The 141,903-nt window shown below is 41.1% G+C and overlaps 7 protein-coding genes across 9 annotated transcripts; 6 read left to right on the top strand and 1 right to left on the bottom strand.

Moving 5' to 3' along the window:
- Positions 1 to 524: 524 nt before the first annotated feature.
- Positions 525 to 3,301, bottom strand: evx2 (even-skipped homeobox 2; the record flags this gene model as incomplete). The annotated part of the gene is made up of 3 exons (XM_083776553.1): positions 525 to 1,142; positions 2,344 to 2,567; positions 2,908 to 3,301. The coding sequence occupies 3 exons, from the start codon at positions 3,299 to 3,301 to the stop codon at positions 525 to 527; spliced, it is 1,236 nt and encodes a 411-aa protein (XP_083632679.1).
- A 26,031-nt stretch (positions 3,302 to 29,332) lies between these two features.
- hoxd12a (homeobox D12a) lies at positions 29,333 to 30,962 on the top strand (the record flags this gene model as incomplete). Its single annotated transcript, XM_083776474.1, has 2 exons — positions 29,333 to 29,897; positions 30,081 to 30,962. The coding sequence occupies 2 exons, from the start codon at positions 29,333 to 29,335 to the stop codon at positions 30,317 to 30,319; spliced, it is 804 nt and encodes a 267-aa protein (XP_083632600.1). The 3' UTR covers positions 30,320 to 30,962.
- A 4,380-nt stretch (positions 30,963 to 35,342) lies between these two features.
- hoxd11a (homeobox D11a) lies at positions 35,343 to 38,032 on the top strand. The gene is made up of 2 exons (XM_083777041.1): positions 35,343 to 35,949; positions 36,756 to 38,032. Exons 1-2 carry the CDS (start codon positions 35,355 to 35,357, stop codon positions 36,986 to 36,988), a joined length of 828 nt encoding a protein of 275 aa, XP_083633167.1. The 5' UTR covers positions 35,343 to 35,354; the 3' UTR covers positions 36,989 to 38,032.
- Positions 38,033 to 41,539: 3,507 nt separating this feature from the next.
- Positions 41,540 to 43,778, top strand: hoxd10a (homeobox D10a). Its single transcript, XM_083775951.1, has 2 exons — positions 41,540 to 42,311; positions 43,070 to 43,778. Exons 1-2 carry the CDS (start codon positions 41,567 to 41,569, stop codon positions 43,342 to 43,344), a joined length of 1,020 nt encoding a protein of 339 aa, XP_083632077.1. The 5' UTR covers positions 41,540 to 41,566; the 3' UTR covers positions 43,345 to 43,778.
- A 1,962-nt stretch (positions 43,779 to 45,740) lies between these two features.
- On the top strand, positions 45,741 to 47,351 carry hoxd9a (homeobox D9a). The gene is made up of 2 exons (XM_083776540.1): positions 45,741 to 46,301; positions 46,520 to 47,351. The coding sequence occupies exons 1-2, from the start codon at positions 45,749 to 45,751 to the stop codon at positions 46,762 to 46,764; spliced, it is 798 nt and encodes a 265-aa protein (XP_083632666.1). The 5' UTR covers positions 45,741 to 45,748; the 3' UTR covers positions 46,765 to 47,351.
- Positions 47,352 to 54,615: 7,264 nt separating this feature from the next.
- Positions 54,616 to 74,749, top strand: hoxd3a (homeobox D3a). 3 transcript variants are annotated; one of them, XM_083776393.1, is made up of 4 exons: positions 54,616 to 54,744; positions 70,107 to 70,166; positions 72,272 to 72,815; positions 73,149 to 74,749. In XM_083776393.1, exons 3-4 carry the CDS (start codon positions 72,374 to 72,376, stop codon positions 73,895 to 73,897), a joined length of 1,191 nt encoding a protein of 396 aa, XP_083632519.1. In that variant the 5' UTR covers positions 54,616 to 54,744; positions 70,107 to 70,166; positions 72,272 to 72,373; the 3' UTR covers positions 73,898 to 74,749. The 3 variants fall into 3 exon arrangements, with proteins under 3 accessions (XP_083632519.1, XP_083632517.1, XP_083632518.1); XM_083776391.1 differs by lacking the exon at positions 54,616 to 54,744 and adding an exon at positions 57,678 to 57,791; XM_083776392.1 differs by lacking the exon at positions 54,616 to 54,744 and adding an exon at positions 68,070 to 68,219.
- Positions 61,371 to 63,451, top strand: hoxd4a (homeobox D4a; the record flags this gene model as incomplete). Its single annotated transcript, XM_083777287.1, has 2 exons — positions 61,371 to 61,827; positions 62,267 to 63,451. 2 exons carry the CDS (start codon positions 61,371 to 61,373, stop codon positions 62,563 to 62,565), a joined length of 756 nt encoding a protein of 251 aa, XP_083633413.1. The 3' UTR covers positions 62,566 to 63,451.
- Positions 74,750 to 141,903: the final 67,154 nt, after the last annotated feature.

Below are 141,903 nucleotides of genomic sequence, written 5' to 3'. Positions count from 1 at the left end.
AAGCGTGGCTTTTTGACACCAAGATAGAGGTTTGATTTAGATTTTCAAAAGACGAAACTAATTTTGATCAATTTCAGTTGTCCATTGATTTGATTAATTGATTAAAAAGGAAATAAATTAGCCAATTTAGTTTGCAATATACTATTGAGGCGTGGGTGAAATTATCACAATATTGCCTCATTTTCAAATTCCTTGTGCAAGTTACAAGTAAATACAGTAGGCCTACAACCCCCATAAAATGGGACTTTAGTGGTCAAACAAAAATAGCTGCATGGGTCAGTAGTAGAAATGCATTTTTGTTCATTTTAAAAATTGTCAGTGCTGTTAGCGTTGGCAGTTATGTGCTCATTATATGGAAAGCAAATAATGTTTTTTACTTCAGAGAAAGAGGAAAAATATCAGCATATTTTTAAATGCTGTCTAATTACCGAACAAGTGGTATTTTAAGTATAGGCCTATCCCACAACAATAAGCTATAGGGCAGAGCAGAAAATGATAATTGTAGTAGTAGGCGCCGTCACGAGTTATCTGTTAAGAGAGGTCTCTTCTCGTTGCTCTGGTGATGGGACTGAGGTCTTGCTGAGAACCGCGGCGGAATACGGCAAAAATCCACTTTCAGATCTTTGCCCCGCCGTGCAGGTGAAGTCAGTGCTGGCCCTGGCGCCATGCAGCGCGCTGGCGGCCGCCGCCTGGCTGCTGTGACAGCTGAGGCACGAGCAAGGCCCGCTGGCCGCCGACGGGACGCACGCGGCCGCGGCCGCGGCTGCAGCCGCCGCCGCCGACGCCGCCGCCGAACTGTTCAGGCCCGCGGGCGACTGGTAGAGTCCCGGATGCCTGAAGCCGCAGAGCAGCTCCGGTCGCGAGTAGGGATGGGAGAGCGCGCGGAAAGTGTCGAGGGGGCGCATGGAGGCGGCGAAAGGTGACGAGGCCGCACCTGACGCCGCAGCGGCGGCGGCCGCCGCCGTGACCCCAACGTGCGGGTAGTAGTGTAGAGGCATGTGCGAATGGAAGGGGTACGGTAGGCTTCCGGTAGCCGCGGCGTGCGTCATCATGTAGGTGTAGAAGCTGGGGTCTGCTGGATGGGGCCACGACATGGCCAAGCGTTGCCTTTTATCCTTCATGCGTCTGTTCTGGAACCACACCTGTAGACAACATTCAATCAAAACGGAATGCCAATTATTTAACCACTTAGTTATGCACTCTATTCTTTCTTAGTGAAACGGACCTTTACTTTACAACCTCATGGAGTCATCGTTCAGTCTACAGCAAATCTCTTAGCGGTCATAAGCTTGCAAGGCATGCATTAGCTTATCATGCTAATGTCAACCAGAATAGCTATGCATGCTGGGGTTCAAGTGGTTATTGTTTACAGTTTATGTTGAGCTCTGGTAGGCCTATAAGGCTTAAGAGTATAGGCTATGCCTATTAGGCCTCCTACTTTGATTGCAGGTTATACTTATTTACAGTGTTATAAGGGTGCAGGTGACATAAATTGCATATGACATATACAGGTCTTATTCATGTTTAAACCTGCATTGACAGTTTTTCTTTTAATCGACGACTATATATTATATAGTTTACATGAGACGAGTTGGCAGTTATGAGATGAGATGAGATTACATTTATTGTCAATGTACAGTACAAGTATAGTACATATATAGTAGCCTACAGTGAAAAGTGTTTTCGCATCTCACCAAAGTCAGTGCAAACATGTCAAGGATACATTAATAAGTACAGTATTAAATGCAGATATGAGCAGTAGTCATTAAATAAATAAATAAATAAGTAAGGATATGAGTAGAAAGGAAAACACATTTGATATATGACCATATTGCACATAGCCCTTATTGCACGTAGCATATAGCCCAAATGCACAAAGTCCTAGACTAAGGTCCAGAGACCATATTCCACAAGTCCAGTTATCCAAAGTAAATACATAATAATAATAATGAATTAATAATAAATCATATGTTTTTACTTATGTAAATTGTCAGAGATATATGGTCTACCATTTTATTGTTTTGCAGCAAATTCAGGTTTAATAGTGTGTGTGTGTGTGTGTGTGTGTGTGTGTGTGTGTGTGTGTGTGTGTGTGTGTGTGTGTGTGTGTGTGTGTGTGTGTGTGTGTGTGTGTGTGTGTGTGTGTGTGTGTGTGTGTGTGTGTGTGTGTGTGTGTGTGTGTGAGAGAGAGAGAGCATGCACGCGTGTTCTATATTTACAATATCAGTATTGAATCGAAACATCATTTGTAAATCTACAATAATGCATGCGCTCTCTCACATGCTCGCGTCGCGCATACATGCACTTGTGCCTGAAAATAGTATTAGAGAAATTGTTCTGTACCTTGATTGTAGTTTCAGGTAGATTAAGCGATGCGGCTAATTCACATCTTCTTGGTCTCGAAACGTAATTTTCCCTGTAAAATTCTTTCTCTAGCCTTCCAATCTGTTCTCTGGTGAAAGCAGTCCGGTACCTCCTGACTTGATCGGCATTTGAACTGTTCATTCCTCCCATTGAATTACCGTTTAAGTTTGAAAGGGAGGATGAGCTTCCAGAATCAGAAAACCCTAAAATATAAAATAAATAAAAAGGGGGAAATACATTTAGTTAGCTGGATATATCCTTCAGAACTATAATGCGATTCTGTATACATAGGCCTGTAGAGCATATTTGATAACCCATAATCGTGATTTAAATGCATACAATTGAGGTGAAGTTCATGTATATAGCCATAATAGTTACTGTTGATATTAACGTTTTTGAATAGGTATATTATAGCGTATTAATAGAAGTTATAATAATAAACACAATAATAACAATACATCATTATTTTAACACATTGTAAAAAAAAAACCCAAAAAAACGTTTGTTTTGTTTTTTGTTTTAGGAATAAAATAAATAAAATACCTTTGTTGTTTTCTTTGTGCTGGCTCGGGGAGCGATGCGAAGGACACCCCACTTCTACATCACTATTCATATCTGAGTCTTGTGAAACTTCAGGATATAAATTCATTTTCTTCCTGCTTTCCGATGATGAAATTTCCGCCGAAGAGGTATTTTCGCTGTTGTGGTGGCTACCGAAAAGACTGTCAATTTCAAATTTGCCTTTGGTTGGGATGTCCCCGAGACTTCCATGGATCGAGGCTGAAGTTATTCTCGGGCTCAGTCGGCCACTGTGTGGGGAATTTTCGAGGGCCTCCAGCACTGAATTTCCAGCCACGTCTGAAAGCCTCTTGCCTGCAACGGGACTGTGCAGACCCCTCTCCATCAAGATCATTTCTTTTCTTATCCTCTCCATCATTAAGCCGTGGTGCGAGGAAAAAACAAAACCGTTGTCCAGAGCTGCTGGTGCGCCGGTGAGTTGTGACGGAGCTAATCCGCATTCAACTCAGCAACTGTCTCTAAATAACTGCCTCCTAAACCTTTTTATAAGCTAGACCGCAAAAAATACAAGAATCTGAATGCGATCAACGAACAACACTGACTCAAGATGACCCGCGCATCCTTCCCTAGCCCGAAATGTCATTCATCAAAGGTGGTTGCTGCTCGTCGTTAAAATGCTCCCGTGACGTTGCCCGAATGATCATTTATTGTAACAGGTTTATAAGCAAATAAATACGAGAGGGCTGTCAGTTGATGATGGAGGCGGCCTTCGGTCAGACGAATAATATCCAAGTGGAGGGGAAGAGGAGAAGTGAGGAGTGAGGTGCTTGTCCCTGGGCTGATCTGAGTCTGCTTCACATTGCTCTTGGGTTTGGCCTCTTGGGTGAAATTGACAGTCTGATTAATAAAATGAGCCGGGCAACATTTCCCTCTTCATTTAGGAATATTATTATGCTTTGATTCTCTATTGTTTCTCCTCTTCTGTGCATATACACCCTCCTCCCCCTTTGTCATCGCCCTTTCATGTCTTTATTCTCTGTATATCTATAGCTTTTTAATTTCTTTTCTGGTGTTTTTTATTTGTATTTCTTTAATCTTTTAGTAGGTATAGGCTATTCGTTGTTGTGGGGGATTCAGATAATTGCACAATATAGTTTTTACCCTATTTTTGAATCGGTGATATAGGCCTATACTCACTTTCTGTGTTTATGTTTTGTTTTGTTTGTTTGATTTTTCGGGCTGTAAAATATTCGTTCTTTTTCTAGATTTTGTTCCTCCTCCCTCGACTCGTCAACTACACATTTTGAGATGTAATAATGCAGGATTTTCTATTATTTTTTTCCCTTTTTTATTAAACGAATTATTGGTTGCATCTGTTCACATTTAACAGACGAATAAAATGCATATTGTTAGGGTAGCCTATATTGCGCAAAAGTGTCTCGTGTATCTAAAAACATAAACTGATAGACTATAACAACAATCAATAGTTTAATTTCGATGTTCACATAGTCAAGCTCTGTTAAATCCAGTATTTCTAATTATTCGTTCTGGTGTTAAACTCGTGTATATTGGAGTACACTCACTGTGAGTTATATATAAAAGCCTATGCAGAGAACATCTTTGAAGAGCTTATCATATCATCATCCGCGGCGGACATGCAGTCTGCAAGGAAACCAGTTTATTTCACATTGAAAGGTCCTGACGACTGACGACTCTCATCAGCGAATGATTGTCTCAAAATCTGTTCAGAGTAGTATCTCCAGCCCTCTGTCGTAGTGGCAGCATTGGGGAAGAGAGTAAAATAATTTTGGATGTGTGCAGTCAGTGTATTAGACAAGAGATAAAAATAAAAGCCATGGAGGATGGACCCCCGGCTATGCCTGGAGATCAGCGTAAAAAGCACTATCAATGTTCTTCTGCGCGTCCTCTGGCGCCCCCCACAGTTCTTTCTAAATCATTACACCTTTACAGACCACACAGAGCTACTATATAGATCAGATAGAGAAAAATATGATTCTTAATTCTGGTATTTAAAAAAGGCGTCTTTATTTTCAGAGTCTTAATTTTATTTATTTTTAATTGGTGAACAATTCGGCTCTTTTCTCCAGGTTTTGGAAAAATGGATGACCATTAAAGCCAACTGTCTCACATGAATTAATCTATTTATTAATCTACATATTAATCTCACATTTTTATATTATTTTTCCAATTCATTCATTAAAACCAGTGTCATTCTAAGAAGATCTAGGAGCAAATACTAAAATATATATTTTTGTCAAAATTGTTTCTGCATGATTCTGAAACCGGATAGTGCTTTGTAACACACTTACTCTGACACTCATCATGATACATAAATTGGAGTAGGTGTCCAATTCTTATAAGTTCTATATACCCAGGGCAGTGTCATGATCTTTAGTGTGTTTTCTTGCCCCTTCTGGCCATATTTCCAACCTGGACATTTATGGCTTCCTCTTAGTTTTTTCCCATATTATCTTGTAGTATTGTTTCTTCCTGTTCTTGCTGTTTGTTCTGGTTCTGGTTGCTGTTACCTGTATTGTCTGTGATTTGCCAATGTTTTCACCTGTGTCTAGTTAGTCCCCCTTGTCTATTTATATGCCACACGTGTTTAGTATATGTTTTCTCTATAGTGAGTTATTGTACGAGTTTGGTATTAGTATTTCCAAGTGTTGCTCCTAGCTATAGTATAGTTCATGATTTATTCATATAGTTAATAAACCCCTTGTACTCGACCTGCCCTGTCTGCCGCATCCATGCTGCCCTACTGCTCTGTTTGGGTCTTACCTCTTGACTGAACTGAACGTGACAGGTAGTGCTAATTTTCACTTTTCAGCAACGCGTTACGTCACGTGCAATGTTTAATATTGTAATATCTCAATATTTTTACCCAAAGTAAATGCACTAAAGAGGACTCTCCATTACTCGACTGGTAGGCCTACTGGTATAGTGGTAAGTCATCTGCTGCTCATCCTTTAGTTCTTTTAAGGGAATTCCTACGTGAAACAACATGATATTTGTACAAATTGGACATCTTATTGTTATGGTTCCCTGCGTTGGCATGTGGAATACATGAAAAAAGTGGGTTCCAGGGTTCCTTGAAGGTGTTCCAAATGGACCACTACAGGTCTGTAACTCCGAGTCTATGAAACCAAATGGACACTGTCAAGTACACTGTCAGGTTCCTTAACTGACATGATGAACCACTGTTACAATTATTGCAGGCCACAGAATACAAATTACATGATATTATTTCACAAGATGTGCTATACATTTTAAGTATTCAGGCAGTAAGTTGGGCCGTCGCCTGCACTGAAAAACTATTATTGTTCAAGTAATAGGTGAGAATATGTAAGTGTGAAGTAGGAAACTGCATGAATATGAACTTCACCTCTCCCTTCCTGTTCTCTCTCCAGAGACCAGTCATTGAAAACAATGGGTTGTGTTCATTGGAGCAGTTGTTCCCCCCCCCCCCCCCCCCCCCAAATTACACTTGTCCATGGATCCTCATCTGAAAATATTGTGCACTGACTGCAAATACCGATCAAGAGTCCATTGTAGTGCTGTCGCCTCACAGCTAGAAGGTCCTGGTCCGGGGCGTGTTCTCTCCTCCGCATCATCAGTGCCCATACCCGAGGCGGGGTTAGTGAAAGGGCCTTTCTGTGTGGAGTTTGCATGTTCTCCCCGTGTCCCCTAGGGTAGGTACTCTCACAAAAAAATGCAGTTATCCTGGTCTCTAAACTACCTCCCCCTGGCCAGCCGGGGCACCTGACGGAGGGGAAAGGAACTGGTCGGAATAACGTGTTCTTTCCACGCTCTACGTCCGGCCGGGGAAACTCCCCCCTGTCAGGTGAAAAGAAGCAGCTTGGACTCCTCATGCATAGAAGGAAGCATGAAGTCAGTCCACTGCCCCCCCAGGTTGGCAGAGGAAGTGTAGCGCCCAGGATTACATTAGATAATTGACACTGGGTGAAAAATGGGTTGCAAAATCGTGGGATAAAAAAAGTCCACTGTTTGTCTGCATGTCCTCAAGTTGTCCTATCCAGCTCTGTTGTCCTGTCCAGCTCTGTAACTTGTGTGTACAATTTGGCACATTCAAATGGGCAAAACAGTGGGTTTGTGATCATTATCTCTGCCAGGCCGAAAGGCGATACCGAGACTATAGGTGAATCCCAATTCAGGGGGTTCACCCTACAAGGTGCGGTACTAGGTAGGATAGGGTAGGTCACTGCACTGGCACTACCCTGTGTAGGTGGCATAGGGCACACGCAGAGGGTATGTCTGTGGAATGGGACAGCGTTCACTTCGGAGCTGGGCGGAGCCGAGTGGAGCTGGGCGGAGCCAAGTGGAGCTGGGCGGAGCCAAGCGGAGCCGAGCGTTCCCGACTGGCAGCCATTACTGTTTTCACCGCGCTGACCGCAGTGTTTTTTAAACGTCTAAAAACTACTTTTTTAGGCCACGGAATTTACTTTCAAGTTATTTTAGGGGAGTATTTAGTTGTTTAAACTTCATATATGTGGTAAATTAATCATAAAACGGCCTATTTAAAAATATCCCACAACGATGTCGGAGAATTCAGAGAACCGTGTTGTACCCGTGTGTGGCTCCCCCTTGTCGGCATAGCTAGAAGCAATTCCCCGTTGCTCCTACGTATGATGCCCGTGGCTCTCACCGCTGTATGATATGAGTCTGTTGTGGATATTTACAGCCTACATGCAATTCGTTTCTAATTGTTTTATTTCCCCAAATGTCAAGTGCATTATAAACTAGAAAAAGTGCCCTTCTGGGCACAGGTCTCCACCAGGATAGGAATGTAGGACATTGCAGCTTGCCTTCATCTGGTGGTTGGATAAAAGGGCAACAAAAGTAAACTAGGGAGTTGGCATACAAAGTTATCCACAGATCCGTGCAGTTAGAGGTAAAAACACTTTTCGGCCAGTTATAGCGCCACCTTGAGGCTGAGTTGAAATTGTTCATGTGGCATTTCTTCCTCGGCCTAGTGGGAATGTGCGTGCACAATTTCACGGAAATCACGCGATGTGTTCATGATTTGCAGCATTTTGTTTGAAACTGAGCACTCCTGTGAACTTTGGAAGCCAATCTTAACCAATCAGGATGGAGTCTGAGAAATCTGAAAGACCCGTTTCGTTGAATGGCTCTAGAGAGACTGTGTACCAATTTTTGACAAAATCTGTAGGTGTACTGTGCAAAAACTTGTTTTGCACAAAGCGGCCTCCTGGTGGCGCTATAACAGGCCGTTCTGGAAAGTTTGGGGCAGAGGTTCATCGTTGGCATCCAGGGAGTGTGTGTGCAAAATTTGGCATCGACCGGGTTAACCCGGTCGATGCCAACTTTCCAGAACGGCCTGTTATAGCGCCACCAGGAGGCCGCTTTGTGCAAAACAAGTTTTTGCACAGTACACCTACAGATTTTGTCCAAACATCACGCAAATTGTTACAGTCTCTCTAGAGCCATTCAACGAAACCGGTCTTTCAGATTTCTCACACTCCATCCTGATTGGTTAAGATTGGCTTCCAAAGTTCACAGGAGTGCTCAGTTTCAAACAAAATGCTGCAAATAATGAACACATTGCGTGATTTCCGTGAAATTGTGCACCCACATTCCCACTAGGCCGAGGACAAAATGCCACATCAACAATTTCAACTCAGCCTCAAGGTGGCGCTATAACTGGCCGAAAAGTGTTTTTACCTCTAACTGCACGGATCTGTGGATAACTTTGTATGCCAACTCCCTAGAGGCCAAGGAAAAACCTTTGCCTGGAATTTTTCACATCTGCTCTTTATAGCGCCACCAGGAGGCCGACATATGTAAAACACATTTTCTATTATTACTCCTTCAGATTTTATCCAAATTTCACGCAAATCGGTACACATGATCTCCATAGTCATGTGATCAAGGCAGGTTTGTTTGATTTCTCATATTCCATCCTGATTGGCCACGATTGGCTCCTACAGTTTTCAGGAGTAGCCCGCTTTGTACAAATCGCCACAACTCCTCAACGCAGCGTCCGATGAAACTGTGCACGCATATTCCCACTAGGCTGAGGAAGAAATCCTGGTGGAGACCTGTGCCCAGAAGGGCACTTTTTCTAGTTATTACTACGTCGAGTCTATGGTCGAATCTGATTTAACCTGAGTCCTGACTCCTTGCAAAGAGTTGCTGAAAGGAAGGATATACTGTAACCTTACCTGCATATAGCCTATTCACTTAATGATAAATGTTTTTACATTTGGATAGAATACAGACTATCGTCGCATCTGCTGTTTGATCTATATTAGCAGATCAATCACTGATCTACGCTATGAGCTTGTTCATGGTTAATTTGTGTATGCCTATACCTTTACAGCCAGCTAACAGCTAGTTCGTTTTCATATACCGGTAGGCTAAGTTTATTGCTATAATGACTTAACTTTGACAATATAGGTCTACTTTTACATTTAAAACAACCACATATAGGCCTATATAGCCTACTGTAAAGTCAGTATAAACTGTTAATTCAACTGAGAGAAATTAATTCATCAGAATGCTACTCTTAATCAGTTAATCACATTTGCATTTACATGAATGAAAAGGTTAAAATAGGCCAACTCTCAGCTCCAAATGGATAGGCTACATTTATCACAATATTATTTTACTGTGTAATCTAACACAAATCTTACTAATGCTGTCACTCAGTTATTTAATTTAGGCAGAAAATATATCACTGAATAGTGTATGCAATTAATGCATTCAAAAGAGCTGAAGTTAAGTTTTGCCATACCCATTTATTTTGCCATAAATAAGATAGCTTTAAGGTACGGCCATGACAGCAATGGTAGGAAAAAAGATATATAATATTAATCATATTCGGTTTTCAGGGGGCCAACTGTTTCCTATATTCAGTATTCACTGCAGTTTCGGCCAAGAATTTCCCTTTCGGTGCATCCCTAGTTGTATGTATAGCATTGTATGACTGTATGTATGAGTATGTAAATAGTTCAATTCAACTACAACTTTGTAAATACAAAATTAATTTATTGTTATTTTGTCTTCGGTATAAAAATGAATGAACATTGAACAAGGATAACGTATCTCAGACTCCCGTCTGAAACCCGTCAAAATCAAGTAATTCCAGTAGGAAATTAACACAAATAAATACATAAAAAGTACATTCATTGTACATTAAACACAAACAAACAGATTGCACTGAACTGAAAATAGATTGCACTGAACTGAACATGAACATTACACATTGCAGAGGGAGGATGAACTGGCTGTTCTCTCTACTACATTTAAATGTAAACTACTTATCAACCATTCTCTCCAGTAGAGAGAACAGCTCCTCTGCTTCCCTCTGAAGTCTCATGTCCTCTTTGAGGAGCTCAAGGAGCTCATCATCTCTCCCCCTCTTCTTCGGGCCAGCCTGCACATTGGGCCCTGGTGTTCCTGACCCTGCTCCAGACCCCAGTGCAGCTGTACCACTATGGTCTGGTATGGCCTCGGCTAGGCCTGGTGGTGCTGTAGGCCAGCGGTCCGGCTCCACTCCAGAGACTTCCAGACATGGCAGTCTCACGTGGTGGTGCTGCTGTAGGCCTGCTGTAGGCCCGCCGCTGCAGGCCACCTCCTCACCCGTCTTTGGATACTTGCACTCCTAAGGCAGTGGAGAATGAAGGTTTCAGAACCACTGGCTTAACAGGTTATTTGTATGGCAGTAGTGCTACAACTCAGACAAGTTAGAATTCCCTTATTGTTAAAAAAAAGATGGCTTTTGTGCTTGGGTAATATGTTCTGATGACTTTACAACAGGTTGCCATGTCATAAACATTAGAACTTGGCCCTATTAAATTCCATGATTAAAAATAGTCATTTCAAATGTATAATTACATATTTACTTTGTATTTGGGCAAGGCCCATTTTCTCCAGAATGACACTAACAACAACAGAGATTAAATACACCACATTAACACAATAGAGACAATACATAATTTAACAGAGATGCAACCGTAAGAAGGTTAAAGTATTAAGTGCATTATACTATACATGGAATAAAGCTAAATAAAATCTCAATGTAATGATGTTTTAGGCAGACCAGCTGAAGAAATCATGGCATTTCTGAGACTGTTCATTTTTCTGGAATATGCTTCTAAACTTGTATTCTATTGCTAGTTTGATCACTTTCACCTTAAAATTACATGAATTAATAAATGACTGAAAATAGCCAATCTACAAGCTCACAAGTCACAACATGTCGCACTACAACGTGTTGTGAGCTTGTATATCTTCTATTTTTTGTGTGGACTTTTCTAGTCCTCTATAGCAGTGCTTCCCAAACTTTTTCATGTCATACTCATTATCCTGCGGACCCCCATTAGAAAAGATATTCCAAGGACAGACCCCCCATAAAAATCTTTTTACAGATCTAGCAGTGATTTTCACACAGTTTCATTTCAAGGGACCCCCAGTTTGACCTGAATTAGGCTATGAACCCCCATAATGGCATTTCTATCTCTGGGACCCCAATGTACAGTATATTGTAAAATCAGACGATAGTCTGTATTCTATCCAAATATTTATCATTAAGTGAATAGGCTATATGCAGAAACGAATTGCATGTAGGCTGTAAATATCCACAACAGATTCATATCATACAGCGGTGAGAGCCACGGGCATCATACGTAGGAGCAACGGGGAATTGCTTCTAGCTATGCCGACAAGGGGGAGCCACACACGGGTACATCCCGTGTGTGGCCGAGACAACACGGTTCTCTGAATTCTCCGACATCGTTGTGGGATATTTTTAAATAGGCCGTTTTATGATTAATTGACTACATATATGAAGTTTAAACAACTAAATACTCCCCTAAAATAACTTGAAAGTAAATTCTGTGGCCTAAAAAAGTAGTTTTAAGAGGGCTTAAAAACCAAAACAGTAATGGCTGCCAGTGGATATTTTTTATTTGGCTCTGTCATGATACATTTGATAGCTTAAACAACTAACTAAATACTATCCCAAAGATATTCAAATATTAAAATTAGCTTCCGTGACACAACACTACTTTTAAAAGAGTTTAAAACTTACAGTTTTCATCCGACATCATGCTGTTGCCGCTCTCTGCTCTTCTGCGGGCTAGCTCAGCTGCGGTGAAGAGGAAGAAAGAAGTGCTTTTGCCCGCCGTGCAGGGTACATCGCTGCTATCCTTTGGAGGCGGCCTCTAGCCGGGGAAAATAGTGCGTGGCCCTAGTGTAGTGTCAACACGAGTCTTTTGCGGTCTTTGGAATGGGAAGCACTGCGGCGCGCCGCTGTGACGTCATATACCCCGAAATACGCACTTCTCAGTGTCCACCCCCTGGATTGGGATTCAGTTTTGCCCCCTGTCCATCCGTCCGTCCATCCGTCAGTCAGTGTCACTCAGTGTGTCTGTTCTCATTCTGTCTGTGGACAGCTAATCTTCAGCACCGTTGGCTTGATGGCAGCGAAACTGTGCACACAGAGCAGAACCTCTGCCCCAAATTGTTCACATGGGCTTGTGTGGCCAATTTTTGCGAAACACATTTTTTTAATATTACTCCATACATCATCTCAACCTTTTCACATTGGCCTGTTATAGAGGGTGCCACCAGCAATTGGATTATTTGCAAAACACATTTCTTTGAGCAAAATGCCTCAAATCATGAATTTGAATGTCCAATTTGTGTCTAAGGCGTAAGAAAAAATGGCACTCTTTTGACATTGGCCTATGATAGGCCCACCAGGAGGCAACAATAACCTACCTCTACTGGCGGAGACCTGTGCTCCGAGGAGCACTTTTTAAGTGGTGCAACCACTTCAAGGATCAATGTCTGTCCGTCCATCCCCATGTATGTATGTTTAGGGTACCAACAGGTGCAAAAGTGGCGCTGCTGAGTTATAAACAGTTCCAAACCCACAGGAACGCACCCAGGGTGCCGGCCCGTTTCCGGCGAGCCGCCCCGCGTCCGAAAGGGTTGAGAAATGACAGTTACCGTCTGTACCCTCTACTGTACTGTAACTGTACTGTACTGGCACACCCGAAATCACCATATTTACAGTTAATATGTGCGTGTGTGTTTGTGTGTGTGTTAGGTTGCACACAGGTGGTGAAAAACAACCACCCACACACCCAGCCAGCCAGCCAGCCACCCACCACACACATAGCTCTGTAAGGGTAAACAAGAAGAAAAAAAACAAGTGTTAGCTACAATAACCCCTGGTTAATTGTACAGTCTATTTCTGTTTTGTGATGTTTTGCATACTGACTTGTGATTTGATTTGGAACAGTGTGGGTTGCTGGCAACACCAAAAATGCTAATCACATGCCTTTATTGTCTCCACCAGGCCGAAGGCATGGCCGTCCGACGCCGTGTGTGTGTGCGGCGTCCCGGTCGATGCCAAATTTTGCACACACTCCCTGGAAGCCAAAATGAACCTCTGCCCCAAAATTTCCAGAACGGCCTGTTATAGCGCCACCAGGAGGCCGACTTTTGTAAAACACATGTTTTGATATTACTCCTCCAGATTCTGTCCAAAAATCCCGAAAACCATTACACACTATCTCTATAGTCATGTGTTCAAGACAGATCTGTCCGATATTTCATATTCCATCCTAATTGGCTAATTTCAAAGTTTGCAGGAATGGTCCGTTTTGAACAAAAAGCCTCAAATCCTGTGGGTCTGGAACTTCCGACGAAGAAAAAGTATTTAATTTGGGTCAAATTGAATGCTCAGATTGTCTTGTACATACAGTATTAAACCCTCACATTGTGTTAAATAAATTAATTTGCCTGCATACACCAGTATCACTACATGATCTCACCATAATTATCGGGAACAGGAGAGTAGCAACCTTCCTACAAAGCCATTGTAACTTCAAGTAAAGCTCCATTTTAATTATGAGAGATTCATCAAAAACACCCGTCCTTGGTTCTGGTCACTGATATTGTCCTAATCTGTGTGAGGGCTGTGTTTATTCAATTACTTCCCTTTTTGGGGGGAAAATGAAAAAAATACAATACAATAAAATATTGAAATGAAGTGTTAGTTATATACGTAATTTCAACTGAGAGATGGAACTATAGTGTCACTCAACAGCTCCAATCAGATCAACGTTACCTTATCCGCGCCCCTTTATAAAGACGTCCTCTCCTTCCCGTCATTCATCTGTACTTCCGTTCAGGTAGCACGCAGACACGATCGAGAGCGCTCAGCTCACCATCATCAGCCGTCATTTTTCCATCCAAGTTCAACATGGAGTCAACATCTTCCTCCACAACCGCAGCTTTCATTCCAGGACACACCGACGGGTGTTTCGCCAGCGTCCCAGGCCCTGCATGCCTCCATCAGATACAGTATCATTCTAATTGCTCGCTACTGCTATTTATCCACCCGAATGGTCAACTCACAAAACAAACGTAACTGCTAACAGCCTAATTTCGATTCCGTTCCGATGCTGCCTCTGCACGCAATATTCCCTTTTTTCCCCTGCTTGCTGCTGCTCAGTGCTTATTGTATATCGCGCGTTGCTGTATACAAAGGCTGCTTATGCTGTATACTGCTGCTAATGCCTCATGCCACCAGTCTCGCTACTGCCTCGCTACACCCTCAGTTTAACATGATGGTAAACTATCTGACGCTGTCAGATCGTTTTTATGATGATTCAAGATAGTTTTTGTGGCTTGTTTTCGCGGACCTGGCCGCTTGTCTCCTCCAACATGGCAACTCGGTGCCCCATTCATTCTTGCCACGGCAATCTGCTACTGCTCAAATTCATGCTTCAATCATGCGGATTGTGGTGAGATGTGATCGTAATCGTAGTTCTGTTTTCGGTTGGTACTTTGATCAACGATAAACAGTAAAGCAGTCGCTTTGTGGCGGTCGCTTATTGACGTACCATTTAACGTACGAGGAAAGTGTTTCTCGTTTCAGTGGACAGTGGGTGCATATACTGCATATTGATATTGGCTCATTATTTTGCCAGTGGCCCGTGGGTGCTTCTGCTCCTGCGCACCCGCGGAGTTGACGCCGCCGAGCGTGAACACGTTGAATTAGCTGATCTACAAGCCGTGTGAGCTTCACAGGTCGGAGCTCCCACTATCAGCTCAAATAAGTCACATTTAGCTGTGGTTTATTTCCGGGTTTTCATATTATGTCTAACCCCCTGATCGATGTTAGACCCTCACGTCGTGAGCTCGTAGCTCTGTAGTGGCCAAGAAAGAACGCTCCATTATTACATTGACAACTGTCAATGAAGGGAAAATGCTTGCCATATTGTCCCTCTTTACGCCACTTCGTCTCCTATCATTCACTGCATTTTATGTTCATGCCGGCACCGCTCGTTCACTTGACCTTTCATCACCTAGTCAACTTGAGCTAGCCCTTTTTCACCAGCGCCCCTCACTTCACACGGGTGTGATTATCACATTGCGTTTGCTCAGGAATCGGCTCAAGTGCGCGGAGCGGCTTCCCGCTGTCTCCCTAAATCGCTCATTTAGGACTCGTCACGTCTCACTCAAACGCGAGATTTGATTTGCCACTCACACGTCCGTCGCACCCCAGCTTCAGTTAATGCTACACAGGCAGTCATATCTCATGGTCACGACATGACTAAACTGCAGCACGCATCACTCCACTCACCCTCTCCGACCGCTTTCCGCTTTCAACACGACAGTCACGCTAACTCGATGCAGGTTTAGTGCAGAAACATACAAATGGCTTGTCTTCAGGGTGGTCGTGTTCCATCTGGTATTCCTCTCCTTTCACAGCAAATCTCAAATCTGCTGCCGCGTTTGCTCATTGTCGTACCTCGCCCAGCAGATATGGGAGTTTTCGCCACGGGTCACGTTCTCAATCTCCACGCGGTTGTAATCCGTGGGAAGTACGTGTCTCTGATGTCTCGGTACAATGGACACATGGTTAGGAAGCCTAGTTCGCTTTCCACTTCATTCGCGCGCAGTGGGCGCATAGTCTGTCTTCTCTCAGGATTCAGGTCCGCCTATGACGACCTTCTCGATGGCGAGACCGTGCTCACCGAGTCTGTACCTAATTAAGATTTTCTCTGTTACTCACCCGTCAACTGCATTGTTTCTCCTGCTCCAGCGTCAATTAAGTCTTAAGATTCTACTCACACTCCAACTGCCACGTCGGTCCGACCATACTAACTCTATGCTTGTGCTCCTCCTGTCCAGCTACCTGCTCGGCGATCATCAGGGAAACGAGCACTGTTCACGCATGCCGGGAGGGCCAGGTTCTCGGCTAGGCCTCTTTGTCCACCGGTTCTCTCAACACGGACCCCCACCGAGCTGAACTCCTCGTCAGCCATCCACCGCAATCTAATCCCATCAGCAGCCACGCACCGCAGCAGCTAAACTCAGTCGGCAGCCACGCACTGCAACAGCTAAACTCTTCGGCAGCCATGCACTGCACCAGCTAAGCTCGGCAGCCACGCACCGTAACGTCTCAACCGCACCGTAATGTCTAATCACATAGGCAGCTACGCACCGTAACGTCTCAACCGCACCGTAATGTCTAATCACATAGGCAGCTACGCACCGTAACGTCTCAACCGCACCGTAATGTCTAAACACATAGGCAACCACCCACTCAACGTCTCAAACCACTCACCTTAAGCCATAACCTATTCGCAGCCTCCGTTGCTCCACTCCCACTTCAGTTTTGGGGGGGAATTCCAAGCGGAATAGTTTACCGCAGTCGGTCATAACATTATTAATAATTTCGGTCCCACGCCCACTGCGTCAGCCATAGCCCAAGAAACCTATGTTCGTCAAACCATTCCCCTTGGGTCTGCCGCGTTCGTCAAACAACACGATGCCCAGGTCTTGCTCGATGCCCAGAGATCCATGGCGTCTACTAGTCCGGCACTTGACCGTGTGCTCAATGACTGGTGGTCGTGTCGGGTGGTCGGGTACCTCTCCTCCGTGCTCCTCCCCCTCCATATCAAGATCAGTTTCTTCCCTGCTACCGCGGAGACCGTCCTCCTCTTCGGCCGTGAATGCCGGACACTTACACAAGCCCTACAGAAATCCCTGGACGGGATGAGCAACCAGGATGAGCACATCACCAACAAGCGTCCGTACGGGGCATCACCAAGTATAACAGAGAAGATAGCAGTGAGGAGAATGAGACTAGCTGGTCACTGCCACCGCCATCAAGAACTCCCGGCCAAGGCTGCACCGTGGGAACCAACACACGGGCGTCGATCGAGAGGACGTCCCACACCTACCTACGTGGACGCACTAAAGAAAGATACTGGTGCGGAAAGCACAAAGGAGCTGGCCAGATTTACGGAGAACTGAGATGACTGGAGACGTCGTTGGAGGGCTCGTCTGAGGTCGACGTAGAGAGTTCACCTCCCATCTCCGCTCACTGCTCGTAAGACGTGGTCTCCCTCCTGACTGCTGCTCCAGCCACTCCCCGAGAATCGGAGCTGCCACCGCCGCTGCTGCCAGCGGCGTTCCTGCCCTCACCCTGCAATCTATGGGCCGCGGGTCGTCCTCTGCCTACCTCTCCTACGTCAGACCCTCTGCCGCATCCGTGCTCGATGCCCAGAAGTCCATGGCGTCCACTAGCATGGACGCTCACTCTCTCCTACCAAACGCCGCCCGTCCTGTCCTCCGGCCTTGCTGGCCTCCCCCGTCGGGAGTTCCCCGTCTCGTCAGGTGAAACAACTTCTCACTCATTGCCTCCATCTCGCAACCCTCTGCCGAGAGGTCGCCCGCTCCTACGCCCGTCCTCCGGCCTCGTCGGCCTTCTCCGCCGGGAGCTCCCTTGTTCTGTCAGGCGAAATTGCCTTCATTGCGCAACCCTCTGTCGAGAGGACGCCTGCTCCTACGCCTGCTAAATAATCATTCCATTCACGTTTCATTCATGCCATGCTAATCAACCTTACTCTCATCCCAACAGACTCTGCCGGCAAACGATTTCCGGCTAACCATCCAGAGGCTCGCTAACCATTGGGCTGTTCGCCTACCAACCATACCTACTAACCATTCTCCCACGAGCCCCTTCCGCGAAGGCTCCCATGTCGGCAGCACCAGCCATCGTGAGGCTCCAATGGCGCGGGGCCTTCCTCACTCTCCCATGGATCCCTTCTCGCTAAAGACCCCGGCTCGTCGAGGGAATCTCGCCAACATCGTTTGTATAGTCCCTTCCAGGTAAACTTTAATTTACTCCTTCCTTCAGAAGTTTGCACCTTCCTCCAGGCGCGTACTCTTTTAATTCCTTTTGGGGGGCAGGCTTAAGAGCCCCCCTGCCTTCGCCAGGCAGGATCCGAGCCGAGGCTCCGGCCCGTCCCCACGGGGGCTCACACCAAAGCTCCTTCACCATGTCTCCTCCTCATCATTCTGTTTATCATGCATCAGTCACCTGTTCTGTCCATTCACTCAATCCCAGCTCCATACTGTAATCAATCTGTCTGCAATAAATCTCGCCTTCACCCTCCGTTTTGTGTAATCTCTGTACAGTTGAAATTAATGAAAAAAGTCCCCTAATGTATTAAAACAGTATTGAGTCACCAAGGATGCCTAATTGGATTTTGAAGTTACCATGGCTTTGTTTCTATCCACCGTATCACTACATGCCTGGCTGACAACTCACAGAGTCACAGTGGATGTATCTCACCACCTCAAGCTCTGCTGAACCCAGACAAGCCTGAGCTTCTCTTCTTCCCAGATAAGTCCTGCCCCATGCAGGAACTAACTATTTCCATAGACAACGCCTTGGTAACTTCGGTTCCAACAGCCAAGAACCTTGGTGTTGTCCTGGACAGTCAGCTCTCATTCAAAGCACACATTACAGCGGTTACTCGATGTAGGTTTACACTCTATAACATTCGACGAATTAGACCCTTCCTCAATCCTCACCCAGGAGTCAGCCCAGCTCCTTATCCAGACATCAGTCATATCAAAACTTGACTATTGTAACTCTCTCCTTACTGGCCTACCAGCATGCACACTTAAGCCTCTCCAATTGATCCAGAATGCCGTAGCTCGTAGTCCAGGCACCTAGGCCGGTAATCCAGCCTGACGTGTGTTGCGGGTTGGTTCAAGTCCAGAGCCTGTCGGCCTTTGCCGAATGTCTTCCCCCCCCCCCCATCTCTCTCCTCCTTTCCTGTCCAAACAGGACAGGAAACAAACATGTCCCAAACTCTTCTCCCTTCTGGCTCCAAAATATTGGAATGCACTTCCCATTGCAATGAGAATGCACTTCCCATTGCAGTGAGAATGCACTTCCCATTGCAATGAGAATGCACTTCCCATTGCAGTGAGAATGCACTTCCCATTGCAGTGAGAATGCACTTCCCATTGCAGTGAGAATGCACTTCCCATTGCAGTGAGAATGCACTTCCCATTGCAATGAGAAATGCACTTCTCATTGCAATGAGAAATGCAGACTCACTCCCAATCTTCTGCCGTAATCTAAAATCTAAAATCTAAAATCTCTTCAGACTCCACCTTAGCCCGTAGCACTTGCCCTAGCCTCCTAGTATGCAAAGGCTCAACTTATGTAATTTAGATAGCACTCTATAGTGTATACACATCGTTTCATTATATAGATATTCCACTGACAGATGTTAGGTTCTTAGTTTACGTATGATTCTTGATGACTATTATGTATATGATGTATTGTTCTTGCTTACTGTAAATCACTCTGGATTAAGAGCGTCTGGCAAATGCCGAATTTGTATAGGATGGGGGCATGTCTGATAAAATTTCAAATAGATCTAAATACAGATATAGCCTACAAATATAGATTGTTAACAGATCGGTTAGAGAAAAAACTGCCCAGGGTGCTCACAAAAGCCAGGCCAGAGTAGACATTAAAATTACCCCACAGATGTTTTGAAAGTAAAATATCCCTTTATCAGATCCCTTTTATCATCTCTTTCAAGCAGCCCACTGGTTATTCCCACCAGGTTTCATGAAAAACAGCCTTCTAGAATCTAGACGGGTGGAAAGGGGCAATTGTTTCTTCACTAACGCGAAGCTTTGCTTTGTATCGCTTAGGTGTGCACATCAGGTATGAGGTATGAGGGTAGGAGTATTACAAACTTGCATCTTTCCCGATTTGCATGGCGACCTAGTAAGCCGGCTGTTCTATTTTATTATCTATTAAACAAATCAACCTTTTCTGTGTGTCTCTGCCGTCTGTGTACCTTTACCCCCACATCTGTGGAGAGCCCTGATGTCATCAATATGTCATAATACTGATGTCATAGACTGGCCTCCAAGTACTGTCTATTGGATACTAATTACAATAGTAAAACGGGTTTGCATGCCTCTCATAACCTGAGGGGCATGCCCTCCCATGCCCGCATGAAATGTCGCTGCTCCTCACTGCCTGCATGCATCAATGGCTCTGAATTTGCACACAGGTGTTGGCTGGGTTTCTCGAACGCATGTGGTGTAAGACTTGTAGTGCCGTACATGCTCAGTTGCTCCTCTAGGCCGCACACAGAAGCCTGTGAACATAGACATTTCGTGCATAGATGTGTCACGCAATGGTAGGCCTCAAGCCTCAGGCCTGAGGCCTGGTATGGTAGGCCTCATGCCTCAAGCCTCAGGCCTGGTATGGTAGGCCTCAGGCCTCAGGTCTACCATTCTGAAATTAAATGTAATAATATTTGGACTGCTGGACAGCTGACATTAGGCTCTCTTTACTATATATATATTTTTTAATTATTTATTTGCCCAGGGAAGTAGCTGAGCACAGGTGCTCATTTTCAGCAACGCCCTGCACATAGAAACACAGACAGACACACACGCGCGCGCACACACACACACACACACACACACACACACACACACACACACACACACACACACACACACACACATTAAAACCTGGGAGCTGACCAGTACAACCACAGTCTTATACTGTTGGCCACTAAGCAGCTCCAGGGGGAGCAGTTGGGGGTTCAGTGAAATAAAACGTCTGGGTTTCCGAGGCTAGGGGTTCAGTGCCTTGCTCAAGGGCACTTCAGCGGTGTTGGCTAAGTGATTACAATCACTTCCCCACCCAGATTTTTCCTGCCCGGCCGGGGCAGATACTATAATAAGTATATTTATTATACTTATATTATACTGTATATATAAGAGTAAAGAGAGCCTATACTGTCAGCTGTCCAGCAGTCCAAATATTATTACATTTAATTTCAGAATGGTAGACCTGAGGCCTACCATACCAGGCTTGAGGCCTACCATACCAGGCCTGAGGCTTGAGGCCTACCATACCAGGCTTGAGGCCTACGTACCATACCAGGCCTCAGGCCTGAGGCCTACCATTGCGTGGCACATCTATGCACGAAATGTCTATGTTCACAGGCTTCTGTGTGTGGCCTAGAGGAGCAACTGAGCATGTGCGGCACTACAAGTCTTACACCACATGCGTTCGAGTAACCCAGCCATTGACCATTACCTTATGGAGGTCTTAACGAGGCCCTTTCTCACTTTATCAAAGTGTATGCTGTTTATTAGCGTTTTTAGCCATAACATATTAGGCCAGTAATTGCAATAGTAATCATTCAAGATTTTTTATGATACTTAGGGTCATCCAAATAACGTTTTGCCTGAGAGTTAACGAGAGACAGGAGAATAACGTAAGTATAATTTCACAGTATTTCATAGAATGCAATGTGAAATAAGTGGTTGTCTGCCTTAATTACCGCCCAACGTGTGGGGTTGACCACGTCTTCTGCTTGCAGCTATTTTTTTTGACGGGTGCTAGGCCCTTCTATGCCCAGTTTTGTTCAGTCCCTCATTTAGTAGCTGAATACAGAACACAGATTCAGCAATACAGAACACAAAATCAGAAATATACAACAGCAATATAAAATGCATGAATCGGAAGACAGAAAATGCTCAAAACTAAAATAACTATGCACTCTCACTTCAGGTGCGGGCGGCGGGCGCTAGCCCCTCCTATGCCCAGCTTTGAGTGTTTGTGTAAACACAAACATTGAATGCACTCTCTCTGTGTTCAACTTGCGCCTTGCACATAAGTAGGCCATGTATGGCCTACTGCTGTTGGAGACACCAACATACATACCCCGACATACATATAAATACATACGTACATTGACCTTATACCAACCTTGAAACGTACTATAGTTACGTCATCAAGAACAGTGGTCCTTTATTGGCTGGTGGAGTACACCGACACACATTGTGTGTACAGTACACACATACCCAGCCGATCGCAGTACTTGCACGCTCTGCTTACGCAAGTAATTATAACAGACAGATAATTAATTTAAACAGCTACAATGTCGAACAAAAGTGCACTGTTCTTGTAATACTAAACAATAAATGTAATATAATGGCAAACTCCCATAACATATAGATATTGTTTATTGAAATCAGAGTAACCTGCAAGCTCACTAAGCTGCACTCCCTCTGTTGGCAGAAGTAAATATGATACGTATCAACTCAAGTGCCTTGAAAAATGTGTTTTCTAAAGCGAATATAAGTTGTATAGACTCATATTTAAGGATGTGTAACAATATTTTCATAGAAATATATTGTCAGTCGATATAGGCTAATATCTGAACAGGAAGTCTATTAATTTGAAGACATTGTGCTAACAACTGATCACAGCTGATGAGAATCAGATGATTGGGACTCAGCTCAGCTGTGGCACTGGGGTTAAAAACAAGGAAATGCTGCCTCAGTACAGAGAAGGCTTGAAACAGACAGCACACAAATGGTGTGGCTGAAGTTTGTTGGTTATGTGGATGGCTAAGGAAAGGAAGGCCAAAGGAACGGTCAAATGCCAACTAACCATGGAACGAACTGATGTCACACACAGAATATAGCACCTAGCTGGAAAGGGGGACAAGGTATTTTATTGATTTGCTTGCACTGTTATTGGTATTATTGTGAAAATGTATGCAGAAGGCTGTTTATGTATTGTGTAATGTACTTTAGTGATGCATGGAAAATGTATTTTGTGCCTGAGATTGGAACTGTTTATGGATTATATTGTAGTGATTTATGATTGATATATTTTCTATTTCTGTCCCAGTTCTACGTTGATCTATGAATAAAGCAACTTCAAAATCATAGTTCAGACTTCATCCTTAAAAGGCCAGCTGGGTCCGCTACATTAGACAATGTTAATTTCACTTAAATCTATCAACTGCCTGTTTTTGTTTATTGAGGAGGACCAGAATGGGTGTAGTATAGATTTAATCAATCTGATATTATAAATTGCATTTAGTCCAATGATAATACAGGCAACAGTATAGTAAGAGGTTGTGATGGACAATCCTTTTTTTTTTTTCTCCAAGTTTTTTTTTTTTAGGTATTCCCCTGCCTTCTGTGTTTTAATAACAAGACTATATATATATATATATATATATATATGATGATGAGAGTGTTAGTTGTGGCTGGCAATGGAGAAGGTTTATGGAATGGGAGATAACATGACAGAAATTAGATAGACTAAAGTCAAGCTATAGGGCAGCAGTATTCTGGAGGAGTTGCAAAGGTTAAAGAGATTATTTTGGCAGCCAAGGCAGGAAGGAATTGAAATGTCCAGGCAGGAAATGACTACAGTTTGAACAAGGACCTGGGCAGAGTCCCTAGTGAGGAAGAGTCTGATCTGATTTATATGTTGTCAAATGTAAACCTGCGGAATCCGGTTGTGACTGTAATGTGGGTCTCACACGACAGTCGGACGTCCAGAGTTGCATTGAGAATTTGGAAGCCTTGGCAGGAGTCACTATTGTGCCAGTTGCTGTAAAACAGCAATATCTCACTTTTGTATGATTGTCAGTTGTCACATTGCAGCAGATCATAGCCCATGCTACATGTTTTGAAAAACAACCAATTGGTGTTCTGTGTGAGATTGAACTGTTGATCACTGGTACCCACTATCAACCACAAAAACGTTACTGTATATTTAGTAGTTATTTTTGCAAGAAGATGACAATTGACAGGCCCTCAAACATATCAACTGGTGCCACTCAAAACCATATACTCATATTTTTGTCTTTAGCATGATGTTGAAGAAACTTGGAAAGGGCATATCACTATCATAACATCTCTGCTGTCTGGATGAAACCACCATTTTTCAGGAAAAGAAAAAACATCCAGCTCAAGAGTTATAGGAGGTTTTTGTCGAAGCTCTTTTTAATACTTTTCTTTGGTTCAATATTTTCTTTTACATGCACACGGACAAAGGGTGTTCAATAGCACTGATTTATGAAAAAACAAAAGATGGCTAAACGGGTGGAGTTCGCTATTTTGGCAGATAGTTTGAAGATCCAATGGAGTTAGGAGGTTTTTGCCAAAGCACTTTTTACTTTCCAATGGTTCAATATTTTTTTAACCAACACACAGACATAAAGGGTCAATATAGCATTGATTTATATTGTTGTTGTGGACAGCAACAACATATTAAAGTTTAGCCCCATCCCTTTATCATTCTCTTTACACCTTTTTGTACTTGCATCCTGCATGAGATTACCAGAGGAATCATGCATCCTCAACAGCCAAATTTAAAGCCTATACGTGCTTCTCAAAAGAATAGGAGAGAGCTGATAAAGAACAAAATACTAACCTTCAGAATTGTTCCAGAAATATGAAGCTCTCAGATTTGTTAGTTGACGTTCAGTGGTTCAAATCATGACGAGTTCTCAACCATCATTAGCACAGTTGTTTTAAGCCTCTGTCTGTGCGCATGGTGCTGATGCATTAAAGTTTTGTCCCAATTTTTGCCCTCATCTTTAGTTGATGTTTGCTGTACCAAGTTTAAGATCAGAAGCATATAGTAGGCCTGAAGTCCATGCTTTAGACTGCCTCGTGCAGGTTTCTCCAAAATTCTTGTGTTAGAGGTGAACAAAAGAGGGGAACTTTGAACTCGTCTGTCTGTTTAAGGTATTTGTTGTCTGGCCATCAGTATACAAGTCATTCTGTAGGTTGTCTGCACTTTAGAAAATAGGACCCTTGCTCATTATGTGCCTTGACTTCTGCTTTTGTGTTGAGTAAGAGAGCCATCTACTGGCACTTTTATGTGAATACAAATACCAAGACCCTTATTATAACTATACAATGTTGATATAGAACTATAGAATGACATGTAAAGCCGTGCACTTGTGATAATATTCTTGGGTGACACTGAAATGTTTTTGATGTTTACATTTAAATGCATATTTCTTCCAATCAGTATATCAATAAGGGCTATTTTCATTTCATAATTATAATCTATTGTATCTCTAAATATATTTTTCCCCATTCTGTCTAAATTACCCTATCATATGATGCACCCATGCACTATTTCTTTATTTTAATCAGTCTAAAGTGTATATTTATTATTTAGCCTGGAGGATAGCCTCTATCTTTTGAATAATAAATTGTATTAATTGTATTGCCACCATGGCAATTTATTTGAGCAGCCGCTGGCCATCAAGCAATCCAGCAATTTGCTTCTTCTAGGCCTATTCCAGCATTTAAACTGCCTGTAAAGAAATGGCTTGACCTACTAATGTCGTTAATTTGGCATCAATCGGAAGGAACTTTTCTGAGTATTTAGGTCTCATGCTTTCAGAATTCACGGTTTATTCAGACAACGGCAATATAGTTTAGGCCTAAGGCATATTATAGTCTCTACCATTATGCCAAGTCAAATCCTTCTGCAAACACCAGCCAGCGTCTTACAAGTTATGTGTCAATGATGTGATAAGTAACACGCATTTGATGTTTTCACATGTGAATGGGACGATAACAGCCTAATTGGGCTATAGGCTAAGGAGACAATCCGATATATTTTGAAGACGTTTGACTCGTGAGATCTCAAATACGCAATGTTGCAGGTGTAGCCTCAACACTGATTTAATATTGCTATAGGCCTAAAACTCGTGATTTACCAATTGGCTCACCAGTCTTATTGTCACAATTATTAGGCTATAGCCGCTATACCACAGGCCCAGGGCCTATAGCTTTATAGCGTATATATAGCGATGATATGAAAACAAATAATTTCCCAATTTAGTGTTTAGAGAAATAAGACATTAACAAAACTGTATGCCTTGGGCGGATGCGCCAGTTTAGATTTCATTAGGACTCAAGAAACTCAAGAGTTAAGGATATCCTATAGGTCATTGAGAATGTTCTTATAGATTCTCTTCGTGCAAAAACATTGCATCAATAAAACCAAACGAATAGTCACCCCAAAGAACTTGAACGAGGGTAAACCACAAGCAAGTTTATTACCAAGGACAAAGGATGGCGGATAGCTTCCTTCAAAGGGTCTGGAAAACAACCCGTCTAACGACAACAATTTGGCTCCTGCAGTCGTCGTACTACGTCTGGGAAGGAACTCAAGGAAGTACCATAAATGACACTAAAATGAGCCTTTCTCACGTATAGGCTAAAGCCCAGGGAGTTAATTTAACTCTGAAAGTCTAAAACCTGATCTATATTTTTAAATGAGGGCATTCATTCTGTCATTTAGAATGACACATGCTTTGGGAAACCATAGCCTCTATGAATTTTAAAACTGGAATTAATCAATGTCAAATTAAAGAAAATGACACGAATTTAGCTGCAACACGGAATGACTTGTTAACACGTGTTTTTTTGTTTTAGTTTTTTTGCATTTGTTTTGAAGATGAAGTGGCCTCAAATTGTACTCGTGAGGATTTTGGAAAATGCGTATATGGGCTATTTGTGCTCCTATTCTGTGCAAGAATGAGCAGCTGGGAGCAACTTGAATTAGGTATTAGTGTAATATAGGCCTATATTTATTTTGTTCTATTTGAGACTCTTTGTTACATTGAAGCCTATGATTCAGAGTAGCCTAAAATGTCATACGACTTTGATAAGCTCACTCCTTTAAATTAACCGCCTAGCTAAGTCTAAAACAAACTTGCTTCGAATATTACACTAAAACAGTTAAAAGGTTAAAACGCACATAAGATATTGTTGTCATTTAATTACATTTCGGATTAAACTGATAATAGGCAAATAATGATAATAATACTCATGATAGATGATACAATTTAGGCTACTTATTTAATAGGCTCCTTCCTTTCTGTTACAATTTACAATTTAGGCATTTAGCAGACGCTCTTGATCCAGAGCGACTTACATTTAAGCAAAAACAAAAGCATGGCATACATTTAAGCAAAAACAAAAATCATGGCATACATCACATATATCAAAAGTAGTTATCATTAATCATGTATAAACTAAGAACGTAACAGCTGGAGTATATGTCAACTACATACTGTGTTACCATGCATATGCGTTTATGCCATATATATAATATAAGGACGTATGCCTGTAGCCTATATAATGCTCTAGATTCCTTAGTAGTTCCTTTAAAAACAGGTAAACATTTCAAATGTTATACTAAAACTGATGGCCATTGATATTGAGATTTATTTTGTACTCTGTGGAAATGATGGATAAATGCAACTATTTATGGACGTATATCGCCCTCTGCTGGATTAATCCCATAGCACTTCAATTTATTTCCCCATGAAATATTGTTTGTGATTTAGTCATATTGTACTTTGCAATTTCCTTTTCCACCGTAGGCTTTAAAATGTTCCCTGTTCCCCCTCCCCTGTCATTTTGAATATATGCTATAGTCTTAACGACGGTTAGACCGACGGGTATACATTGCTGACTCTTTGATATCTAATCGACAATGGCATAAGTATATGTGCTCCTATATATAGTCCCACATTAGGCTATTCGATTTAAAAGAGCAAGCCAATTATCCATGAAGAGAAATGCAGCCTCCACACCACTGGCGATATGCACTTGGACTTGTTTTACTTCATATAATCACTCATGCACGCAGCACCCTGCGTGGTTTTTGACCTTGAACTACAATGCATATGTCTTAAAAGCTGCAACACAGCCAGTTCACATACTGGTAGGCTTACGGAAGTTGATTTTAATTTAATTTTGTACCTGTGATAATGGCAAATGTCTAAATACTGTCGAATTTCCTTCATGACATGAGACTTCAAAATTACGGCATGATGCGGCGACACTTTTTGAAATAGCATCATTTGTGGAATGTTGTATAGCTACAACATTGCAATTGACTAAATCATTTAGCTTGAAATGGAATGGTCGACCTATCTTTGAAGTAAAGCTGAATTGTATAGGCTTAACTGTTAAATATAAAAATATATATATCTCAAAAACTATATATAGGCTGCAAAAAAGAGAGGAAAGGATAAAGGGGTGCTGATTACCTTCGGATGCGTCATGCGTGCATTCATTTCCTATTTGGTTTTATCAGCTATATATATTTTTTCCCCCCAATGACTGCAGATACCACAAACATTATGTTATTTAACCGTCTAACAATAGGACTAGCCTATAGTCGCACGTTTTTCCTCTGATACTTTAGTTTATAAATGTAACTGGCCAGTCTTGCGCTGTGTTTTACAAACTATTTTGTTCTATAGCCTACATAGAATACATATACAGTAGGTTTAACCGTATGATGGTTATATCCATTTTGGGCGTGTAGGCCTATACAAAATATGTGGGTCGTCTTGGGTTGATTGAAATAATCAGAGCTATAGCGATACAGCTTATGGGTGTGCATTTAAAAAGCTCTCGATGCGATGTAATATATGTATAGGCCTACATTTTCTTTATTTCTTTTAACTTGTATTTTATTTTTTACAATTCCAACTGTAAATAAATACCATGCTATTACATGTTAAAGCAATGCACCTGTGGATTTGTTTCTCTCAAAAAAAATATAATATAATCGTCCATAGGCCCTAGATTATATGTGAGAATTTTCAAAAGTGTTTTGTTTTACATTTACTTTGTGATGAGCGTGCGACATGTAAACTAATGATGCAAAATATATATTTGAATATATATGTTTAAATTAAAACAAACAAATCTAAGGAATTCCGTAATTAAAATAAGTAAAAATAGCTGATCCAAAGGTCACAGTGCTGTAAGAAGCAATGCTTTCTGCGCTTGCTATTTTTACTAGTTTGGGTCCCGAGCAAACGTCTAATCTCTCTTTTGGGTCTCGACCTGAATGGTTTGGTTGTATCACAATGTTGCATGCAAGGTATGTGAATTTGCTCGTTTTTGTATCATATCATGTGTTACCACAACGAATTAACGGTTTGCCATATGGGGTTCTGATTTGGAGATATTCGAATATTTCAGAGCAATATCTGAATGAGAAAGAACACATAAAATGGTGCAAAAAATTTACCTTCATCACCCCCACCCCCACAAATAATATTTCCTTATGGAATATTTTGCTTTGCAGTATTATATGGGCAAGGGTGGGAGGGAACATGCTTTGCATATCACGTGACACTGTATTAACAAATCAACAATTAGGCTACCTACCCTTTATTCTTTAGGAGTTGCTAAAAGCATAGCAAGAAGCGCGTGAGAAAGCTCCATGGAAATGTGTGAACGGAATCCTTTAAATACTGGCTATGTTGGTTCTCTGTTGAATTTTTCTACTCCAGAGTCGTTGTATTTCTCTAACTTGCGGGGCAATGGAGGCGCCCATATACCCGCGCTTCATCAGATCTCCTACAATAGGAGAGAGGTGTGCACGCTCCCGTGGACTTCCTCAAGTTCGTGCACATCATCACCGCCACAGAACCGCGCCTTTGGGGGCTACTCTCCGTCGTTTCTCCCAAACTCTGCGCCTGTAAATAATCAAATCGGCCATGCCAAGGGACATTTGGAGGAATCGGGCAGATACTGTTTTCAGGACACTGACCACAAACCAGGGGCATCTGGTAAACACGTCTTTCCTCTGGAGCATGGAGTCACCAGTACTCGCAGCTCCAAATATGAATACTCAAGTCTGGACAGCCGGCCCCACAGTTCTGCTGCTGCTCAGCTCGATCCGAATGCCTCAGATCAAGCGATTGAGACCGTTACTAAGCAGGCGCAGGATTCACTTCACCTATCTTCGAACAAACTCAATACGTGTAGACCGACCTTTGCAGACGGTAAGTGGACTTTACCTATATATTCTGTTATTTGGACACTTTGAATGCTTGCAAACATATAGCTTCTCATCCGTTCTCTTTGGTGGGAAGTAAGTTGTAGTGTGCTATGTGAAGAAATTCCTCACAGTATATTATCACCTGCTTAAAATGTTTATTTCATATGGTTTTCCATTTTCCTTGCAGGTGTCCCATGGTGCTCGTCACAAGTGAGAACCAGAAAGAAGAGAAAGCCTTACACAAAGCAGCAGCTCGTTGAACTTGAGAATGAATTCATGATGAATGAATTCATAAACAGACAGAAAAGGAAGGAGCTGTCAGACAGACTGGATTTGAGTGATCAGCAAGTGAAAATCTGGTTTCAGAACCGAAGAATGAAGAAAAAACGTCTAATGATGCGCGAACAAACATTTTCCATGTACTGATATATAGCATCGTGGCTTGATCACGTTAATGTGGATAACAGGCAAAATTGTTAACTCAAAAGAGTGCGATTGGAAGTTGACACAAAATAACCGTTTTAGTGCTTTCTTTTGAAAACTGAAGCACGTCCTTGCACGAATTCGTTTATGAAAACTATATACTGTTATGTAAAAATGTAAATCTTGTGTATTGCTGAACTTGTTAGACTGTAGGCCTACACACACGCACAATCCATCCACGCACGAAAACATTTGATTAATCCCAAGCGAATTAAACGGCCCAAGTTAAATTAATTTAAATACTATAGAGTGATCCTGGTCCAGAAGGTTTTGACATTGCTATACAAAAATGCTAAACGTGTTGTGCTGTGTGGGAAGTTACTGTATAAAGTCAAGTGTATTGCTTTCTTTTACATCAACATGAATGGGCAGGCCGTTTGGAACTGGGGCTATATAGCCTACGGTGTGTGCATTTTGTATGCAGCCTTTATGGGCCTGTTTTGTTTGTCTGCAGGATTGGAATCCGCAGTCTGAACTCAAGTTCATGTTTGTCGACGGACGGGGAAACTTTGAAATAAATAAATGGAAAAAATAGCCTCCAAAATACAAATCTGTATTTGGGTTGGGGGGGGAATGTTCATTTCATGCATGTTGTCTAACTTGTCCAATAAAATGTCAAATGCCGCATTTCTGAAGTTATTTTATATCCTCAATTAGAGCCTTTCCCTGGGACCGTGTCCACCAGAGGTTGCTTGCTATTCTGTCTGCATAGCCTCAGGCCTCAGTACAGTTCATAGTTGGTTCCAAATGTTCCTTGGTCTGTAAAAGTAGACGTTTCATACGGTTGTCGGAGAGTTTATAAAGGCTATTTCATTGTAGGCTATACGAGCAGTTGTACTGAAAGCATGTGGAACAATATTCCCCGAGACGCTGCTCTGTTTCCTATATGAAAATGCTGATAGAACTGCAATAAATGGTGGGTGGATATTACATTCAAACCATATGTGACCATTAGCAGCTGCAGCAAGCCTGTTCTACAAACGCCCTCTGAAATCAAATATAACGTTTTAGGCCAAGCTGTGCTTTGGGCATTGCTTTTCATGTCCGGTTCCTGCCAATGCGCAGAGTGCTTCATTCGGTTGCAGGTTAGTTGCAGGTTCCATTATTGTTGGAGTGTAATAATTAGAGAGGAGACGTGGAATTCAAACTTTCGTACGGGGATCTTATATACAGGCGGATTGGGTAGTTTCATTTCGTGGACCATCGGTTACTAAATCGGTAAAATTCTGGTTCTTATATGTGTTTATGTGACGTCAGAATTAAATCCAATTATATTTTATTTTTCAAAATGAATTTATTCTTCCCTCGCCTGCTGTGGGATACTTTGTGAAATTCAACTGCTCAAAATCGACATGGAATTCACCAACAGCCAATGGACATTTTAAGTATTTTAAAAGTCACAGTTACTCTTTAACAACAAAAAGAGATAACAAAATAGATTTGTTAGATAGAAAGTAGATTCCGTTGCATGCCTATATACCTATACATGTTGCATAGCCTATATATTATTGCTCATTTCCGTTTCTCAATCTCTTCATATACTTCATAGTCTATATAGCCTACATTGAGATACATTGAATCAGGAATTAATTCAACCACGTATATGGTGTCAAACAAAGTGAGAAACAGTTGAGGTGGAGTTTTCACTTATATGCTGCGCACGTGTGTTATACGGTGTACTTTATACACATATAGTAAATATTTAAACTTTTCTTCAACATAATTTGGAATAGTATATGGTCGCTTTTATCAACCATAGCTTTTCGGAGTCCTTCCAATTTCCATCACTGACATATACCGATATGTCTAGCCTAATCTGCAGTGGTACATGGTGGACCACTATACCTGTAGCACGCACTAGCAGCACTTTACACGCAACGGGGGAAAAAGCTAAACTATTTTGAGGTTACTCATACTAAAACTCTATTAAAATTCCTGATAATTTAGAAACAATTAACGTCCTCCTCCACTTGTCTTTTGGTCTATTTTAGAGATGTAGCCTATAGGCTATATGTGTAATATATCAATTTTGTTTCATGCAATGTAGCTAGCATGCGTCATTCACTCTTACACAGCACCTTCTGGCATCCAAATGCATACAAAAACCCAAACTGTTAGACATTTACAAGACTAAATTCTATCCACCACTAGGTCTGTATGGTTCTAAAGACATAGACCACCATGATGACCTTGAAAGATAAGGCACCACAAACCACAAATACGTAAAGAGCATTGCATAAGGGGATGGCTCTCTAGTTAATCACGCGGTTGTGTATACAAACATTTGTTAAGAGCAGGGGACAACATAAAATCATGCCTAAAATAAACAATATAGTTTCATATGCACTATATAGCCTAAGTTCATCTGCCACATATTTGAAACATTGTATTATTAGGGTATAGGCCAGGGTATATAGCCTGAACAATACACAATCTTATTTATATATGCATATTACACATGCACACACACAAACACACACACACACACACACACACACACACACACACACACACACACACACACACACACACACACACACACACACACACACACACACACACACACACACATACATATACACATACACGTGTGTGTTTGCATGTTAATTACCTGCACGTCTTTCATTTATTTGGGCCAGGATCCTTTCCAACATTATAGCTTATGCTAGCTAGGCTATTCTCGGTTTTGAGAGCGTCAAAACAAAGTTAAGTAAGTATAGGCTCATGTAATTCTCCAAAAAATATGATCACAAGCTTCACCCGTTTGTAAGCAGTCATTTTAAATGCCAATGTGTAAATGACGTTCTCCCTCGAAGTATCTAAACGCACTAGTCCTTTCCCAAACATAGCTAGTCCGAAATGGCAAGGTCAAATTACATGTGCTGTTAATGGTTGGTTCCTCGGCTTTTCAGCGAAAAACCACTTGGATTTTTGCTGCTGTGATTATTATAGAAAAGCTGTAACCTAATTCTGACTCAATAGCATTTGTTTTTGTACCAAACCCGTAGCATGTGCACAACTTATTTAAAGCTATAGACCTTAACTGCAATGTCCCGTGTTTAACAATGGCTTAGTTTTAATTGTAGACTATTACAACACTAAACACTTACAACCTCACTTTGTTTGTATACTTCTTCCTTGGGAATAAGTGCAAACAAAGTGCAGCAAGACATTCCTCACTATCATTTCATTTGTAATAAAATAAAATTAGGCCTATATTAGTATACTAAAGGTGTATTCATCTAGGAATTTGCTGTTGGATATAGGCTACAATATATACCACATATATATATATACATTCATTTTCATGAGTGGAATGGAAGTATTCAAATCAAGGCTTTTGATACGCGCATAGATTTGCGCTGCAGTGCGTAAAAGGTCTAGATATGCTAAATGTAATAATAATCCGCATGGTATAATTAGCCTGCCTTATACTAGCCTGAAAACTCATACAATAGTGACATTTATGTAACGCTCTAAACAAAATGAAAACTACTCCAGCACCACACATGGAGATTTAAATGGAATATATTTATATTTGCAGTTGAGGAAATGTGGTATGGTGTAGGCCTACTTATTTAAATCGTAATAATAGACCTCCTTCTGCATAAGGGTTCGTGTTAATTAGTTTATCAAAGATATAGGCTGCTAAAGCCTATCCGGAGCATATATATACTGCAAACAGAAGTCATGTTTAATAAGCAAAACCTGCACACCTAAACTAACAAAATACTGGCCAAGCCTTGAATATATTAAGTAGCTATATAGGCCTATATTAGACTGTTTGCCTGCATGCACTTTAGAATGCTTTCCCTTTGTCTGTGCAATAAAATCATTTGAGTGCTGAGGGTTTGTGAATGCTTGGAGCACAACACGTCACACCGCAGACGGTCAAAGCCAGCGCACTTGTTTTGTACTTGGCAATGTCTCTGTACGTGTTTAACCTTGATGTTTAGCTTAATATGAAGAAAATGCGTTGCCCGAAGAACATCGCAGCTGAACGTTATAATATGAATCTTTATTCGGATTTGAAAACATCGTCCATCTGCAATTTAAGAATATTAAGGTAAGCTAAATTATATGCTTTGCCACGAGTTAGCCTATTTTACTGGTTTAATCAAAACGTGCACATTGGATGCATATAGGCCCTATTTGATTTAGGATGCCTGAACTTCAACGGAGTTTTTCCACCATGGTTAGTCAATAGCTTCTATGATACAGGTTATTTTTTTTAGAATTAGGTTATACCTTTATTCGCTGGATTAATGTCCAGCGAATGATTTCCCTCAAATAATGTCAAAAGTAGGTTATGCTATACACGTGCATTAAATGATATCTGGTTTGGAATCTGCATTGCTTTTGTGTCGGTATAGCGAAGAGCAAGGGTGGACTTGCTCGTGGACTTGGAGTTGCATCATGTGTGATCATTGCTATAGTTGAATCTTATTAGTCAGCCTTACTGCGTATGCGCTATGGCCTTATATAGAGGTCACTTTCAATGTTCCAAATCCCAAAGAAAGTCAGGGCGCCAAGTCAACGCATTGTTATTATGGTTAACCTAATTCCTCAGAATGCAGTGACTATAATTGCGTGATGAGGATTATGTGCCCCTAAACCCTCCATGAAATAAATATTCCAGTGGTGGTTCACAATTTTTCTTTTCGTGAGCTATAGGACAAGACGGCAGAGAGGAGTTGCCTGGGCGCCCCGACAACCAATGAACTCTCGTGCAAGAGCCCACATGAGTTTCTCTGGACAGTTTTTAATGACTGATATTGATGTATGGTAATTTCTTCTGCGGATCACATGACACAATTACCTCAAGAATCGATCAAGATGAATTGCAGGTCTGCCTACGTTTCCGATTTTTTCTCCCTCGCGGGTTCTTTACACACGCCTATGGTGCAATAGATGGACAAAGTTTAACACACTCCAGCCTCCAATTGCTTTCGCTATTCCTAAAGAAGGAAGGGGAGAGATGACGGAATACGATGATCGCAGCAACTGCGCCGCAAATATGTACTTACCGAGTTGTACATATTACGTTTCGGCACCTGATTTCACATCAGTCTCCTCCTTTTTACCGCAGACTACTTCGTGTCAGATTAATTTCCCCTATTCTGCAAACATAGCTCAAGTCCAACCTGTTCGGGAAGTCGCTTTCAGGGACTATGGACTGGACCATCCTAGCAAATGGCACTACAGGGGCAATTACGCCTCTTACTATTCAACGGACGAGATAATGCACAGGGACTTGATGCAGTCATCTACCAGGGCGGATGTGATATTCAAAAACGAGTCATTGTACGGCCACCACGGAGGGACGAGCTCGCCGTGCAACTTCTTTACCAGCGTTGGCCGAAATGGGGTTCTGCCTCAAGGCTTTGATCAGTTTTTGGATGGTGCAACCTCGGAGAAACCCAACCACGAACAACCAAAACAAAAGACAGACTCCGGCGTCAGCGAAGACGATGCAGACAATAAGGTGACTTCAGATAAGCCTAAAGCGGAGTCTGCTGAGAACATCGATGAAGATTCATCCTCTAACTGCGGGGAAGGGAACAACGAACAAAGTATGTGCTTTCCAGACAATAGTAGCCTTTACTAGCCTAGTATGAACACCATATAGTAGGCTAGTAACCGAGATGTTCACATACCGTGTCGGTCTAGTTTTATGTGCCGCTTTATAAGCATGCAAAAGATTTTATATCCCAATAAGCTTTACTTTTATGGCTGTAAAGATATTTACAATGGGAAAAATTTAAGTGTCCCAAAGTTATTTTTCTGATAAATGTGTAATGTAGGCTATTGACGCGTATGTTCATTCACGGGAATGGAAATATTTCTTATAGGATGCAGACCTCTTAAGATAATTGCATAGCATTTTATTATAGGGGCTAGTGCTATTCCATAGCCTATATAGGCCATGTATGGCATGGGCATATGTTAACCTGCTAGAATTTCAGAAAAATGTCCATGTAACATGATACAGTTAACCCGTATACCTTTTTAAATGTAAACCTTTTTTAAAGTCAAATTAACTTAATGTATTTTTAGGCCGTGTGTGTGTGTGTGTGTCTGTGTGTGTGTGTGTGTGTGTGTGTGTGTGTGTGTGTGTGTGTGTGTGTGTGTGTGTGTGTGTGTGTGTGTGTGTGTGTGTGTGTGTGTGTGTGAGCGCGCGCGCGCGCGCGTGAGAGTGCATGTCGCGCGCTCCCACGCACACGTGCACATCTGTTATATGCACGCCTTTGTGCTGCGTAGACAAGTTGAGACAACAGTTTATTTGTCCACCCAACTTGTTAACTGTATCATCCATTTAATTAGAACAACTGTTATGAATTGCTTCCCCTCCAACAAAATATCTTGTTTTCTTTTATAGGTTCAACAAAAACCAGAAAAAAGAGATGCCCCTACTCCAAATACCAGCTACGAGAACTTGAACGAGAATTCTTCTTCAACGTGTACATAAACAAAGAAAAGCGACTTCAGCTTTCCAGAATGTTAAATTTATCCGATCGCCAGGTGAAGATTTGGTTTCAGAATAGGAGAATGAAAGAGAAGAAGCTGAACCGGGATCGCTTACAGTATTTCACCGGGAATCCCTTATTCTGATATCATCCGATACACGATAACCTATAGTTCAAAGACACGGGGGTGCAAGCAGCCGAATTCTGGCTCTATATTGGGCCTTTTTTGTTTTTTTTATCGGAACATGGATGGACATCAAAATGGTGTCATTCGAAACGCATTTTAATTTACAGTGATCTGATCTTCTTTGCATAATCAACTTATTTTTGTGAACAATATCTACAATATTTATTTGCTTTCATGCGTTTACGCGCGTTATTGCCGTTAGCAAATATTTACAGCCAGGTTATATTCTGAAATTATTTATAAAAGTTGGTCTAAGTCAAGACTATTTGTGTATGCATACGCATGTGATGTATATTGTGCTGTGAAATAAAGTAGACATACCATTGCTGTATTAGGCACGAATATATTTTATGTGACCAAAGTCGGATATAGTCCAAGTCCACACAACATAGCCTATAACTGGGATTTGTCACCGTTCGAAATCTGGTGTATATTATATGTCGGGGCTTTTTATTCCCATGTATAACACAAAACTGTTTACTAAACCTTGAACCGTCTAGACAGTATAATAAAAGTAGCTGTAAATGTCTAAATAGGGGCAATTGAACCTTTGGTTTTCCAACCCCCAGAATTGAACTGCATTTTCTTGTGTGGAAGTGTTTGACTCCAGGCTATAACCATGGAGTCAACATTGTGTATACACAATGTTGTATTGAAATCTAGCTACCGAATTAGAGTTATTCAATCAATTGAAGAACATTTTGTATTCGTGTGAGTCAGCTAGAGAACATTGGAGAATATATTTTTTACATGGGTCCGTTTTACAGTTAATTGTGAGGGTGGATTCTGCCAATGCATTTCAATGGGAATAGAGCGTATTTTTGGAGAAATCCGCAAATGGCAGCAAACTGCCCCGGACCATTCCCATTTGCAGAATCCGCCCTCATGGCTAGAATAAAAATGCTGTGTAAAATGTCAATTTAAACCGGATTATTTCCCCCTGAAATGACTCATGAAAGAACGATAGGCTACTGCTATACATTTGTCCCCAAATTGGAGTATAAATTATCTGGTATCTGCACCATTGGCATCAATATGGTCTATATGTCTATACTTTTATTTTTGTAACCATGTGTTTGGTCAATAAAAAATATATTTATCTACATATTCAATGCATTGATTACAAATGCATTCTTTTTTTTAACAATATGTCAAATATTTCTCACTGCGGGAAGCTACAACAATAATTAAATGGGTGCATGTGAAATGTATACAGTGTACACCCATTTGTTTACTGGAGGCCTTGTTTGAAGAGGAAATAATCGGATGTAGAGCCATGGAGGAATTCAGCTATAAATACTGACGTTTTTTTTCAATGTTTTGATGACAATGACATTGTAGCCTATACTAAAATTGTTCCACTGTGTAGGCCAAGTTCTCTCGACATTCTCGCGTTAATTCTCATTCTATCCACATGAGGGCAGACTTGTAACTTTAACTGATAATGTGAGCTGCAGACTGAGCCGGTGAGCCCTGCATGCATGAAGGCAATATTTAACATTTAAGTCTGCATTGAAAAGCATATATATCACAAGGTTTGATGGTTATTATTATTTTTAATTTCATTATCCATAACTATAGACACTGTGACCCGAATTATGTCCTTTGAAAAGAGGCAGTATTTTGTATTCATTATTATATACCTTCAGTGGAACTATATGCCACATGTTAGCCCACCGATTCAACAGCAGTCTGTTTCTATTGTTGTCTTGGCTCTCGAATCCAGCCTTTTACAGTGACTCCGATCATTTTGAGCTGCAATAATCATAATATCATATATATATATAATTTGATTTCATATATAAATAATTGAATTCGTTTTTCTTTCTGGCAAATGATAGCCGAAATGAGCCCTACCTGAATATTTCAGACTTAACTAACTTAACTTTCTGTTAGTTATTAAGTTAACTATAGGCCTACGTTGTGTTTTGTAGAACATAAGCCCATAGCATTAGGCCATTTAATAACATGTAAACACTAAACAGCCATTTGCCTGATAATTTAGTTTATTGCAAACCTATTTGCATGCCTAACGAAACCACGAAATAGGTTGCAGCAGTTCTTATAGGAGGACGAATCTACAATATTACTTTATTGCACTTGCACATTAAAGCAATGGGTTAATGTTCTTTGGTTTAGAATTGTGATTATATATTATATGAAGAACTTGCACGTTGTCGCTGACTCAGCACTGCGTTATACGTATATAACCGCACATATAGGCATTATGGAAAACGGTACAATGTTGGCTTTAAAATTGTATTTTGTACTTTTCAACGTTTTTGTCAAAATACCAATCATCACGCTAAGGCTATTATAAACTGATATGAAATACCGGTATGTTGAATTGTGTATTTTCGTTTATGCCAATTGTTATTTAGACTTGATGGAATTCGGATTTTATTTTAAACAGCATGCACCCCAGCAATTTAAATTATTAAATTAGCTATATATACGTATAGGCCTATAGAGAAAATATTGACACAGCACGAAATTAAAGTGCTAATCACTCTGTTTATAGCGCTATTTCCATGTATTGAGCTGTATGTGGTGTATAGGCCTGTCATATTTCACAATATAGGAAATGGTTGTTAGCATTTTAGTCCTTATAAATCAGCTTTAAAATGTTAACAACTGCAGAAGATCTGGAAGGCAGTGGAAGCTATATGCATTTATTTATTTTTTTACGATTAAACTATTTTATCTCATGCAGGGACGTATTTAACAGCTATATATCCTATATGCAAGATGTGCTACTCTACGTGATAGGTGCTGGTGGTGGTGATGGTCTGCAAATTATTTCACGGTGTTATGTTTACGGACTATATGCCGGGCCCCAAACAGATTGGGGAAAACATTCACATGGCATGCACGCGCGCGCGCGCGCGCGCACACACACACACACACACACACACACACACACACACACACACACACACACACACACACACACACACACACACACACACACACACACACACACACGCACAGCAACAAACCCATCAACAAACCCACAATTTAAGGTCTGATTATGTTCGGTTATTTGATTCCTGGCTCCAAATATTTGTGCCCTTTGTATATGCTTTGTCCGGCTCCAAATATTTCGATGTGGCACCAGTGTATCCAAATGTTTCTAACCACAAAAGTTAAGAATGTTATTTAGCATGTTGTTTAGACAGATGCTTAGTTCATTGTTTTCCTATATAGTTTCGTCGAGGCTGCTGTTCTCTCTGCTAACCTTAAACTTTGTATATTGACTAGATTGTATGCTTTACTCTGCTTATTTCAATCTCGCATTTACTGCAGCAGCCAAGAGCGTATACAAAAGGACTCAATGACGCAGTGTCTTCGAAAAACATTGCTTTCAACTTGACGTTTGGACAGGCTGTTTGAATACTAAACATCACATATTATGCAAAATAATGTATAACAAGCTAATAAAGGTGCATTGCATTTTACCTATATCGTTAAGGTGAACATTGAAATGGAAAATAATCATGCATAAATATGGCGAGTATATATGAAACTAAATCAGCACCTTAAATTAACTAAAATATTATCTTATATTTTATAATATTTATCACAAAACAGGTTGATGCATGCATGGTCTCTACCTTCTGGCTTTGTTATTGACACAGACAGGACATTTCAACACGTTAGTTTTGTATAGACTATATTGATTTTTCTTGTAGCCTACGTATAACGTTGAAACGTGGTTAATGAGATGCAAATGTAAAAACATTAAAAACGTATTAATTAACATTATAAATAGGCCTAACATTTGCCTACAACCAAAACAATTATAGCCTACATCGACGCTTATTCTACTTTTCCTTGGAAGAGTGGCTCACATATCATAGCCTACAAATATACAGAAATGATGGTCTAGTCTTCTCGTATTCGTATAGACTCAGATGCCTGTAATCAGTGCAGTAAAGAATATGTCACATGACATAGTTGTTTCTTATATGCACTATAGCATGCACGCACTAAACATCACATATTGTGCAAAATAATGTAATAAGCTAATAAAGGTGGACACACGCGCACACACACACACACACACACACACACACACACACACACACACACACACACACACACACACACACACACACACACACACACACACACACACACACACAGCACTGCACACAGGTATGTTAAGAAATGTTGCTTCTGCGGATGACATTTTATGATATATTTTCTGTTGCCAGATTTGTTTTCATTAATTTTATTATTTCCTATTAAGAATGATTCACTTAAATAGTCGTGATACTGATATCCCTTTTGTGAGTAACATAAAAACCAATTTCAAGTCCGCGTCGTAGAGGTCGCTGTTGACCACGTCTGCATCTGAAGTGTGAGTCAATGCGTCTGTGTGGAGGGGAAGCAGGCTGCGTCTCAAGGCCATTTTCAAATTTCATTGGTGGGTTTGTCATGTGGTAGAGAGAGGCATCCTGAGTTCCACGGAGATTGTTTTCCTAGACATGTCAGCTTACAAAGGACATCCTCCGCTATAGAACCTATAACAAAATGTCCTTCCCCAGTAGCTCTCCTGCGGCAAATACATTTTTAGTGGATTCTTTAATTGGTGCTTGCAGGGCGGACAGCTTCTACTCCAACAGCAACATGTACATGCCGTCTGGTTCAGAAATGGGAACTTACGGAATGCAAACCTGTGGACTCCTGCCGTCTTTCGGCAAAAGAGGGGAGGTCAACCACCACAATTTGGGCATGAATGTCCACTCTTACATACCTCAAATAGACAATTGGACTGATCCGAACAGATCTTGCAGAATAGACCCCATTCAACGCAACAACAACCAGATGACAAATTGTACATTTTCACACAACATAAAGGAAGAGAGTAACTGCTGCATGTATTCGGATAAGGGAGCAAAAGTCGGCACGTCAGATATCCCTGCATATTCTAACATTATTCCTGAATCGTGTTCAGTTGACGGTCCCGAGATCCCAGTTCCAGGGTATTTCAGACTGAGTCAAACGTACGCAAGTGGGAAACACCAGGACTACTGCCACGAGACGACGAGCCCAAGCACCACACTGATGCAACTGAACAGAGTCACTCCCAAGTCGCAGTTGTCTTCATTTGCCGAGGTGGACAAGAAAACCGAAGAATCGCCGCAAAACCGCGAGACCTCAACAATAACACCCATTCCCGCAGAAAGTCCAGATCCGAAGTCGAGCGCAGAAGAGAGGCATTGCTCCACAGAAGCCTCTGCCTCCAGCCCTGAGTTGCCACAGAAGGAAGCGAAAGGTGGGTATAGCTTATAATAAAAAGGTTTGATCGTGTGGCGCTGTAATACGAACACTCCAGCATCATAAAACCCCAGTATAAAACACAAACAACCCTAAAGTCGTAATGTTTAATGAGAGCCTTTCTCAGGTTGCAGGGATAGGTGCAGGGATAGGCAACAGCGAATATAACACTATAGGTGTTTTGTTCCCCCCTCTACTTTTGAAAATATGAATATAGCCTAATTATTATTTGTTTTCTATTTAAAAAGCATATATAATTGTATACACGTTGATGAGGATATAACGCATGTACATATCGTCTCTAATTGTTATACAGAATACAATTGCGGTAAGGTAATGCATTCATAATTTCGTTTAAACTCTAGGATATATAAGGCATATACTTAACAGTATACTTGTTCAAAGCATAAAGCTATTGGTCTCCATTATTTCACAAGTTTGTGTGCGGAGCGGACATATATCAATATATTTGTCTGCACAAACACCAAATATGCTGTTAATTAAAAACGGCATTTCTATCAATTATTGCAATAGTTTTAAACTACCCCTAACGATTTATTCATACCCTGATGAAAGTATTTGAGGCCTAAATCCATACAGTTAAATGTATGGCCTATATGGCACTTGACATAACATTATAGGCTACCTGGCTGGACATATTTTATTGGGAGAAGCATTTTTCCATTCTGTAAAGGTGAAATCCACATTACAACTAATGCATGTGTCATCCTGCTATGGCTTGTGTTTCCATTGCAGACTGCAAGACTGTCACGCCAACAAGCAATTGGTTAACTGCAAAAAGTGGAAGAAAGAAAAGATGTCCCTACACAAAACACCAGACGTTAGAATTGGAAAAAGAGTTTCTATTCAACATGTATCTAACGCGGGAGCGCCGCCTAGAGATCGCCAAGGGTGTCAACCTGTCAGACAGGCAGGTTAAGATCTGGTTCCAGAACCGCAGGATGAAGCTGAAGAAAATGAGCAGGGAAAATCGTATTCGGGAACTTACCTCAAATCTCACCTTTTCGTGAGATTGCATGCATCGGTGTGTTGGTGTCTATATCATCCCTATTTGTGTTTGATGATGCTACTGCAGCATTGGACTTTTCTCGATCAATTTCAAGAAGCTGTGATTGTATATGCATTTGTTTTATTACTTTATTTTTGTTTTGTTTTTATCACAGGGTAACACTTTGGTCTTAAATTATTGTTATTGTATTGTTATTAAGTAGTTGATATTGTTTTTGTTTTTTTCCTGCAGTCAATACATTGTGTCTGAAGAAGATGTCGCAATGGCGACCTACGGTATTCGGAAATAAATCTATTTCAGTAATGCGTTGATTTCAGACATGAAAGCACATTTTAGGCCTACTTAGTGTGATAATGTTGGATAATGCAAAATGTGATAGGCTAGTGAACGCAAGTCGGTTGCTCAATATAGTGATCATGTTTTTAAGCCTATAGTGGCAGCGCGCAATGTTAATCTATTGTGAATCTATTGCATGTTTGTGGCATGTATCCTGCAATAAAATTGTCAAAGTATAACATTTGTACTTGTCCCACCTTTAAATGTGTTTTCCATTAATACCCTGCAGGTGATATAGCCAGCCACGCATATAGGCTTAACTTGATGCCTTTTATTTTCAAAGTTTAGGCATAATATCCTACTTTTGAAAGGCCATTGTGTGTGTGATTCTTTCAGTTCTGCTTCATCTTAATTCTAGCAAAGCGAGAAAGAAAAAGTGATAATAGATGATCGACCTTCAGATACTCTTCAGCAACGTTCCTGCAAAACAAAACACATACATATAGCATTTCCTTTCACCACTCTCTCGTTGAAGAATTTCCAATAATATATTTCCTTCGGTTCAAGAACTATCCCCTTTTCTAGTGGAAAGTGGAAAGGGCTATAACTATTTAGCACTATAGTTCCTTTTAAACTATGAACATTTTATAATATAATCTTAGGCTAATTGTGGACATTATACGTAGGCTATTCGTTACTGTCCGTGGTGAACGAATTTCCGACCTATACAGTAGCCTACACACCTACTGCCAGGGATTGTTTAGAGTTACCTAAACGCATATGTGTTCATATACCGATAAATAAATATAGTAGGCTAATCAGCGCCAATACAATTAAGTGGGGTTACTTCTTCTTACTCCTTCAGGCCTTCGAGTACCAAACACATAGAAGGCCACTTATATATTATGGGGTCTATGCGCGGCAGCCTATTTATTTATCTTATGGGGTCTATGCGCGGCAGCCTATTTATTTTTCAACTTTTGATCGCCGAACAGAAACTGATCATCTGCGTGACGTGCATCACAAATTAATTGGCATTCCACAAATTAAAGCTTTTCCTTCATTCCGCTGCAATATAGCCTGGTGGTCACTGGTCAGGTCACGCAGGCTTTCTCACGGTCTTTTCATCTAGGCCTATATACTGTATAATGGCATATAATGTTCTATGAGTAGACATTTCTAAAGCTATAATAATCAGTCCGACTTGGCGTTGCCCTGTGGTTCTTGTGGTTGAGTTCATCAGCAACACATATTTGAGTTTCTATTGAAGGTCACTAAGTTGTACTATAGCCTAATAATATCAAAAACGACTACTCTGTTTAATAAAATAAATGACATGATCTGCATTACTCTTATGTCCGACCTTTCAGACGTGCTTGTTTCTCCGACCGAGAGTGCTATTTTTATTAAGGGCACGTTATATGTTTAATCACACGCACCTCATAAAACATTTATTGATACATAAAGCCATTATGGGTCTCCCTGAATGAATACAATCACTTCACAAACGCTGCTTCCTGGTGACCCCCCCCCCCTTTTTTTAAAGAAGGAAAAGAAACAAATCCAGAAAAAGATTCTTCGTTGAATAGAAATTAACAATGGAAACGCCACAGTGTGAACGGAAATGGCGTCTGTTATTTTACAACATGTTATTACATTTATTTTACGAGGACCTCGAAGTCTATAAAACATTTTACAAGCACTGGGGGGTATCATGACAACACTGTAAGAGTTTTCTCGAACATGAAGACATATAGAGCATCAATGTTGATCGGTTGAAACCATAGACTGTAAAAAATAATAAAAAAAATAGGTTGAAACATATATAGTCCTGCATCCTCTCCACGGGCAAATATCATACAGCAGACTTTAAAGAATGTGCATTCAGTATAGAGATTTCCACACTTAAGTCATGGTGTGACATAAGCATTCTTTATTTATAAAATGAACAGATAAATGAAACATGCCGCTATCAAGCGGACTGATTTACTCGCTGTATTGGTAAATATGATCACGTGATCTATGTAACCAATCCCCGTAGAAGAGGCCAGCAAAAATACTATGATTGTTCAGGGGGAAGCTTCCCGTAACAGTGTAACATTTTATATGAGTAGGAAGAGATCAAAAAAATGTCTACCAGTAGCACTCTTAGTAACTGTTATGTGGACTCTATTATGGGGCACGAAGCGGAGGACGTGTATGGGGCGCGCTTTATCCAGGGTCCACACACGGTGACCCCGAGGCCATCAGGTGTGGGGACCAACGCGGATTTCGCCTCTTGCAATTTCGCAACAAAGTCAGCCGTTTTCCCGTCGTCCTGGTCCTCGGTTCACCCGCAGCCCGCCGCCGCACTGCCAGGGATCTATCATCCTTACGTGCATCACCACCAGCCGCATCTGTCCGCCTCGGACAGCAGATATGTTCGCTCCTGGATAGACCCGATTTCCAACCACGTTTCTTTTTCCGGCTTTCACACCAGCCATCGACAGTATGGAACAAAGCCCGAAAGTTTGCCGTCGAAAAGCACCGAGTGTGATACTTTTGAAGCGGAGACGCGAACGGCCGCCGGCGATTTTGCGCGTGGAGTATCCGAAAGCACCGAAAAAGTACCCAAAGAGAACATTGGAAGTGATCTTTCGAGTCACAGCGAGCCCAAAGAAGAGAAACAACAACTTGACCCAAGTAAGTAAACGAAATAGCCCCCCTGATTTACAACCCACAGAACTGTACGAGCTGGGTGTGTAAAACCGGAGGTTTAACAAACCTATAAAAGTGTCTAGCGCTATACCACGGTCCGGAAAAAACCCAAACGCCAGATTGGCCCCTGATTATAAACGTATAGTAGTTAAAAAACATACTTAATCATGTTCCACTTCATGTTTGTATCTTTCCCTTTTCAGACAACCCAGCAGCAAACTGGATTCATGCACGTTCCACGAGAAAGAAGCGATGCCCATACACAAAATATCAAACTTTAGAACTAGAAAAGGAGTTTCTCTTCAACATGTACTTGACGAGAGATCGACGTTATGAAGTCGCCCGCATACTCAGTTTAACCGAGAGACAAGTGAAAATATGGTTCCAAAATAGGAGGATGAAAATGAAGAAGATGAACCGAGAGAGGAGCAGCAAGGACCAGCTATGAACTTCCCGCTGATGCCATGTCTCATTTGCGGGGATTGCAAGGAAAATATATCAGTAGCCTACACGTTAGGCAGGGTTTTAAGTAGACTGGCCTAGTTTGTTATACTTTTTTTTTTTTTTTAGATATCACAGTAGGCTAGTTCATCATTGGAAACGGAACTGGAATCAAATTATTCAACAACAGCAGGACGTCAGCTTTTTTTTGCCTTGGACATTACAAAGACGGAGAAACATTTTTTAATTATATATTGATCGGTTTCCGGGAACCCTAACCAAGTTGAGTGCATTACGCCAGTTGATTACGCATCCCAAATATAGGGGTCAATCTTTTTTTTATTATTAGTTTAGATTTTGGAAAGATATATAAACTGACCACATAAACTATTTTGACTGTTTTTGGTCATCTCAAGAGAGAACAACATATAGGCTTGCCTATAAGTAAGTTTAATATGCATTTGTCTGTTTTACCACTGTCTTAAGAAACTGCTTCCCAAAGGATGTTTGTATACGCAATGGAGTCAGTTGCGCTTTTGTTCACAGACCGTTCTAGGGGAAAAGGTCCCGATACTACCAGTATCAATAAATACATTAAGATATTAATATTTAGTTTATTTTGAACTCTTTTTATTGTTGTTCTATTTCTATTTTAGCTATAGCTATTTTGACATTTTTGGTGTGTGTGTGTGTGTGTGTGTGTGTGTGTGTGTGTGTGTGTGTGTGTGTGTGTGTGTGTGTGTGTGTGTGTGTGTGTGTGTGTGTGTGTGTGTGTGTGTGTGTGTGTGTGTGTGTGTATGTATGTATGTATGTATGTATGAATATATATATATATATATATATATATATATATATATATATATATATATATATATATATATATATATATATATATTCATATATATATATATATATAAGCCTTGCTTTGAAAATAAAGTACTGTTACCAATTAGCTCTTAACTCCAGTGGGATTTTCAACCCAAGACCCGTATAGGCCTACACTACATCGTTCTGCAACACGCACGATCACCTGAGATGGCAACTAGTAATTAGGGTGTATATAGGCTACACTTCTTTTTAATATTTCAATGGATGCGACATTTTTTCCATCGTTCCTATAGGTTCAAATTGTGGATTTTATTGTAAACACATTCGAACCAGTAATAACGTGTTTACGATTGAAAGGTGCTGCACGGATTTCAAATTTATTGTTCAACTTGTACGTATAATTGCTTTAAAACAGGAAGAAACGTGGTCCAATAAAGCTATAGAAATGGCTAGACGTCTGGCCTAAATTAGTTTATTGGCCAGCCTAGCAATTATACTGTCCTTTGAAACTCTCTTTCTTGGGTGATTGTGTCTCTTACTGACAAACAGAAATGTAGACACTTTTCTACCAGAGTGTCTGGTCGATAAATTGTCCTCGTGACTGAGAGGAAATTACCCCTACCTTAATGGTCACGTTTATTCACCAACTCCAGTTCCCACAACTTAACTTTGACTGTTGTCTGACGTCACTTTCACTGTTGGATCCATTGTTTTATCCAGTAAATGCATTTAAATTGTATTGAAATGTCATAAAGTAGGTTGTCTATACGTCCCCCTGGATTGACCGCATTGATGCATGCGTCCATGGAGGAAAGTCCTTTGCAAACTTAATTAAGGCTTTCTGGAGAATCAATGGTATAGTAGAATCAGTGACCACTGACCAGTAGACAGTAGCCTAGAGAAACGTGTGTAAAAATAACTATTTAAGTATCTGGAAGTATCTAAGTAAATAGCCTAGGAGTGGACCATGGGAGGCTATAATAGGCCATCTACTTTAAAAGCGGGTCGTCATTATTGAGGGTCCTAAGAGCGCTAGGGGGCGACGTTGTTCTTCATGACTTGTTTGCAACCTGGTCACATTTTACAATACTACACTGATCGATATGTAGTGTGTGTGTGTGTGTGTGTGTGTGTGTGTGTGTGTGTGTGTGTGTGTGTGTGTGTGTGTGTGTGTGTGTGTGTGTGTGTGTGTGTGTGTGTGTGTGTGTGCGTGTGTGTGTGTGTGTGTGTGTGTGTGTGTGTGTGTGTGTGTGTGTGTGTCATCCATTTTTGATTACTTTCGTATATTGTAGTAGGCTTGCGGAAAGGGTTAGTCACAAAATTAAATTATCCACGCGCGCATGCTTTAATTGTTTAATACATAAATTAAATTATAAAGGCCAATTATAAATGCATTATGTAATGCATGTGTCGCACCATAGTCGCCTATACACTAAGCCACATGTCTCCTAACTACGGTTGTGTTTCTACAAGTGTTGGCTGTGTGTTAAATCATTTTTGAAAGAGAAGACCTGTACTAAAAGTCACGCTGAGCCATGGATTAATTCTTTAAGCGGAAATTTCTTGTTTTTTGCACGGATCAATGGCAGATCAACGTTCAATCAGCACAAATGCATATACAATCATCAGAGGGGGGAAGCCAAGTGCCTGCATGGTGTTGTGTTCATGTAAGCAAACAGCGACAACAGTGAGAATATACTAGAATATAGGCCTACATTCAAGGTTGAGTATATAGGCCAATGATGATGATGATGACTATACACAGTCTAGCAATGTTTTTCTTTATTCTATTTTGATGGAAAAGTAGGACATGCGGTTATGGATGTTTTCCCCATTTAAATGCATGATTTATCATTTAGTTCTTACTTTGATTCTATAAGTTGATGTGATCTGGCATGCATAGCAGAATAATGTTATGTTACAGTCCAATTGCCATGCAATCATATACTGCATTTCAGACTAGAAACTAGACTGACACGAGGTAATTTAACCCTTGTCATTCACTGCAGTCATATTGCAATTTGCTCTCATGGTATTTCATAGTTACAATACAACTTTCATGCACTGTTGAGAGTGAACACATGAAAGACAGATGTTAGTGTAAACAAACATTGGGCAATTAGCAAAAATGCTGATCGACAGATAAGAAGATTGTTCAAGCACTTCTTCAGGTGATAAATGTATACTTCTGCACATAACGTAATCTCACTGACATAATAATTAACGGAATGTCTGTCTGTCTGTCTGTCTGTCTGTCTGTCTGTCTGTCTGTCTGTCTGTCTGTCTGTCTGTCTGTCTGTCTGTCTGTCTGTCTGTCTGTCTGTCTGTCTGTCTGTCTGTCTGTCTGTCTGTCTGTCTGTCTGTCTGTCTGTCTGTCTGTCTGTCTGTCTGTCTGTCTGTCTGTCTGTCTGTCTGTCTGAAAACACTGTCTGCTCCTCACTGGCTGCACCAATCGCTTTGCATTTTCACACAGGCATTGCCCGAAGCCCTTTTTTCAATTTAACACATTTAAGCTGTTAATTAATTTATTAGTGAATTAAAATGTCACATTGGCTTATAGGAAAATGCAAAACTGTAACCGTAAGGGCTACAGTTACAACACTTGGAGGGGTCGAGGGGAGGTTCATAATAATTATTAAAATTAATGTAATAACCTCATGGTGGCGCTATAACAGCCCACTTTACATTTTGCCTTATAACTATTGAACTGTAGTCATTGGGTCATGACACATCTCCCCATATAGGACACGCCCATTTGCGTCAGGATAGATTTCTTAGATTTAGAATTTTCTTCAAAACACTTTTTGCTCTTCCACTTAGGCTACAGATTTTGTCCAAATTTGACAAAAATCGGTACACATGATCTCTGATCCTATCTCCGATTAAAACACCACATGCAGAATTTAGTCTGTATCGTTCGGCTGTAATCGGCTTAGTGGACGAATCACAAGGGAATGTTCAATTACCCCAAATTTCATAATCACATGTCGAAAGCAATTCCATTTTCATCCATAGGGGGCGCCACAAATGCAAAACATGTAAATGTGTGTTGCAAAAACATGCTTTTGGGGGGATACATTTCCTCCTAATTAATTACACATGATCACAGGGGTGACTTGACATTGTAATTGGCTAGCTAAATCGGTGGGAGGGGCCTATATTTCTGAAGGGTCACAGGTGATTTTTAACCCGCCAGGCCACCACAAGTTAGTTTTAAAGGTATATTCAGTGATTTCACTCAAAAAACCTTAGGTTTCGTTTTTGGCTGTGGGACCCAGCCTTTCGTCCAATCAGGATAGAGCGTCAAAAACGAAACCTGAGGTTTTTTGACCCCCAGGGGTTAACTAGGGACAGGGAGGAACTCCTTATATGGTCAGCACACTCTATAGTAGGGAGGATTATCACAAGCAAACAAAAAAATAAGTGATATTTGAATTAAGTGAAATCACTGAATATACCTTTAACCCGCAGCACATGCATGCAGCCACGGGTTTTAAGCCGCAGCACAGGTTATAGTTTTAACCCGCAGCACATGTCGGGAGACACAGATGATTTTTTACCTGCAGCACAGTTTTAACCCACAGCGACGGGAGCGACAGGAGCGACGGGAGCGGTTGTCGGACTATTGACGTAGGACTGGTGGTATTTTATGTGTCTAACCAACGTATGGTGTTGGGTTGGCGAGTGCCTCTGACAGCAGACTGACTCAATGCATACATCAATAATATGATCTATTAAATCACATTACACAGTACAAACGGTAATTTGGTGTTCATATATATTCATACGGGTAAGGACTATATAGTAGCCTACTCTTACTCTTACTAGTCTTACACTTGGGAAAGAAAAGCCTACAAATGAAACAACTTTTTAATGGGAAAATGTTGTAGTAACTAAGTAGTTAGTTAGAATAGGTCTATAGTGAAAAAAGTATGTACGTTGGGTGGATCATTGAATGAAGGTTCTCAAAATTGAATCATAAAAAGTTCATTATCATTGCAAACCATCAGAGGATGTACATGTTTATAAATGGATGGACTTGGAGCCATTTCAATTGAGATTATGCTGGTCATATACTTATATTGATATGAAACAATACAGGGTTCTAAGTCTGAACAGGCTCTCACTGTTGACTGTTGTTGGCTAACACAGTGTGTCTCTTATTGACCTCTCTAGAATGATGACTATAGTGTGTTATGTGCATGCACATAACACACATCACTTGACTCCCTATACACGGTTGGTCTCAAGATTCTGAAAATAAGTTAAATTATAAATATAAGTACGGTAGCCTATAATCATTGAGATCGTGTAAAGATATGTTAATAAGCCTTTTTATTATTATGTAAAAGTTTGGAATCAACAAGCCAACAAGCCAGTGCTCATGCTGATTCACTTTTTATTTTTATTTTATCATAACAAAACAGCGTTACTTGGAATTCGCCTATATGGATATAGTTTATCCATGAAAACTGCCTCTATACAGGATACAGACATTTCTCAATAATTAAAAAAATGTAGGCTGTCAAATGTACAATGTGTTTGTGGTGAGGAAAAACTTCTGAACCTCAAAAGGTTAAAACTGGCACCCTGTTCATCACACACACACACACACACACACACACACACACACACACACACACACACACACACACACACACACACACACACACACACACACACACACACACACACACACCCACACACACACACACACACACACACACACACACACACACACAGACTTCATGCACTCACTCACTCACTCCTCCCCTCTCTCTCCCTCCTCCCTCTCCACTCACTCACTCACTCACTCACTCACTCACTCACTCACTCACTCACTCACTCACTCACTCACTCACTCACTTCACTCACTCACTCACTTTCTGTGTGTGTGTGTGTGTGTGTGTGTGTGTGTGTGTGTGTGTGTGTGTGTGTGTGTGTGTGTGTGTGTGTGTGTGCGCTTGAAAAGTCTAATAAAATGTCTATGTTGCACAGTATAAAAGCTATAGGAACAAGCATCACGTGCACAAATGTTTTAGTAGTGTAGGCCTTTCATTACCCCCCCCCCCCCCTGTTATGGCCATAAACACCCTGCATGTATTAAACGAGTACTACTTTAATAATTGATCATGAATATACTGTGCATGTGCACCTGATTTTCCTAGACTTTGCATGTGCATGCATTTGCAATAAAACGAAAACAAATCTGGTTGGCTATATTTCATTAGGAAAAGGCTCAAAATAAATAATATGAATTGTGATAATAATCCTGATACTGTAACATTTTACAACATTTGTTATATGACACTACTACTAGATTTTAATATCACATTGGGTCCGAATGATTGGGATCATGTAGCCTTCGATGATCCCAAGCTGATGGATGCCTTCATAGTTTTACCAAATGAAGGCATCCATAGACGCTTTGAAGCTTTTCCGCGTGCTCAAATTAAATGATGTGCTATACACGCCACTCAAGTTCAGTCTGTGCCGTTACAAAACTTTTAAATACAATGGGATTACCAGATTTCCGTTTTATATTGCAATGCAATCTATAATGTGTATTTACTTCCTTTATTTTACATCAAATGCAGCAATATCAAGCCCTTCAAAACCGTTTGCAGCAGAGAATTAAGCAAAGACTATATTGTTATCGAGAATTGATCATTGATATTTGTCTCATGGTATAGTGCTTTTTTAACATGCTCCAGGACGCCTGTGGCACAGATGCGATAATAAAAATATATTAACTATAGGACTAAAGCGATATATGGCCTATGGTTAATGTTGTCTGTCGTGGTAAACAAAGGGATAAATGGAAGCATGCATTCTTCTTCCTGTAACATGCTGGTGAGACTTAAATATGTTTTTTTCCTATCATACAGGGCACGAGAACAATATACGTTAAGTTATTCACTTCATAACTTCATAATTTTGATAAACAGTGCCACCGTTACCGTATTAGGCCCAAAAGGGAGATGAGATATAGACATTTTACACAATAGTGAGAAATGCTATCTTATGGTATGGTACTACGTTCAACTATTAACGCACACAAATACAAACAGATAAGACCATAGCTAACATGTTCTTTAAAGAACAGAGAAAACATTGCTGTAAATGTTCTTTGTTTGTATACAGGGCGCCATTGAAAAAGAGACCTTGGTCTCAATTGGATTCCCTGAAATAAAGGTAAGGTATAGGCCACGTAGCCTATGCTATAAATTAACATTTATGATTCAACTTGCTTTTTCCCAATCTTAAAACCAAACCAAACGGTAACAAACACCTTCATGTTGCATAAAACATATAAGTGCATATTTGACCCACTAATTTAAAGTGTTAAATTGATTACTGAACTATACATTTCATGGAGAATTTATTTAAAATGATATAGTAATGTAACAGTATGTCAATTTACTCAAATCTACAACATAAGCAATTTAATTTGAAATGCGTTTTCCTATATTGTCTTTAGGATTCGGCATACAAAGAGATAGTGGCATAATTATACTTTAGAGGTTGGAACCGCTACAAAATCTGGGTACGACCATTTTGTAAATACTATATATTTTGTAATTTAACAAACCTGCACATTTGTGATCTTATGGTCAAACGTGAGACAGGATTTCACGATTTGTGTCAGGATTTTTTTTAAATGGGGGGGGGTCTTGTTTTTCCCTCTGTAGAGGACAAGGAAAGGCTTCTGCTATTATGCGCAAAGATGAGAAGAATTGCTGCAGTCTAAATTCCTTTTTGTGAGAGGAAAATTTACAACTTGGTAATAGACCTTTTTATGTGGCTCCATCGCCTGTCATTGGATGCCACTGGTCATGTGTGAGAGGCAAACGTCTTCATGGCCCTTTTCCTGATTTCCCAGGCGATTTTTCCCACTGCATTCTGCTTCTATGGCGTTCCAACCAATACGCCCCTGTCTCCTTTGCTAAAAAGAAATTGACTGTCATTCGTTTCATGAAAGTCTGAGCAGCACAAATCTGCAACAGGACACTGCTCATTCGCTCGGATCGTCGGAAGAGCATTTCAACTTTCTCCATATCTGGCCTCTTCCCAGGAAAGAACACCGGCTTTATGCCCAACTAAATGTATTGCATAGGTAAACCTAAAAGAATAAAGATGGATTACCTACCAGTTATAGGTAAGCATTCTGTGTAACTTTGTATTTTGTATGCAGATTTTGTATGTTCTTTTTGTATGTGTGTCTAGTATATAGACTTGTGGAGTTTTGATCGACAGCTTCCTGTCTCATTAGTTATGTAAATGAGTACCAGGCTAATAACGTGCAGGTGTGCATTAATGTATTGCAGGATCTATGTATATTATCTGTTTATATACATAGGAAAATACGTTAAGGTTATAGGGATAGGCGGTACAACATTGATTTCATTTGACTACAATTATGCCCTTAAGAAGATATACAATTGTGCTATAGGCCTAGTTATTTAGCCGAATATCTACCAATGTGGTTATCACATTGCCATTGGAATGACCATGTTGTGTTGTGTAAATGTATTTGTATTTATTGTGCATTAAGCACATCAAGCTTACTGCATATCTGCAGGTAACCTGTAAGTTAATTGTATGACAGATACCCATGCACAGATACCCATGCACGTCTTATTGGTATATAAACGAATTAACTAATTCACTTCTCACTGTGAAATTAAGACCAATCATGTTATTAAATTATCCCTTAAGTTTCACACTTGCAGGCAATAATAACACAGGCAATAATACATGCATGCAAAGTTTGTTGAAATTGTGTTTTCCATGATAGTATAAATTTACAAGTGATAATGTTATGAGTGGCTTATAGGTGCAATGTGTTTTTGTTTTTGTTTTGTTTTACAAATAAGAAACGTTCAGTAGCCTAATAAAAGATTAAACCTAACATAGCTTAAGCCTAAAGTCCCAATGTAGGATAGCCTATATCCTTAAATGCATAGTTATAGCCTACATATAATGAAACCAAAATATTGATGTTTCACTATTTTGGAATTAAATGTAAAGTTTTCCATTTGAAGCCCAGCGTTCGTTGTTGTTTTCAGCTGCTTTGAGATGAGGCCAAGCGAACAAAGACAGTATTTCACTGTTGCCTGACAGGCAGCTGCGAAAGTATTTACAGCCTTACTGCAATGCGGCAAAATGGAACCGAGAGGATGATGGGCTGAAGTGGGACTGTGGGAGCCTGAGAAAATAACAAAGGAATTAGGGCCTATGCTTGTTTTGTTCCCTTTAAAACTATATAGGTTCTTATCTTGTGTTTAGTTTATAAAAATATATTGAACATATTGCTTATACACATTTTTAGGACTATACTATAGGACTATACTATATACTTTTAAATGAACGGACTCCTCGTATCGGCTCTATTTTCTCTGTTTAGCCTACATCTAATAACAACCAGAACAGTCGATAGGTTATTGGGGGGATCTTACTATAGGAATTTGTCAAGGTTTTTGGCAATATGATAATAACACCCATTTCGTCCGTGAGTCAACTTTATTATAGACCTCGTAACATATGAACAATTTGGTTTGTTTGATGTTTCTTACAGTGTAAAATACTCTAATCATTTACTAATTTTTCGTTAAATGTCAGCAATTGCAACAAGTATGGCTTCGCTGCGCAAACACCTCGGTGACCAATGTCTAAAATTAAAGGCTTCTGAAAATGCCAGCAGAAGGCGCTATTGCCCAACAGTCTGCTCCAGGCTCGCCTTCGGCAGAATTTAACTTGGGGGTTTCGAACTATATGATTGGCTGAAGTACATGACAAGAGCATAGCTATACGTATTTTGAAGAGGTTCCAGGGAATTATTTACACTTGTGGGTCTGTGTTTGATATTCTAGTGCCCACGCTGTAAAGGGGATTCTCAGGTTAAAGGATTCCTTAGGTTTTGATGAAATAATGCAGCCATGCATGCTGGTTTGACTTTGAACGAAAATAGAATTTCACCTAATAAGGGTTTGACATGTAATTATGGGATTTGCTGTCAGTTATAAGTGAAAAGAGAAGTATCAAACTGATTTATGTATCATCTACCCACAGAACCATCCTGTTTGTTATTGGTTCGGTAGGAGTAGACCTATCATAACAAACCAAACAAAAATATTCTGGGTGAACTGCAAACAATATACTTTAACTGACACTATGGGACAGGCACGGACTTGTCTTTAGCCTAGATTAGCCCTTATTATTTAGGAGCAGTAGAGTAGGGATATGAATTTGACTGGAGCTGATGTCACTGGAAGCATGTTGGGCGGGGGTAACTGTTCTGAATGAAACATTGCAGATCAAGAGGCATTATGTAACGAGTGAGGGCACCAGACCCACAAAATGCACACAAGTTGATAATATGACTCTTTGATTAGCAGTGAAAAGCGATGATGAGTATGTTCAAATAGTGATTTCTCTATAAAGTAAGCATCATCAAGTAACTTGCCCTTAAAGAACCTCCATAGCAAAGTAGGTTATTATCAATGTTTTGTTACCCGGCTGCAAACCCAAATGTCAACGACAGGTCAATGTTACAGAAAGAGGTGGAGCAATCAAGACATCTCATTTGAGCTGGTCTACTGGGCTTGGTTTAGATCTTTATTTATTTATTTTTTATTTACAGACACAAGAACACAAGCAGACCTTCATATGCACAATAAAAATATATAAATACATTTTCACTGGGCTTTCATATTATATAAGTTTGATTAGTTTCTGGCTAAAGAAAGATGAAAGGCACTGTCACTGAATGCATAAGGAATGAATTCGCGATGCACGACTATGATAGTGACATGAAAATGTTTTTGCTTTTCTCCGCGAAATCACTTCCGTGTCTGTTTGTAGCATGACAAAGTTACAATCCCCCGTATCAGTTTCTGCATTTCTATAGGTTGCATAGTGCCTTTCTTCAGTGACATCGGTGTAATCGGCGTTATTGAATAAGTGCAACTTTGAGGGTTATTTATGTTCCGCTGCGGCGTCGTGAATGGCTGTGGGGGAGCACGTGATGCCATTAAAGTTTGTTTTATGGCCCGGGACTTGACAAGCCAAAATATAATTCTCATTGTGTATTAGAAAGACCGTCCAGATGGTTTGGAATAGAGCTCAGATTTGGTAGGAACTATACGAGACTGAATATGGATCCATTTTTTCTTCACCAGTGTCATACGTGTAGCGGTCTTGGTGGTAAGCTGTGTTTTATCATTTGCCACAGGCATGCGCTAGTGATGTCATCAGGCTTCGTGGAGTATAGCATAGCATATATATTGTTCGCCTGCCTCGAACACACAGGGCTAGAGTGCATGAGAACAGAAGTGACACCTCATCGCGGGCTATATCATCGCGGGCTATACTGGAGGACGTACGCTAAAAGCATAGTTTTCTAGCATGAGGTTTGAGCGAGATACCCGTTATTGGTTGATTGATAAGTTTACACCCATTCATGTTATCAAGTTTGTTGGTTTGATTGATGCTCATCGAATCGAAGGAATTTTAAAGTTCCCCTCATGTAGTAGTAGGTATAGTAGGCCTAGTATAGGGACACTCGACTTTGTCTTCGGAGGTAGAATACGTAGGCTATATCTGCTTGGAATGGTGGAAATTAACTTGCTACCAGTGGAACTAACCGTTTTTTTCCTGTGTTCAAAGGCTTACAGTGGCCTGATATTCATAATAATGCCTATTTACTAGTATTTATACCGCTCCCTTAAATAACAATGTAATAGATGGAAATTGGTATAAATGCTATATTTTCTGGAGTAGGTAGGCTACTAATAAATAAAAGTTAGTCCCCTTTACAGTCTGACTGGCTGATTTACTGAAGAGGGGCATTTTGCCTCTTCTGTTAGGGTGCCCGCCAAATAGGCCTATACCGTTTTAATGTGCAACCGTTTTAATTTCCTCTAAGCCTGATGCATTTAGGCCTACTAGTTTTTGTTCAATAGTGCCAAATGCATTGATTCCTTCAGACATTTGAATCCCAGTGAATATAGCCAGGATGAGAGTAAACAAAAAAAAACAAATTAATTGATAGTTAAATACATTGCACCTGACGTGAAATTATGAGCGGAAAATATTGCTGGTAGAGTAACTATAACTATAGCTATTCAATTGACCAATGTCATTTTGGTTCAATCATATTGTGACGAAGACAGAAAGTAAGAAAGTTATCCCTTTAGTTAATACAAACAACAAGGAAACGCTGACTTTATCATTCTTTTGTTCTCAAGTATAGCCTGCATCTTGGCTTTGACCCGTCTGAACGAGTTGCAGGGTGAAACACAGGTCATGCTGTCTAATAAATATTTCAATGTGATGATGTGGAGAAACGACTTTTATTTTTTTAACAAATACTTGATAGAATGTTAGGTAGCCTATATAAATAACGAATTTTTCAACTGTTTTATTTTATTCGAAGGCCTATTTGTCGAGGCCCCCAGCAAAGAGGCCAACAGAAAACAACAACAACAACAACATGAACAACATGAAATCTCCATGAGTAATACATTATTCGTCGAAATGTAATTTAAATTAATTTGAAAATCAGGTGCGATAATAGGCCTTTCAATTATTCGCAATGGCTGACATAGTAGACTGTTAGACTGTTACATAAGAAAGTTACACTATATGTATCAAACTTAAAATGTATTATTTATAACCATAGCAGGACCATGGCAAATCAATTTCACTGCTCCATATCGAATGAACAAGGTTGCGTTTATCAATTTAATACATTTTATTAAGGAATGGACATGTGGCCTTCAGGCCTATAGCATAAACTTGACACCTTGAAAGCGTTCAAAATGTATTGTCACGTGTCATATAAGTGTCCCTTTGTAATATAAAATAAAATATAAGATTCTTACAATTAAATTAACCAATAATAGACCTATAAACTCAGTAATTTCGCTGGAAGTTGCATGTTCACTCTATATGCTCACTAAAAGTTCTATGAGTTAAATGGTTTTTATGGTTTATTCTGAAAGTTTGCCGGCCCGTATACCTTATTTTAGACATTTATCATCCCTAACTCTGAATTTCTCATTCTTACTACGTCAATGGGAATTAATGATAAGAGTAATAATCAATACTAGTCAACAATCTAGAATAATACAAACCCATTTAAATCATTATTTCACTGGTAAGCGACCTTCTGTCGTTTTCTGACGAGTCTGGTTGTATACAATACCAACAGAGGTGGTCAGTCGATGAATCATGAGGAATTGGTAAACTTTTGCACTCTTTGAGCTGTCAGCGGAGCAGAAAATAATTGAACTTTTTGATATGTTTGCAAATGATTCAATTTGACCCCAGTGGCCTTTAGCCTAATCCTTTGCGTGATGGCAATAGTCAAGCATTGCACACAGTCAGTAAAATAGTGATTCTGCTGGGTATCTGTTGCTGCACATGTTCTTCCAGTTCGGAATATCCTTGATTTTGGGCCAAGAACTTGCAAAATGGTTTGTATTCTTTGAAAGACTAAAAGACAATCGGTCTCGTGAACTTGAACTATGATTAAATCGTCTAGAACCTTGCATTGAACTGCGTTTAGCCCCATTTGACTTCAGTTCATATACTTTTCTTCGATTTTGATGGTAGAAAGGGTTTTCAGTGTGGCATGTATTTGTTATTTTCGTATTGGACAACAAATGGATGCAGGATTTTGTGAGAAACTGATGCTATATACCTCTAATATTCAGTTGGGACTTGTATTCCGTCGTCTATATATACCCTGTAGAACCGAATTTGTGTGATAAAATCACATTCACAGATTCGATTCTAGGGGAGTATATGGTCGATGAAAAAACTTCGATTTATTGACACAGCTTTTTTTTTATAGGCATGTCTTGTTTGGTGTGGTATATATGCCTGCAGCTTTCAAATGCCAATTTCATTTCATAAAATAATGCAGGACTGAATGAATGAGAATTTAACAATTACAAAAAATAATTAGGCCTCCCAAATCAAATTATTAAACACTACCAAAAGTGGGGTCTCAAAGCAATTTGTCATACAATGTTTAACACGTCTTGTAAACTATAAGTAGCCTATATATATACTCTATATCATTTGAGAGGATGAAATATCCAAATACATTTACTAAAAACAAGCAAATAAAACAGCAGGATATCGCATTTTTATTCCCATGGTCTTACTTGAGTCGTTTCTATCCATACATTATTGATCCCCAGACTGGCTACTAGCCAATAGGCTTCTAAGACACTTTTTCAAAGGGACGGGGCTCATGAAGTGATGAGATTCGTGTAACTTTTGGATGACCCCTCTTGACAAAGACAGTGCCCATCAATTGTCATCAGTCTTTATTCCCCTCTTTTATGCCAAAGGCCTTTTTGTATCTTTTGTTTGTTTCTCTGGCTTGTCGTTGGATTGGTGTTGTTGTAGAACATTAAACGTGCTAGAATTTCTTACATAAAGGGATCAAAATGATAGGCTAATACTTTATGTATGCTGTTTTTATTGATATATTGTATACACAAGTCATTGCACTGTTCCATTTTTCTTTCTTTTTTTAAACGACTTTCTATTTTCTAACTTTATTTTCCAAATGTACACAGTATAGGCCTAATGCTCTGGGGTTTTTTTTTTCTTCTCCTAAATGTGGGTTTAATTTGGGTGTATCTTAAGTTAGATTAAATTGCTTTTAGGTATATGTTTACCCGTTTATGGAGCAGCGTCACCTCTATTGGCCAATCCGGTCACATGGTTCCCTAACTTTATTCAGTTGACACCAAGTAGGAGGGCTTTATGGAGGGAGGAAAAAAAGACAACTCGAGAAAAATTAGTATTTTCTACCTTCAGAAATTAATGGCCATGAGTTCGTATTTGGTGAACTCTAAGTATGTGGATCCAAAATTTCCTCCTTGTGAGGAATATTCACAGAATAACTATATACCTGACCAGGGCTCGGACTTCTACGGTCCATCGCCGGACCCAGAGTTTCAGCATCCAGCAATCTATCCTCGGCCAAACTACACGGAGCCCTTCAGCTGCAACACTGTGCAGGACTCCACGGTGCAGCCACGGGGTCATGTCCAGGAGAGAGCCAGCCCTTTCACCGCACAGACTGAGCAGTGCCCACCGGTCCAAATGGCTGGTCCTCGGACTTGTGGACAACAACAAAGCACAAAGAACCAAAATGGGATACAAGCCAAGCAGCCTGCAGTAGTTTATCCTTGGATGAAGAAAGTCCACGTAACTACCGGTAAGATTTCCCCCATGCACGTCTCTTTTGGGATCAGCTGAGGTCTTCTATTTTAGCTTCAACGAAAGCATTCAGTGTAATATTTATGGGTGGCTTTGAAGGCCTCGCCAATTACACAAGTCATAAATTTTTATTGCCCAGGAAATAGGCCGCAAGGTGAACGTCTCAAAGCTCTTCAAAACACTTATTATCTGATGATAGTGGTGCCTGTATAGATTGGGACGATATTGGGAGTAAACAACTAAATTCATGGAGTGCATGTGCGTCGACATTCAGTCGCGTATAGCCTATTTCCCGAGCTAGTTCTTTTTTCTGTGGGTTGTCTCAAAAGTTTGAGTGTCCCGTGCTGAGAAGGGTGCTCTGTTGTGCTGTTTTGTTTAGCCTGCTCAGCCTGCTGCATGGTCAACATTTGGTCACTTTTTGTTTTGTTTTCTCACAGTGAACCCGGATTACACAGGACCTGAACCCAAACGGTCAAGAACAGCTTATACGCGACAGCAGGTTTTGGAACTTGAGAAGGAATTTCATTTTAACAGGTACCTGACCAGGCGACGAAGGATTGAGATTGCCCATACCCTTTGTCTCTCCGAACGGCAGATCAAAATATGGTTTCAGAACAGAAGGATGAAATGGAAGAAAGACCACAAATTACCGAACACCAAGGGCAGGTCGGCACCAGGCTCAAACCATCTGCAAAGTCTTCAGAAGGATAACCAGACTGATATTACAACTTTATAAAGGAGGGGCGCCTTCACGCTGCGAATAAACATGTACATTATAAAAGACAAAGGTTGTATCTAACTTTTGCATGGACTTATCTCATTTTTATCAATTTATATTTAACAAAAGAACGACCCAAGAAGTGTTGACTGGCTCAAAACTGAGTCAGAAAAAATAACTCTGAAACTGAGAGGCACGTTGAATCTCTCATAATTTAATTCCTCAAAGAGGCACAGTATACCGAAAAACACTTTTATTTTTGCATAAATATGTAACCACCGAGGACATTGTATGACCACAACTGATTTTATGGATGATGTATTCACTAATGTTCTTCACATGTGGATTCAAGCAGGTAACATGGTTACGGTATAGATGTTTTATTTAAAATGGGGGAAACCATTCGTCCAAATTACACAAAATGGGCCCATACCATGTTTTTTATTTTTATTTTTATAATTTCTAATTAGACATCACATGCACAAAAATATACTTGAAAGAAACATTGTTTGCATTGTGAGCCTACAACTCGGTAATATATACTTTCGTGTTGCAATTATCCCGGTGAAATATTCACTTAATTCACTCGCATTTCTTTGTGATTCATGTTTTAACTTATTTTGTACAATAACGCTTTGAATAATTGCTAAATATTATTCTCAAAGGCAAAACATTCCTGTGTGCATATACTATTCTGAGTGCCCTTATTCGGTTATAAATCTCTCTTGACATCTTTGTAAACAGTGTATATTTTCAGAGGCTCGCTCTGCTATTTGAAACTCTTATGGAAGATCAATTTGTTCTTGCATGGCATCAAATTGATGTTGGTTAGATGTTCCTCATCAGAAAAATCTAATCCAGAATATTTAGAAATAGATTTTTTTTTCTTCATATGGATTGTATTTCGTAATTATTTATTTGATCAAGAATTTGTAAATTTTCGTATAGCACACATACGAGTTTAAAATATTCAATTACCTTTTTTATTATTATTCTGAAATGAGTTTGAACTCTTGTGCATTATTAGCATGGCTTTTATGCAAGGTTTAGTCAGTGTTCTTAGTTAATGTTGAAATATAGACATTCATTTACACCAAACTAACCAGGGGCTTTCATGTCACGTTTCACGAAAGATATTCTTGTATTATACCATCATTGTCTTAAGACAAACAAAAAAAGAAGCGAGGAACTCCTCCAATACGAAACAGTCTTCTCTCTGTGAAGTCTTCACGATGAGAAGTTGAAAAGGTATTTCGGTTGAAGTTCGACAAAGCAGCAGTGGCAGGTTCATCCAGGGGACACCGCTTCTTTCGCCTTAGACACATTTCAGCCGCAAGGACTGACCTCCAAGCCCCTCTGACCCGCCCGGACCTACAGCATTTTCTGTCACTGGCGCATTTGGTTTTAAGGATTCCCCCCCCAAACCAAACTAAAACATTGTGAAGAATGTTCACCGCATAAATGTCATAGTTTTAAACTTGTTTAAACAATATTTATTATAGCCTATCAGGTGAAGCCCCAAACGGTTCTGATTATGCATTTGTCAATATGCAATCTGTTTGGTTTTATTTTTGTACATGCTTTTTACCTTGTATTGTGCATCCAGATGTGAAAAGTTTATTGAAAAATAAAGATTTCTACCAATTATGCATTTAAATGACTGTAAATATATTTTTTTTCACGTGATACTTTTTGAGTAGCCTATACCCCCAAAAAGGAAAGAAAATCCAATTCAAAACAAAGATCTAAATATGTGTCTAATTTTTGCAACATGTTTTACTTCTGTGAATTAAAAGAAAATCAGTTCGTGCATGGCTTCAAATAGCTTTGGTAGATCGATTTATATTTCTTAATTATTATAGCGACAATAGCATGCACTTCTAAACTCTGCACAATGGCACCAAAAGTTCTCAGTAAGGGAAAATATATACTAATTTAGATCTAGTTATGTGTATCTTTTAAATTATGACAAACAATTTCACAATTTCTAGTCAGTCTATAAGCGCGCGTGGCATGCGCAAAACCCCACAACCTTCCGTAAGACCGATTGAAGGTTGTGGCGATTCTTGTGGGTATATTTTGGGTACCCACAAAACCCTTGGTATTCGGCTTCGTTTGTAGGTTAGAAAAGTCTATAAATATTTTATTTGGGGATATTTTTTAGCTTTGCTGCCTTTATTTATTAGATTGTATAGTGGAGAATGACAGGAAAACAGAGAGTGTGAGAGAGAGAGAGAGAGAGAGAGAGAGAGAGAGAGAGAGAGAGAGAGAGAGAGAGAGAGAGAGAGAGAGAGAGAGAGAGAGAGAGAGAGAGAGAGAGACGGGGAGTGAGACGCAGCAAAAATAGCTGGGCTCGGGAATCGAACCCACGACTCGCTGTCAGGCATTAGAGCCTATGGCTATATATCGTAGGCCTTATGGCATTCGCCTAACCAGCAGGTAATCAGTACCCTGTTACATATTTAAGTGTGATCCAATTCATTCGAAATGCATAGTTTTGTTACATTACACCATTGAAAGAGCTTGCCTTGTTATACTGAAACTAAATAGGCCTACCCCAAATCTGGCCAGAGGTGATTAAGCATAGAGGCATAATGGGCATGCACGAGTTGTTTTGGCTAAGCTTTCTCTGCTTTGTTGAGAAGTTATGTTTAATATGTCAACAACACGTGGAACATCCAAACATGCACCATCATCTACTCTGTTAAATCATAATTGACACACATTTTCCAAAAGTTGGAGTCAGTGCACGGACAGTGACACACGAAAAGACAATCTGTTGCAGCATTGTTTCCTTCTCCATGCATGGCCTTTGAACACTGCAGGCCTAGGCTTGCAAATTGTACATAGGATTGCACAAGCGTTCGTGTTTGTGTATGTGAAGAAGAGTGAAGTGAGAAGGCACGTGCAAACACGATTCAGAGAAATGATTCAGAGAAAGCAGCCTATATGTAAAGTGATACTTTACCATGCACCAGCCCAGATTTTGCAATAATTCTACACTCATTCTCTATTTGCATGTCAGATAGAGTGGAGGGAGCTAGAAAAAGCACATGGAGAGGGAGAGAGGGAGAGCTATATATTGTGAAAGAGAACATATTTACATTACGTTTTAGATATAGTTAATGTCATTTCATATTCAAATAATCATTTTATAACATGTCTGCATTTTCCCCCATCTCCTGTCATAACTTGTATTGAACATATTATTTATAACAGGTTGAGAATGCAATCAGGTCAGAGCAACCCTCAAACGTGCAGTGTAGCTACATTGACCTACATGTCTGAAAGCAATAAATGGGAGCCAAAGGCAGAGCCATTTTCAATGACATTGCACCGAATGTAGGAATACACCGTCGCCGCGCTCACAATGGCTCTCACACGGCCATATTTGATTTCCAGCTGTACGCAGAAGCTTCGCCAAGCTAGACAACCCCTAAGATGTATTAAACTGCGCTGTCTGCATTCGGAGATATAATTCGGAGACTATACCACTCCGCTCTCTATTCTTGACCACGTGATTGTCTAAATAATTAATGCAGCACGTCCCCCTAGAAACACGGCGTCGTCATTAATCGCAAGGACTCTATCAGACTTGAAAACTGAACAGATCCCAAGAAAATAATATCCAAACGGTGCGATAGCGATACTCGGCGCAACTGTAGCCGGCACTTTATAGCACAACATCCGAACCAATGGATGCTTGGTAGGTAAATATTTCAGCATTTCTTTCTGACTGAGCTGGTAAATGACGATATCTGTCAGATATTTGATAGATTGCACCCTTTGATGGGCGCTGTAAACAGTCTGTGGTTGTGTGTTGTACCAATGCTGTGCTTTTTATGAAATGCATGTAGCCTGATACAATATTTTGCAACTCAGCTGTCGACCAGAATAGGCTACAAGTTAACAATTTTGTTTATTTTTTGTTATTTTATTTTTTTACTGTATATGGTCCAATGAAAGTACTGGATATATGCATATGGGCTGCAGCGTTGTCTGACATAGCCGGCTATGTCATTTTTGCACAGGGCAATTGACAGTAAAATGTATTTTAAAGGACAAAAATGACATAGCAGAAATATTTCCAAACGACCTGGTGGGATAACTGTCTGTGCTCATAAACAAAAAAAGTTATAGTTTGACGTTTACCTGTGCAAATTATAATACATCTCAGGATATATCGTATGTTCTATAGGGGGAACAGTCAGTCTCTATAGCAATAGTCTATTTTTATTGTTGGTGTCGGATGGTTTGATTTTTATTTCTGAGAGTCGTCGTGGAAGTTGTATTTGGGCAGGTTGACAGTTGTGCCTCGTTGTAAATCATTCTCAGTAATTCCTGAAAGGGTGTGAGACTGTTGGGGGGCCGGGCGAAAACTGTAAATCTTTCACTTTTATTACCCTCCGAACATATGCTGCGACGCTGGTCCCGAAACCCTCCTCAGTGCAATTTAACCTACCTCTCAACATCCCTCCGATCCTTGTGTCTCCAAATCCTCCGTCTTCTCATTCATTCTTTGACTGCATGTCCCCCTTAAACCACACCACTATCCATTTTCATTGAACAAAAACTGTACTTTATTTATTTGTGTTTATTTATTAGAAAGCAGCCGGTATATGCTTCAACATTGTGGGGAGAGAAGACAGCAGACAAAGGGGGCTTACGTGGTTTATTAGAATACAATTCCACTCTCAGATTTCAACAAATGGTGTCATAAATCACAACAATGTATGTTGGGCCTACGCTGATCAGTGACTATACACATGCAGGAACTATAGAACCATTATATCATTCTACAATATATCTAAATTGTTCAACACTGGACCACTGGCATATACTGTTTTGGTGTATGTCTATTGTATCTGTTTTTATTATAATATATTAAAGCAACGTGACTTCTCACATATACGTCTATTATTAAGATATAGATATACTTAAATATATTAAGAATTGTGAATATAGTAAGTCTTAACCAATGATTAAAAAGAGGAAAAAATAGAGCAATACAATAACATATATATGAATATAAAGTGTACAAACTACAAGCTCTAAAGGATTATCAGAATCCATAAACGATTAATAATTCCACAGCAATGTATCATTGCTAGGTCTAAGTGTGGTTGCAATCCCTGCAATGGAAAGAGAGAAAAAGAAATCATAGGCAATAGAACATTTTCACACACAGTTCAGATGAGGAAATAAACGCCACCCTTTATCAAAATGGATTCGTGAGGTAAGGCTTGGTTGAAGAAGCAGCCTGAAAGGAACAATCTGCCAGTAGATCACGTGAACAAATATGCTTGTATCTTAAGGCAGTGCCTTTATTTGTCATCATAAAGGTTCCGAAACACCAAAATCCTAATGTTAGCTGCAAATGTATAGGCCTATCCGTTTCTGAATTCCTGTATATTTCATTGGGTGATTGATTGCCAGGGATTTTTTTCTGGAATAAGGATACCTTGTTCGCTTTTTATTGGTAGTTGAATGCGAGTCCTTCCATTCTATCGGGAATACTGTCTGCATTGGTATATGGAAATGTCTGAAAAACAGCAAGATCAGGTTTAGGACAGCATTGTCTACAGACAAAGGGTGAAGGATTTATTCTGGAGACTACATGGAAAGGAATTGAGACTGAGAGGCACTGGTATTTATGATGAATTGATTCACAGGTAAGCAATTGCATGGCAAAATGCAACCTTTAACCATGGGGTAATATAATGCAAGGAAATAAATATGATTTATTCGATTCATAGAAGGTGATCCTTATTAATGTCGCTCTCTGATCGGCAATTGTGCGGGTATAGACATTGGGATACAATTTGTAAAGCAGATGTATAATTTGGACTTTCAAATATTACGGAAAGAATCGGTCTGTATACTGGCAATGGATTTTCAGTTGCATTTCGATGAAGACTGACTCAGAGGAATAAGTAGTAGAGGAACTTTTCATTTTGTCTCTTGGATCGTAAATCACATTAATTTGTTGTCTTATAGTCACGGTGGCGTTAGCCTTGATTTATGTGGTCTCAACTATGACTTTGTTAAGCTGAAAGCAACGTTATATTTTACATGGATATATATAGTCTCATTGGATATTTTGGGGATTACTAGCTTTTCATTAAATGTTATTTTGTATGATTTGGAGTGTGACTCTTGGTTTATGGCATAGTAAGTCAAGATTTCCTCATGGTATTGTCAATTGGATAAAACATTAGAACTAAGTCGCAAGTCAAATATTATTCGATTACAATTATTTAGGATATTATTTCCGTGTTCATTTTCTAACTTTGTTTTCAAACAGTTTTGATTTGATTTGATTGTGGAAAGAGGCTTAATTTCTCTCATCAACACTGCTTGAGATTGTTGCGTCTTTTACATATATCTGACAAAATACCATGTTGTTAGATACCGGATCTGTATGTAATAAGAATAATGGTCAATAGGTCAACATTTAGGCCTACTTATTTCATATTTATTTGGGAAAACCATATCTGAATATAGTTTCAATTTAATTCAGAAATCTTATATTCTAACCACAGTTAACACTGGGCGAGCATATAATGCTATTTAGATAGGCCTTCGTTTACCATGCGCAGCATATTTCCAGCAACAACGTGCACGGAAAATGGTCTAAGTTAAAATATTAAGGATTCAGATGGGCAACCGAGAGAAATGATGAAGTGAGCTGATAGCACTTACCCATACAGAGCCTTCAATGACTTATGTTGCAACTGCCCCATTGTACGAACCAAACTACCGTAACAATGCGTAGGCGAAAAACATTCTTGTTTGAAAAGAGGAGCTTGTCTGGTACTAGAAGTAACACTGTGTGTTCAAAATAACTTAAAACATAGGCTATGCTGCCGATTTGAGCATCTTCCACAAATAGCCTGTTCCATGCAGGATGCATTATCATCTTTGAGGGATTTTTTTTATCTTCAAACAAAAAGATCAATCAATCAAACTCGCGTTAAAATTAATTAACTGATTATTTCGACGGATTAATCCCTACTTTTCTGCTTATAAGGACAACCATGGCCATGCGTCTCTTCTTCTGTATGTTGCAGCTTGAGGGCATCGGTGGAAAAAGTTGGTTTGGATTTCAGTGAGGCTTACTTGAACCCCTGCTCGTTGTTCATTAAACTTTGAGTTAAGGCTGAATGACCCTAAGGTCACTTAAAAAGCTTATGACTGCTAAATATTTTGGCTACCTCTTTGTTTAAATCTGCACATGTAAGACATTTCTTTGTGGTGCATTACTAACAGTGACCATACCTCGTATTATATAGTGACTGAATATTATTTGACCAAATGAAAAAGAGAACGATAAATAAAGTGAACAAGTGAGGAAAGAAAATAATTGTGTTTTTTTGTGTGGTCATAAAAACATAAAAACAATTCGTATTTTTGTTTTTTTTTAACAATGAAGCCAAACATCTTATTTTTCTGCCACGTGATAAAGAGGGCATATAGTCATATAGCTTATACACCAACTGTAAGCGGTTATATCCTTGACATGTAAAATGTTGTGTGTAACACATTCGGTTCTGTCTCAGGTCGAAGTGAGAGCAGTGATGAATGCGTGAGGGACACAAAACAGATCTGCGCACATTTCGGTGAGTAACATTTATTTAATAGAACAAAACACATCTATTTCACACGTTAACATTCATTTGAAACACTAATAGACATATTTCTACATGTGAGAAAGGAGGTGGAAACTTGAGAGAGGCTATGACTTGGTCCATATCATACAGTTATTAATTAATTGCGAATGCCAATTTCCTACAAATCAATTGTTTGTTTCGTTTGCAAAATATGACTCTTTTTGAATGCAAGATGGATCGACCGACACAATCATTTGTATAGAAAAAAGGACAATATTAGAGGACAATATTAAATAATTGCAATTAAAGGACAGAAAACAAAACATGAGACAAATGTTTAAATTACCACTCCCCTTCACGTATTCCACATTCTAAGAGCTAGCAAATGAGCCACCGCCAGGGTTCCATTCAATAAATAACATAATTTCCAGTTATTCTGCGGGCATGGTAGCATTGTAGCAAACTTGCGCATATACGAGTTCAGTAGCAACAGAAAGACTGGAGGCACGATTTATAAAGCGACCCCTCTGTAGGAGAACTCGCGGAGTATGAAATTCTTTTCCTTGCCTTCCACCTACGCTTAGTTTTACACTTCTGAGGTTACGAGTCTTGAAGAGTGTTTTGCTTTTCATTCCTCTCGGAGGCGTTTACAACCATAACATTTGCGGTCATAAATTTTGCTGCGGTCCACATTGACAGGTGCAATTGTTATGCACGGCGCGACGATTCCACCTCCTACAGCCACTACAGTAGGCCTCTTGATTTGTCTCCATGCAGACATATACGTTCAAATTTCAATGTACAAGTTTTAATCTCTCTCACACACATATATTATATATATTTGTCTGTGTGTGTGCGTGCGTGTGTGTGTGTGTGTGTGTGTGTGTGTGTGTGTGTGTGTGTGTGTGTGTGTGTGTGTGTGTGTGTGTGTGTGTGTGTGTGTGTGTGTGTGTGTGTGTGTGTGTGTGTGTGTGTGTGTGCGTGCGTGCGTGTGCGTGTATTAATATTAATTCATCAAATTAAACTATTAATGACGAAAGGCATATACTTGAGATTTCTCTGGATTGGTTAACATCATTGTTAAAATTGTATACACATTTTGAGTCTTGTTTCCAGTATATGTGTAAAGTATGCATGCACTCTTAATCTAAAAACAGTATATAGATGGCTGAAAATCAAGTTACAGCTCTGCCATGTGAGAGCTGCAGTTAAGGAGAATCCTGCAGTCTAATAGGGTTGAGAAATGGGCAGGGGCCAGAGTAATAACATATCATATCTAGGCCTATCAGCCCAACCCCCACCCGCCCACCCCAAACAATGTGTACGCGCGCACACACGCACACACACACGCACACACACACACACACACACACACACACACACACACACACACACACACACACACACACACACACACACACACACACACACACACACACACACACACACACACACACACAAAATAATAATAATTATATATATTATATATATATGCTATATAGAAAATTTGAAATACGTAAATTTTAACCTTGTTTTGACAACAGATATGGGTAAGGCTCCTTCAAAGATTTGGTCAGTTTGGTGGGCTGTAGGGAACAATACATGGTGGGTTTTGTAAGGTCGTGTGATTACTGAGAGGGGTATTGTGTGCGTGTCTCAACTGCTGATTCAGCTTATTTCTGAGGGATGCCTATGGCCTCCCAAAGGGAGCTTTGAGCGCAAGTTAAACTTTAACTCTTTTCAATTTGACACTTGCATGGAAGAATGACGTGTAGACCTATCTATAAATAGACAGATGGCTGGTTACGAGTTCACAGTTAAATCCTGTGTTAATTTAGCTCTGAGAGTGCATGCACACATTTATATTTACACTCGGGTTGCAAATTGATGAATGAACAGATTTAACACTGATACTATAGGCCTACTATACAGCCACCATTAATAATAGGCTAGTAATAAAAAAGTTTAAAAATAATAATAATCAGTCTCATGGTGATACAGGCGTTATAGACTATATATAGGTCAAGGCTCTGAAACAAAAATGTGAAAATGTGTCGGATAATATATTATACTTATTGCGTGCACAATGAGTCTGAAAATTCCTCTCCTCATAGGTCACGGAACAGAGCGACTGTGGGAAACACCAATCACGTGAGAGAAGAACACCCATGCCATTGGATAGTTTTGCACTGGCTCTTTGGCGTTGAATCTACAAAATGCAGAAGGCTACCTATTACGACAATTCTGGACTTTTTGGAGCCTACACTTACCCCAAACCTGACTCCTATAATTATGCGCCCACCCATCAATCCTATACCACGTCTAATATCGAGAATGATTATCAGGGTACCGTTTGTCCGATACAGACCTCCACTGTTCGGCCACCAACTCTTAAAGACAATGAGCTGAATGGAGACTGCATGCGACAAGGCAGCAGCCAAAGCAACAGCCAACCAACGAGTATTGGAGAGCAGCAGCAGGCACCCCCACTGTCTGCATCCTCTCCGGGTTCCAACAACTCCTCGTCCCAGAAGAAGAAATCCCCATCAAACAGTGCTTCAAATACTGCCACACCAGTCATTACAAAGCAAATATTCCCATGGATGAAAGAGACGCGAGCGAATGCTAAGCAGAAAGGCAACAGCTGTACACCTGCAGGTAGAAATAGTATAGCATCATGACCACATTCAGTGTGTGTGTGTGTGTGTGTGTGTGTGTGTGTGTGTGTGTGTGTGTGTGTGTGTGTGTGTGTGTGTGTGTGTGTGTGTGTGTGTGTGTGTGTGTGTGTGTGTGTGTGTGTGTGCGTGCGCGCGCGTGTGTGCGTGTGTGTACGCGCGTGCGTAGGCTACGTACCCCGGCCCATATCTGTGCAGTTATGCTATAGCTTTCGTCAATGGACCAAAATCCCACAAGAATGCGGATATAGGCTAGTTGGAAAATTGACGAATATATAAATACACTATTTTCTAATATGTCGTTATTGATTTACAGGTGAGCTTAGCGACGAGAAGAGCCCACCCGGACCTGCCTCTAAACGGGTCAGGACTGCCTACACCAGTGCACAACTAGTAGAACTCGAGAAGGAGTTCCACTTTAACCGGTACCTTTGTCGCCCTCGGAGAGTGGAAATGGCCAACCTTTTGAATCTCACCGAGCGCCAAATAAAGATCTGGTTTCAAAACAGAAGGATGAAATACAAGAAGGACCAGAAGTCTAAAGGGATCATGCACTCTCCCCTCGGACATTCCCCTGACAGAAGCCCACCAATGAGTGGCCCAAATCACATTGGATATTCTGGTCAGCTCCCAAACGTAAACAGCCTCAGCTATGATGCGCCCTCGCCCCCGTCGTTCGCCAAGCCCCAGCAAAACATGTACGGCTTGGCCGCGTACACGGCACCATTAGGTGGTTGCATCCCGCAACAGAAAAGATACCCGGGATCCGAATACGAACACCACAGCATGCAAAGCAATGGCAGCTTTGCCAACGCTAATTTACAAGGCAGCCCCGTTTATGTTGGTGGGAATTTTGTTGATTCCATGCCAGCCTCGGGCCCCATGTTCAACCTCGGCCATCTTCCTCATCCCTCATCTACCAGCGTGGACTACAGCTGTGCCGCTCAGATTCCAGGCAACCACCATCATGGACCCTGTGATCCCCATCCTACATACACAGACCTCACATCTCACCAAGCGTCTCAGGGAAGGATTCAGGAAGCGCCTAAACTTACGCATTTGTAATATGTGGTTCCCATGTGTGTGCCAAAATTATGTTGCGCTCTTTTATTACCTCACTAGTCTAATAATTACACTCCAAGCGAGTCGTGTGTATTATTACAGTATTATTGATATTACTATTAATGCTATTGTGTAATTATTTTCTAAATAGGCCTACAGCTTTGTCCATTTCTCTTGACTGGGGGTGCGCAAAGGCAAGACAAGCCTGATTGTCAATTGTTCTCATTTTTCCCCCTTATTCTTTTTTGATGTGCAATGCGCAATTTGGGTGACTGAAATCGGAAAATATCATGCCATTACTTGAAGGTAAGTCTTGTAGATGACGAAAGTAGATGCTCATCTTTAGAATGAAGGACTTTTAGGGTAACATTTCCGTCTGTCAATGTTCCATTATCTTCACGGGCGTCTTATTTATTTATTTGTATTACTTTGTATTATCTCCCATACATATATAGCCTATTTATTATTTAACTACTTTTGTATTGCACATTATTTATCATTTATATGCGAGTATTTATATGTGTGGAATTTTGTAAGATTGGCCAGATTAATGCACTTCGAAGGGTAGGCAATACAGGGTTTGGTAAATGCTTTGACTCACAGTGTATTGTTGGAAAAGAGCATTTCTAATTGTAAATCTGGGATAAATGGGACATTTTATAGTGTATAAACACCACTATATGTCCATGGTTAATCTTGTGTCAAAACCTCTATGCTAAGCAAAACGTAGACTATCGAAATATCGAATATTATACAAATTTAACACACCAGCATGTCATTTTGTGTATAGTTCATTGCTATTTTTTCTTTGGCTACCGCATTGTTATTTAATTCAGTTGGATATCCATAAATTTATGAAACCCTAATGATATTGAAATGTTATATTTTATTGTGTTTAACATTTTGTAAATAAAGTGCTCAAATTTATTTGCTGCTTTTTTATTTTAAATAATTTGTTTAATTTGATGTATAATGTGTATGTATGTATGCAGTATGTATAGTATTTATTTATTTTTCAAAAGTCACACCCCGAGGTGACGAATATACTGGGCATCTCTAAGTCAGTAGTAGACCTATCACATGGTTATTTTTAATAGCTCCGTTGCGTTACGTTGGACACAAACTGGTGCCCTGTGAAATTGAATCTCTGACAGATAAAAGTAACAAGGCTTTATTGACTTAGGCTAGTGTACTGTAGCCTACAGCCCAAAGAGGCAGAATGCTCATAAATCGATAAATACAGACTAGGGTTAGGCAGACCCTATCTAAAACTAATCAGACGGCTCTATGCTTTCAGTGGAATGTGCATTTCAACTGAGAAAAAACTATAGGCTATTTGTTATTGATATGATAACCAATCATTTTAATTCCTCAACCAAATAAGGATATTAGGCTATAGCTATATAGCCTCCTCCAAAGGCCTACCAATTGTTTCAATATGCAGATAAATGAACTACTAATCCATATACTTTTTGACAAAATAAAAGGCAAATTCACAAACCGTCAGAATGTGATAAAATAAGGCTCGTTTTAGGCAATATTATTGTTGAAAAATAAGAAAACATGCAGCTTTGACATTGAAAATGATGCAACCAGAGGGGTGTGTGTGTGTGTGTGTGTGTGTGTGTGTGTGTGTGTGTGTGTGTGTGTGTGTGTGTGTGTGCGCGCGCGTGCGTGTGTGCGCGCGCGTGCGCATGTGTGTGTGTGTGTGTGTGTGTGTGTGTGTGAGAGAGAGAGAGAGAGAGAGAGGGAGAGAGAGAGAGAGAGAGAGAGAGAGATCGCAGTTCATCCTTTATTGCTCCTGGAGAGCCATTTCAAAGCTCATTAATCAAAAACTCGTCGCTTTCAGACTCCTCACTGATCCCTCCTCCTCGTGAACAAAGCATTTGCATTCCAAATTCAAGTAACACATTTCAAACTGAAACTGAAAACCCGCTGCGTGTTCGACTTTAAGATGATAGCGTTAGAAGCAAATTAAACACCTTCCCGAAATGTAATCTTTAGAGTCGCAAAGTTTCATTCTAATTTCTATGATGAAATAAAAGTGGTGATTCAAGCCTCTGAATGACCAAGTTATTTTTGTATAGGCTAATAGCCCACAAGTTAATTTCACCTGTTTCGACTTGTAATTAAACACCCCTTGTGAAGTTGTAGCTTATTGATTCCATTCATTTTTCCTTTTCAGATGCTCACAATAAAAACTATAGGTTATATCCATCTCAGACTCATTCATGTAATGAATGGCGGCCATTTTAACCCTGGGTGAGGTTTTTATATCAGCTGCCTCCAACCCCACACAGCCCCCTGAACACGGTAACGTTCATGCCTTTGAAAGCGCTTCATCTATCACCGCTCATAGGTCCATGAGATATTGTCTAATTTTCTGGAGCCAATTCTATGACAATCAAAGATAATCCAAGATGATGTCAACCAATTGATGATTTTGTTGACTATATATTCACATCTGCAAGTCTAACAGTTTATAGGCCTCCAATGGCGTGCCCTTACCACATGGACAAATGGCATTTTCTGACTTAATGGACAAAAGGGAAAACAATTACCATTCAGCTGAAAAGTGTCAATTATATGATTAAATGTTTAGGTCCATGCTATTTGCAATTCATTTAAAATCACAAGATTAATTATTGGACAGTCTAATTTGAACAAATATATATATGCTATCTTATATGCATATGTTTATAGTAAAGTGTGGCAATTTTGGTGAATAATTGTGTTCCATCGTTTTGCAAATGTTTGCTGCCAAAAAGAATGCTTTCACAGTAAATCAGTAGGCCTGGCCTAGTCACTTGTAATGATGACAGCAGTATTACACTCATTACAAACAAAATAAAGCATTTTCAAAGTTTATATCAATGAAACGGCATACAAAAGTTTATATCGTCAGCATGTTTATTGTTAACCAGGCCTGTTTGCTGAGCTTTAGGCTGCCTACACCTTAGGACTTATAGGACTATGTGCAACTTTTGAATGAAAGAATAGTGCAAAAATACTTCCAATAAAGCATAGAATATCATAACATGTTCAACTGACAACTGGTAGGCTACTTTCTCAAAGTAAAGTTTTATGTTATAAGAGGCAGTGCAGCTGCCCGGCCCTTGTGTCCCTGATTGGATAAAAGAAGCTAAGACCACGCCTGCTCAGTATAGGGTAATATTTACAAATGGGGCCTGGAAGTAGGCTACAGTAGGTAGGCTAACAAACTAATGAGGACATGAGTTGCTGACAATCATTAAGCTAATCTGCTGTAAGGACTTATTGGGCACAGCAGGAGTTGATTTCGATTTCTCCGTGACATGTAGGTAGGACTATGACACAAAGACGCCTTTTTCCCACGACGTTGGCTAACCCAGTAACCCGAAACACTATCCGTCCATGATGAAAAGATTGTAGAATTTTCCTCATCAGGTATGGTGGACCACCAGCAGAGCGTCAGCCGGTTTCCATATTCGACGTCAGGCAGACAGGAGGAGCGCATCAAGGTGTAGTAGACAGGCTATAGGCTATATTTGAACACTAGATGCGTATTTGTTCAGCAGAAATGCCACATATAACGTGCGTGCAGAGTCCGGAATTGGATTTTGGATGAAAGCCGTAGACGGAAGCAAGCTTGCTCAAGTTGCTCCATACCCAGGGCATGAATACTGTGTGCTACACTCACCACCACAGGGCTTTAATCATCCCACCGAGCCGTTCTTCCACGACGCTGGCGACGCACATCAGCGTTGGCAGAACATATCGCGAGGATTCACCGCTGCAAGTGAACAGTATTCATCACCATCCCAAGAGATTTTCTCAAGCGATTGCACAGCACAGGACATGAGTGTGGACAGTGACACCAGTTATGAATTCATTTCAGTGGAAAAGAGGAAGACACAGCCATGATACCAGCAAGAATCATATAGCTCTAACATTTCATCTGTTGTAAGTTTGCTTAAACATATCCTATTGTGTATATTGGCCTACATGTAGAGAAAATAAAGATTAGATTTAATAGGAGGCATCATCAATGAGGAATTTCACAGCTAAACAGACGAATAACGGAATTGATAAACAATAATAATAATTTAATTGCAATAAATATAGGCTACAGAACATCAATATTGTTGACCTACTGACATGGTCCTTTCATTGAGTTTAAAGCAAAGTCAGACGAGGTTTCAAAACAGAATATTTAATAATTAAGAGGGCCTTACCAGGGAGTTTGCCCATGCTCTGCAATATAACTTGATTATCCGATTCCGAGTAATCACCCCGCACGTTGACTTGACAATACAGTAGACTCATGTGGATAACTGCAGTTTTTAGATAACTTGACTTTCCATGCCTATTGCACTTGATTAAACTATATACTTAGGCTAAATTATCATGTATTTATTAGTTCAGAGTATAGGCTATAATGCGGCTTCCTATATTCTTTGCCTGTCATGCATGGTCTCATGTCTGTGAAGATTGAAGAGTAAACCAAAGACAGAGCAGACAGTGTTAATATCACAACGCAAATGGTGCAAAGATATTGTGGGATCAAGTTTCAAGGGGCTGTGTCTGAAGGAAATTAACCTAATGTTATGATGGGTTGCCTTTCAAATAAAGAGGGAAACTTCAGTAGTTGCTCTGGAACTGCAGGTTGTTTACATTTTTTGGGGTTTAATTACTCACTTTGATACAATGTATTAAGTTCACAAGAAATAAACTATTTGTTGTTGTCAAGTGTTCTGAGTTATTTTATTTATTATATCTCTTGAATTGTTGATAAATACATGTCAAGTTGAATGAATATGCTTTCACTGAACTTTCATTTCAAATAAAACAATGTACAATTATGGTGTTTTTTTGTGTATGTATCAAAAGGCTTGACTTCAATGTTTCACTGCAGGATTATATTATGTATATATATATCAAAGACTATAATTGCCAGTTTTAATCTAGTTTATACTCATTCTGATGTAAAGGTGAATTGATTTGTATAACATGGACATCTTGGGCTTCAGTTCATGAGCAAACCTATTTCCACTGCTGTGAAAAACTGAAAATGCAACTATATAGATGTTAGAGGACAGTTATCTGTTATGTCCTATTCTCAACCTATGCATGATGTCACTATCATGAGTTTTACTTAGCTGTACACTGGTGTTGCACATTGAAAATAGCCGATCTACAGGCTCACAATGAGTCACACTCAGACTGTGATGCATTGTGAGCTTGTAGATCTGTGATTGGCAACCTCTAACTCAGATCAGTTCACACAATGTGAATCAGTAGGACTGGTAGTGTCATCCTGTTGCCATTCAAACTCACACAATCAGGAATAGTGTTCAGGAAGTGGCTTATGTTTTTGGTGTCTTATAATCCTGTAAACTGCAGGGATGTCTTTATGACAAGACTTTGACCAAAAAATATATTAATTAATTCATTGTTGACCAATATATCCCAGCATATATCCCAAGGTTATATAGTTCAGACCATATGAATTCTCTTTTGGCCTATAATACTGATTAATTTAAAGAAACCTTTTCAACCTTATCTTCACTGTAGGCCTATACTGTATAATTTGATCCTCACTATACTCATTATAAGATGGCACCATTTCTGCTACTCCCTCACATCGCCACATGCAGCCCCCACCTTCACTTAATGTGGCCCCCTGCCCCCAGGTTAATATTATTTCAGCTGTTACAATTCCAAACATGCAAACATACATGACCCGCTTGAATTACTTAAAGTCTAATAATGACTAGTATTTTTAAAATGTTGTCTTTTTTCTGTATGATAAATGCATTTGAAATTAAATAAAAAAAAATACTTTTCAGGATTCCAATTAAAAAATTACAAAAAATAATTCAGGATTTCAATTAATATAGCAAAAATAGCTGATCTACTTGTAGATCTGCTATTTTTGCTACGAGAGTATATGCAATGTGGCCCTCTGGAGTGAGTGTGGAAATATAGTGGCCCTCTCCATTGTCAAAGTTGTCCACCCCTGCACTAAATCAACACTGAATTTTAAAGTGTGCTACTAAACTGCAACATGTATTGATTGATTGCAACATTACAAGAAGCAGAAACATGGAGAATCCTATATGAGTTGCACTAACTATTGCATGATCTATGTCTCAGCAGACACAGTATTACAAAACATGATTAGCTGTTAACCATTCTCCCATTGCTCCTTCTCAATGAAGGGAATGTCCTGGATTGAAAAGGTATAATTCTAACGTTTGTATACTGTAGACCTAGCAATGGTGTTAAAGCAACTTGGGTATGGGAATAATATACTGAAAACATTGTATAAAGTAGGCTATAAGTAGTGTGGCTATACAGTAAGTAGTGTGGTGATAAAACAGTTACCTATGAAAATGTACCGTATGCTTTTAATGCAGTTAATCACCACTAAACTACATGATGTAGGTATTACTTCCCAAACCTGATCATGTGAATCGTCAAAGAAACACGTGTGCTTTGATTGATTGTAGGTCTTATGTTAGTGGTTTTGATATAATTGTAACTATGATAAACGATTCACTTCAAGCAAGTATGATTTAGAGGGCTTGACCAAAAGGCTCATCTCCACCTTACTTGTGTGAAAGATAGCTCACTGATATGTGGAAACATGAAGTAGGTCATACATTATCCAAGCCTCAACTATAATGCTCTGGTAGTCTATATAAGAAAATATTAGTGCCTTTCCCTTTACCGATGCTCTTATGGATTTCTTTCATGGCATTTTTTTGTAGGAAATTATGACTGAATAAATTGCATCTTCATTTATCTTCGAAAAACCCTTCTGTGCTGACTGCGATACTCAGCTCTCAGCGCTTTACATAATTATATTAGTCTTCTGCTACACCAAGAAATTGATTGCCCAAGAAAATGAACCTGGCTTTGCTATAAATTACACCTATGGATCCTGAGAAATGTGTTATTTTGTTTAAAATAGTACCTAATATAATTAGAGTTCTAATTCATGGTGAGCTACAAGTGTGCCTATTACAGTAACAGGGTTTGGAATTTAATCTGTCTGCTGGATAAAGAATGATCCTGTGTGGTTTTCATTTGTAATCCTAGACACATTATTTCAGTAAAATAGTCTGTGACTTCTCGAAATGAGAGATGGATTGTTGTATGAATAACTATATTCATAAGTTTTAGTTTTAAAGTTAGCCGTCCATCTGAGAGAGCACTTTTATCAGAGGGGATGGGTAATCGAACAGCCTGTCTTATATTGTATGCTGCCATTTACAGTATAACTTACTGTATCACTGAAACTGAAGCATTTAGAGATCAGCTGCATGAGCTCCTAGCTGGAGGTCTCACCCCTGCTTTGTGAGTAGTACTATAGAAAAGATAAAAAGCCAGATGAGATAACTGTGACAGAATAAGGGCAGATATCTGGGAGTAAGGATATTATCTGCTTCAGCTCTAGGCCTACTACTAAGATTCAAAGTTTAGAATAATATTTTGTGTAGACACAATTTCCTATTCAGTGCACTGGTTAGTATGCCATTATAGGCTCCAGTTCTGGAGCCTATATCTTATTTCAAGCTATGAGAAATATTATTGTCCAGGTCTCAAATATTGACTGTATACCTTTTAAATCTCAACAAGCTCCTAGACACTGATAATCTCACATCTCATTATGTGTGAGTTCAAAGGTGATTTTAATTGCCACACTGACCACAGGAAAATGATAATCCTGGTGAAAGTTATCATATTGAAATGTGACCAACCACAACTTTGCTTAAGCACACAAAGAAATATTTTGGGTCATATAGCAGACATCCCATCTTCCATTGTCCTCCATACCCAGAGGCCCCTGCATTAGAAACTAAAATCCAGGAGCGCAGTGGCAGCATGCAGGGTTAAGTAATTCTGCACCATGGAGAAAGACATTTGATTTCATTTGTAGTGTGTCTTGCGGCGGGCAGAGGTGAGCCCACCTTTGGCTGCAGGAGGAGTGAAGCGGCACACATATCTAGTGTTTGGAGACACAAAATTGACAATGCATTTATCTTTGAATAATGTAAATGTCCTGAGAATACGGTGGCAGTGGTCCTGGCGTGTCCACCGAGGGCGTGGGGCTGTCAGACAGTGAGCTCTCTGGCCCTGCTGCAGCATAATATGGCCTTCGGCTCCCCTGGAGCATCCTGCTGCTCTGTTCTGTCTGCCTCGGGCCCACATTCTTCCTTCAGCACACTGCACTAGCTCCCCACTTAATTTACACCCCTGTTGGAGAGGGAGTTAATGCGGAAAAGCCTGCCAAGAAGAATCTTATCTGCTCTTCTCGCTCTTTTAGGGCAAGGAAGGAAGTCTAGACCACAGACAATACAGAGATGCAAAGAAGCAGGTGTTTAGATTCCCAACACTCTTTCTATGCTTTGTGAAATTATCAGACAACAGGGTAGCTCATTTATGTTTGTCCAAAATCACTATGCAAACAACAACAACAACAACAACATCCCAGACATATATACATTACATGCTTGATGGGAATACGCTTTTGCAGTATTTGAATATGCCCCATCATTTAAAATAAGTGACATAACTTAAACAGATCTATGAATACAATGAGTTGCTTCCCAGAACAAATGTGTGGGCTTGGTGACTAAAACATGTATTGTTTAAAATGGATGGTTCCTGGCAAGCTGACAGTGCTGTTCAGTGAGGCAAAGTGCCAGTAAATTGTTTGTCTTCTGCAGTGCTGCCCTATAATTCTTCTGGGAACCAATGGCATTGTGTTTGCCAAAGAGAATAATGATAGATGGGATAAAAATCAAACTGGAGGATTTTGGGATGCACACTGGCATCCAGGCATAATCGGAATACACTTCTCGTCCCCAGGAAGAGACATTTGCAATAGTTTTCTTTTTTATTTATGTCTCAGACCTGTGCCTTGTCTTGTCTGCGGTAGACAGTATAAATTATTTTATTTTCTGAAATAATGCCAAAACTGAGATGTCTGGTGTGCACCTTTGCTGACACAATTTTAATTTCAGTAACCTATTGCAAGAACATATTCTAAATTCCTGCATCAGTGAATAAGTGACCATCCATTTATACTCAGACAGTAACACTATCATCTGCTGCAGTCATTGTGGACTATGTTCAATGCAATGATGCATGTTACCCATGTCTGTATTGAGCAATGGCTCTTTATGTCTTCCGCTCTGAGGCGTAAATGTAAATGTGCAATCTGCCCATTTAAGTGTCCTGTTGGCCCAACAACGGGAGCATGTCCCCATCTGTTCTCTCCCTTGCGTGTTGAGGCAACATAATACTCCCTTGACATTTGCCAGGACAGAGGTTTTCAAGCTATTTCTAAGGTTAGAGAGACAACGTAACTAATACTATGGTGTGTTATCTGTTACTGATTTGGATCAGTTAATCCTCATTTGCAGATATAGGCTGTGCTGAATTGTAAATCTGAGTAGCTTTTTTATGTGCTGCCCTTGGCTCTGAGGCCTTTTGTTGTTGTTGCTCTGCAAGCTGGGGACAGCTATAGCATGAATGTCAGAGGACTATGATTTGTTACAAGCCTAGCCTCTCCAACTGTGACTCACTGAGGTGTGACAATAGTGACCAACATCTCTAGTTGCCCCAGGGCCAGCCAGTCAATTACACAACACTGTTCACCCAGAGCAACGATATATAGTCAACTAGAATTTCGCGGCCGCTTCGCGGCAGCTCATCCCAGAGTTACGTTGCCGCGCACTATGGGAAGAAGGAAATTGCGGGAGTTGATCCACATGTAGTAACGGATGGGTTATTAGTTATTATTATTAGTTATAATAAGTGTCCTTATTAGTGTAGTGTAGTGTAGTCAACACGTTATGGCTGGTATTTGCTCCGATTATGCTGTCGGGGAGCATTTTTGGCGCTGGCCGACAAAACCCCTGATCTGACGTTAAGCGGTGCCCAAAAGTTATAGATCACAAAGGCTTTGCAGGTAGAGCACATGACATGGCCCTAAAAATATATATAATTTTAATATAAAAAACTATTTTTGCATCTGCCGCTTGAGATGACCTGAGATGACTTGATTGATTGACATAAAAAAGGGCCTGTCAGCTCAAACACACAATGCAATAGTTGTTGTTGCGTACAATCATCAGTAGCAAAGTCAAATACCAAAAATAAAAACCCTACCATTTCCATTTTCCCCCCTCTATTTCCCATTCCATGTGCGTTTGTCTTATAGTTTCTCTGGCCTCTGTACTACTGCCACCTACCGTCCATTCATTGTATTACACAGTGGGTGAAAAAAACACACCCCTTAAGACTAAACCCGACCAATCAGAGGTGTGGCTTCCAGAGGTACCTTTGACATGACATTGTGTGTGTGTGTGTGTGTGTTTCGATGTGCAGGGCGTTGCTGAAAATGAGCACCTGTGCTCAGCTACTTCCCTGGGTAAAAAAAGAAAAGAAAAAAAGAAAAAAAGAAAGGTACATTTCAAAACCTATAGAAGTCAGCCTGGTACAGACGAAGGGGACACCACTGTATGTAGCCTCAATTACATTTTGTAACTATTTTCTGCAATGGGATGATAGTTGTATTTGGTGGGTATATGAGCTGGTTGTTTATTGGTAGCCTATATTAGCCCAATATTGGCGTTATGCATTTCACTTGAATAATGTTGTGTGCGCACGTGCGCGTGTGGAGAAAGACAGTTATTTAATGAAAGTGAAGATTATAACGTCCTGTATTGGTAGCCTATATTAGCCCAATATTGCCGTTACGCATTTCACTTGAATAATGTTGTGTGCGCACGTGCGCGTGCGGAGAAAGACAGTTATTTAATGAAACTCAAGATTATAACGTCCTGTCTCGCTGCTGCGGCGCCGCCATGCGTGTATAGCCTGTGTGTGTGGGGCGTAGCGAGAGAGAGGTGTGGCGAGAGAGAGAGAGAGAGAGAGAGATCGTGGCTTCCAGGCGTGCGTGTGTGTGTGTGAAAGCCAGGCGTGCGTGTGCGTGTGTGTGCAGGCGTGTGTACTCTGCAGTTGGCTGGCAGGCGAAAATAGCCAAAGCGTTCCGTGTAATCGTAATATGTAGGCACAAACAAACTACAGACAAAGTACAATGTTGATGGAACTAAGAGATTCGCTGAGAGAGCGATATTTTAAATACAGAGATTTAGAAGGAATAAGCAAAATCGTGAGGCTACAATTCCTCTCCCCTTCCTCGTTTCTCTTCTCCTGCGGGAGATCAGAATCAGTTTCTGAGAGCTACCCCCTTTTTGAAACTAGCTCCCCGCCACTCGTCCTACACACTTCCACTTGGTTTGAGCATAGATATATAAATAATAGAGACGGCACCGGAATTCCCCTCCCATCCACTTGCATTGCATTGCGTCTCTATTATTTATATATCTATGCTCAAACCGAGTGGAAGTGTGTAGGGCGAGTGGTGAGGAGCTAGTAAAAAAGGGGGCTAGTGTGGGCCTATTAGAAGACAGGGCAGTGTTGCCAGGTTTGCGAATTGTAAGCGAGTCGTAGTGTGTGTTGAATGGCATTTGAATGGCATTTGTGGGCTTGTGAATGAATTTTCTCACATGTAATTTGTGCTCACTTGCATAGACCTGGCGAATTTAGCGTGGTGAAAGGGCAACAGTGTTCCGGGGGTGTGGGTGCTTCGGGCGATAATGTTTGTAGTAAACAAATGCATTGCCGCCGTGAGTGTGGACGGGAGGCATCTTTGGTGGCACTGCAATGAACATTTTTTGGCGGGTGGTGTCGAGTTTTGGCGTTCGGCGCGATAGGAGGAGATAGGTCCCGAACACTGCGAAGGTAAGTGTGTGACGTCACTGCCGTGTGAGTGTGTGTGGGTGTAGTGTGTAAGATGGTGTTGTGGGTGTTGCAATAGCGACGTAGCTGTTGTGGCTTTGGGTTTCTTGCCATGTGTTGGGTACAACTTCTCCAATATAGAATAGATATATAGAATAGATAACAGACCAAAGATTAAAGAAAAAGAAAATAAATGGCTCTGAACATAGTACACTGATGGCCACATCCCCTTGTTGGTGGATTCATGGATATCACATGTGGCAGGCTGTAAAGCTGAAGTAGATGGTGGTGGATTTATGCACAGGCTTTCCAGGGTCATAGCTCATGGGCACAGGCCTCTAGGGGGGCAGATAAAATGTGGGGAAAAAGTAGCCCTGATACAGGACACCTTTAATCTACTGTCTAATCTACATATCATATACGTATGATGAGCTGGGCTGCCCAGTGCCCACACAACCTTCTGCAAAGCTTGGCGATTGAGGTCAGTAACAGTTCCCATGTTCATCCCAGGTGAGATTCTCAGTGATGTGGATGCTGAGGAATTTCTCCATCTGGCTTCCTGTGGTCCACAATAAAAATCTTTCGTCTTGTCGATGACAAAAGTTAGGTTGTTCTCCTGGCACCATTGCATCTCTCCTTTAGGCTGTCTCATCATCGTCAGTGATCAGGCCTATCACTGTTGTGTCATCACCAGCGACACCTTGACTACTGAGTTGGAGCTGTGTGGCCACACAGTTATGTGCCTGTACACTGTACAGGCGAATCCTGTGGGAAAAAGAGACTTTATTTGTGTTTACTTAAGTTATTGTGCAATAAAGCGCCCTGGTTTGACGAACCCGACACGTGACTTGCCGTTTCAGTCCTCACAATGGGGACAACGGGGGCCAGTTTCGAATTGCAGCCGTCCATAGGTGCCCTTTGAGAGCAGTTTTGAAGGAGGATTCACATTGGTAGGGCATTCCACATGTTAGTGGCATAGGAGCGGAATGAATTTAATCCCTCAGTTGATCCCCCTGATGATTCTGGCCGAAACGCGTTGGTCGTTTTTTAACCCTTTATGAAATAAATGATTTTTCTACTTCAACTGCACAGAGCTGTCTTAATTGGACCCTCTTTAAAGTTCGCCACCTTCTTACCTCCTTCCACATTGATTTACTCATTCAAGTTATATATGTGGACTTGACAGGTACATGGGTATCTTGAATCTTCACTATCTTGGTGGTGTAGCAAATCTTATAGACCAGAACGATTGCAAGTTGCTATCGTCGACCCTCAGCCATTCCAGCCTATCAAAATGGGCAGGGCTGAGGTGGGATCTGGGAGTGAGGCCAAGTAGTAGTCTGGAGTCTGGAGCCTTGTATTCAGGGCCTTTTGAGGTGCTGTGGTACCAAGAGGTGCATGCATGCATAGTTGAAGAAACCTTGTACATAAGTGCTCCTGTTCGGGTCTTCAATGTGTTTTTGTTGAACAGTGATCCTGAATCTAGTTCTTTGGTTGACTCTTTGATTGCAGTCAAACTTTGCATGCGCATTCGCACTACATTGAGGAACAAATGGCAACCTTTTTTAACCCACAAGGGTTTTATTGCCCACAAGGACGATTTTTGTGATTGTTTTTATATTACTCCTACAACTCAAATCAATACATATTATCTCTATAGTGACGTGATCCAAGTCGGATCCGTCCGATTTTTCATATTTCATCCTGATTGACGAATTCCGAACATTGCTGGCCCACAATAACAATTTAGTCATTTATTTAATCCAGAGCGATTTACTGTAAGCAAGAACAACACATGGTAATACATAATATAGGCTATAAAAATATAGTTATCAAGAATCATAAGCTAGCTAAGAACCTAACATCTGTCTAACAGTACAATATCTGGAAAAATTAAACAATGAGTATACTATACATTACTATAGAGTGCTATGTCTACATAAACATGCTATCTAAATTACATAAATTGAGCCTTTGCATACTCAATAACCTACCTAACCTGGTGGAGACCTGACTGACCTCCAAGGATCACCTTTTCTAGTTGAACTTGGTTTCATGTTTGGAGGGGACAATAGCTGAGCTCTAACCCATATACAGCATTCTCACATAGTCCCTCTTCTCCAGGTAGGATTGAGGAGAGAGGGCAATGTGTAATGTTGCATTGTGGTTATGGATTGTCTGTGGTTCTGTTTTGCAGGTAAGGAAATAAGTGGTGGTCTGTGGCAACCTGCACATCTTTGAGAAACGATATGCTCATTGCTCACAAACCCTTAGATTGCCTAATTTAGGTTAGACCATGATTTGCAAAGATTATGGACAAATCTCTTTGTGCAAATGAAAATGAGACAGCATTTTCATTAGACCTCTTGTGTATTGTAACTACCCTGCAAAAGACCCGGCCGTTGCTCCTCCAAGGGAGCCATCTCTATTGGTGTGGCTTGTTGCTTGCCTGGTCTACTGAGTTGGAGATCGGGGTTCGACTCCAGCTCAGGGTGTTAAACGTTACATTGGTGTCAGAAGTGGTCAAGGACCGCTGGAGCATGCCCCTGTGCACCAGGGACGTGAGGGACTCGAGGAGTGAAGCGAGAAGCACGGTGCGCGCTTCAGAAAGTAGTGTTAACGACCCTGCAAAAGACCCGGCCGTAAATTGCTCCTCCAAGGGAGCTAGCTCTCTTGGTGTGGCTTGTTGCTTGCCTGGTCTACTGAGTTGGAGATCAGGGTTCGACTCCAGCTCAGGGTGTTAAACATTACAGTATGGAGACTGTTTAGAGCAGCACAGGACACTATGGGAGAGGGAGACACAACAGAACTGAAAGAATTTTAGTTTACTGAAATGAAAATAAAACTAACTTTAGAAAAAGAAAATAGAAACAAACTTGTAGTTGTTGTAACAAACATACTAAATTTGCCTATGGTCATGATTAGTTGCCTATTGCTTAGTGCATATAAAATTGAGAAGGATGTGCGAGTGTTCTGTGTTTTTTTGAGAGGCGCTAACCCCTCATACAGCTTTTGTCCCCACAAAATGCCATTGACAATGAAGGGACAATTTACATCATCTTTCTCATATTTGCCATCGACAATGAAAGGAGAAATTAGGTAAAATGTGTGCAACAAACATTAAATGCCATTGACAATGAAGGGGAAATTTACGTCATCTTGTCCCCACACGTCTCATATTTGCCATCGACAATGAAAGGAGAAATTAGGTCAAATGTCTGCCAAATAGGCCTATGACGTAAATTTGTGGCAACAGGCATTCTGAGTGGCCAGTATGAAATGAGTCATGACGATAAGAGCGCCCCTCACTTCACAGTTGATTTCCCTCCTATATACAGGTTTAATGTTTGTTTTTAGTTCAATGTTTGTTTTAAAAACGCCATTGACAATGAAGAGAAATTAATGCTTGTTTTGTCCCTAACAATCATTAAATCCCATTAACAATAAAGAGAATTTAATGTTTGTTTTACATCATCATTAGATCACCTAATCATAGCAACATGAGTTTGACTTTAATATATTAGAGTTAGATTAATATTGGTTACACGTAAAACATACCTTATAAGTGAATAGACATGGATTGGATGACCATTGAATAATGTAACATTTACAGCTGCTCCCAAGCTATACCGAATTCCATACTTGATGTTGTAAGATGATATTAAGAGCGTCCCTCACTTCACACGGGTGTGATTTTTTAAAACCTATTCTGAGATGGAAATGATGCAAAATAGACAATATGCACATTGCACGGACACCATGTAGATTGTTGTCATGTCACTGTCCAATTCCAGACTTACCAGTATTACTATATACTAGTATAAATAAACCGTCCCAGAAGTGATTTTCTCGGACTACACATTTGAGCCAAAATGATTCAGTTGTAGTTAGCACTGCAGCAACAACAGCATACCAGGTGGCAGGTACTGTAGGCCTACGTTAGCACTAGCGGACTGGCACGTCTATAGCTGGCAGTGGGAGTTAATTGGAGCCGTCGTCCTCGTCAACCTGTAAAACAAATCGCGGGCTGCAATAAATGACACTCGGACCAACCAATGCAGGGTTAACAACGGGTAAGGTGGCTGTTTGTTTGAATATGAAGCCAAATGCCATTGCTGCATGCAAGTAGATTTACAATCCGCCAAAACCTGTCGATCTCGGCGCTACTTAAAAGGGGAAATAACAGCTGTGAAGCTGCGGTTTGAAAAAGACTCGAATAGTCCAATGCTCCAATCCAATGAAATACATTTACAGCTGTGTTAAAACTTAAAACACGGCCATCACGTTAAATCCACTGAGTCCACGTCAGATCAAGGTAATTTATTTTTGTCTCCACCAGGTCGAAGGCGTTGTCGAGACTGTTCTGCTGCACTTTGCAAACCACCAACAACAATAACACTTTAATACAACACAAAACTAAGTCAAAATGCCGGAAAGAAAGAAAGAAAGGTGTTGTTATTGTTTTGTTTCTTAGGGGAAGGAACAAGGAAGTGATGCTTGCTAACGAGTAGCCTACCCGCAGAACATACTGGGAGTTGGGAGTTGAGATTACACTAAGCTTTAAATAAACTTGATTGACTAGCCTATATTGTTTGGGCACATTGAGATAGTAACTAGGCCCTACTAATACTTAGCAGATAAAGTTGTTATATTTGTTTGACTATGCATGCATCATTCAATCCTCAAGGTGCAAGAAGAAGCAGTGCATCCAGGCACTAGCAGGGCAGACAGGGAAAGCAGGTGGCAGTGGCACAACAGCGACACAAGGGTAAGTAAATGTCTAGTTATTAAAGTATAACAGTGCAGTCAATTTGTATGCTTTTTACTATTTCTCATCCAGTAATGCTACAGTATAGCTAATGGCTGTCTCTGCCAGGCTGGAATGATGGGGGCATAGGTAATGTTTCCACCCGTTTGACTGCATGTGTACCGGTATCTGATAGGCTACTATCTTTGTGTGTAGCTATCTCTGACAGGCCAAAGTTGTGGCCAAGACTCTTTTCTTCACCTGTCAGTCTGTCCGCCCGTGTGTCTGTCATTCTGTCTGTGAGCAGCTAATCTCCAGCACTGTTGGCATGAAACTGTGCCCGTGTGTCGATTGGGCCAATTGTACTCGGGGTGGTGGCCACCCAATAAATGGGCCTCCAGTCCATTTTGCCCCATTGCGGTAATTATCAGAACATGCAAGTTTGCCCCCAATAAGGCTATCCAATGTTGAAGATGCTATTACCTACTGGTGAAATGTGGAATTGCAGCACTTTAATGGAGGCGGACGTACGTTCATGACGTCACGTGCATAAGCCCGGACTGGGGCTCATTCTAGCTGAGCCCCGGGCGCTCGTGTTCGGTCTCTATCCTTTATAGCTCTGTGGGTATTAGGGCTTGCTTGTTTGTGTGTGCCTCGATGGAGTGAGTCGGTAGGCTGGTTGTGGTGGGCCGGTCCAGCCCTGGGAGTGGCCAGCCCATCATGAAAGCAGCTTACTTGAAACATTGCTGGCACACAATATGCTCTCTGCCCTGGCGGAGACCTACTATTCAGCTCAGCATAAAATAATTTTTGCTTGCTGGCAGTAGGCCAAGGGACTAAATGGCAAAACGGCAAAGTTATCTTTGTGAATCTCAGACCAACGTGTCCACAAGGCTATTGGAGTGGTAAATCCAATGGAGCGCAAGCTGTGTAGGATCTACTAGTGAGAGAGTGTGTAATCAAACACCATTGTTTTACAATTCGTAACAGAGACCGAGAGAGAGACAGAGACCACAGTACTATAGGACACACATGCACTCACCGCCCACAGACGGAGGCAGAGAGACTGCAACACCTACGGTGTGCGTGTTAGGGCTTTCACTTCTAGTGATTTTTACTAGTTGACTAGTTGACTAGTTGTTTAACTATCTATTATGTAAAAAATAAAATAAACTAGGCTTAAAGCCCTAGTGCGTGTGTGGCACACTGCCAGAGAGTGAGACACACACACACACACACACACACACACACACACACACACACACACGCGCACGCACGCGACCTATGAGGTGCGAACACATATGTTGTTTGTGTTGATGCACACCGCACAATACCAGCCCCTTTAAGTAATACCAAAAGGGACTACAAGATGCCAGTCAAAAGAAAATGTGTTTCACATAAGGTGGCCTCCTGGTGGCGCTCTAAAAGACAGATTTGAAATATGCAGGCCAGACGTTTTTCCTTGCCCTCTAGTGTGCATACAAAGTTTAATGGTGCATTCACATGGGATCAGGCAAGCGGTAGACTGCAAACGGCAAAACCTACTCGACGGCATGGAATTGTTTTAATATTAAATATAGATAGATTAAATATTTTAACATTGATGCTGTCTGCCGTTACCGTCGCCGGTTCTGGCTGCCGGGCTCCGTACCGTCCTGTTCCGAAACGCTTCCGGTCGGCAGCCACTCATTCACTGAACATATACGGTCGTGATTTTGTAGGAATAAAATTCTGTTCTTTCAACCACACTATTTCATTTGATTATGTGATGGCGTATAGATTTTCATAGTTTGTATTATTTGTGTTGTTCGACGTTGACATGAAACGTCTTAAATATCCTTTTAAAAAAGGGAGTCCTTCCAGTTGTTACACTGCTGTGTTTAACAGCTGGATACGAAGTAGGCGGAGAGACCGCGGCTTCACAGAGAAAAGGTCCTTCAGTCCGACCGAGACGAGTGGACAGAGTAGACACACTGGAGTGACTGGACTGCAACAATGGAGGAGGAATCGTCCCGTTTCACCCGTTTACTCCAACTGCCGAGGTTTACCGTTAATGATGTGCGCAGCACTCAGATGTGTACTGAAAGTCTGAAACACGAATACCACAGAGTAAACTTGAGAAAGGAGTTAAACTTGCCGCAGTGGTATGTTGATGAACTGTCCCGTCGCTTTTGGAAGGTGGTTTTACTGCGTAAAATGTGAAATAATATTAAATAAAGCTAAAAAGCGGTCTCTCCAGCTGTTATACATAGCAAACGGTATAACAAACGGTGATTTTGTGAGAGAAATAAGCAACCAGGTCTATGAAAAGAAGCCACTCCACAAATGAGCTACTATACACTTATATTTATACTCTACTTTCGTTGTGAGCTTGTAGATCTGATATTTTACTAAATAGTTTTTGTTCTATACAAATAAAAACCTGGCACAAAACATTTTTCAGATGGGGGTTCGTGTGCACAGATACATGGGGGTCCTTTGCAGAATCACAGGTTTAAACAACATTGGGGAACAAGCCACTACAACTACACTTTAGAAACTACACTTTAGAAACAAGCCCAAAAAATAGCCCAAAATATTTTCAAGCAACTTTAATGAAAAACAAGCCCCAAGTCGCTTATAACAAGCGGACATGGCAACTAGGGCTGCAACTAACGGTTATTTTCATAATCGATTCATCTGCCGATTATTTAAACGATTAATCGGATTTTGACACTTATTTAGCTATGATTAGGCTGCTATTCAAATAAAAGACAAACAAAATTAAAATTAATTAAAGCAACTCATGGTGTCTTTAGGCTTATTCTGACTGCATACATTTGATTAAAGAATAGCTAGAAGGCCCAGGCCGTAGCGTAACGGTCTGGGCACCGGACTGGTAATCCAGTCGCAGTGTGCCGCGGGTTCAACTCCCGGACCCGACACGGCCTTTACTGCATGTCACCCCCCCCATCTCTCTCCCGTTTCCTGTCAGCCTACTGTCTGTCCCTTCAAAAATCAATAAAAGGCGTAAGCCGCAAAAAAATATCTTAAAAAAAAAAAAAGAATAGCTAGAAGGAACAGTACTCTTCTGAACTCAAATACATAGGTAATTTAAAAATAAATATTGTTCTTGTTCTTGATATTATAATCGTTATGTGTCATATTTTGCTTTGCAGTCGCTACTGTGCAACTATCATCAGATTGTAAAAGAAGAGAGATGGCTCACTTCTCTTTTACTTTACTTACACTTAACACTGGAAAAACTATGGTTAAGTGCATAGAAATCACCTATGATAAATTGCAAAAAAAATAGTGATTAGTTGCCGATTCGATTACTAAATTAGTTGACAACTAATTGAATAATCAATTCGATTACGATGAATCGATGAATCGTTGCAGCCCTAGACAATATCCCATGTTAAAATGTGTGACAATACCCTACGTATGTTAAAATGTGACAATACCCCATGTTAAAATGTGACAATACCCCATGTTGAAATGTGACAATACCCCATGTTGAAATGTGACAATACCCCATGTTAAAATGTGACAATACCCCATGTTAAAATGTGACAATACCCCATGTTAAAATGTGACAATACCCCATGTTAAAATGTGACAATACCCCATGTTAAAATGTGACAATACCCCATGTTAAAATGTGACAATACCCCATGTTAAAATGTGGCAATACCCCATGTTAAAATGTGTGACAATACCCTATGTTAAAATGTGACAATACCCCATGTTAAAATGTGACAATACCCCATCTTGAAATGTGACAATACCCCATGTTGAAATGTGACAATACCCCATGTTAAAATGTGACAATACCCCATGTTAAAATGTGACAATACCCCATGTTAAAATGTGACAATACCCCATGTTAAAATGTGACAATACCCCATGTTAAAATGTGACAATACCCCATGTTAAAATGTGGCAATACCCCATGTTAAAATGTGACAATACCCCCATGTTAAAATGTGGCAATACCCCATGTTAAAATGTGGCAATACCCCATGTTAAAATGTGGCAATACCCCCATGTTAAAATGTGAATACCCCATGTTAAAATGTGACAATACCCCATGTTAGAATGTGACAATACCCCATGTTAGAATGTGACAATACCCCATGTTAGAATGTGACAATACCCCATGTTAAAATGTGTGACAATACCCTATGTTAAAATGTGACAATACCCCATGTTGAAATGTGACAATACCCCATGTTGAAATGTGACAATACCCCATGTTGAAATGTGACAATACCCCATGTTGAAATGTGACAATACCCCATGTTGAAATGTGACAATACCCCATGTTGAAATGTGACAATACCCCATGTTGAAATGTGACAATACCCCATGTTAAAATGTGACAATACCCCATGTTAAAATGTGACAATACCCCATGTTAAAATGTGACAATACCCCCATGTTAAAATGTGGCAATACCCCATGTTAAAATGTGGCAATACCCCCATGTTAAAATGTGAATACCCCATGTTAAAATGTGACAATACCCCATGTTAGAATGTGACAATACCCCATGTTAGAATGTGACAATACCCCATGTTAGAATGTGACAATACCCCATGTTAGAATGTGACAATACCTCATGTTGAAATGTGACAATACCCCATGTTGAAATGTGACAATACCCCATGTTGAAATGTGACAATACCCCATGTTGAAATGTGACAATACCCCATGTTGAAATGTGACAATACCCCATGTTGAAATGTGACAATACCCCATGTTGAAATGTGACAATACCCCATGTTGAAATGTGACAATACCCCATGTTGAAATGTGACAATACCCCATGTTGAAATGTGACAATACCCCATGTTGAAATGTGACAATACCCCATGTTGAAATGTGACAATACCCCATGTTGAAATGTGACAATACCCCATGTTGAAATGTGACAATACCCCCATGTTAAAATGTGACAATACCCCCATGTTAAAATGTGGCAATACCCCATGTTAAAATGTGGCAATACCCCATGTTAAAATGTGGCAATACCCCCATGTTAAAATGTGAATACCCCATGTTAAAATGTGACAATACCCCATGTTAGAATGTGACAATACCCCATGTTAGAATGTGACAATACCCCATGTTAGAATGTGACAATACCCCATGTTAGAATGTGACAATACCCCATGTTAGAATGTGACAATACCCCATGTTAAAATGTGACAATACCCCATGTTAAAATGTGACAATACCCCATGTTGAAATGTGACAATACCCCATGTTGAAATGTGACAATACCCCATGTTGAAATGTGACAATACCCCATGTTGAAATGTGACAATACCCCATGTTGAAATGTGACAATACCCCATGTTGAAATGTGACAATACCCCATGTTGAAATGTGACAATACCCCATGTTGAAATGTGACAATACCCCATGTTGAAATGTGACAATACCCCATGTTGAAATGTGACAATACCCCATGTTAAAATGTGACAATACCCCATCTTGAAATGTGACAATACCCCATGTTGAAATGTGACAATACCCCATGTTAAAATGTGACAATACCCCATGTTAAAATGTGACAATACCCCATGTTAAAATGTGACAATACCCCATGTTAAAATGTGGCAATACCCCATGTTAAAATGTGGCAATACCCCATGTTAAAATGTGACAATACCCCCATGTTAAAATGTGGCAATACCCCATGTTAGAATGTGGCAATACCCCATGTTAAAATGTGGCAATACCCCCATGTTAAAATGTGAATACCCCATGTTAAAATGTGAATACCCCATGTTAGAATGTGACAATACCCCATGTTAGAATGTGACAATACCCCATGTTAGAATGTGACAATACCCCATGTTAAAATATGTGACAATACCCCATGTTGAAATGTGACAATACCCCATGTTGAAATGTGACAATACCCCATGTTGAAATGTGACAATACCCCATGTTGAAATGTGACAATACCCCATGTTGAAATGTGACAATACCCCATGTTGAAATGTGACAATACCCCATGTTAAAATGTGACAATACCCCATGTTAAAATGTGACAATACCCCCATGTTAAAATGTGACAATACCCCATGTTAAAATGTGGCAATACCCCATGTTAAAATGTGGCAATACCCCATGTTAAAATGTGACAATACCCCATGTTAAAATGTGACAATACCCCATGTTAAAATGTGACAATACCCCATGTTAAAATGTGGCAATACCCCATGTTAAAATGTGACAATACCCCCATGTTAAAATGTGGCAATACCCCATGTTAAAATGTGGCAATACCCCATGTTAAAATGTGGCAATACCCCATGTTAAAATGTGGCAATACCCCCATGTTAAAATGTGACAATACCCCATGTTAGAATGTGACAATACCCCATGTTAGAATGTGACAATACCCCATGTTAGAATGTGACAATACCCCATGTTAAAATGTGGCAATACCCCATGTTAAAATGTGGCAATACCCCCATGTTAAAATGTGAATACCCCATGTTAAAATGTGACAATACCCCATGTTAGAATGTGACAATACCCCATGTTAGAATGTGACAATACCCCATGTTAGAATGTGACAATACCCCATGTTAGAATGTGACAATACCTCATGTTGAAATGTGACAATACCCCATGTTGAAATGTGACAATACCCCATGTTGAAATGTGACAATACCCCCATGTTAAAATGTGACAATACCCCCATGTTAAAATGTGGCAATACCCCATGTTAAAATGTGGCAATACCCCATGTTAAAATGTGGCAATACCCCCATGTTAAAATGTGAATACCCCATGTTAAAATGTGACAATACCCCATGTTAGAATGTGACAATACCCCATGTTAGAATGTGACAATACCCCATGTTAGAATGTGACAATACCCCATGTTAGAATGTGACAATACCCCATGTTAGAATGTGACAATACCCCATGTGAAAATGTGACAATACCCCATGTGAAAATGTGACAATACCCCATGTTAAAATGTGACAATACCCCATGTTAAAATGTGACAATACCCCATGTTGAAATGTGACAATACCCCATGTTGAAATGTGACAATACCCCATGTTGAAATGTGACAATACCCCATGTTGAAATGTGACAATACCCCATGTTGAAATGTGACAATACCCCATGTTGAAATGTGACAATACCCCATGTTGAAATGTGACAATACCCCATGTTAAAATGTGACAATACCCCATGTTAAAATGTGACAATACCCCATCTTGAAATGTGACAATACCCCATGTTGAAATGTGACAATACCCCATGTTAAAATGTGACAATACCCCATGTTAAAATGTGACAATACCCCATGTTAAAATGTGACAATACCCCATGTTAAAATGTGGCAATACCCCATGTTAAAATGTGACAATACCCCCATGTTAAAATGTGGCAATACCCCATGTTAGAATGTGGCAATACCCCATGTTAAAATGTGGCAATACCCCCATGTTAAAATGTGAATACCCCATGTTAAAATGTGAATACCCCATGTTAGAATGTGACAATACCCCATGTTAGAATGTGACAATACCCCATGTTAGAATGTGACAATACCCCATGTTAGAATGTGACAATACCCCATGTTAGAATGTGACAATACCCCATGTTAAAATATGTGACAATACCCCATGTTGAAATGTGACAATACCCCATGTTGAAATGTGACAATACCCCATGTTGAAATGTGACAATACCCCATGTTGAAATGTGACAATACCCCATGTTGAAATGTGACAATACCCCATGTTGAAATGTGACAATACCCCATGTTAAAATGTGACAATACCCCATGTTAAAATGTGACAATACCCCATGTTAAAATGTGACAATACCCCCATGTTAAAATGTGACAATACCCCATGTTAGAATATGACAATACCCCGTGTTGAAATGTGACAATACCCCATGTTGAAATGTGACAATACCCCATGTTGAAATGTGACAATACCCCATGTTAAAATGTGACAATACCCCATGTTAAAATGTGACAATACCCCCATGTTAAAATGTGACAATACCCCATGTTAAAATGTGGCAATACCCCATGTTAAAATGTGGCAATACCCCATGTTAAAATGTGACAATACCCCATGTTAAAATGTGACAATACCCCATGTTAAAATGTGACAATACCCCATGTTAAAATGTGGCAATACCCCATGTTAAAATGTGACAATACCCCCATGTTAAAATGTGGCAATACCCCATGTTAAAATGTGGCAATACCCCATGTTAAAATGTGGCAATACCCCATGTTAAAATGTGGCAATACCCCCATGTTAAAATGTGACAATACCCCATGTTAGAATGTGACAATACCCCATGTTAGAATGTGACAATACCCCATGTTAGAATGTGACAATACCCCATGTTAAAATGTGGCAATACCCCATGTTAAAATGTGGCAATACCCCCATGTTAAAATGTGAATACCCCATGTTAAAATGTGACAATACCCCATGTTAGAATGTGACAATACCCCATGTTAGAATGTGACAATACCCCATGTTAGAATGTGACAATACCCCATGTTAGAATGTGACAATACCTCATGTTGAAATGTGACAATACCCCATGTTGAAATGTGACAATACCCCATGTTGAAATGTGACAATACCCCCATGTTAAAATGTGACAATACCCCCATGTTAAAATGTGGCAATACCCCATGTTAAAATGTGGCAATACCCCATGTTAAAATGTGGCAATACCCCCATGTTAAAATGTGAATACCCCATGTTAAAATGTGACAATACCCCATGTTAGAATGTGACAATACCCCATGTTAGAATGTGACAATACCCCATGTTAGAATGTGACAATACCCCATGTTAGAATGTGACAATACCCCATGTTAGAATGTGACAATACCCCATGTGAAAATGTGACAATACCCCATGTGAAAATGTGACAATACCCCATGTTAAAATGTGACAATACCCCATGTTAAAATGTGACAATACCCCATGTTGAAATGTGACAATACCCCATGTTGAAATGTGACAATACCCCATGTTGAAATGTGACAATACCCCATGTTGAAATGTGACAATACCCCATGTTGAAATGTGACAATACCCCATGTTGAAATGTGACAATACCCCATGTTGAAATGTGACAATACCCCATGTTAAAATGTGACAATACCCCATGTTAAAATGTGACAATACCCCATCTTGAAATGTGACAATACCCCATGTTGAAATGTGACAATACCCCATGTTAAAATGTGACAATACCCCATGTTAAAATGTGACAATACCCCATGTTAAAATGTGACAATACCCCATGTTAAAATGTGGCAATACCCCATGTTAAAATGTGACAATACCCCCATGTTAAAATGTGGCAATACCCCATGTTAGAATGTGGCAATACCCCATGTTAAAATGTGGCAATACCCCCATGTTAAAATGTGAATACCCCATGTTAAAATGTGAATACCCCATGTTAGAATGTGACAATACCCCATGTTAGAATGTGACAATACCCCATGTTAGAATGTGACAATACCCCATGTTAGAATGTGACAATACCCCATGTTAGAATGTGACAATACCCCATGTTAAAATATGTGACAATACCCCATGTTGAAATGTGACAATACCCCATGTTGAAATGTGACAATACCCCATGTTGAAATGTGACAATACCCCATGTTGAAATGTGACAATACCCCATGTTGAAATGTGACAATACCCCATGTTGAAATGTGACAATACCCCATGTTAAAATGTGACAATACCCCATGTTAAAATGTGACAATACCCCATGTTAAAATGTGACAATACCCCCATGTTAAAATGTGACAATACCCCATGTTAGAATATGACAATACCCCGTGTTGAAATGTGACAATACCCCATGTTGAAATGTGACAATACCCCATGTTGAAATGTGACAATACCCCATGTTGAAATGTGACTATACCCCATGTTGAAATGTGACAATACCCCATGTTGAAATGTGACAATACCCCATGTTAAAATGTGACAATACCCCATGTTAAAATGTGACAATACCCCCATGTTAAAATGTGGCAATACCCCATGTTAAAATGTGGCAATACGCCCATGTTAAAATGTGAATACCCCATGTTAAAATGTGACAATACCCCATGTTAGAATGTGACAATACCCCATGTTAGAATGTGACAATACCCCATGTTAAAATGTGGCAATACCCCATGTTAAAATGTGACAATACCCCATGTTAAAATGTGGCAATACCCCATGTTAAAATGTGACAAATTGGCAACACTGGCAACAACTGTAGAAATCCATGAAGAACTCCTGTTTTTAACAGGAGATTTACACCATCACATAATCAAATGAAATAGTGTGGTTTAAAGAATTGAACTTTATTCCTACAAAATCATGACCGTACGTTCAGTGAATGAGTGGCTGCAAACTGGAAGAGTTTCGTCGGCCCAAACTGAACGCGGAAGTGTTGGCTGCATATAGCCCATTGGACGCTGTGTTCATGATTTGGGACATTTTGTTCAAACTTTAGATGTCAATCGTAGTCAATCAGGATGGAATATGAGAAATCAACGGACCCGTCTTGATCACATGACTATAGAGATCATGTGTACGTGTACCATAGTCTCTCAAGACAGACTGTTGCCTCGCAGGGGAGGCGCTGTTTTCCCGAATATTTTACGATGGGATTCTCAGATTGTGTGTACCATGATCATGAAATACTGCGTGAAATTTGGATACATTCTGAAGGAGTAATATAGTGTGCATACAAAGTTTGGTGATTGGTGCAGTTGTAGGTAAAAACAAATCGGCCAGTTCTAGCGCCACCATGAGGCTGAGTTGAAGATTTTCAAGTGTCATTTTTTTCCTCAGCCTAGTGAGAATGTGTGTGCAACATTTCACAGAAATTAGTGTTAGGTCTCTCACACACACCTGTACACACACACACTTGGGACTGGGAGTCTTGGTGACAAAATCACTTTTGGTGTTTGAGTGCAGAGAGACACGGAGGCTGCGACTTCCAAGGTCACAAAAAGTCCCATTCACATATGATCAATTCATGCAGTAGACTGACGGACTTGGCCAGTCCTCAATGCCTGTAACCATGAAGCTGTACAATGATTGAAGAGTAGAACGTCACTTTGAGGTTCCCTCCAGCCGCGAGGACCACACATCTGTGCTGCTGGATGATATGGTTTACATCTGGGGAGGTGTTACGCACAGAGGGAGTTCTTACTGAAACATGCTTTATGGGTTTGATGTCGACACCCACAGATGGGTAAACGTCTGAGGTTTCTGGGTTGTTTCAGAGGGGAGAGAGGACTGTGTCCTGGAAGGTCATGTTTAGCAGAGTGTTTGACACAGAGGCCAACCTCTGTCTGAAGACACTTTCTGCACAGCTTTTTGGAGAAAGATGCTGGAGTCATTCAGCCTTTGCCTACAATGGAGAGCTGTTGCATTTAAAAACAGGGATGAGACCTTCAATGACTTGTAGAGATTCAGTCCAGAGACCTCCTGGAAGAAGGTTAAGCCCAACTATATTATGTTCTGTGTCATGGTGAGAGATCGTATCATCCTCTTTGGAGGCTGGAACACTAGGGTGAACTATACATCTTAGACTTGAGTCCTAGTCTGAAGACCTTTTGCAAGCTAACAGTTATTCAGTATGGTCTGGAGCAGTCTGGACTGCGACACGTCAGGTGGGAAGTGGCACTCAGTCTTTTTTTTGTTTTATTTTTTATTTTTTATCCCATGATTTTGCAACCCATTGTCAATTATGCCAACCAGGCAGCGGACTGACCTCATGCTTCCTTCTATGCATGAGGAGTCCAAGCTGCTTCTTTTCAAGGGGGAGTTTCCCCATCCGGACGTAGCATGTGGAAGGAACGCGTTATAACGACCAGTTCCTTTCCCCTCCCATCAGGCGTTCCGGCTGGCCTGGGGGAGGTAGTTTAGAGACCAGGATTACTGCATGTTTTTTTTAAGGTACCTACCCTAGGGGACACGGGGAGACCATGCACACTCCACACAGAAAGGCCCTTTCGCCAAACCCCGCCTCAGGTATGGGCACTGATGACGCGGAGGAGAGAACATGCCCCCCAGCTCCCACAGCATCCCCAGCGGGAATCGATCCCAGGACCTTCTAGCTGTGAGGCGACAGCACTACAGACTGTTCCACCATGCCCCCCTGGCAGCCAGCCAGCCATGGTGGAACAGTCTGTAGTGCTGTTGTGCAGTCTGTTGTGTGTACATAATGTACACACAACAACCAAACAACATTTTTAGGAAAGCCCCCCCATAAAAGATCACACTCGTGTGAATTGAGGGGTGCTAATATCATCACATATGCCAGTCCTTGCAGGAATTTCCCCTACCGGCCTCCGACGAAAGGCTGCAACCATCAAGCTAGCAAGGACAGCCCAGATACATGACTGGCATATCCTGCACAACACTACAGTGGAAATGGAGCCTCCAAACAGACTCAAGTCAAGAGATGCTACGCTCCGTCCCGGAGGACTTGTCCACAAGTACATGCTGGCGGCGTCCTAGAAGTAGGAGTGGGAGTCTGCTAGGCCCTCCGCTACATCTGTGACCCGGGTGAAGGCGTTGAAGGAGAGGACCTACCACGTCGGCAATGGACCCTACTGAACCCCCTGCGCACTGGAGTCGGCTGCTTCAAATCAGCCATGAAGAAGTGGGGCTTGACAGACAGTGCAGCATGCAAGTGTGGCGAGCCTGAGCAGTCTGCCGAACACATAATTAACACCTGCTGCCTATATTTGAATCCCCCCCCCCCCCCCCCAAAAAAATGTTTAGCTTCGATTAGGCCTGGGCCTTAGCGGTCCAGGCACCTTGGTTGGTAATCCAGTCTGGCAGTGTGCCGCGGGTTCGACTCCCGTTCCCGACGGCCTTTACTGCATGTCACCCCCCCCCCCCCCCCCCTCTCTCTCCCAATTTCCTGTCAGCCTACTGTCTGTACCTCCATAAAAAACTAAAAGTTGGTTCTGAACTGAAACTTCTTAATTGTGGGAACCAAAGTGAGCATGTCATTATTCAGGTTGGAAGATGCAGATGTGAAACCATCAATAACTAAACATAATGAACAGACAGTTCTAGAACCGAACCTTGGTGTGTGTTTTCCTCATGGTCACTTTTGCTCTCATCTCTTTGACTCTGTAAGTAACAACACTAAGCTGTGTAATAGACTGGTTCTTCCTGATGGGCTGTAATTGAGGCATTTGGCGTGCGGGCAAGTGGAGTTAGGAGGTTTTGGCTGAAGAGCGCTTTTTACTATTCATTGGTCAATATTCTTTTAACCAACACAGTGTTCAATAGCACTAACGTATGGGGGATGTTTTTTTTTAGTTAGCTGGTTTCTGCCGGTTATTTGTGTATATATTATCTACGCACATGCACAATTCACTGGCCACAACCTACTTTAGAGGCTTAACATTTCGGTTGCTTATGGATTCTGACTGTTTATAAAGACCATGTGTGGGAAGCCCTCTGAGAATCCTTGTTCAAAGAGTCCTGCCTCTCCTTTGTAATACACTTTATCGTGTGGATGCAGATGTGCTTTTTTTTGGAACCTTGCACCTCATCCATTACCCTGTGGCTGCCAGAGAGATAGTGGAGAGTGAATCCATTCAAAAGGACCACGACAGAGCCCGCTGCTCAAGTGAACTTTAAGTGAACTCGGACCAACAGTGGGGTCCATGCATAAGAAATAAATAATACTTTCTCTTCTGTGTTCTGGCCTGTGTTCCATACAGATTTCCATTATCAACACACTCAACATCCTCATGCATCAATCTGTCAATCTGATACTTGTTGGAGCACTGTATCTGTCTCTATAGATTCACCGCACAGCGACTAAGAGTGAGTATGGAAGCTTTGTGGCTTTCCTCTCTTGTGAGTGTTGTTTATAGGGCTGCAGCCATCCATTATTTTCTTGCAATTATTCTGTTGTTCAGATGTGTTTAAAAAAAATTAAATTGGTGAATCAACAGGTAAAAACTTTCTAATATTTCTTACAATCAACTAATTGGTTAGTCTGATTAACCACTTAAGTTGTTTTTTACTGCGTACAGCGATGCGTTGTGCGGTTGGTAGAGAAGTTTTTCCTGGCTATTTATTTTATGGATAATTTTTATAAGCGATTAAATCAATTTGTTTAAATTAACTGCACCTATAATACTAGAAACTCACGTCTAATGCCTTGTATATTCTCGAGCATCACAGAAAGGGAGACCACGAAGCTGGGTTGGGTCGGGGTAGGGTAGGGTCGGTGACGTATCGCGGCTGCGGAGCTCTGCATTATAAGAAATCATCCATGAACACGATTAACTTTCTGGACTTTCACTGAACATCATTATGGGTTCGTAACCCACTTTCTGCCCACCACCTTTTCATCACCTCTGCCCCCAAAGTAGTCTTCATCCACATAGAAAATGAAGTTCAACGAATTGTCTTGCTTATTCAGGGAAACACTGTAAGAAATCTAACTCCTAAGTATAACCAGGCAGCAGAGACTATGCATGGCTCTAAAACACTGGTCTCACTTCCTTCCTGGACTACATGTTATCTTAGTAACACAGCCCTGACCACAAGGTGGGGTGAGTGCAGCAAAGCATTATGGTCATTGTAGTAATCCAGCAGTGAGACTAGTGTCCATGAAATCACACACACTTTGAAATACTAAAATATTTAAAAACACAAATTACCCACATAAAATTAAAACCCCCAGAAAAGTGTTTCTTGTCTCCCAAACATCATTAAAATAAGATCTGGTTGCAAAAGGGGTGAAGTGGCCCTTTTAAAAAAAACTCCCCCCCCCCCCCCCCCTTTTTTCCTTTGAAACATTGAATTACCGGTAGTAGCTTTGGGAAAGTTGGGGGATTTCTGCTGATGGATCTAGGATTTTATGATTACTGATATATCTGTTTCAGTACATGTGGTTTGTTTATTTAAAAAAATGAGTGCATTTCTTTTCCATAACATACTATGATTGATTACCATTTATCACTTTATTTGGGCTAAGCAATGAGCAGAGGAAATTGATTTCCACTATTTACTCAACCTGGGTAATATGGGGTGGGCAATAATTAGGTATCAGCATACTGTATACTGCAGTGCATATACGTAATAGCTGCTTTGCCATGTTTGATATTACCCCTCGCTTTTGGGTGAAATCTCAGCTTCGGTATGTCATAGTCATAATAATAGAAAGGTTTTTGCCCATTACCATGTCCCTGGACCTGTAGTCCCAAAGCAACAAGTGGAAGGCTGGATTTTGTCCAAGAGGGCTAAGAACAGCTTCCTCATGAAAAATGTGCTGCTGACAGGCTGAGCGCAGGAACTCATAAAAACCTTAATTTCAGATCCTAATGGCATGTAGCAGAGCAGTGTGTTCATGGCTATTTTGCTTACTGTGATTGACGGGTCCTTGTTCAGGCCTTACTGACAGGAAAATAGATGATATGATTTTCTCTGTGGAAGTAGTACTGAGACTTCTTTAGTCAAGGGTTGTGGGGATGTGGCTTTATACTAATAGGACTCATGTTCAGAATTCCCTTCCTAAAGTGTATCAATGCACAGAGCAATATCGCATTATTCTGCCTCACTGAGCGTAAACCTGTCATGAATAGTGTAAATGCGGTTTCTTTGCCTTCTAAACTCTAAGAGAGCCCGAATAAGTGCTTTATTTCTTGTCAACATATTGGAATTTAAAATTATAATACTCCATACACAGGTTTTTGCCATTTTTGACTTTTACGTCTTGTACATGAATATGATATGAACATGAATTTCATTCATTTATTTTTCTTTTAGCTTGTATGACCTCAATTACACCCACACAACCTGAACTTTGAACATTCAGTGGATTTTCTGTGGCCTGGGGTTTTCTCTGTGTGTTCTGAAGCCCTTTGAGCTGCAATGAAAACAGGCAAAATCCCCAACAGTGACATCTGCTGGCAAATTCTTATGTCATATATGGGATTTGTGGACTCTTACATCACAGTCCACAGGAAAATCAGAGCACTTGTTTGAGCCAGAAAACCCCAGACCACAGAAAATCTATTGAATGTTAAAAGTTCAGGTTTTTGAGCGGTGCCTCGGCTCCATTACACAGCTATGTGTGTCCCTACCTGTGTGTGTGTGTGTGTGTCAGAGCACGGAAAGCTGCAACACAGTAACTCTGTCATTTCTCGACCATTTCGGACGTGGATGGCTCGCCGGAACAGGCCTGGCCCCCTGGGCATTTTCCTGGGGGTTTGGATGTTCCGGGGACTCCCCGGGGACCCCCACACGGTAACTAATTTTGGAAAAAATCTTTGAGAAATGACAAAGTACAGTACAGAGCACAGTACAGTAACTATAACAAATATATAGGGCTCGAAGGCTTGCAGGGCTCAAAATTACAAATGCGCCTAAATTTTAATCTTTGCGACCTAAAAATATAATTGGGAGCACCAGTGCCACTACAAATAATTAATGTGGTGTGCCTGGCTACAACGGTCGATTGTAGAAAAACGCTCTCTGACAAACTCCGCTGCTCCTCTCTACTAACTGCACTAGCACTTGAAGCTAATGCACTTCACCATGTGTCAGAAAAGCTTTCAGATTCAGAAAAGACCGGAGCCTCTAGCCAGCTAGTGCTACGGTACAGACTCTGTGATTGTGAATGTGAAAGAGAAGGAGGCAGACTGGCAGAGAGAGAGAGAGAGAGAGAGAGACTTGTATGTGTTTCTACATAGCAGTAATATTGATACTTTTACTTAAGTATAACACATTGGTTCTCCTTCGATTTTGGTGGGTGCTCCTAATTTCTTTCTGGTGCTCCTTCATTTTGAAAAGTAAAAAAGTTAATTTCGAGCCCTGAGTTGCACCACTCAGTTCACACAGGCGTGATTTGCTCAGAAAACTTATGTCATGATCCCTTTAAAAATGACACGCATAAGATATTTCAGATGACGCATGGCATTGATAACCACTGACCAGTATATTGACTTTACTACAGCACTTTACTTAACACCACCTCTCTTAATAGCAATGGTTCTGTCTGCACTCACGTGTAAAAAATGCCCCATCCAACTTTCAGATCCTGTTTTTCTCCCAGTGTGGAGGAAGAATGATTAGGATTTGTATTGTATTCTCTCACTCTTGAAATATATAATCCATTGGTTTCTGTCTGTGTGTGTGTGTGTGTGAACAATAATAGCAATTCAAAGCAGTTGTCTTCAAAACCACACCTCCAGTCGCTGTCCTAAGAACGGGAGGTGCGCTCATGATCACGGCAGCAGAGCCTATTTGTGCGCGGCTGCACACCTACAGTACCTGCAGCCCATAAAGAATAATTTATGCTTCGTCCCGCGATGGTGTTGCACACACAGACATCTATGCTCACAACAGTGGCATCCGCGTCGCGATGTGAGCTTGTATATCAGCTGTTCTCTGTGTGCAATACTGTTGCGCAATGAAGTATAAATGTCTTCTAGGGTGCATCTCACTAGCCAACACACAAGAGGAGGTTGAATGAACTGAAACTAGCGCTCCCCAAAACAACAGGTTTGGAGATCTGTTGGGAATTGATTGAAACAGTGAAACAGGTGGACCAGTCTCAATGTTTGTAAACAAATAATTGGTCTATACAATGGGGGAAATAATTTACTCTGTTCATGGTTGCATCTCATTAATGACATGTTGCTAACCTTTTATCATTGCATTCTTCCGAATTCCGATCATAAATCAAACCAACAGCTAGACAAATCTCACCTATGCATATCGTTTACTGCAGGTATCTCACACAATACTTTTACTGTCATCCCCCTTTTCTCTGTTTTTATTTTAATTTTGAGATTCACACATTCATTGTATGTTAGCTGGCCACCGCTATTCTGTTCTTTCTCTCATTGTATGCTTTGCACCTTTCCTCTTTCTGTCCGCTGCAGTTGCTTCCCACCAGTGATCCAGTGATATGGGAGAGCTGCCTAAGAGATGGCATGCTCACTCGCAACATTTATCTTAATTCAAATTTAATGAAATGTAGCCCTCTTTACTATTGTGTCTTGCAGCTCATAAATGATACATAGTTTGCAGCATTAGTCACAGTGCTTCACATGCTGCTCATCTAAATCGGCTGCACATACATCCTGGAACAAATTCTAACGCCTGTATTGTACGATAGATAGTATGTTGTCTCGGTGAATGACCTTAAAAATAAATTCTGACCTTATTAAATGTGGCTTTTAATGTATAGCTTTGTTTTTGGTTAACACTGTGACTGTGCAGTGGGTAATGTGCATGATAATTGCATGGCTGCGTCGCAGCCTGAAATATGTTGCAGATCATAGTCAGAACGTAAGATGTGGGTGCACACCAGCCTGGAACAAAGCAGGAGAATTCAGTACTTGTTTTGAACATAAGATTACAGCCAAGTTCTAGAATAGGCTTCTCTCGGCCTCTGCAGTGGGGAAGATGTGATGCGAGCCAGATTTAACTCTGTCACTAAGGAATAGGACACATAGGAGGAATACAGTATTTCTGATATATCCATTTTTTTAAAAGCACGACACAAAGTATATAATTGTCTTTGCCAGGCCGTACGACCAGATAGTGCAGAGACTACCGGTATATGTTTTCGCCCCTGTCCGAGTGTCCGTCCATCCATGTGTGTATCTGTGAACTGCTAATCTTCGGCACCGTTGGACCAATCGTCATGAAACTTTGCACTCACACTTCCTAGAGTGAACAGATGTTCACATCGCCCAACAGATGTTTCGGATTCCATTCTGATTCACTGCAATTGGCTTTCAAAGTATGCGGGACGGCCGATCACTCCCAGTAGGCCATGAACCTCTACCCCAAATTGTTCACATCGGCCTGTCAGCCCTACCAGGAGCATGAGGTTGATTTTTGCAAAATATATTATTTATATTACTCCTTCAAATGTTGTCAAAACTTAAAGCAACTCTGTACATACACATGATCTCTGTGGTCATGTGATCAAGTCGTATCTGTCAGATTTATCATATTCCATTCTGATTGAATACGATTGGCTTTCAAAGTTTGCAGGAGTGGCCCATTTTGCACAAAATGCCACAAATCATGAAATCCGATTTATGAACATCCTCCTTTCAACTGCTTTACACGGTGATTATATTTTCAATCCCATAGCTGGAGCGGTGGGGCGTTGCCATAACAACCGGACCAATGTTAAAAGACGCCATGAGACTCAACCATTATATAGACGGAGTATACATTGGGGTCCGTGTGTGTGTGTGTATATATATATATATATATATATATATATATATATATACGGACCTGGGAAAGAAATAATTAAAGGTGGTGCTTAAAGAGTTCCCACAAACAGACACATGACTGAGCTAGCCAAAGTAAAGCTTGAGGAACAATAATTCCCTCCCCCATAAAGTATTTTACTATTATTTACCTTTTACTCAAGACAAACAATGAACTTGAACTTTTAACCTTGAACACTTCATGTTGGGCGATTTGGCATGCGGTGTTGCAGTTCATGCCAAATATTTGAAAGGGTTAAGATGAGTTCTCTGTGCAGGCCTCACAAACTATTTCTGTATGGGGAGCATGTGAGACTGCCATTCTGAAAACAAGATATGGCCTTCTGCAAACAGAAAATTGGAAGCACACAATTGTCTAGGAATGTCATTGTAACTGTAGCATCGCAGTGACTTTGGTAAAGGTTTCGGTTGTGTGGTTACCTTATTACTGTGATATAACTTGTCCACTTGGCAATATGTCTTGCTCCACTGCTTCGTTGATTAGAAATTGATGATCCAAAATTAGTCTCCTCATTGACAATACACAGTGAAACAGCTAAAAGATTGACCGAGTCACTCTTAGCACATAAACAAATGCAAACAAACAACTATTCTGCTAATGTATAACCTCACAAAATCCAGGTCGGGATTTAAAAAAAGAAAAAAAAGATTGTTGTTTATTTAGCTGCTGTATGGGCCGGGGTACTTTCACATGTTGGAAGCGGTAGCATGCTTTTTTCAGGACTCCGATAGCTTGAGGGAAAGTAATCTGTCTCTCTCTGTGGTGACTTTCCGACGGGAAATGGTGGGAACATGTGTCCTTCAAAATCTCTTTGGCTCTACTCAAACACCTGCCAGTGTATGAGTCCTGCATGGAAGGGAGGGAAGTCAACATGGTGCGCTCGGCCGAGCACACCACCTTCTGTACGGCTCTGGTCCCAGGAGGTGCTATTCCTGTACCAAACTGTGATAGCCCCTGTCAGAATGCTCTGACTGTTGTGTTAGCTGAGTAGAAGGATTTCAGGACTCTGTGAGACAAGGGTTGTGTAGCCACAGTCTCTCTGTGCATTGTCCATGCAAGTCCTCAGTGATATTCATACCAAGCTACTCGAAACGGAATCGGAATCATTTTTATTTGTCACATCACAGTTTTACCGGTGTAAAGCAGTGGCCACTCCATCGTTTTCTAGTATTCCGGGACAAGAGAGAATGAGAGCAAAGGGGAAAGAGATAGAAAACCGGTTAAATATAACTAATAAAGATAGACATGCATGTACAGATACTAGATAGTGTGTGTGTGAAAGCAGTTGTATACATGATATTTACAACATTAGCATCATATGCAGGTGTATATGTATGTTCTTCTAGAAACCATAGCCTCAAATACAGGGGTGTGCATTATGTGATACCATAAGGCTGGGTAAAAAAAGGAGGTGCTCACACTTTCCACTGGTGTGTGGTGTCCTGTTGATCAGTTTAGGAAACATAAGGGCTGAGGGGCCCATAAGGGGTGAGGAAATATATTGAGGGACCAGTGGGTTGAGGAAAATGGTTCACAATCGCTGAGTAAAGAAGTTGTGAGAACATTGAATATGGCGGAACAACGGATTATGTGTGTGTGTGTGTGTGTTCTGGCTTGATGTGACAATGTGAACTTAGAAAGATATGGGTCATACATCGGTCATACATGACGGGTGGAGAAGGGCCATACTATAGGGGGGTCACACGTGTCACAGTCCTTCACTCTTCACTGGTATTGCTACCATGCTTATATCCATATGCTTGGGCCTTGCCATGAAGACATATGGGAGCTCCTGTCAGAACTCTTCTGCACATGAAACACCCAGAGGAGCTACTGCCGCTTTGAAGTGTGTCAGAAGGAGTGCTTCTGTTATGCACTCTGGCTGTAGGGAGGACCTAAGGAGCAGACCCCTAGTTCCTTTATTTCATTTACTTTATGGGGGGGTGAAGGGTAAAGCCTCTGCAATGATGAAACACTGTTACTCAACTCTCATTGTTTTTAAGGGGCGTCTGCATGCACTCACATTTCTCTTTAACTCTGAGCGCAAGGGGAAATTATAATTAATCTGTTAATGACAGTCGGGGCTGTCATAAGCTTGGGGAGTGTATAATAAATTGCTGTAATAAAAATTAAGATTGCATGCATCATTGAGGCCTTCCGAGGGTTTGTTTAATGTAGTTACAAAAATGGTAGCAGCTGATGTGATGTCCACCACTCTACCAGGAGAACGCTCATTTCTGAGTGACACTTAACCTGCTATAGCTCACCCACAGCTGAAGGGGGTTAGGGAGAACCTAATGGGTTTTTCAGCGTCCCATTTCCAGAACCATTGAACTGGATGGCCTGGTTTGAATTGGAAAGACAAAAATAAGAACTAGCATTGTTCAATGGAAATTAATTAGCTCCGTGAAAAAACCCACCAAATTCCAAATGCCTGCAAAATATTTCATTATGGTCCGCTGCAGTGGACAGTGAATGATTAGTCATCGTTTTTGAAGGCCGGATTTTTAGACAAATTGCTGCATGCTCCAAGAAGTCATGCGAGGGTTAAAGGTTGGGTTGTTCAATTGTCTCTTTTCCCCTTAATTGGGACATGAAAGATTCTGAGCTGTGCCTGTAGCATGCACTCTATAGGGCACAACATAGTTACAGCAACGCAGCAAGAACTTCCTCTTCTTTGATGACTGACAAAGCTTCCTCTGTGGTGCAGGGCCACTGGCAGGGGAGAGCCCTTGACTTATGCCCTAGACGAACAAAAGAGCAAAGGAGCGAATGTATCACATTTTAAGGGACTACGACATTAGCCGATGCAGCCTCAAACAAATATAGCAGCTTTTTCCTATGCAGGCTTTGCCTGGTGATTCTTAAGATCAGGTGTTTGTCATGCATCACCGCTTCAACAACATAGTTTTCCTCTCGTAGTCAGCTCGGACAGTCAAGAGAGTTTGGCTGACCAGTTTCCTGTCTGGTTTGTTGATGTGAAGGTTCATCACCTCCTCTGGTCCTCTAAACCAGAAAGTCTTGATGAGGTGGAGACCTGGAACCTTATCTGGTATCTGAGTTACGTGGGACACAATGGGCCTCATTTGGGACTTAGCCCACAGGCAAATGGTCAGATTGCACATGTAGCCTGACACCAATTGACACAGGATGGTTTCCCCGGTCATCCTGGAACAACATTGCTCTCTCTCTGGGTGTAGCCACCAAACAATGGAGATATTTTTGTTGATGGACAGCCTGTGGTGCTACGACTGAGGCCAGGCTCACTTAACTCACTTAGTAATATTTTGCCATGAGCTGTGAAGCAATTATCATCCATCCTGCCCTGCTATTCAGCTACGCAAGGGTCAAAGTCTTGTTTTGTTAAAGGACGTGTCACCACCAGGTCAGACGGAGTATGAAATAGCACTGACCTCCACATTTGTCTGCTCATCATCTCATCATTAATACTGTTTAATACTGTGTGGAAATCATTGGACATGGTGATAGAATCTGGTCTTCTTGCATACTATAATCCTAATTTGGTGAAAATGTAATCCCAAACTAAAGTGTAGGGGAAACAAAACAAAAAACATGTTCAAGATCACAAAGTCAGTCAAGACATTGGAAAAAGAGGAATTCTTCCTGGCTTCATAATGTTACAGTTTGTCAGTGGAAGCCAGGACTCTCAGATCTGTAACATAAAGCTTGTGAGCCGAGTCTAATAGGCCTCGATGGAAGGCAGGCTGCAGTAGCAGATCCAGTGTGATTCATCTCTATTGTTCTGCTGGTTTGTTACCCTTCTTAGAGAGCCTATTGCTCTCCTGGCTCCCACAACAATTATCACACACTTGTCTCGCAGCTTGTTTGATGACACCATGTTGTTATTTTGGCTTTCGCTCTCTTCTTCTACCCCGTCCTCCTCCTCCATTTCTTTTTATTTGGTTGTGCTATATTAATCATATGCAAACCTGTTATTTATCACCTGCTGGTTCTGAAATGATAATTCTGGGCCAAGAGCAGCAAAGGGCCTGATGTTGGAAATTAAGTGAAACTTAATAACCACTCGCATAAAATCACTTCATTGATTAATGGCTGTGGGAAGATTCGGCAAATTCCATAACGTAGACAGTCAACTGCTTTGTCATATAAACTGTCCCCCCCCTCCCCCACCAATGATCATATGAAAATATACTGTGTGTATATACTATATAATTTCAGTACTGTTACTAAAACAAACGCTTTGTTTGTGGTATTGTTTTGGTATTGATTTGTTTAATGGTAAGGGAAATCCATGTTCTTTTGTCAATACAGCGAAGTTTCTTTCTCGGCGCTAACGAGGGAACAAATTCACTATGTACTGTATATTCTTTGTAAAACCAAAGTAACTAGAGCCAACCGAGTGAACCCTCCCCATCTTTTTTCATACATTTAGGGAAAATATAATCATTCTTTTTAATTACTGCACCTAGGCAGTCTATTAAAATTCTAATTCTTCTCATCCAGTTCGATTGATCTGTGCACAGTGGGGGGCTATGGTGAAATGCACTGTATAATATTCATGCTGGTACGCCTTGGTTGTGCTGTGTGTCAGAAGCCATCTTGCAGCGAATCCCTCACCCACCTTGGAGCGCAGCCTGTGGAACTGATGAGGTGAAGAGCATTGCTCTGCAGCTCCATGCTAGTAATCACGGGACTGAAGAAACACATACATCATCTGCCACACAGGTTGGCATGGCGAGTGAAAAGCCTTCACATCGCGTAAGATGTTGGACAAATGATGGCCATACGCGTGTTTGTCTCCTCACAGATGGCTGTGCATCTTCAGTCAGAAAAAAGCTGAGCCTGGCACTTATTCCCCTCCCCCAATCCACTCCTCTCTCTCCCTCTCCCTCTCTCCTTCCATCAGTCTTTTGTAGCGCGTCCCCCTTTTTCGCTTCTCCTCTGCAGGAGGTTTGATATTGGCAACACAGTTAGTGCCCTCCACGGAAATAACAGTGGAAAAGATGACATAAATTATTTGCCAATTGTTTGACACATGCAGGGCATTGTCCTTGCTATAATCATCAGCACTCTGTCAGCTGAAGGTATGAATGGTGCCACTGCTGCTTTGTGTCTCTTTGCTAAGCCTCTCGGCTGCTTGGGGCGCCTGCCTGCTCCCTTCACTAAGCATACAGTACATCCTTCTACAGGGCAATGTAGTCCTGAGGATGGCCAGATGAATTGCGTCATATTTCAAACTGCAGGGTTTCTCTGTTGGGCTGCAAACGCCATGGCCAGTTTAGTGTTTAGGCTTGTAATGGGAGTTCATCAGTTTTGCAAATGCTTTGGAACGGTGAGCAGTGTTTAATTTTTAAATTGGCATAGTGTCTATCACGACATGATGATGACATGGGTGTGATTATAATTTTTTATCTGCTAAACCTGTCAGTCAGTTCGTCCGTACATCACGCCTCATGACACACTCCATATATGGCCTTCTCCATATATAAAGATCACCACACTGACCTCCATCAAATCCTGGATAGCTATACATGGAGAAGACTGGTTCATCACCTAGATCTGCATATATGGAGCCAGCCAGCAACTCTATACATCTGACCTAAAACCAAAACCTGTTCTGACATTCCATATGTTGATCCTACCCCACCCGTCCTTCCTCTTCGATGTCTCCCTTTTGACTGATACCTGTCCATTCAAACTCAAACAAAAAGTTATCAGTGCAGCCACGCTTGGCAGCCGGCAAAAACTAGAGTTCTCAACAGGCCATACCTGGGCTCTAACTGGGCTGGCCCGAGGCACCACCTGGCCTTACAAATTAGCACACATTTTACGCCCTACCCGGCCCGAAAACGTCAATTAAAAAAACAAAACAAAGGTCCATATATGGTCCTGTTGTTACACTCATGTTCATGTATCTTCATATGTTTATTGCAAATAAAATAGCCCATGTGTTTGACACTATTCTTAAAATGATCAAGAACAATATGACACTATTCTTAAAATGATCAAGAACAATATAATGCATTTATGTACAAATATTAAAATAATAGTTTCAGGGGCAGCCGTAGCTTAGTGGGTAGAGGGGAGATCATCTGGTAGTCAGAAGGTCAGCAGTCCCCCCTGGGCCCACCCCCCGGCCCACCCAGTGGCCCACGTTAAAGTGTTCCTGAGCAAGACATCTAACCCCTGGCCTAACTGCTCCCCACGAGTGCTCCTCATGACCATCAGCTGGGTGAAACTGAATCCCCCCGGTGAGATTAATATCTAATCTATCTTTAAAAAAATAATCAAAACTATGTAATGTCAAACCAGTGCTTGTCTGCCTGGTGAAGATTATAACAGTATTCTAATCCAATTAAGACATGCTTACAAATAACAGTCAATGCAGTAGTACGCAATACTACGCATTGTGAACCATCAACCCAGAAGTCAAACTATTTTAACAATACATTTTATTGTCTCCACCAGGGCGAAGGCATGGGGAGAGAGTATGTTTTGCACTCCGTCCGTGTGTGTGTGTGTCCGTCCGTCCGACCGTTACCAGCTAATCTCCGGCACTGTTAACTCGGTCGATGCCAAATTTTGCACACACACTCCCTGGATGCCAACGATGACCCTCTGCCCCAAAATGTCCAGAACGGCCTGTTATAGCGCCACCAGGAGGCCAACTTTAGAAAAACACATATTATATATATTATATATTATATTACTCCTCCAGATTCTGTCCAAAAATCCCGCAAATCGTTACACACTATCTCTATAGTCATGTGTTCAAGACGGATCTGTCCGATATTTCAGATTCCATCCTAATTCGCCAACATTGGCTTTCAAAGTTTGCAGGATTGGCCCGTTTTGAACAAAAAGCCTCAAATCATGAACGCAGCGTGCAATTTATGTGAAATCTTTCACAGACTTTCCTACTAGGCTGAGGAATATATCCCACCCCATTGGCCTGTTATAGCGCCACCAAGAGGTGGATTTTTGCAAAACACATTTAGCAAATAAAAATGCCTCAAATCCAATGGCCATCCAAGGCGTAAGAAGAAATGTCACCCTTTTCACATTGGCCTATTGTAGCGCCACCAGGAGGCCACAACCTGACCTGCCCTGGTGGAGACCTGTGCCCCGAGGGGCACTTTTTCTAGTCTGGATCTGTTGTAGCATGCTCAGCAGTTTTGAACACCATCAAACATACACCGATAGAGTTTGCTTGTTTTATTTCCTCAGGCAAGGAAATAAGCCTTGGGCTGTCTCTTCCATCCCATTAACAATCGCGCGTGTGTGTGTGTGTGTGTGTGTGTGTGTGTGTGTGTGTGTGTGTGTGTGTGTGTGTGTGCGCAAGAGTGTGAGAGTTTATGTACACAACGGTTTGTTTTGTTTTCCAAGAGCTTTGCTATGTGACTATGATACGCGTTTTATTTAGTACATACAATGGTTTAGCACTGGTGCATGGTCCAAATCATATTCATATCAATCGTACGGTAATCCAGACTACATGTAGCTCCATTTCATAATAGTATCACTTCTGCCACAGCACTATCGTTACAAAACACGTGATGGTGTTTGGACTTGAAATATAACAGTGGATCAATGTATGAATCAGATTAAGAAACGGTTCACGGATGACGTGCCTTATACAACGGGGAAATACAACAACCAAACAAAAATGGCCCGTGCTCATGAAAAAATTCTCATTATCGATGGGGGAGGTGTTTTGTCCAGATGCAGTGAGATACTGTCATGCCGTGGCACTGCATAGAACAAGCAGAGCCACCCCTATACAGCCTGTACCATTCTATAATGTCCTTGTCCTTGATCAGTTCTCGCTGCCTTCAATTGCACTGAAACCCATTATAAATTAATCACCTCATCTTGTAATTTGCATAAAACACACAGTACCATTTCCATTCACCTCTATCTATGAACTGGATTAGGAGAAACTGCATTAAATGGCACATTAAAGAAGGGGAAGCTGAGCTGTAGCGAAAGCAGTAATACGGAGACGATGGCAGCAGGGTAATTCCTATGAGCAGTATAATTAATGTATGCCTCGTAGCCAATGTATGCTTTGTCGTATGGCCGTGTTGCACGCCCAAAAGAGCCGATCTGTGAGCTCACTGCGGTCACCTCCCATGACGCGTTGTGAGCTTGTAGATCGCCCATTTTTGGCTTGTGAAACAGTCATAAAACGGAGCATAAATTGAACCAGAGATTGAGACTGGCTCAGTAGAGTTGGGGGAGGGGGGAGAGATGTAAAGACAGAAAAATATTAAACATAATACTGTATGATGCCACTACTTTTCAGCAATTTGAAAATGTAATATACAGAGGCCCTAAAGCTTATATTCAAGCTCTTATATTTTTATTTTGGTTGCACAAGAAATAAAGACGTGTACCTGCTTTGTCATATTGGACCGGATTTGCCCTGCAGTGATGAGGTAATCGGCTAACCTGAAATACCTCGCTATATCTCAGACAACAAGGAGCCAGTCAAGACAATAAACTTAGCTGAGGAAGTGAAGATTGATCACAGAGCTTTTGTTTAGACAAACATCGTTTTGTGAAAAAGGCAATTCATCTGAACTGTCCTGATACATTTTCCCAATGAATCAGCAAAAGAGCTAGGCCATCCTTCCCTTTTTTTTAAACTACATAAATCACGTAATTATATTGTCAAAACACCATCTGAACTTTGCACACACACTTGTGTTTACATATTTAAAAATAAAACTACTTTAATCTTTACGCCGTCCTTAGAAGTTCCTAATTAATCTAGCTTTCATTCTCACCACACAAACCCCGAGTAGCAAATCAGAACATGAACCTCTCATCCAAAACAAATAATCTGTTGCTTTCTTTGCTTTCAGAAGATTTTCAAACAGGTTTTTGATGTGGCCCACAGGCAGGAACTTATAAGTAATGAAATTTGCAACAGTGCAGTTTGATTCTCTGTATGTGGACACTGAGAATCAGTCTGCACTGTAACTTGTAAATGTTATGACTTTGACATTTTTAATGCAGGCTGTCTCCAGCTAATAGTCTGCTGTAACATAGTGTACACCATGTGCACTTGTGGCTGCATGGGTAAAGAAATAAGGAGGAAACTGCCATATTGGCAATTTACTTGCAAAAAGCTAATAAAATGCTCTAGGGAGGAGTCTACTAAAAAAAGAGAAAAGCTAATGCAGTATTATGAAGTGATCCCATTGTGTAATGGACCTCGTGGTTGTAAAATTGTGTGTCCAACAATCTAGTTTGGCAGTGAGGGACCTGTATTAGCAGCACAACAGTAGTTATTCTCCCAGTGCTTTCCTAAATGTCACAGTTTGCATGTGTCACATTGCAATGTATCACTTAGAGGGGGGTGATGGGAAAGCCTCCAAGAGTAACCTTGAATGGCAGCCAGTCGGCATGAGACCAAGCTCTGGCCTCCAATTCCTCTGCTACACTGCACAGCACCGCTGTTGTACAGTATATTTAAATTCTGTCTCTTTGAAACTGATACCCACATGAGCTTGTGAGAGGAAAATAGTTTAATGAAGACAGATCATAGTGATGGCTTTACATTTCAACTCTTAACTGCGGGCGTATGGCTTTATTACAGCCAGTCCTCACCTTTGTCCTCATCATCTCAGACAAGGTACTCGGGAGGCTTTGATTATACTCACTTTGGTTTGGATTTTGTTCCTTTTTTGGGGATTTTTTTTCTCTCTTAAATCTGCCTGCTTTGTAGAACTTGCTTAGCTAGCGAGTCCTCAGGGAAATGTTGACAATTCAGCCCAGTTCCATCTGGCCACATTCTTCCTGGTCTAGCTGTTCTGTGAGGTCTCCTGTGAAATGATGTCCTCTATCAGCACTGAATGTCACAAAGCCTATGCCATTATTGCAGAATAGATTCCCCACAGACTGTATGGATGGAAAAGAATTCAACATCTCTTTCCTCCCTCATTTGCGGCGAGGGTCTCTTGTGATTCCATACTGGAAGCATACTAATGCAATGCGAGGACAGTGTTTTAATGCCATATGATGCATTACGAGCTCTTTGCATATAATCTCTTGGATGAACAGAAGATTTATCAAAATATCCCTTGTCTTTAACTACATATGTGCCTGTACAAAATATTGGACTTTGCTATGCTGCTTATGCAGTAAAACATGTATTATTCAATTTTAGGGGAAAACGATAATAAAACCAATTATTATTGTAATAATGATGCACTTTGTTGATTGTAATGTGTTGATAGAGTATCAAGATACACAGTAAATTCATTAGTGTTAATTCAACTAACGGTGTGTTTTTATTTTACTTTTTAAATCAAAGCTTCTTTAACATTTTCAATTGACATATTGGTCAAAAAGAAAATAACATATAAAAATGAGTATTTTCCCCTCCCACCAGAGTTCGATGCTCCGAAAGAGCCACAAACCTGGTATCTTGTAAGATTAACAAAAGATAAAAAATAAATAAATACATACAAATATTAACAGTGCGTCTTAACGGCTGGTGACAGCCTGGAGTATGTGTTATTTGTCTATGGGACCTGGCAACTACTGGAGATAGCAGGCGAAGAGGCGATAGTTGGAGGAATGTCAAGAACATATTTTGGACAACATCGTCCGGTGATAGCCAATCAAATTCATGTGTTGCTTTGTTTAGTAGCCGTAGTCTGAAAACCCACCTTTTTAGACTCCATCATGGCCCATAGCACTTACCCTACCCCTTTAGATAGCATTTCTGTAGACTTAGATAGCATCTGATACAGACTTATAGCATGTTATGTAGACAGCACTATAATTGCATTGTATATAGTCATAGCATGCCATAGTACATATGTATAGCATAGTAGTATATATATATAGTTTATATGTATAGTCTCATAATATAGATATTCCACTGTTACTTTCTTAGCTTACGCATGTTTTATGATAAATGCTTTTTTGTGATTTATTCCCATGCTTTTGTTCTTGCTTATTGTAAATCGCTCTGGATTAAGAGCGTCTGCTAAATGCCTAAATTGTAAATTGTAATTGTAAATTGTTTACCGAAAAGTACAATAGAGCACCCACATACACTCACTAAACGCCAGGTGCTGGCCGAGGTTAATAAAAGATCACACCTGTGTGAACTGAGTGGTGCAACTCCCCTCTCCCCCTGCCTCTCTCTCTCTGTAATTAGCAGGCAACACTATCTCGCTCTCTGTTTCACAACAGCGCCACTTTTGCCCCTACTGGTACACTAAACATAGTCACATAGTCCCGGACATTGCTGTTCCTTGGAGTGGTTGCACCACTCAAAAAGGTAAGGTCCGCACACTGGATTAAACTCCAAAGCTTAAAAATACTATGGTTCCTTACACCATAGTGGACATTTCAAGCCTCAGGGCTCTTCATCAGACACTTTTTTTACTCTCCACGCAGAACCATGCCACCGAAATGTGGTTCCTTGTTCCACTTCGCCATGGAGGAGCAGCGTCTTTCACGGTACTCATTTTACATGCGCTTCAAAAGTGAACACATGCGGTAATGACAGCAGGAATGCCCACTAGGAGATTTTTATCGCCCAGAGTTTCAAGTGTTTGTTCAGTAACACAGGTGGGTGGCAAATCTTCAGAAAGAAAGAAGTAGGCCTACCCATTATGAGATTCAATTGTATTTTAGTTCCAAATTTGTCTCTTCCGATTTAAATGGTTAAATCAGTGTGTGAATTTTTGGGATAAAAATTGGTATCCCGATTCCCGACCTGAAAATACATTTTCTGTTGAATCAAGAACTGGAGGTACGGGGAGACCCCTGTTACTGAACAGACACTCACTATACCAATGAATACAGAAAATAAAGCAATGTAACACTTGTTTTAACAATACAATATCACGTACCCTACCTTTAACACTGAGTTATTGTACCGTGACGTGTCAAAGAATGTCAAACCTGCACTGTATTTTAGTCCCATTGACACTCAAGAGATTGGTGTCATATAACATTGAACAAGGAACAAAGTCGTTTGAGCTGAAGTCACAGTGTTGTCATTGAAGATACAAGCTTCTGTGTCATCAGCTTCACCCCTTCTTAAAAAAGGTCACATAAGAGGAACCAGCTCTGTTAAATAACAGCAGCTTTGCTGTGACTGCTACACGTTTAAGACCAGCTGAGGCCCATTCCTACCTCATGCCTAGCATTCACCAAACGCATGCCACAAAGACAGTAAACAGTATTTCAATCATATAAATGTATAGCCTATACTCCTCAGCATACTCAAATACCCAGTCTACATCAAAGTCTGCATTAAAACACATTGAGAGTTATCAGATGGCTATCTAATCACGTACAAATCTAAGAAAACACACCAAATACACAATTAAATCTGATTACTTAATCAGATTAAGACACATCCAGAGGTCTTAACCATATATTCATAATCAATCAGATTACTCAATAACCATCTTAATGATAAGTGTAAACGGGGGGAGTTCTGCAGCCTTAGCCCAACCAGAGAATGAATGTCCAAGTCAGAGCTCTGTCTGCAGATCTGAGACTTGACGAAAGGTCGGGAGATCAAATGGACAACTGGACCCTGGGGTACAATGTCTCAACACTCTTCACCTTAGATGACAGAGACACTTGAGTGCACTGACAATTGGAGTGCAGAATGTTACTCCCTCTACTTCACTGTACTTCCCAATGTATTTATGTCCTACATATTTTCAGGGAGATTTTAAGTAGAGCTAGATCTCCAAACATTTGAAGGTTGTGCAGCAGCCAGTTACATTTAAGGCAGTTAATTTTCACCTTCCTTTTTTTCTTTTTTTACTTGGCTTGCATAGCTATAGATGGACATGGGCGTATGGTAGCATCTCATAGTGAGTGCATTTTAAATGAAAGTTAATGGAAGTCTCAGTCATCAAAAAACTCTCAGAACTTGCTCTGGTCATGAACCAGGGGGAGCATTTGTCTCAGAGATATATGACTATCGGTGTACACAGCTCGCTAGTCTTAATTAGGTAGCTAGCATCAAATGGGAATTGTATCATCACATTGGTTAAGAGCACCACAACATGGAAACCCCCCACCCCCCCTAACCTTATACATTTATGAATTTCAATATAAGCGGGGGCATAGAACACTTAGTGGAATAATTAATGCCGGGCTAAATTGAGTTTGAAAAGCCTGTGGTTTGTGGTGTCATTGGTGCACACTATGAGCCAACTCCAGTGTCTGAGGGACTGGGAGGGTCAATGTGTAATGTCCGTGCGATGAGTTGTGTTGCTTTATGACTTCCATTTGGTCCCGTCCGGGCAGCGCTCCCACTGGTCTTCACTAATGATACCACTCTAATGCTTAACGTAATACGGCGGCATACGACGGAGCCGTTGTGCCGGAGATGGCAGATCTACAATCTCACAACGCGTATCGCTTTGCACAAGTTGTGAGCCTGTAGATCAGCTATTTTCATATACATCAGGCATAATGCTGCATAGACGAGCAAAGGAGGAGAATGGATTGGGCATACGAGGAGAATCACTCAAGTAAAATTTTAAATATTAGAATTGATCATATTTCATTGTAGTTTAACACGATCGCTCCGTATAGTGTTTGAGAGAATTATCAATGAATATTTGATAACACATGTACATTTATCATGATTGAAACAAATTAATATTAGATGTTCAAGTGCGGACTATAAAAGTAATTACTTAAGTACAAAATGAGTGCAGGGCAGCCTATGATGTTTTGCTATACAGTTTACAATTTAGGCATTATTTTAGCAGACGCTCTTAATCCAGAGCGATTCATAGTAAGCAAGGAAAATACGAGGTCAAATGCATAGAAACTTTTAGTTTTACAGTTTACAGTTTTAGTTAACAGTTTACCTAGGGTCATAGGTAAACTGACACAAAATTGCTTGCTCTGGGTGGGATCTCTGTCCGACTTTTGCTCTACATGTAAAATGTCTTGAGAGAACTTGTGATTTGACACTTGAATAATATTGAATTGAATTGAAGAACCTATAATAATAATAACCTGTACATTGAAATTTGAAACTATACACACTATAGGATGCCAGGTCTGACATGACCTGGCATTTGTCTACATAACATGCTATCTAAATTAAAATGTAGCCTTTGCATAAGCCTGCAAGGTCGTCAGGGCAAGTGGAGTCTGAAGAGGTGAGACTTCAGATTACAGCGGAAGATTGGGAATGAGTCTGCAGTTCTAACTAACTGCAATGGGGAGTTCGTTCCACAGTTTGGGAGCCAGAAGGGAGAAGAGTCTGGAACATGTGGAGCGTTGTCCTGGATAATTTAATTAAAATTGTTTTGTTTTTTGCTTTGTTGTTTTAGGAACTGATAATGGTGATTGCAACAGTACATTTCCCAATTTACAATTTAGGCATTTAGCAGACGCTCTTGATCCAGAGCGACTTACATTTAAGCAAAAACAAAAGCATGTCATACATCACATATATCCATCATATATCCATATCCATATATACATCACTGTATATAAAAAGTAGTTATAAACTAAGAACGTAACAACTGTCATCTGTTATGTCAACTATACATACTATACTATATTTTATATATTATACAATATACATGTGTACTACTATAAAGTGCTATGACTACATAAAATGCAATTCTAGTGTTGTCTACGTAACGAGCTATAAGTCTGTCTAAAATACTATCTAAGTCGACATAAAATGCTATCTAAGGGGCTAGGCTAGGGCAAGTGCTACGGGCCATGGTGGAGTCTGAAGAGGTGGGTTTTCAGACCACGGTGGAAGATTGGGAGTGAGGCTGCAGTGTGATGGGAAGTGCATTCCATAGTTTTGGAGCCAGAAGGGAGAAGAGTTTGGGAAATTGGGACGTGTGGAGCGTTGCCTGTGTTTTTAGTGAAGGTACCTCCAGCTTCCCTGCGTTGGCTGATCTGAGTGCGCGGGAGGGTTTGTAGGGTACGATCATACTTGTGAGATATGGGGGAGCCATTCCTTTGGTTGCTTTGAATGCCAGCATCAGAGTTTTGTATTCTGTGCGGGCAGCCACCGGGAGCCAATGGAGGGAGTGGAGAAGGGGGGAGACATGTGAGAATTTTGGCTGGTTGAAGACCAAGCGAGCTGCGGCATTTTGGATCAGTTGGAGGGGCTTAAGTGCACATGCCGGTAGGCATCGTTTTCAGTCACTAACGATAAAGAAATAAGACGGGGCTAATAACGGCATGGCATGTGGATCTCGGAAGGCATGTGTATATGATATCAGTACTATGGCATCCATTTCTTTCCTGTAGTTACTGAGGGCAGCATATTTGGGCAAGGTTTCAACCATGGATGGATTATGGACCAGTCCAATGCCCATTGCCCAGGGGCCCTTGACTACAAGGAACCCCTAGGGTGCCTATATGGCCTGATTAACAAGACTAACGTCCAACTAACGCACCTGACAAGTTTTGTTTTAAAATACTGTAGTAGGTTATAGACTGTAGATCCTGTACGATAAATTGACTACTGCCTTAACACTGAACTCAATTAGTATATGTTTGTGTGCCCACTGCCCAGTATGCCTGTTCTGGGTAGCATGAGGTGGACAATAAAACAAAATTGGCCCAGGTCTGTCCCTGGTTTCAGCCCGATTCGACCACCATTGACTTCTAGTATAAAATTGCCCACTTAGGTCACAGTCACAAGAGCATGCTATACTGCGATTAAAACAAATCCTGCTGCGTATTGTCGGAAAGTGCGATTTGTTTGTCAGGTGTGAAGGCTCATTCAAATCCTGATGCACATCAAAGGATCACATTCTACTTTGCCAATGGGCACAAAAGTAGGCTAATAGAGATGGATGGATGGATATGTTGCTGGGTGTCCAAGCGATAACCCTAATGGCTACTGGTGAACCGTGCAAATAAAAACAAAAGCGAATTCCGAGGGAAAAGTACCTGAAATGGAGTGTTTGGTTTTCCTAGTGAAGTCAATGGGAAAAATAATAAATGTAGGCCTATATAAATTAAACGTTTTAGAGATCCATATAAGCTACTGGTATTAAACTCTGAGGTTGGCTTTTGGGGCTTCAAAGCAAGTTGTAGTTTGTTCTTTAACTAATCAGGTTAAGAATGAGATGTTTTTTGTTTAGGAATGTGTCGTTCCTGAGCTATTGAGCCAGCGCTGGTCATTGCATCTGTCTGTATGTATTTTGTCATTGTGTTGTTCCGACGGCACGGGATCTGTCTTCCCCTTCCGTCGAGTGGTGGATTATTGATATGTTATGATTCAACAATTCAATAGTGTAGCTGTTGCTACTTCCCCGTCCGGGTGGACTTAAACCCTGTTGTTTTTGCGTGCTAACGGTAGGCGGTTAACAAAACGTCTCCATTTATACAGATAAGCATTCCGTGTGATTGTGCTGTTCAGTGTGTGACGCTGGGTGCGTGCAGGGCTGTAACCTGTCGTTGTCAGTGTCCAGGCTTTCAGCCTGCATGTAGCCTATTTGTATGGCACGGCGAAGGAGGTGGTGGTCTCTGGAACGGACAATGTGGTCTCGAATCAGCGCGTGGGTCCACGTTAGCATGTCCCCGTCCAACTGTCAGAGCTGGCTTTCAGGTGCCTGTCTGCCACGCAACCTCCGTGTTGGCCGCGATGCTTCCCCAAAGATTCACCCGCTTCTGGTAAGTTATGTCGATTGACGTGCGAACATTAAGAAGGTGTGGAATAGCTGTATTATGCGTCTGAGTTGTTTTCCCCGTGTGGTCAGATGCCTGCCTGGGGGCGGTGTGAAAAAGGGTAGGTGCGTTGGAGAATGCGCTAGGGTCCTTGAGGCTGTTCTTCGTGGCATGTTGTTTGTTGTATGTAGTAATTGTGTCGATGCGTAGGCTACTGTTACTAAGGTAGAGTGTTCGCCAGCCTCAATCGCCTGTCCGTGCAAAGGACAGCAGCCAGAGGGGGAGGGGCCTGAGGTGGTGTGGAGCAGATCAGCGAGTTTGGACATTGAGGGGGTTGGAAATATCCCGGTCACTGTGAAGGCCGTAGTACTGTAAATATGACATGAATATGAATGCAAAGTAGTGGTTGATGTGTGGACAGGCTAGCTGTTGCTGTTGTGCATGGTGAGATGTGTGCAAACGGTGTAGTTTAGTAGGAGAAGACGGCCAAAGGATGCAACACACACACACACACACACACACACACACACACACACACACACACACACACATACACACACACACACAGTCAGCGGCGCCAAATTGTATAGGGCACTCTTTGTTGTGTTGCGGCGGTAGCTAGAGGAAGCATGCCAGTGGGGTAACGGTGAGAACGGTGGCCTGTGATGCAGGTGTCGCTAAGGGGCGGAGGTGTGTGAGGGTGCGAGGTTAATTCACTAATAAATTAATTATTAATCATTAATGTGTCAAATCGTTAAGACCTCCATATTCATATGGTCAATGCCTGTGTGAAAAGTGGGAGTGATTGGTGTAGGCAATGAGGAGATACGGCGGTGTTTCTGACAGACAGACATTGACTGAATTATAGTATGATATGATGATATGATGAGGTTGGACAACGCGACCAAAGCTGTGACTAAAATAGTGTTTAGAGAAGTTGTCAAACACATTTATACGGAATGGTTATTGGGAAAATATACCAGTGAACGTTGTTGACTAGATCTAGGGTCTGTACTTGGCCCTCTCCTATTATCAGGAGACACTGTGGTAGCAGATCGTTTTTTCTATGCTGAACACAAAATCGCTTGTTTCAGGCTTGTTTCAGGCTGGAGACCCAGATGGATGAATGTTGGTTAGTTAGTTTTTTAGAATAGGTACAGTATATGGATAAACGGATGGATACCTCTCATTTATTCTAAAGGAAATTCCAAATTCCAGTTGTTTCTCTGTCCTTTCTACAGTGGCGTGCACAGATAGACACTAGGGGGTGCTAGAGCACCACCTGCCCTTGCCCTCTGGACAGCAATGTGTCCTTTTGAAAAAAAGCTTCTACGCTTCCACGTGCTGCACAAGGTGTGCTTTTTTCACTTGAGCACCTGCCCCTCTAAATGTCTGTGCACGCCACTGCCTTTCTAAACGATACAAAAATTATATATTGTCCAAAAATATCTTAAAAAATTATATTCTTTTTTTAACCTCCAATCCTACTTTTTGCTACCTATTTTGCAAACGCAGTAAAAATCCTCCAACTCTAAGGAGAGCGTACGAATGTAACTAATGGACCCTGGATGCTCAAGGGTGTACTGTAGGTACCGTAATGTGTGTATGTAATATGTGTTGGTAGTAGGTTGATAGTCGGACAGGCAGAGATGGACTGGAGGGGCCATCAGAGTCAACCTCATAGTGTCATGGTACTGAGCTCTGGCAGTGTTGTGCTTTGGAAGTAAAATAATTGCAGGAAGCGAGGGACCAAGCTAAATCATGCCAGACTGGGGGAGAGAGGGCAGTCGACAGGAGCTTGACCATTTGCCCATGATGCGTAAGCCTCCGTTTCCTCCAGTGTACTCCCCTCCAGTATACAGCTGCCCCTTATATCAAAGATACTGTGTTTATGTTTGGAAATCAATTGATACTGTCCGTGATGGATGGGCTGCTGGCAGACTTGCCCTGTCTGTGGAGTGGTGTCAGAGGTGGCCCAATTTAGAGGATCGCTTGTTGGCTTGAAACCTAAATGTGCATCTATATTACAACATGAAACATATAGCTGGTGGCAACAAAGTGTTGTTGGCTCAGTGATCTGTCATGATCTCTAAATATACAAACTGTGCATGGACAAGGTGGAGGGCTATTATGTAGTCCTTTCCCATAGCTCAAGCTTGTTTTCAAGAGGCCTGTATTCATCATGCACTGTCTCTCCTGTACAACAAGAAACATGAAATGATACATTTTAATCCTAGAACACTAAACATATTTTTTGTTACACCATCACTAAACAGTGAACACGGGTATATTTTACCCAATGTAAAGAAATATTTCTCATCAAAATATATTGAAGTACAGCAATACATGGCACCTTGAGGTAGGCCTACTCTTCTTTAATCATGACATCATGACTTTCAAAAAACTAAAATTAGTTTTCATGGGGGGGGGGGGGGGGGGGGGGGCTCTATCATGGGGAGGCAAAATTGCATATTTTTAAAATATTCCTAAAAAGAAAGAAGTGAAATGAAGTTGGGAACTTCTCCTTTGGTCCACCCATTCCTAAGACATGTAAGAATGATTTTTTTCCTCTATCACACTATCACTAAACACGGGTGAAATTCACCTGTACACCTGCCTGTAGAAAGATGTGGGCAGGGAAACAAACCTACCTTCTATGATGTCAGTGAGCATCATGAAGGTACTGAAAGACCCACCCACCTCAGACATCAGCAACATTATGAAAATTACAAAAAGATAATCGTCCGGGTAAAAATCAACCGTGTTTAGTGTTCTAGGGTTAACATTGTGTCAAAAGAACAACTTGTCTAAATAAGATTTGAAAATTATGAGAAGGCAAAATTGGTAAAGAGTGGAATCCTCATTCCATGCACACAATATTATTTCAATGATTTATAAAGAATCACATCAATGTTTTTTAATAAAACAATGAGACAATCAAATTTGGAAAGAAAATAATCCAAATAAGTGTCCTTAGGCTTTCTCTTAAACTTTTTTATTGAATTAACTGCATTGTTATTGAATATAATTATCTCTCTCGCTCTGACGCTCTCTCTCTATCTATATATATATAAACAAAGGCAAATGGGTCCAATATATCAACAAGCGGATATATCGATCGAACACTAATGTATACGGTATGCATATACTGTACATAATAATCTGCCCTCTCATAAAGTTCTGTTTATGGGCTAGTAGTAGAATTATTAAGATCTGGGGTGCGTTCCTCATACCTTCTATTGCTCCTGCCTTCACATAGTCTGGGATCTATAAGACAGATAGGTGGCCTAGATTAGATGAAGCTGTGTGTGTCTTTGCAGTCTTATACAAATAGAGAGCGCACAGCAATAGCCATCGTCTGAACGTGCACTTTCATCCTGGTGCTTTTCTTGCCTCCAGCGATGGGAGTGGATGACCTTTTACTGTCAACTTCCAACATGACAAATTACAGAGGCTGGATGACCGTGTTTTTTAGGAATGCAAGAGTTCACTGCTTGGTCAGACTGCTAGCAGGGCAGTGGACCCCTACATTGGAGACAGATGTATTAATTGATAGATAATGGTCATAGATATATGGACTGGGGCCTCTGTATTTTGAGGCCAGAAATGTGATAGCCATGGAAGCCTTTAAAGTGATTCTCTCTCCTCTCCCCTACAGAGGCTACCTGAGCAGCACAGACCGGCACAGCACCTAGATCATTTACCCTAATCTCAGAGCCAAAGACTACTGGAAGCATCTTCCAGGCCTGTACTCAACAAGTCTGATTCTAAATCTTCAATTGGGATTGACCATAATTAATGTTGTTCCATAGAAGCTGTCTACGTGGGTTTTAGTCCAAGCTTTATGGGGAGAAGCGCTAAGAGTGTGTGTGTGTGTGACATCATGTCTTGGCCAGTGATCCAGAATGGGCCCACATGGTGTGCTCTGTTATGTGATGTCATCACCCTGTTTAATTGGAGATCAGCTGGGCCAAGCTTTGCTTTGTGACCTCATGGGTTTGATCTGTGCCATCCATTCAGCCCACTCGTTTCCAGCCACATCACTCATAGGCCTGTCAAAGTTTGCAGAAACGGCTATGTGTTTATTGTGCTGGTATAGACAGACAAATCCACGGAGCCTTGCCCTGTAAGGCCAGGTGTAGGCAATCAATGCTGTGGTATCAAGCTGCGCTTAACGTGGCACCTCAGATATGGCTGCGCCTAGGGCACCCCTCCATTGATTCGTCTATACTTTGCCCCGTATAAAGGGCATGCTCTAGCTGTCGCCAGACAGGCGCGGCCGTTTTCTCTGTCGGCCAGCGTCTTTTCTGGGTTTTTAGACAGCTGGTGGATGGAAATTAAGCTCCACCCACGCGGCTGACTGCCACGGGGGCAAGCGTTTCCGGGAATCTGTCCGTCGCGGCATTCAGCCGCGTGGATGGAGCTTCTTTTCCATCCACCAGCTGTCTAAAAACCCGGAAAAGACGCTGGCCGACAGAGAAAATGGCCGCGGCTGTCGGCTCAGATCTGGAAACGCTGATTATGTGTGTGATAATGCTGGCCTGTTGCTGGAGGCAAGGAAGTACACAGGTCCACAAGTACATTGTAGGCTTTTTATTTACCTTAAAGTGCAGTGCAAATACACAAAATTAATATTACTGGCCAAAAAGTTAAACATTCCAAAAACAAAATGAACACTTGAAAAGTTAACTATACTCAAGAAACAAGCAGGAACTGTTACAGGCTTTTCCCAGTTCTTCCCTGTTGTCTCACTCTTACTAGCCTCAAGTGAGATTGAACTCCCCTCACCTGCAGCAATCCTGCTCTTAAACAAGTGGGGCAAACCATCATCCTAGTCAGTAAGTGGTAATTAGCTCACCACACGGCTAACTAAGCCTACGAGCAATCTTCCACATTACTACCTTAAAAGGAATATTATATATACAACTGTATTTCACATAAATACCATTCAGTACACATTTCAGGAGCCAAACACATACAATGAAAAATGAAACGTAACAGGAACAAACACCCCTCCTCCTCGACAGTACTTGGCACCCTCCAATCTAGAGAGGAGTGCCAGCACTGCAGAGGGGAGACAGGTGACAAACATAATGCAACTTCAGTGTCAATAAATACAAATATAAACATTTAAAACTCTTTCAATCATTGTGTCTATAGGGCACGGGCTGGCCTGGCCCGTGACATCATTCGTACCTGAAAGTTATGCAGGAGAACCTACTGAGTGGCAAAATAACTACTTTCTGGCCTTGACAGCCCATACATCGAAACAGAAAAGCCCTCTCTGATTGCATTGCAAGTGACGTTAAACGACGTTAAACTCACTTTTTTGCCACCACTCACTTTATGCATGTAAATACCCTCTATTGGCCTGCCAAGTCGCTCTGTCCATATACTCACCTGATGCTTTACACATTGAAACCAAGAAAGTGTCTGTCATTTTAGATAATTATAGCCTAACAGAAACTGTTAGGGTTTAAAGGCATTTGTAGAATTGGTCTCAGTTGTTAATGGGTTAACAGCACTTTCAATCTGGTGTGCCTATTTTGGGCACATCAATATAGGTGAAAATTGTCTGAAACTTTCAAGCTGTTTCAGCAAAATCTGAGCTCACAGCACATTGTGTTGTGAGCTTGTGGATCGGCTATTTTCGACACAACACTGTCATACGAAAAGATATAAATCGGGTTTAAGTGGTCAATTTGAGACCATTCTAGTCGATTGCCAAAGCATGGTCTCTCCCACACAGATCCCAGTGACCAAACTGGTCATTTGCATGATCACTGATCAGGGTCATGCAAAAGGCACTGCGAGGGAATGTAACCTCTGGCCGGATGTGCAGCCCTGTTAGGATGTGCAGCCCTGTTAGGATGTGCAGCCCTGTTAGGATGTGCAGCCCTGTTAGGATGTTCAGCCCTGTTAGGATGTGCAGCCCTGTTAGGATGTGCAGCCCTGTTAGGATGTGCAGCCCTGTTAGGATGTGCAGCCCTGTTAGGATGTGCAGCCCTGTTAGGATGTTCAGCCCTGTTAGGATGTTCAGCCCTGTTAGGATGTGCAGCCCAGTTAGGATGTGCAGCCCTGTTAGGATGTGCAGCCCAGTTAGGATGTGCAGCCCTGTTAGGATGTGCAGCCCTGTTAGGATGTTCAGCCCTGTTAGGATGTGCAGCCCTGTTAGGATGTGCAGCCCTGTTAGGATGTGCAGCCCTGTTAGGATGTTCAGCCCTTTTAGGATGTGCAGCCCTGTTAGGATGTGCAGCCCTGTTAGGATGTGCAGCCCTGTTAGGATGTTCAGCCCTGTTAGGATGTTCAGCCCTGTTAGGATGTGCAGCCCTGTTAGGATGTTCAGCCCTGTTAGGATGTTCAGCCCTGTTAGGATGTTCAGCCCTGTTAGGATGTGCAGCCCTGTTAGGATGTGCAGCCCTGTTAGGATGTTCAGCCCTGTTAGGATGTTCAGCCCTGTTAGGATGTTCAGCCCTGTTAGGATGTGCAGCCCTGTTAGGATGTTCAGCCCTGTTAGGATGTTCAGCCCTGTTAGGATGTGCAGCCCTGTTAGGCCAGCCAATCTAACTAAAAAGAGGCATGACCCAAAATAAAATAAATAGACATGGCGGGGGAGACATGCAGCAAAGGTCGTAGGGATCGGGAGTCGAACCCGCAGCACGCCGTCAGGCTGGCTCAGCAGCCTAGGTTGAGCTAACCGTCCACGCCCCAAGCATTAGTTTTGCACGAAAATTAGGCTATAGCCACCCAAATGTGCTGACCTCAGCACATTTGTGATGACGGCTATGGCTGTTTTTAGCCCAAGGAGTGTTTTTCGTGCAAAACTAATGTTTGCAATGGATTCAGAATCATGAATAACCCCTAGTTTGACACGTCACATGCTACTTAAAGTCTAATTACATTTTTGCATTTTTGCCTTAAGTAGGATGTTAATGGTACCCAACTTTCAACCCCTGAATTTACCATGACCCACAATTTATACAATAATCTATTTTTAATATGTTATTTGGATGAAAACCATGAACGATTAGGCCTACTATTGCAATTTATTTTGGGTCAAATCTTAGATTGACTGGCCTCTGTCGGGACTCGCCCTCTTTCACATTACATCATAAAATCTTCCTCGTTTGTTCAGTGTGTTATGCAAATACATTTTCATTTAGTCCCATGCATAGACAAAATATTACTGGTGGCGTATATTGCAGTGTAGCTAACAGTTAGTGAGCTGAGAAAATGGAACAGAAATTGCACAATCTCCCAGTGCAATATGCATTGTGGGGAAGAAAGAAAAGATGAGCTAATCCCTGGGGCTTTGAAATACTCGTAAATAACAATTCAGGATCCCATGCAGGTAGAAATTCCCATATGCAATGATTTTTGTCTCGGGTCCTGCAGAACGCCTAAGCATAGTGGAGTATACTTGTAGATATTTTTATAAGAATTAATTGCACCCAATATACTGTATAAGCGTTTGCTGTTCTCAACAACATTGCATTTTACCTTGACACTACTCTTCATAACAATAGAAATAAAGACAAACGCAGCATTATAAAAATGCTAATAAAAGTCACAATCTTTATTACTAGCGATTAATGGGAAATTAAGCATAAGAACACAGTTTGAGGAACATGCATCATGTAGAGGAGACTACAGTATGCAGTATAAAACTCAGTTTGTTTCCATTTGTACACTCAGAGTTAAATCAACACAGAGGATTTTACAGTGTACCGCCCAAACACACATCTGTTTGCTATTTTCACCAATGAACTGCAGAGACATGGGTCTCGGTGCTTGAGTATGAAGAAACAAATGTTTGGCTAATAAAATCTCTCATGCAGACTGAGGGGCTCAACCACAGTGTGGCAATATCACTGAAGGCTACCTAGATTCATGGCTAGTCCTCCAATAAAATAAACAGCTAATAAAACATCAAGCGCGCGCTCCCCTGACAGCACTTTAACATCATTACACTTTCAACAGGCTTTCATTGAAAACTTGAATACATATTTGGCTGTTCTCTATTACTTGTAGTCAGCCACTCGGGGTCCCGGACGAGGTTTTATGGCCCGCTACTTAATATCACATATCTCAGTGCTCCGTGCGGAGAGCTGGAACCCTGCACACTGTGTGAGCATCTTGTGGTGAGATCTGGGGCCGATTTGTGTTCACCATTGCTTACATAAACTCCACTTCCACCTAATCAGTCTACCTTGACATTAGTGGCCAGGAAGCATATGAGCGTGCGCAGTCACACGCACACGCACATTTCACACACAGTCACCCACACACACCCCTAATTGGGACTTTAGGGATAATTCAGACCGCTGCGATTTTTCTCCACAGCGTTCTAATGATTAATTTATACTCTGTTGTATGATGGTGTTGTGTGTCATATATCAGATCTACAAGCTCACAGACGTACGTAATGTAAGACTCAAGCCCAGAATTAATGCAATGCTGACTCTTTCTTCTTTTTGACACGACATAACATAGATTACAGTCAGGGTTAATCTTATTGACACTTGTTGTTAGTACAATCCCAGTACTTAACCTAGTGTACATACAAGGATTTTCAAGGGGATTATGTCAGTCCTTAATAGGGGATTAGCCAAATCCTCGTGTTTTCACTCCGAAAATCTATTGGGGGATTAGGCTATCACTTAGATGCCTGCAGGATGAGGTGAGACAGCTGTGTGAAAGACAACTTGGTCTCACTTTTAATTGTTCATAATTAAATGTCTTCATTAACGGTCCATAATCCACTCCCCATGTGTTTCACAGGGCACTGGGAAAAGGTGGGCCTTCTGTTTGGTCATTGTGTAGTTGGTGAAGACTGTGGCGGGTCGTTTTCTGTTCTAAAGCTTCTACTTTGTTGAGAATGATGGTTAAAGTCTGTAATTAGCTGCTGATGACAGGAGCCCAGACCCCATCAGTGTGTGGTCCACAGTGTATGGGACTCCATGGTGTTCTGCTGGCACACAGAGGTGATGCCAGACTCCCCCTGTAGGACTCTATCGGTACTCCTACAGACGGCACCATTGTTGAGCAATTGCTGCAGTTAGGGTGGTATTGTCTGGGAGATTCATACTGTAACCAACCAATCGCTTGGTTGATTGTTAGCTCCTTGCAGTGTTCATATTTTGTAAGTAAGCGCTCATGGTTTATTTTTGGTGCTGCAATTATGACTTATGACTGAGATGAGAAACCTGCAGAGGTTACCTAAAAAAGATATTCCCTTTAAACTCGCCCTTTTGGCTATGGTTTTCCAGTAGGCATAGGATATCATTTTAGCAGACAGTTCATAAACGCTGTACCTGGTAAGGAGTAAGCATGCAGAGGTCAACAGTTGTCACATGCATCACCTCATCAGAGAGAATGCCCTTCCCCCTCCAGAGGCAGCAAGCTGCAGCACTCCTGACTAGTCAGCGAACAGCCCTCACACACACACACACACACACACACACACACACACACACACACACACCTATACACGCCTGCAGACACACCATGATGCAACTTTACTCAAAAGCAGCTCGGCGTGTGTGCGTGCGTGCGTGCGGCATGCATATGTCTGTGCGTTTGTTGGTGGACAGAGCTGTGTCGAAAGGCCAGGCTCGTCCTTCTCTCCAGAACATGTTCGGCATTGTTTACTCATCAAGAGCACAAATAACTCAATTTGTTCGCACCTTACGTTTCAGGCCTCCCGCTGTCAGCTGATACTCAATGGAATTTCTGTGAGGGCTTCACGGTGACGTTAAGCAGAGACCCAGGGAAGCTGACAGCGCTAATGGCTATAAAGATAAGTGGAAGAATGTTGACGCTCGCTCGAGAAAGCCACAGGCAATGGGAGAGGATGAAAGAGAGTTCACTATTTAGACTGCTCCGTCAGAGAGAGAGAGAGAGAGAGAGATGTGATGATACAATAAGCGCTTATCAGGACTTACACTTCAAATTACTCCTCTTAAGCACTGCCTCCAACAGTGAATGAATAAAACTGAGTCATAAAAGCCCTCAAACAAACTGGGGTAGATATGAGGTTTGCATTATATTGTATTACTGACTGTGTGGCACTGTTTGTTTTTGGCCAATTGCCTGGTGTTTGAGTAAGGCCTTACGATGGTTTATAATGATATGTTAATTTGTAACAATACAACATCGAGCTAAACGTCAGCACAGTGAAAGGCAGTTGTTGCACATCAAGAGATGGTCCATCTGTCTGTCCGTCGGCCTCTCTCTCTCCCTGCCAGTGTAAACACAGTGCAGCGCGCGGCGTCCTCAATCACAGGATCTCTCAGAGGAAGTGGAGGGGCAGTGCCCTGGCACAGTGCTGGTGGCCGTGCCCGTAGGGAGAGGAAGGGGAAGTGGGCCACTGCCTCAGAAACATTCTATCATTCCGGCGCCAACAGGGAATAGTCATCTCTCCGAGCAACATGCCCCCACTATTACGCTCCAAGACGCGAATTGCTCCTACTTGACATAAATATTTGCATGACACGAGCTGACATGGAAGATCCTATCATAAGTCATACAAACTCATCATGGCCCCATTACAAGCAGCACTCACACTGGCCACCTAGACAGACAGAGGCTGAGTGGAGAATAATGGCTGACTCTTTGGCCCAACAGCAGCTACAGTTACAGAGACGCAGGATCATTCTGTCATCGCGTTTTTAAACAAAATGTCATCTCTGCTATTAGAGTGTCATTTTTAGCCTGCTCTGTCACAGCCCTGCAAAGACCATTGACGGATAGCTCTCCTACTGAATGCCTCTCGGCAGTCATGTGCTTGTGCTTTCTTTCCCACGTACGATCAGCCTTCCCCTGACTTGTGTAAAAAACACAAGGAAGAGCCTCTCTTGTTTTTGGTTTCTGAATGTCTCCGCAAGGTGTTGTCTGTTATGCCGACCGGCCTGCTCATTTCACTTTTATCCGTCATCGCCTACTGTATTCGTGAGGAAGCCCGGCTTTCATCGGGCACACATCTGTCTCAAGGGCCAGGTTTGTGTCCATATGAAGAGTTCAAAATACATACTGTGTCCTTCCTTCTTTTTTCAGTTCTTTGGCTGTTTTTCTGCTCAACCTATTCCTCTGATTCCAAGTGACTGCTACAGATAGCCTTGGCTCGGATTCAGCTCAGTTTGCCAAACAGATTAGCCCGTTGTGCTCTTAAACATAAATCTACTGTTAAATACTACGCCCTAGACAAGCAGACAATTTGGTCTAAGGAGCTTGAATGAAATGTTTGCTTAGAATATAGAATAGTACACTGTATAGATGCCATGTAGACCGGAAATATACTATGTAGATGAGCATATACAGTAAGTGTTCTGGAATGTGTGTTTAACGGCATGTGACCCTGACAAGTGTCTGATGCGTGACTTATGCTTTGCTGCCATTGTGTCACTTGACACAACGAACATATTTTCAACTGAAAATCTGACATTGGGATGGATGGAGATGTTGAAAAGACATTATAAACTCTTTGTCAAGGGAACAAAAAATAGGCTTTAAAGCCCCCCTCCAGTCCTCTAGTAATGTTAGTGTTTTTCAGATATTTTCTCGTGAATCGTGAGGGATTTATTTGTCACTTACTCATACAGGTACAAGCAGCGCAATGTTGGTGGGACTGTAGAGATGTTCTGCAGAGAGACAACATAATAATAATAATAAAAAAATAAGTAATACTGGATGAGATATAAATAGTTATAGTATAGGCATAATTGCCAAAGTGCAATTATAGCAGGAGTGCCAAAATGTGCAAGAGGAGAAGGCATTATACTGCATAGTGTATATCTTTAGCAGAAGTCTCAAATGTGCAAAGAAGCAGAAGCACTTGTTTATTTCACTTGTCTGTGTACAGGACAGGTGGAAGTAGCATCTGAGCAGCTTTATTTCTTTGTTGGTTGGTCTTTTGTTTTAGTTTTTTGTACCATGTCCTCATTCAGGTCTCTGACAGATGTAGGGAAAAAGCTCTTTCTGAGCCTTTCTACGTTTTAACAGCGGGCAACAGTCTGGCGTATCTTCTGGAAGTGCATTATTTGTCTATGGGACCTACTGGCAATAGCAGGCGAAGAGGCGATAGTCGAAAAGTGGGTGGAGGAACGTCGTTCAAAAACATGTTGAAAATTGCCGATCTACAAGCTCACAACGCATCGCAGCGTGACACGTGAGTGTGAAGTCGTAATCTGGCTATATATGTGACTATATCTAATCGCCTTGAGGGACAATCGCTGCTTGTCAAACTATGCTCCGAGATGTCACCGTGCTTGCTTTCGCTCACTTAAACATTTGTATCACTTTTGTGAGAATCCACATTGTTCGCTTAGGGCCAGCCTTCAACATTCATGCAAACCTGTTCACCATCCTTTGTCACACAGATTATTTTGGTAAATGGTGCATTTATATAGCATTTATATACCTTTTATCCAAGTTTGGGGCTAGATAAAGGTTTCCTTTATATCAATTAAGATAATTGATTTCCCTCTGGTCATTTCAGATCACCATGATTAAGCTTAGGTTTATCTGCATGTATTTTGTGCTGTGAGCCTGTAGAGAATGATCACTGTCAGCTCAAAACAATGGGCCTGATTTATGAAATATGACAATACTGAGACAGTCATGATTATTGATTGGTATTGTTAGCAGCTTTAAAAGAGCCATACGTCTTCATCTTCGGCAATGACATATGTATAACAAATACGTTTACTGCACTGTGTAAGCTGGAAAACCCAAAGGCAACATTTTGCTGTGCTGATACACATCACAGGGTTACTTCATTACATCTACCATCATTATAGTTGGATTCATGCTTGGATTAACAAAATAAATGAATATAAACTATTTTCTTGACAAGCACATCCATAAACAACAGGAGGGAAGCGTATGTTTTTGAAATACAAATGAATTTCATGTTAGACAGGTGTGTTTTAAAAAGAAAATATAAGCCTTATGGTGCATCTTGATTTTACCAACGCAGTATGTGGTCTTACAGTACGTAGCTCTCGTTTGCTTTATCCCCCTTGGAAATCTGATCACTGATACTGTATAATGTAGCCTATTTCAATTGTGCTTTTTTTTGGTTGAGTGCCATGGGCAGGAGGATGTTTCTGTATGATCCTCTCAAGGTAAGTGAAGTTGTTCAGATGAATGACTGTTTGAGACTGCGCTCGTATGTCAATGTTTACCCCATTAGTGACAGCTCCGAGGCAGTAGGCCACTTAATATTGTGTACGTAGTTCAGGCTGTCCCCACACCGCCAGTTCAAAAGTTCAGCCACTTCCTCAAGGGTCTCATCACATTCTCACCACATCTTGATTTTCAAAGCTTCACAGAGAGACTTGGCCTGTCAAGAGAGATACCACAAAAAAGGATGACGGAGCACAGGCTCGCAGCCAGTAGCCCAGCAGGCCAGCAAAAACTGCCTCCTGGCCCTCTGGTTAGGAGGGTCGGAAGATAGAGCTCATATTAAAGGCCGTGTAGTGGTCTAGGGCACGCCCGCCTGCATCCAGAGAGAGCAGGAATTGATTGTCCTGGAAACCGATGAAGCTCTGGCACAATTAGATTGTGAGGCAGTGCGCTGTGAGGTGAGAGAGAGCGGCCTGCCTGGCTGTTGATTGATGGTAAAATCATAACTGCGCCGTATTAACTATGGAGTTCACCACTGGGTTAAGGTGGGCCAAAAATTGCTGCTCTTATTAGATTCCGATATGACTTTGTGATGTAAAAAGATTGTTTTCATTGAGGCGGTGGACAGTAATTTGGCATGCAGGGCAGCGGTTCCTTATGTTCATCTAAGCTGTCAAACCCACTGTAGAGAGTTTGATCTCAGGCCTGTGGGAGGAGGGCACTGGGTCAGGAGCAGGGGCCAGGACATAAGCGCGTGCTATTCTCCCGTTCCCCTTCACAACAACAAATGTGGAACCTATTCAAATGCAATCACTCATATTCAAGGCCACCTAGGGTTCCTCTTCATGTTATATTGTTTTCTCATATCTCTAGCACTACATCGTTGTCATCTCACCAAAGGTAACTTATAAACGCCAGGGGGAGTATCAGTTCATCACATTACAGGGTCTTAAGATGAATGCCCTTCTCTCACTCATATATCAGACAGCTAACCAGCAATACCGAAGAGGACGAACACTATAATTTTTTATTGTACAAATGGAGAACGATCCTTCTTAAGCACAAGCATTATGTTGTTGAGCATGCTAGGCCTTGTTTAGATAAGGCTCATGGAGGACAAACAGTCAAACAGTGGATGTTTTTCTAGTAGTGGGGGGCTGCTCAACATGTGGTTACAAAACAATTTTCCCTCTTGCTCAAAGAGTGTAATCCTGCTGGTCATTTGTTAGATGGTGCATCTCCCATGTGGAGAGGAGGTCGGCAGTAGAGTGTGAGGGTATATGGGAGGTGAAAGCCTATAGTAGCATATCAGGGCTCGGGGATTCAAACTCATTTATCTCCATTTCTCGCGCACGGTGTCTAGTAATAAAGGCTCAAGTGATACTGGTGTTTATCATCGGAATGACAACATTTCCCAGATGCATGCAGAAGAAATTTGGAATGTAGATAACGCATTATAACAACACGTCCTTAGTCTGAGGAGAATCCAATTAAGGGAATTTTACATCATGCTAATCAAGAGGAGGTGGACTGGTTCATTTAAGCCTGTGGATAACAGAGCAGGGGGAGGTCTAGTCATGGGGAACAGGGTTGGTTGCATTTAGACCTGCTGCATAGATCAGCAGTACTGTGGGGAGCTTTTCCCTCTAGTGGTTTAGAAAAGGAACACAGGCCAGGGCTGCTTTTAATATGCATCATTCATTACAGTGTTTGACTCTATATATCACAAGAAATACAGAATGTGCGTGTAAATTAAGATAATTGATTAAATGTGTTTTCAAGATGGACAAGTGCACTAAAAAACATATAGCCTTCATTTCCATTTGACTATGAACATTGCTGCATAGTGCATAGTAATACTGGTATTTTAACAACTTAAATCCTAGGTATATACTTTGTTCATTGGAATCACCCAGGAGTCCTTTTTTTCCCTCAACATCAATTCTATTCACTGAGAACAGCCGATCTACAAGATCAAAACATGATGCGTTTTGACCTTGTAGATCTTCTATTTTTGCAGAATATTCTCCTTGGAATAGGCACAGAAGGGCTCTTGTGGTTAAGAAGACAATTTGACAGTGTATGTGCATGCACGTGAGGACCATGCACAGGTCCATTTGCTTGTACGATGCATGGGTAGGCTACATGGGTCTCATGGTCGGTTTGTTTGTGTTGTGTTGTTGTGGAGTGGAGTGGGTGCACCAAGGGGCTTGTCTGTTCTGCTGAGCTGCTTTCCTGCTGCTCAGCACTTCCCGGGGCCTTGGGGGAGACGTAGAGGGACATACGACTGGGCCATGCAAAGCTGAGCTAGTCACTCTCCAATACGACTGGGCCATGCAAAGCTGAGCTAGTCACTCTCCCATACGACTGGGCCATGTAAAGCTGAGCTA

The sequence above is a fragment of the Protomyctophum parallelum genome, assembly GCF_964188405.1.
Source record: "Protomyctophum parallelum genome assembly, chromosome: 11".
Lineage (NCBI taxonomy): Eukaryota > Metazoa > Chordata > Actinopteri > Myctophiformes > Myctophidae > Protomyctophum > Protomyctophum parallelum.
Note: the sequence above shows the minus strand (reverse complement) of the source record. Positions and strands in the feature narration are given on the sequence as shown.

Coding starts and splice junctions, on each gene's coding strand:
- hoxd11a (XM_083777041.1), top strand. CDS start 35,355: ATGACGGAATACGATGATCGCAGCAACTGCGCCGCAAATATGTACTTA. Junction 35,950..36,755: donor GGAAGGGAACAACGAACAAA/GTATGTGCTTTC, acceptor TTTCTTTTATAG/GTTCAACAAAAACCAGAAAA.
- hoxd10a (XM_083775951.1), top strand. CDS start 41,567: ATGTCCTTCCCCAGTAGCTCTCCTGCGGCAAATACATTTTTAGTGGAT. Junction 42,312..43,069: donor GCCACAGAAGGAAGCGAAAG/GTGGGTATAGCT, acceptor TTTCCATTGCAG/ACTGCAAGACTGTCACGCCA.
- hoxd9a (XM_083776540.1), top strand. CDS start 45,749: ATGTCTACCAGTAGCACTCTTAGTAACTGTTATGTGGACTCTATTATG. Junction 46,302..46,519: donor GAAACAACAACTTGACCCAA/GTAAGTAAACGA, acceptor TTCCCTTTTCAG/ACAACCCAGCAGCAAACTGG.
- hoxd3a (XM_083776393.1), top strand. CDS start 72,374: ATGCAGAAGGCTACCTATTACGACAATTCTGGACTTTTTGGAGCCTAC. Junction 72,816..73,148: donor CAACAGCTGTACACCTGCAG/GTAGAAATAGTA, acceptor ATTGATTTACAG/GTGAGCTTAGCGACGAGAAG.